General features: G+C 44.0%; 3 protein-coding genes and 3 pseudogenes across 9 annotated transcripts; 1 reads left to right on the forward strand and 5 right to left on the reverse strand.

Moving 5' to 3' along the window:
• Positions 1 to 330: 330 nt before the first annotated feature.
• On the reverse strand, positions 331 to 11,972 carry BCAS2 (BCAS2 pre-mRNA processing factor). 2 transcript variants are annotated; one of them, XM_004581896.3, is made up of 7 exons: positions 11,785 to 11,963; positions 11,601 to 11,693; positions 6,467 to 6,537; positions 5,762 to 5,923; positions 3,740 to 3,790; positions 2,554 to 2,634; positions 331 to 592 (listed from the first exon to the last, which is right to left on the reverse strand). In XM_004581896.3, exons 1-7 carry the CDS (start codon positions 11,875 to 11,877, stop codon positions 466 to 468), a joined length of 678 nt encoding a protein of 225 aa, XP_004581953.1. In that variant the 5' UTR covers positions 11,878 to 11,963; the 3' UTR covers positions 331 to 465. The 2 variants fall into 2 exon arrangements, with proteins under 2 accessions (XP_004581953.1, XP_058516064.1); XM_058660081.1 differs by lacking the exon at positions 331 to 592 and adding an exon at positions 1,576 to 1,728 and having other exon boundaries at positions 11,785 to 11,972.
• Positions 11,973 to 15,203: 3,231 nt separating this feature from the next.
• Positions 15,204 to 89,605, reverse strand: DENND2C (DENN domain containing 2C). 6 transcript variants are annotated; one of them, XM_058660084.1, is made up of 19 exons: positions 89,184 to 89,605; positions 54,471 to 55,475; positions 53,868 to 54,004; positions 53,350 to 53,462; positions 52,256 to 52,426; positions 48,645 to 48,741; positions 43,850 to 43,894; positions 41,818 to 42,005; positions 36,390 to 36,499; positions 34,749 to 34,818; positions 33,866 to 33,943; positions 32,863 to 33,003; positions 32,296 to 32,444; positions 31,350 to 31,527; positions 28,446 to 28,487; positions 27,404 to 27,509; positions 16,311 to 16,550; positions 16,041 to 16,127; positions 15,204 to 15,287 (listed from the first exon to the last, which is right to left on the reverse strand). In XM_058660084.1, exons 2-19 carry the CDS (start codon positions 55,292 to 55,294, stop codon positions 15,256 to 15,258), a joined length of 2,808 nt encoding a protein of 935 aa, XP_058516067.1. In that variant the 5' UTR covers positions 55,295 to 55,475; positions 89,184 to 89,605; the 3' UTR covers positions 15,204 to 15,255. The 6 variants fall into 6 exon arrangements, with proteins under 6 accessions (XP_058516067.1, XP_058516068.1, XP_058516065.1 ...); XM_058660085.1 differs by having other exon boundaries at positions 16,311 to 16,547; positions 89,024 to 89,605; XM_058660082.1 differs by having other exon boundaries at positions 89,024 to 89,605.
• On the reverse strand, positions 18,122 to 21,182 carry LOC105941628 (large ribosomal subunit protein uL22m-like; annotated as a pseudogene).
• On the forward strand, positions 27,091 to 27,209 carry LOC118758618 (U2 spliceosomal RNA; annotated as a pseudogene).
• A 1,942-nt stretch (positions 89,606 to 91,547) lies between the features above and the next one.
• AMPD1 (adenosine monophosphate deaminase 1) lies at positions 91,548 to 117,275 on the reverse strand. Its single transcript, XM_058655230.1, has 15 exons — positions 117,259 to 117,275; positions 111,334 to 111,549; positions 109,944 to 110,109; positions 105,067 to 105,232; positions 101,063 to 101,282; positions 100,413 to 100,542; positions 97,659 to 97,853; positions 97,247 to 97,378; positions 96,402 to 96,565; positions 94,751 to 94,877; positions 94,406 to 94,569; positions 93,644 to 93,764; positions 92,833 to 93,006; positions 92,562 to 92,672; positions 91,548 to 91,887 (listed from the first exon to the last, which is right to left on the reverse strand). The coding sequence occupies exons 1-15, from the start codon at positions 117,273 to 117,275 to the stop codon at positions 91,729 to 91,731; spliced, it is 2,262 nt and encodes a 753-aa protein (XP_058511213.1). The 3' UTR covers positions 91,548 to 91,728.
• A 2,136-nt stretch (positions 117,276 to 119,411) lies between these two features.
• On the reverse strand, positions 119,412 to 120,283 carry LOC101524694 (N-alpha-acetyltransferase 50-like; annotated as a pseudogene).
• Positions 120,284 to 123,660: the final 3,377 nt, after the last annotated feature.

Consider the following 123,660-nt stretch of genomic DNA (forward strand, 5'->3'; position numbering starts at 1 on the left):
TCTCACACAATCCTATTAGGCTTGCTGTAACATGATGATTTGTTGTATTGCTAGAGTCTTGTTTGATGATTAAGAATGCATTTAACTACCTGTTTTTACTAGACAAGAGCATAAATAAAGAAGTTGTTTTTTTATACATGGTGGAAGCTTTATGTAAAGGTCCTTCGATGTAAAAATGTGTGTAAGTGGCTCATATTATTATATGTAACAGTATTACTATATAAACATACTGCCTTTAAAGTCATAAAAAGTGTTGTACCTATAAAAATGCAACCATGTTGAAAGACCTTTATTTTGCTCAGAAATACAAACCACAGTTCATGCAGCTCATGGTTTCTGAAATTTTTAATCATCATGAATAGTTTCTGTGACAGGTAGTTTTCTTCATAGTTCAGAGAAAGTTCAGATGCCTGACATTTTATGAAAGTCCAGCTTTTTCCCTTTCTGCCCACCAAATTAGTCTTTTCAGAAGTCTTGCCGGATGTTTTCTTTGTTTGCCTCTCCATGTTGTTGCTTAATTTGATAGATTTCATTTTCTAGTTGCACAATAGTCCGTTCAATTTCATAATTCTTACTGACCAGGGATACCCAACTTAAAAAGGAGAAAGGGAGGAAAAAAAGGAAAAATCACTCAATGTAAAATCTCTCTAGGAAAATTCCTACAGTTTTTTTTTTTTTTTTAATTTGAAAGGCAGAAAAAGAGCTAGAGAGAGAGAGAGAAGGACAGATACATGTAGAGCTACCGTCCACTGGTTTTTTTTTTCCCAAATAAGAAGTTGGGAACTCAATCCAGGCCTGCCAGTGGGTGACAGGAACTGAGTCCTCACTGTTGCTCCCAAGGCTCTGCCTTTACAGGAAGCTGGGGTCAGGAGCCAAAGCCGTGTCTTGAACTGACACCCCGATACAGCACAGCACTGAAAATCTCGCTTTAAATGTATATCGGAGGGCTGGCTATGTGGTATGGTACAGTAAGTGACTGCTTTCCATATCAGCATCCTGCATCAGAGCACAGGTTTGAGCCGTGGCTGCTTTGCTTCTAATCCAGCTTTCAACTAATGCACCTAAGAAAGCAGCAGCAGGTGGCCAAAGTGTCTGGGTCCCTGCCACCCACGTGGGAGATCCGGATAGAGTTCCGTGTTCCTGGCTTCAGCTTGGCCCAGCCGTAGCTATTGTAGCCATCTGGGGAATGAACCAGCAGATTTATTTGAAAACCAGAACAGAGTGGGGCAAAGGAGGTATCTTCTATCTGCTGGTTCACTGCTTAAATAACCACAACAGCCAGGGATGGGTCAGCTTGAAGTCACGAGCCAGGAGCTGCATCCAAGTCTCTGATGTGGACGTGAGAGTTCAGCACTTGGGCCATCTTTCACCACATATCAGGAAACATTAGCAGAGAGCCAAACTGGAATGGAGCAACCAGGACTCAAACTGGTGACCATAGGGATGCTGGTGTTGCACATGGCAGCTCTGTCACAGTGCCAGCCCCATTCATAAAATAAATAATTTTTAAAATGTATGTACAGTTTCACTCAGGGCCACACTTACAACATTCCACTTTTAAAAACTGAGGCACAATCATGGGAAAGTATATTTATTTATTTGAAAGGATTCACTCCCAAACTGTCACCACAGCCAGGTCTGGGCCAGGAGGCAGGAGCTCCATCCTGGTCTCCACATGGATGGCAGGGGCTCGTCTTCCTCTGCTTTCCCAGGTGCATCAGCAGGAAGCTGGATGGAAAGCAGAGCAGCCAGGACTTGAAGGGGCACTCCAACATGGGATGTTGGTGTCACAAATGGCAGGTTAACTTGCTGCACCACAATGATGGCCCCTGTATTACTTCTTACAACTACGTGTGAAATCTACAATGATCTCAAAACAAAATGTTTAATTTAAAAAAAGGGATAAATCAGAAGCAGAATTAGTAAGAAGAGACTGGAGGAAGAGATAAAGACAATAAGAAAAAACAAGTCAAAGGAATAGTTTGAAAACCAGAGAATATTCTTGAACTGATAAGACCAATCTAATACTGAGAAGTCTCCCCTTTCCATCCAGTAAGTCTTTAGGGGAATGAAAAGCAATACACACAAGTTTCTCCAATAGTCTCATGGCATGGTTATGTGGGCGTGAAGTGAGGAACAAGGAGATAAAAGGAAGAAGGGCAGGGAAATAATAAAACAGAAAAATGACAAAAATTCATGATTATGTTTTAAGGTCTTTACAAATGCAAAAACAAATGGGGAAAAAAACTAAGGCACAGAATTTCCCTTCCCGTAAAATTTTAAACATAAATATTTTTCTTCTTCAAAGGAAAATGTAGATAGAATTCTATTCTAACTCCTGGGCCCAAAGCATGGTGCTCTGAGACCAGGACCTCCCAGCGATTCAGTTCTGGTAGCTCTCAGTGCTCTCTGAGCTCGCCTCTCGGGAGGAGAGAGAGAAGACAGGACTCAGGAAAACAGTGCATTTCTCACATCCATGCCCTCTCACTGGACGCAAATAACAGAATCTTCATCTTAGAATGGGCTAATCTACAAGACGATGGAATGACTTACTTGGACTCCATTTCTCTTAATTTGGATCCAGCTGTGAGTTGCATGTTCTTTCGCTGCCAGTTTAAATCCTGAATGTGTTTCCTGCAAAAAAATTATATATGCAACAAAACTACATTCTAACCAAAGACTAAGGTCTACAGGAAAAATTACAGTATAAGAGAATATTTTTAGTCTTGAGAACATATGTTACAAATGTCAGTCACAAATACCAGTTTTCAACCACAAATTTCATAAAACACACAAAAAATACACATAAGCTAGTACATACAAAATGAAAACCAGAAGCTCCCTCTCCTGAGTAAATGCTGTTGCATTTTCAGTGAGCACTATGGTGTAAAAATGGCTCCACTGGGCTCGGCGGCATGGCCTAGTGGCTAAGGTCCTTGCCTTGAATGCGCCGGGATCCCATATGGGCGCCCCCGGAAGCTCCACTTCCTCTCTATCTCTCCTCCTCTCTGTATATCTGACTTTGTAATAAAAATAAAATAAAATACAATAAAAAAAGATCTTTCTCTCGGTCTCTCTGTAAATCTGCCTTTCCAATAAAAATAAATTAACCTTTAAGAAAAAAAAAATGGCCCCACTGCGAGGTACTAAGAGGGTGGGAACTTAACCCAACCGTGTTTATAGCTGCGGACTTCGGGAGGTGATTGGGACTCCAGGTGTCAGGGGAGAGCCCCACAACGAACACTGGTGGCTTTCCGGAGACTGGAATACACGCCCAGGCATCGCCTCTCACAATGCGATTCTCTGAACCACCTGTCACCTCTGCTAGCAACAAGGCCAAAACCAGATACAGTCCCTTGGCCTTGGACATCTACAGCTGTGAAGCCAAAATCCATTTCTTTTCTTTGAACCTGATCCAGTCCGGTGCTGTAAACAGAAAATGGACTAAGAGGGTGAGCAGCTGCCCTCCTCTTTCCTGAATGCTCTTCACATTAATATAAGCCAGGATATGCATGTGTCTCAGCAACTTTTTCCACCTCCATCTTCTATGTCTCAGACCTTCAAGCTGGTAGAGATGGTCTTAGACCTGAAGCCCAATTCTCCTCTGCTCATTCACACAGGGCAAACTCAGCACAAGATGCTGCAGGGACCAACTATTTACCTTCAAGGGACTAGAGTCTCATGACTTTCTTTTCATTAAGGGTTCACCTAAACTTAAACAATATGGAAACCAACCTACCTTAACTTCTGAAGCTCTTTCTGTGCATGTTCAATCATATGAACTAGATTTCTAAAGAAAGAAAAGGAAAATCAATCTAAGGTACATTAACACCTTATAATACCACTAGAAAGTAAACTACTGAGGCTGGCACTGTGGGTTAACCTGAGCCACTGACATCCCCAGAGTGCAGTGCCAGTGCCAGCTGCTCCAGTTCTGCTCCAGCTCCTGGCTAATCTGCCTGGAATGCAGCAGGTTACCCGAGGGCCTGGGTCCCTGTCATCCATGTGGGAGACCTGCATGGAGTTTCTGGCCCCTGGCTTTAGCCTGCTCCAGCCCAGCCACCAGTCATTTGGGAGTAAGCAAAAGGATGCAAGAACCCCGTTTCAATCCCTCTAGCTCTTTCAAATAAAAGCTATCTTAAAAAAAAAAAGGTACCCTATATAGTTCGCAGAAAGTCAAGCTTTTCTACTAAAAATGTTCAGCATTAATTAGCTAATTTAATTTCCACAGAAATTCTTTGAGTTAGGTATGATTTATTATAAAAATTTTACACATGATACAGGTTAAAAGAGATTTCATAATGTGATTAAAGTAACACAGGTGTTACAGTTGGATTGTTTCAGGTGTTTCACACTCTTGTGCCTACCTGTTTATTGATGCCAAGTTATTATATCATTTCTTAAACTCACCATTTATATCTAATGAGTATTTATATTTTTATATTTCCTTCTTTCTTTCCAACTTTCATTTGAAAGGTAGAGCTGAAGAGACACAGAGAGTGATCTACCATCCACTGATTCATTCCCCAAATGACTGCACAACAGCCAGGTCTGGGCCAAGCTGAAGCCAGGAGACCCAGCCTGCTCTTCCACATGGGTGGCAGGAGCCCTAGGACTTGGGCCATCTTTCACTGCTTTCCCAGGCACATTAGCAGAATGTTGGGATAGGAAGCAGAGTGGCTGGGACTAGAATTGGCATTCTAGTTTGACATGCTAGCATTCCAAGTGGCAGCTTAATCTGATGCAGCCCAACACCAGCCTTGGACCCTCATCATAATATCCCTACTTGGAGCTGCTATAGCTTACTGACCACAGAACACAAAGGAGCTCTGGCCCCTATATTGCCAAAAATAGGTCTACTGTGTTACTTCTTCTCAAGTAAATAAAGCTTCTTTAGGACAAAGCAGTCACATTTCCCCACTTGGTGGAATACATGCAGCTTTCCGATTACCTGTATCTTGAAGCTCTTCATCACCCTGATCTCCTTCCTAACCTTTTAATGTACTTGTATTCACAAAGGAAGCCGAGTTGTTTGTAACTTAGCTTCTCAACCTGTAGATTTGGTCCACTGCATTGTTAGTCAGGTATTTTCATATCGGAATTTTGTTTTCTTGAATATAAAGAAAATAACAAGAGCGAGTGGATTTTAGGAAGCTTCTGTGTGTATTAGAGGCTAATTCAGTGTCCAGAAGGCCTTTGCAGACCAGAGTCCATGAGCAGTGACAATGCACTGCACTATTATCTCTGTTCAAGACTACATTCTACCAAATGCCGATTTGTAAATCAGACCTCACATTTCATTTTCTTATCTATTACCACACAATAAACATGTTAGGCCTATGTGTCACCTTAGTACTCATACATGATCCAAGTTAAAGTCTAGTTATTTTATTTTTATACTACTTACCTTCCTACTTGCTGTCCCTTTTTAAATAACACTAAAGCTTTGGCTCTGATGGGTTTTTTAATAAAAGGGGGCAGATGTTTGGCACAGTGGTAAACACCCTCTTGGAACAACTAGATCCTGTGAGAGTGTGTCTGGGTTTGAATCCTGGCTTCTCATAAATGCCTACTGTAGGAGGCAGCAGGTGATGGCTCAACCACTTGGGTCCCAGCCATCCACGTGGGAGACCTGGACTGGGTTCCTGGCTTGGGGCTTCAGCCTCGCCCAGCACCAGATGTTGTGGCCATTTGGAGAATTAACTTAACAGATGGGAGCTCCCCCAGGAAAAATGCAAAAAAAAGCAAGCAAGGTTCTCACTCATTATACACTTTCCAGGCATTACATCCATGCTGTGACATTAGTTCCAGATTCTCAATCCGAACTGCCTGGTGCTCTAACTGGGCCATAGAATTGTTTACACAGTCTTGCCACGCAGTAATGTCATTTTTCTGACCCGAGGATGGGGCTGGAAGCTCATATCTGAAATTAAATAACACAGTAACACAAAGGCGCAAACCCTACCAAGCCTTTATCCCTCCTCCCAACAAATGTGCCACAGGTGTAGGCGCACTATGAAAACTCTAAGAGGCTGAAGTTAACATACAAACCTGATAGTAAGAATCCAATTTACCTTAACAAACAAGCAACTTATAACAAAAAGCTGTTTTACTTCATTGCAGGCTAGTTAGATAAGCTAAAAATATTCATAAAAAGAGTTGTTATATTAGCTATTGGGCTTTATTACTAAAGAATACTTAATAATATTAAGATATCACCAACATATTAGGAAGGGAAAAAGTAGAATATAAAAAACTTTGCTACTGTTTCTGTAAAACACCTATGCCTCCAACTACAGGAAAAAATGAAAAAATGACTAGAATAATTCTTTGTATGCAGACCCTTCTCCAGTCTCTCCAAACCACCCAGTCCCGCACACGGCCGGCACACGGCCGGCAAATGCTCTTCACCACAGTGACAATGGATTATTACAAACAAACCTTTCATTTCCATTTCAAAACTTACCGTTTCATACTGAGCAGTTCAATGGGTTGTCGAGCAGCCAGCCTTTCGAATTCATTTCTCATTATGTCAGTCTAATGTAGAAATCAGAGAAGAGGTTTCAAGATCCTACTGACAAACTGAGTGACCATCAAATAGTGGAATGAAGGCCATTCTGTGTTTCTACTTTATACTGCCTACTACAATGGATCATCTTCCTCCCCTCAATTCTCTCAGGTAACCATTCTTGGGTCAGAAAGACATATATAACAAAGCCCCCACAGCAAAGGAGTCCTCCTAACTCAGTGGTTCTCAACCCAACTAGCACCCCATAAGCAGCTGGGAGTTTTGAAAGTGACAGTAACGCAAACCAACGTTTTCTGCGCTCCTCCCACTGAACTGGCTGGAGGCAGAGACCAGACATAAGAATAAGACAAGTCAGACAGACACAGATTTCTCACCTACTGGTTCACTGCCTGTAACAGCTAGGTCAGGCTGAAATTGGGGTGATATGGCCATCACCTACTGTCTCTCAGGAAGTTCAAGTCATGAGAAGAGCTAGGACTGAAAGGAGGCACTCTGATTACAGACCACATGTCTACCCCCAGGAATCTTGTTTTTTAAAAGATTTATTTATTTCAAAGGCACAGTTACAGAAAGGGAAAAACTGAGAAAGGGAGGAAGATGAAGAAATAGAGAGGAAGGGAGGGAGGGAGGAAAGAAAAAGACAGATTTTCTATCCATTGGTTCACTCCTCAGATGGTCACAAAAGCCATGGCTGGGCCAGGCTGAAGCCAGGAGGCTGAAATTCCACCTCGGTCTCCACAAGGATTAAGAGCCCCATCACTGAGGCCATTTTCTGCCGCTTTCTCAGGTGTATAAGCAGGGAGCTGCAATGGAAGTGAAGTCTCAAATTGGTGCCCATTTGGGACGCCGATGCCACTTAACTCACTATGCCACAACACCAACTCACCCTAATATTTTTTAATCCATCAGCTGATGTCAAGTGAAGCAAATGTTGAGAACCATGGATCTCAGCATTGACAATGGGGAGAAAGAGAACTCAGACAGAAAAGAATTTAATTTAGGGGTAGGAGCCTAAACCTAAACTTTCTTTTTGGTCCTGGCTGCTATTTTCATACTTAGTTCATTTCAAGTAGTGGAGGGGAGGGGGAGAAAGGAACTGCTAATACACCCTGAGGCCCAACACTGGTCAAATAGCCTACCTAATTCTAATTTTTCTTTTCCTTTCTTCCTTTCTCTTCCCTCACTCCCTCCCTCCTTTATTTATTTATTTATTTACTTACTTATTTATTTATATTTATGTGATTTACAGAGAAAAGGAAACAGAGGAAGATCTTCCACCCGCTGCTTCACTCCCGCAGTGGCCACAATAGCCGGACCTGAGCTGATCCAAAGCCAGGATCCAGGAGCTTCTTCTGGATCTCCCACGTGGGTGCAGGGTCCCAAGGCTTTGGGCCATCCTTGACTGCTTTCCCAGACCACAAGCAGGGAGCCGGATGGGAAGTGGAGCCGTAAGGATATGAACTGGCACCCATATAGGACGCCAGCATACGCAAAGTGAGGATTCAGCCAATTGAGTCCTGTACCTATTGTATGCTCTGCACATTTCCTGTCTAGAAGACAAAACTGTTTATGTAAAATATTAACCACAGTATTTTGGTTATCTCAAGTAATTCCAGTTTTGTGAGGGCTTAAAGCATTAAACCCTTACAATAAAGGGTAAGGAAAAAAAAGCCTTCCAGAACCTCATTAAACTGTTTTAAAAGCTTTACATGAAACATTTTCTGCTGGAAAAGTATGTTTCTTTGTGGGGAAGGAATTACTGTAAGATTACACACAACTCATATGGGCACTGATTTCAGTCCCAGCTGCTCCACTTTCAATCCAGCTCCCTGCTCAAGGTCTCAAAAAACCAGTGGAAGTGTTTAAGCCCCTGCCACCCACAAGGAAGACCCACATGAACTGCTGGCTATGTGGCCATGCAGGGTTTAAACTGACGCCTTTCCCTCTACTAAACAGGTGGATGAAAGATGTCTTTCCCTCGAACTCTCCTTTGGTGGGAGGCAACTACAAAAACACTTTATAAGCGACCTTGAGCCAGGTAGCATAGAAACCCTTGCCTAACTCACACGGCAGGTGAGCAGAAGATCTAGAATCATTCAACAACCAGAGGCCTACTGGCTATACAATCAGCACTCATTAAGCACAGCTGCTCTGGAAGCTCTTCATAATTCAGTGATTCACATCTGAGTAGTAAGCACTGTCACAGGCAATGAGGAAGGCAGTGAGTCCCCAATTTTATGATTATCAACAATTGGCAATTTTCTGAATCATTTATTGCTGGAGTATAGAATGTAAGCTCCATGACAGTACTGGCCTTGCACATGATGCTTGGCACAGAACAGGTCTCCATAAACAGTTGTGAAGTTAATTAATGGAAGAGTAATCTCAAAGACTGAAGAACGGACAAGGTCTTGGTCCACTAGCTAGTTTCTCTTAACTGCATTTTTCCGATCTACGGAGATAACACACATACAGTCACACACAGAGGATATTTTGTGGACTAAGTGAGAAGCTGAAACCAGTACACGCACTGTTAGCAGCTGTTAATAAGAAATAAACGGGGTAGACATTGTGGCACAGCAAATTAATCCACCAGTCGTGATGCCAGTATTCAATGTAAGTGTCAGTTGGAATACCAGCGTCTCCACTTCCAATCTAGCTTCTGGCTAACAGGCCTGGAAAAGCAGCAGAACATATCCCAAGTTCCTGGATCTCTGTATGCACGCGGGAGGCTTGGATGGAGTTCCAGGCTCCTGGTTTCAGCCTGGCCCAGTCTGAGCTGTTGCACCCATTTGGGGAATGAACCAGTAGATGGAAGAACAATCTCTCTGTTTTCAATTTTCCCCTCTCTGCAACTCTGCCTTTCAAATAAATAAATGAAATTTTATCAAAAATAATAATCTGTGTCCTAATTATAAAGGCTAGATGCATGAAATTTTTTAAAATCTGTGATTGAAGGCCATCATGATACCTTCAGAAAACAGTTCAACAAGAAGGCATTATCATACTTCATTCTTAATGGAGCCAGCTGAGTAGCAACATTTAGAACAAGCGTGGGAAAACAGCATTTCACAAGGACATCTCTCCCTTTCTTAAAATATAACCGTCCATCTTGATGGCAATGTTGTGGTGAGGCAGATTAAACCAGGTCAGCACCCCCAAGCACCACCTGGGAGTCCTGGCTGCTCAGCTTCTTCTGTCCAGCTCCCAGCTAATATGCCCAGAAACGAGAGGAGGATGACCCAACTGCTTGGGTTCCTGCACCCAGGTGAAAGGTGCAGAAGCAGCCCATGGCTCCTGGTTTCCACTTGGCCCGGCTCCATGCTATTGTGACCATCTAGAGAGTGAACCAGCAGATGGAAGACTTCTCTAACTGCCTTACTAAAAAAAAAAAAAAAAAAAAAAAAGCTGCCACAAACAAATCTACTGCGCTGACAGCTACATAAAAGGACACATGTGGGGACCCAGCACGGTGGCCTAGAGGCTAAATTCCTCGCCCTGCACACGCCAGGATCCCATCTGGGCACCAGTTCTAATCCCAGCGGCCCTGCTTCCCATACAGCTCCCTGCTTGTGGCCTGGGAAAGCAGTCAAGGATGGCCCAATACCTTGGGACCCTGTATCCAGGTGGGAGACCCAGAAGAAGCTCTGTGCTCCTGGCTTTGGATTGGCACAGCTCTGGCCATTGTGGCCACTGGGGGAGTAAAGCAGCAGGTGGAAGATCTTCCTCTCTGTCTCTTCTTACTCCTCTGTATATCTGACTTTCCAATAAAAAATAAATCTTTAAAATAAAAAAGGGACATGTGGCAAATACAACTATTTCCAATGCACAGTATCAGATAAACAATGGAGTTGCTGACTCATGTATTTAATATACTGCACTTATTACTGTTGTACACTCTCACTTACAAGGGGAAAAAATTCCTTTAAAGCAGCCTGTTGTTAAGCCTGCTGCAGCCCCATCTCATTCGCTCATTTACTGTGTCTTGATTACCTCAAATGGCCAATTAAGTCTGAGTACACTCCAATGTTGAGAAATGCTAAAAATGACCACAGATGCATTTTTAAGAATATGTCCCACCTCTTAACACAGGAATTTATTGCCTTCAATAACATGATCCTCCAAACTAAGCAGTTGTGCATAATGCTAAAACCAACCAAACAAATACATGTATATACTGAAATGCTTGACAAAATCCAACAAGATGGGAACCTTAGTGGGCAGTGGCCTAGTGGCTAAAACACAGCTTGGGATGCCGGCACACCCTGTTATCGAGAGTGCCTGGTCTGGAGCCTGGGCTCCATTCCAGCTCCATCTGCCTACTGACAGGAGCTCAGGACACCTCTAGGCTAAACACAAAGGCTACAGGGACTTAATGGTCAGCACCTGGCCTAGCGTGAAGGCACTGCATCCTTATCACAGAACCTGGTTTGGGTTTCTAGGGGGGCCTGCGTCCAGCTAGTGCAGACCTCTGGAAGCACGGGTTCCTGCCACCTGGTGGGACAGCCTTGCTGAGCTCCTGCGGGCACCCGGGGAAAGAACCAGCGGTTAGCACCTCTCCTTCTATATCTCAGATATTTATTTATATTTATATAAATATTTGTAAATCTATATATATTTATATTCTATATCTCAAATATTTAATTTAAAGAGGCATAAGGAATAAGGAAGCCAAACGCTATATATTTAGAGCTTGTCCATTCCGTCATTCACATATTGTCTAAAAGCTACATTTTCATAAAAAGGCCGCCCTCCAGTGGTCCTAAAGAGCATACATTTCATATAGACATTAAAAAACACCAGATCGCGCTTACGGTAAGAGAGGAAAACGTTCGAGAATTTACGCACGGGCACTATCTTTCAAAAAAAAAAAAAAGGTACTAATTTCTACATAAAGTAAGAGCTCGAGAAACGCCAGAAAGTCGTTCTATGGATACCAAAAGGGCCCGGGAGAAGGCTGTTTGGAGGAGACGGATACGCAACAGTCAACGCTAGAACTGCAGATTTCACATTTACGTAGCTAACGTATCCAACTCGAGGCTGGCACGCGGGTTCGAGGCACCACACTTACTTCAAAGGCAGAATAGTCCGGCGCCGAGAGGTAGCTCAGGTAGTTTTTGGTGGGTCGGTATCTGCGGGTTTCCTCCTCCACCAGGGCTGCAGCCTAGCAGGGAGAACAGGGACGCTGATGGGAACGTGCGCCTGCCGACCCCGGCCAGCGAGCGCGCTCGGCCACACGGCCACCCGCCACTTACCGCTTCCCGCACACCGGGCGCCTCATAGCCTTGGTCAAAATAGGGCAGCGCGTCCACCACCACCTCCCCGGCCACCAGACCGGTACCCGCCATGCCGGGGCGCTCAACTTGGCCTACGCTTTCGGTCTACGCAGGTTCCAATGACGTCTGCGCGCACTGCAGACGTCACACACGTTTACTTTAGCAAATTCCGGCGCATGCTCAGTTGCTAGTCCTGAAGGTTCGCTCGCCCGGCCGCTAACTACGGCTATGCTTTTGTGGGCGGAAGTGGTGTCAAGTCCCGCCTTCTCAGTCAGCAGACGAGCCTAACTTCCTGTCATCGGTTTTCAGCCTGCGAAGTCGTCGTAAGTGGGGGAGGGAGTTGGGAATTTTTCGTTTCCTCTAGGATACTGCTAGCTGGGGAAGCCGACTCGTTGAAAACGTTTGGTGGGGACTAGCTTCAGATTTGGCGCATTCCCACCTCGACTTACTGCTCTTGCACCTTCTTCCTTTAAACGTCTTTGTGCCAGGCCCCACTTCCTGCCTACACACCTCCTAGTCTCAGTTCTCAGCACCCTGACAATCTTTGCTTTGGGTAAGGACCGTTCATTCACTAACTAGAAGTGTCATCAGGCCCCGACTAAAACTGCCAAGTTTTAGGTCTGTGAGCCTAACACTGCCCCAGAATGGGAGTTAATAGTATACCACGCCCAACTTTTTTTTGTAAGATTTGTTTTTATTACAAAGTCAGATATACAGAGAGGAGGAGAGACAGAGAGGAAGATCTTCCGTCCGATGATTCACTCCCCAAGTGAGCCGCAACGGCCGGTGCTGCGCCGATCCGAAGCCGGGAACCAGGAACCTCTTCCGGGTCTCCCACTCGGGTGCAGGGTCCCAAAGCTTTGGGCCGTCCTCGACTGCTTTCCCAGGCCACAAGCAGGGAGCTGGATGGGAAGTGGAGCTGCTGGCGCGTTCAAGGCGAGGACTTTAGGCATTAGGCCACGCCGCCGGGCCCCACGCCCAACGTTTAAACCCTTTGATTTTGCTGTTAGGGTGTATGCAAAACCCACAAAGCTTTTTTCCGCCTTTAGGCCTTAGACCGGTTTTCCTCACGGCCACTCTGGCTGCTTCAGGTGCAACTTCTCCGCTGGATGCCAGGCCAAGCCGGCCACGCCGAACGCAGTTGTCCGGCTAGGACTGCATACTCCGCCTGCGTGCAGTCTAGCCTCGGGCCTTGTCTGCCCACAGCCACTTCAAATACCGTTTGCGATGAAGTGGGTGCATAACACCAATTCAGATTATCTTTCTAACTTCCTGTTAGGCAGATGTGCTAGCCATAGATTGAGGTAAAAGACCTTTACTTTTTAAGCAATTTTATTTAAAATTCATCAAGAAATCTGAGATTTTTATGTGTTTATTCATTAAAAGATCTGTAAACATTTTATACAAATCTTAAGCAATGTGTTTTTAACAAACATGTTCAGAATTCACAACATTTTACAAAAATACAGTTCAACACAGTAAGGACAGAAAGCAACCTTAGATTGCAAGGATATCCCATTCTTGAAATAAGGGCCACTTCACAGAGGGATAAACAGCTTCCACCACAGTAAACCCCTCCGAAGTCCATTGCAAAGAGACTCATTTATTTGAGAGGGAGCGTGGGAGGGAAGGAGGAAGGGGGTTGAATCTTCTGTTCACTGGTTCATGCCTCAGATGGCTCCAACAGCCAGGTCTGGGCCAGGCTGAAGTAAGACTGCTCTCCTGCCCGTCCGACTTGTAGGGGCATGGACTTAGTTCCTCTATTGCCTCCCCATGCGCATTAACAGGAGGCCAGATCAGAAATGGAACAGCAGAGACTCCAACCAGCACACCCACATGGAATGCCAGCTTTCTTAACTTGCTGTGCCACAAGGACAGCCCCAGAAAGCCGTTCTTATAAACAACCAGCCACTAATTGTTCCCTCATGGTTGGTATATAAAGAAAAGAGCAACCGGTGAGATTTCTAGCTGCCCCATTGGGGTAAGCTCTTAACACAGGCTCAGTGCTATGCCCAGGATCCACATCTACAGGAAGCATATCATACAGCACTGACGTTAAATGTGTGATTCACTTATGCACACATGAATGGGCTGTAATGACTACACCGTACAAGTCAATATTTTGTGTCACAATTCAACTTTCAAGTTTTGAAAATCTGAATATTTTCTATGCCAGTTATAATCATCGGCAGGAGTTGAAGAAAAAAAGCTAATGCTTGCTGTAATTTGCCAGTGAAAACTGCACCATCACTGACAATCCTGTTTTCCAGTCCCTACCACTACTTTAGATGGTAGGACCTCATGAAGTGGGATATGCTCAAGAGATGATCATATTCTAAGTCCAGTTTAATTAAAAGCAAACTTCTCAACAATTCCAGGGGAATCAAAAAACTCTCATCTAGGCACCAATAATTTAAATAAAATCCCTTATCCTCAGAGCTGACAGGTTGCTCCAATATATTTAATAGAAAACTTGTTAAATAACTGTAGTCCCCCAGAGTTCAAATTTGCACCTAGTCAACTTTATCTGTATAAAATTAAATTCCTGGCTTCAGTTCTGCATTTGTTGTATAACTTTGGAAAAGTTATTCAACCTATTTGAATTCCAGTTTCTTTATTAGCTAAACAGATGCAATGATCTTTCTTATAAAGTTGATTCAAGGCTTGAATAAGATGACATATGTACATTTGCCACAATGCAAGGTAGATGGTACACACACACACACACACACACACACACACACACCAAAATAGTTAACAATGTCTCATGAGAGAACATTTGCCTATTATCTACAGTTCCACAAAATTCAGTGTTGACACATGAAGGATAATCTACTCCTGTGCCACCTACCGTGGAGGAGCTACAAAATATGGATTTTTATAAGTTAACAACAGCAATGCTAACAGGGAGGGCTGCAAATGAGTGAGCTTCCCCTTACCAGAAATTAGATTTTTTTAAAAATGGAGTTATATGATGAATACATTTCCTAATGCAGCCCAAACATGTCCTGGGCTAAAAGCTGCCATGACATTACAGTGGTGAAAATTATGTGTAGTTAAGTGTTCTCCACTTCTCTCATGTTTCTGAAGGACTCAGAACTCAGTGTTTCTTCATTTTACTCATCTGCAGCTATTTTGTAAATGCAACACCAAGAAATTGTTCTCCTTCACAAACTAAACACAAAATACAGAGCATGAACCCAATAAAACACAAACTACCTAACCCTGGTTCCAGACTATTCCCCACAATTCCAGAGCATTGGTTCCAGACAATTCCCAATTCCAGTGATGACGACAGCAGCATCAGGACAGTCCTCCAAGAGCGTCTTGCTCTTTAGACTTTTAAAGGTCAACGATTTTGTAGAATACTTCAAAGGATCCTGACCCTTGGGAAAATATTTTCTTTGGCACTTGCTGTTCTATTTAGGATGGAGATAGTCAACCAAAATTTCATTTCTTCTGCAGAAATTTCATTTTACTTCCTAAAGAGAGAAAAAAGTGATGTGAACTCAATCCATTTTTATTTATTGTACTTTATTTTGATTCACCACTTCCCACCCAGACTCCAAAATGCCTATGTGAGCCAGGGTTGGGCCGGGTTGGAGCTGGGAACTCAATGGGAACTTCCAAGTGGGTGGCAGGAACCCAATTACTTGAGCCACCACCTGTTGCCTCTCAGGCACATCTGCAGGAAGCTGGACTTGGGAGTGGAGTTGAGACTAAAATCCAGGAACCCTGACAGGGATGTGAGCCTCACATGCACTGTCTCAACTGATGTGCTACATCAATTGTGCACCTGCCAAGACATTTTTATTCTAGAATCTATGGATAGGCTCCAGGGGGAAATCTGAGTGCCCTAAAGTTAAATGCAAAGTTTATGTGTATGGCATAAATAGATTTTTCTGGGGGAAGGGATCATGGTTTTTATGACTGCTCAAGAAACATGATCTAGAAAAGATGAACAATCAGGATTTGCAAACTGTGTCACAAAGGCACCATTTCTGGAGCTTCACTAAAGGAGAACAGCTCCATAGACCACTCGGTTAGGGAACCCCAAACTCTTTCTTAGAGATTTATTTCCTTTCTCCCAGACACATAGGCACTTGGGTCATGGTTTCCGATCGGCCTAGCCAAGGTTACCCTGGTGATCTACTTATAAAGTCTGTGTCATGAACCATAGTTACTGCAAAGCCTTCTCAGCCACACTTCTCCAACAGGAAAACACAGCAACTCACCGAGACTTCGCAAAATTCTGTTCATTCCACTGGGCTCGGACTCAGGAATTGTTTCCAAATACTGATGGGCCCGAACTTCAAACAAACCTGTGAGAAAAACTTTTTTTGGTAAAATTATCCAAAACTTAAGACTGGAAATCAATTAAAGTGTTCTTATTAGCAATGTGTTATTTCTATGACTAAACATTATTATAAAATAAACACTTTACATAAGAACCAATTCAAAGTTCAAGCACTCATTAACTAGGGAGGGAGAACTGTACAACAGACCTTTAACCCCACTTTTCCGCAGCTCTCGGTCCTGGATGAATCCTGCAAACATCTGAGTCTCCATGAAGAGATCCAGGAAGTGGCGTACACTTCGGGAGGTGTGGGACTTCCGGAATGGCTCCCTTTGGAATACACGTTCCCCGTGCTCGGTGACAGTCATGTTCAAAGAGTAATGTCCCACTAGCTCCACAAAAAATCGAACAAATGCTTCAGATACCAGAGAGTCAAGTGTCACATCTGCTGTAAAAATAAAAGAAAAATTCTTCTAAGGTTTGTGTATCTCTGAACACTGGCTCTGGTGATAGAAGTTACAGGCCTTTAAAGACTGAGAAAGGGCCCAGCACAGTGGCTTAGTGGCTAAAGTCCTCGCCTTGAATACGCCAGGATCCCATATGGGCGCTGGTTCTAATCCCGGCAGCTCTACTTCCCATCCAGCTTCCTGCTTGTGGCCTGGGAAAGCAATCGAGGACGGCCCAAAGCCTTGGGACCCTACACCTGCGTGGGAGACCCAGAAGAGCTCCTGGCTCCTGGCTTCGGATTGGCTCAGTTCCAGCTGTTGCAGCCACTTGGGGAGTGAATCATCGGACAGCTCTTCCTTTTTCTCCTCTCTGTATATCTGACTTTGTAATAAAAATAAATACATCTTTAAAAACATGAAGACTGAGAAAAAGGGCTGGCACAGTGGCTCAGTGGGCTAACCTCCCCTGTAGTGATGGCATCCCATATGGTATGGGTTTGAGTCCTAGCTGTTCCATTTCCCATCCAGCTCCCTACTAATGGCTTGGGGAAGCAGCAGGGGCCTCTGTACCCAGGTGGGAGACCTGAAAGCAGCTCCTGGCTGATGGTTTTGGATCAGCTCATATCCAGTCCTGAGGCCATTTGCAGAGTAAACCAGTAGATGGAAGACCTTTCTTTCTCTCCTAAAATCTGCCTTTCACTTAAAAAGAAATAATAAGGGAGATTTATTTATTTTTTTAGGACTGAGAAAAAAATCCAGTGATGCTTCTTCTAGGCTTTTGTGTACTATCAAAAATCTGCATAAAGCAAATGCTTATCTCCTTATCTTCATTGTTTCCTCCACCAGTATCTTGTGCCCTGCCTGGGCCACACGTCTGTGACTTCACTGGAACTGCCTTTTCAAAGGCTACCAGGGAGAACCATCCCAATTGCTTCTGCTTTTCCCTTTTCCTCCTCCTTCAGCTTCCAGGCTGCATTTGTGCTGACCATCTCCTCGGTCTCTCCCACAAGTCAGTGGGCTCCTCCTTACTGAGCTCTTTCCTCAGCTTGATATAGAAATAAAAAGCCAGGAATCAATTACAGACAGAGGAGTTTTATTTGCAAAATGACCAGGTGGAAGTGGAAAGAAGAAGGGAGGGGAAAGCACCTCCTGACAGAGAGCTGGGAGTGGGGTGCCTATCCAAAGGAGAGAGGGAGAGACACCAAAGGTTTGAGGAAAGGCCTTGGGATTTTATGCATCCCCTGACCCCTCCTTGTTGGGCGGGAACCTACAGGCAAAAGCTTCCTCACCGGTGGTCTCTCAACCAATTAGGAAATGGCTGGGCAATGCTTGTGCTGCCCACTTGAAGGTGTGGCCAAGGCTTCAGGAGGCCTGAGCGTTTGTGCTCCTGCCCTATTCCTCCTCAGCACCACCCTCAAGACGACTTCTGTGCAAGTTGCCTGCCTTAAAGAGCTCACTGGCATCAGAATGGAGCTGGTTACAGCAGTCATTTCCAGCCTCCGATCTGTGGCCCTGCTCCTTCCCCTTCTATACTTTCTGATTACCTACGAATGATTGTGATTTGGTTGTCTCATTAGCACCTAAAACCCATTCGTCTACAATTCACCATATCAAACTCCAGCTGGAAGTTCAGAAACTGTAAATAGAAAGAAAAATTTCTAAAACCTAATTAGTTATATTCCCCCACCAAATCTGATTCCCTGTAACTTTTCCCATTTCATGTCACACATGATTTTTCCACATGAATAACAAATGATTGAGTGCTTAGAGATTAGAGACGTAGCAGGCACCGTATTAGGTACTTGTACAAACATAAAAATAATTGTGAGGTAGGTATTATTATCTTATTTTATAGCTGAGGAAACTGAGGCTCCCAAAGACCAAAGGGATTCCTTGGGATGATGGCATCTCATGAATGCAAATGTAGGACCCATGCCACGTGGCTGCAAACCACTATAACAGCCTAATTTACTGCCTTTCAGGTACTAGACTCAATCCTCACATCAGTTAAGCTTCTTCCTTTTTGTTCCATATGCATATGGTTATCCACTGCTATTCCTTCACAATACCTCTTTTCCACAGGCTCCACCCGGATCAGGAATGAGGGACGTGACCTATCTATCATACATCAGCTGAACAGTCAGTGGCTCACTTTGCCTCTTTGGGCCTGTCAACATCTGTGCAGTGAAAGCAGCTGAGAAGACAACGTCTAAGGTCTCTTCCTGTGCCTGTGGTGGGTTCTGACGTAAATCTAGGTTTGTTGTATTCTGTCCAACAGACTGCCTTCACATCCCTTTTCTCCTGCAGTGCCAACAGACGGCCCCTCCCTGCATCCATCATCAACACTTCCGCCCCACTCTCCCATCCCACCCAGTCACTGCCCATTTTCCTCCCCAGCAAAATATCTTGGAAGACTTCACTAAATCCCTTGTATTTACTTTGTTACAGCTCTTTTTTCCCCCCTAAGAATTATTTTTTTTATTGAAAAGTCAGATTTACAGAGTGAAGGAGAGGCACAGAGAAAGACCTTCCAACTGCTGGTTCACTCCCCAAGTAGCCACAATGGCCACAGATGACCCAATCTGAGGCCAGGAGCCAGAGGTTTCTTCCAGGTCTCCCACACGGGTGCAGGATCCCAAGGCTTTGGTCCATGCTCAACTGCTTTCCCAGGCCACAAACAGAAAGATGCAAGGGAAGTAGAGCAGCCGGGATACAAACTGGTGTCCATATGGCATCCTGGGCATGCAAGGTGAGGACTTTAGCCACTAGGCTACCACACCAGGCCCCGTTACATCTTTATCTTTTTAAAAGTTTTAGAACTGAATTCTGGAAATTCCACTCTTTTTTTCCATCATATATTCTTTTACATGTAAGAAGATGTCACAAGGTTAACCATGAAATAAACATCTAATCACTCGCCACAAGTATCTCTGAATTCCCAAGTGATTCCCTTTCAATAGCATTCTTATTTTACTCTCCAATAGAGAATTTGAAATTTTGTCTATCATTTCATTGCTTTCCACTATACTTCAACTACATTCATATGCAAGCCCAACAACACATTGTTAGGATTTGTATGCCATTGAACATTATATGAAAAATGATCTGGGATGTACCATTGTGACAGTGAGTTACAACGTGCAACGCCAATATCCTACATGGGTGCTAGCTTGCATCTTGGCTGCTTCACTTCCAAATCAGTGGAACACGGCCCAACCCTGAACCCACATGGGAGACCCAGAAGAAATTCCTGGCTCCTTGCTTTGGCCTGGCTCAGCCCTGGCTGTTGTGGGCATTTGGGGAGTGAACCAGTGGATGGAAGCCTGCGCTCTCTCGCCTTCCCTCTCTCCCTCTTATAATTTTTGCTTTCAAATTAACATCGAACATTTTTTTTAAAAAAAGATTATTTTCTTTGGTAACTTTTATTTGAGAGGCAAGAAGAGCGATAGAGACAGAGAATGAGCATCCTCTACCTACTGGTTCACTCCTCAAATGCCTGAAAATCACTGGGGATGCTAGGCCAAAGCTATGAGCTGTGAATTCAATCCAGGCCTCCTGTGGGAGTGGCAGGAATCCAATTACTTCAGCCATCGTCATGGCCTCTCAGGGTCAGCCTCAGCAGAATGCTCAAGTCCAGAGCCGGAGCCAAGGCCTGAACTCTAGCAATACAGTGGGCCATCTTTTGCTGCTTTCCCAGGACCATTAGCAGGGACATGGACTAGAAGTAAAGAAGCCAGGACTTGAGCTGGCGCCCATGTAGCATGCCGGCACAGCCAGCAGTGGCCTAAACTAGCTGTGCCACAACACCGGCCTCTGTTTTCATCTTTTTCATGGTATCCTTTTATGAAAAGGAATTTTAAAAAGATTTAACATAAGCAAACTTTCCTTTATGTCTGGACTACTTTTGAAATATTCTTCACCAGTACTATTAGGATATAAAAATATTTGCTTCTGGGGCCAGAGTTATGGGTCAGCACGTTAAGCCAACACTTGTGATGCCACCATCCCTTATCGGATTACCAGTCTGAGTCCTGTTAAACTTAATGCAGCTCTGTTTTTCTCTCCCACGCCACCTTTCAAATAAATAAATCACTTAAATTTTTGATTTTTAAAGAAATGGCAAAAAAAAAATGCAAGGTGAGATCTGAATCCCCCTCACAGAGTGTGAATCATGAAGCTCCTGAATGCAGACTTTGGCGTGGACAAGTACGATCTTGGAGGGCTCACACGAAGGTGGGGGTCCTTCCATTAGTATCACAAAACAATGGCAGTACACTTCCTCCATGATCCCAAAGCATCCTCTGCCGTTATTTCAGGCCCTGGCCTTGCCCTGAGAAGACCGCAGCTTAAACTGGACCTGAATTTCACATTGTGATCTCTCACCACGATATCTTGTGCTTCTAAGAGAACCTCCTTAATTATCTGTGGCCCCTTTTTTGGTCTCTTAATGGCACCTGAGCCAAAGCCTTGTCAATGGACATTCTTCTTAGCAATTCTGTCAGATCCCACATCTTATCTTTGCTGTCTTCTAACCTGGCTTTGACAGTGGTAGATTCCCCCCAAAGCCAGCTTCTCCTGGTCCTCAGGTTCTGCATCCATTAGGCATCCAGCTGTTCCAGAACAGCAGCTGCCATCTTTCCCACATCCTACACAAATAAATAAATCTTCAAAAAAATGTCCTTCTGGGCTGGGCACAATGGTTCAATTGCTTAACCCACCCTCTACAAGTGCAGGATCTCATATGGGTGCTGGTTCCTGTTCCAGCTGCTCCACTTCTCTTCCAGCTCTCTGCATGTAGCCTGGTAAAGCAGCAGAGGATGGCCCAAAGCTGTGGGACCCTGTACCCACGTGTGAGATGCAGAAGAAGCTCCTGACTTCAGATCAACTCAGCCTTAACCATAACAGCCATTTGGGGAGTGAATTAGTGGACAGAAGATCTTTCTCTGTTTTTCCTTCTCTATATCAATGTGACTTTCCAATAAAAATAAATCTTTGAAAAAACTTCTTTCTTCCTTTCAAAAAATAACCTTTGAAAAACATCCTTTTGTTGTTTATAAAACATTTTTAAAAAATTTATTTAAGCATTTAAATCCAGTGTAACTAGGTCCAGTGCTGTGACTCAGCACATTAAGTGGCTGCCTGCTGTGCCAGCATCCAAACAGGTGATGGTTTGAGTCCCAGCCACTTCACTTCCTATCCAGCTTCCTGCTAACGTGCCTAGGAAAACAGCAGGAGGTGGTCCATATGCTTGGGCCACTGTATTCATGTGCGAGACCTAGATAAAGCTTCTGGCTTCTGGCTTCAGCCAGGCCCTGCCCTGGCTGTTTTGGTCATTTGGAGAGTGAATCAGCACTAGACAATCTCTCCTGGAGACAGAACTGACCTGCCAACTGCAACCACCAGTGTGTGTGCAGGCTGATATGGGTGACAGACTGAGCCGAACTCCACGCTGGCTGGCACACACAGCAGTCAGGTCTGGGGTCACCTCAGATGAGGTTTCTCTGGGGACCTCCCTCCAAATTGAACTGCTGGACTCAGAACTCCAACTACAGGGAGAACTGCAGGATCTGTAGTCTGAACATGGAGTGCATATGTCAGAGTTGGTCCTCCTCAGTTGCTGAGGACAGTACAGTAGACAGCATGTCCCAACGTGTATGGAGGATATGACAACACATTGGGGCCTGCAGAGGATATCTAGTACCACAGCAGAGGATGGAGGGCAGAACAAATTGGACAAATCTCCCAGCCAAGCACTGATAGCAAGTATCTGGGCAAATGGAGACTCTAAGATAGACTATATCAGCCAATGGATCTTGGAAGGATTTTCTCATCTTTGGAGCAACAAAATCAACACTTCAAAACTATTGAAACCACTTGAGCAGTACTCTGAGAGTATGCTCTATTTACATCAGGGACCCTGGGATAACATCGAATGGCTGTTCCCCATCCCCAGTGGTACTGATGTGGTTAGGATGCTGGGTGTGGCTTCTCCCCATCTCTCCCCCCTTCGGATTCAGGAAGAAGATAAAGAATTGTAAAGAATGGTCCCATCCACTTTCCCCTATACCTCAACCCTTCCCACCCTAATCAGAGGTCTACATGGGCATTCATTCTTCTGAACTATGTAAATATCATTAAAAATAAAGTAAAAAGATCTCTCTCTTTGTGCCTCTCCCTTTCTTTGTCTTTAAAAATAAATAAATATTTTAAAAATAAATCCAGTAGAATTTCATATAAACTGCGAGGTATAGATACATTTTCAACTCTGTTCTATAGAATTATCCCAATATTACTTATTGAATGCTTCATGTTTTTTCCATGACATGCAATGCTGATACTGACACAAATTAAATTTTCCTTTGTATGTGAACTCTATTCTTTCCACTGCTCTCTTTCTGCACAAAAAAGAAATCATAGTGACTGCAATCTTGATGTCTAGTATGGCAACCCCTTGAATTTTTTTTTTCCTCTTAAAGTTTTACTTACATTTTTTGAAGGGAAAATGACAGAGGGAAGCATAGAGACCTGACAAAGGAGACCTGGATCAGAGGCAGAGATGAAATTTGATCAGTCACTCAGATAAATGGGATGTGGATATTCCACACAGCAGGCTAACCCACTGCACCACAAGGCCTGTCCCCCAGTTTTGGTTTTTTCAAGAGTGTGTTGGTTATTCCTGGCCACTTTAAACTTCAAAATAAGTTCAAAGGCATTCCAATTCTCTCTTGAACTCTCTCCAATCTCTTTCATCCCACCATTACACTCAATCTGCTATGATAAGGGTGTCAAAAGTCCTAGTCATTGTGAAACCCACTGGTCAATTCTCAGTCCTCATCTTACGTAATCAACCTCTTTGCAACTTTTGGCCTAATTCTTCACTCTTCATGAAGTCCTTTCTTCACTCAGCTTCTAGAATGTCACACTCCTGGCTTTTCTCGTTTTCACTAGCTGCCATTTCCAAGTGTAGAAAACCTAATCATACTACCCCCAACCAAAAGAGGGCTTAGTCCTGTAATGTCTGTCTTGCTCTCTCTCTTTTAAGATTTATTTATTTATTTACTTGAAGAGCTACATCAGAAGGGAACACAGCTGGAGACACATCTTTCAGCCACTGGTTCACTCTCCCAATGAGTGAAACAGCCAGAACTGGGCAAGTCTGAAGGCAGGAGCCAGGAGCTTCTTCCAGGTCTTCCATGTGGGTGAAAAGGCCCAAGAATCTGGCCATCCTCCACTGCTTTCCCAGGCTACAAGCAGGGAGCTGGACCACAAATGGAGCAGCCAGGACACAAACCAGAGCCTGTATGGGATGCTGGAGCCTGCAGATAGAGAACTAGCCTCATACACCACTGAGCTGGCTTCTCTGTCCCCCCTCCCACTTTTTTTTCCCCTTAGGCGTATTTATTGGAAATGTAGAGTTTGAGAGAGTCTTCCATCCATGGGTTCCTTCCCCCAAATGGCTGCAATGGCTGGGGCTGGGTTAGGCCAAAGCAGGAGCCAAGGATTTCATTCAGACCACCCATGTGGGTGCAGGGATCCGAGTAGTTAGATTATCACCCACTGTTTTCCCAGATGCATTCACAGGGATCTGGATGAGAAGTAGACCAGCTGGATTTGAGCTGATGCCTGTATGGAATATTAGTGTCCTGAGATATTGCTCAGATTGCTGCTCCCTGGATGAAGAAATCTTTCTGAGGCCAATTGGCTGTCATAGTCCACCTCTGAGTCTCCTTTGGCCCAGAAATTTGCTGTGAAGTTTCACTGGGGTAGTTGGTCAATTTGTTCTGCCCTCCATCTTTAGCAAACCAATGGGTGCTGTGGCCCAGCCCAGCCCTTCACAACGTATGCTTGGCCCTCACGTACCACAGGTGAGCTGCAGCCCAGTTAGAGTGACCCCCAATAACTCCCACTGGACTAGCCGCCCCACCCCCCCAGTTCTGGTTCCTGTGCCTGCCAATACATGCAGCGGACTGATCCAATCTGCCTCACATCCCATTTGGATCTCGTATACAACACTGGGCACTGAAACCTAACTCAACCCAACCTACTCCACTCTCCAGCACACACTCATGCCAGGGGGTGCTACCGCCTGTCCAGCCAGGCACACCCCCAGTCTGGTTCTCATGCTCACCAGCAGGAGTTACACCACATCAGAGAGTAGCCCACAACCCCTCTACTGGACCCACTCCCTGCCCTGGATCTCACTCTTCAGGTGTTTTTGTGGTCTAGCTTGACAGGACGTGACCCCAGTGCCAGCACTTTGCCAGCCGATGTTGTGGCAAAACCCAACCTGCCTGCCCTTATTCTGGCTCATGCCTTTATCAGTGGATAAAATCAGCTATCCCAGCCTGGCTGTCCCACTAATCTGGTTAACATTTAGGACAACAGGTGTTGCAGCCCTACCCAGCATGGATTGCCCCTAGTTCCAGCTCTCACGCTCGCCAATATGAGTGGTGGCCCAGCACTGGAGTCCCCATTACTCCCTTACCTGTCTCAACCCCTCGTCCTGGTCTCACATGTGCTGGTGGGTGCTATGGTGCAGTCTGGCATAGCCTGTGTTACCTTGGCATTTGCCAGCGGATGCTGCAGTCTGGCCTGACCCAGTCTACTCCCATTCCAGCTCAGGCTGGTTGGAATTGCTGTTCAACTCAGCACAATCAGCCCCCGGTCCCGGTCCTAACGTGAACTGGCTGGTGATCAGCCAGACCCAGTTCAAACTGCACCCCATCCTGGTTCTCAGATCTGCCAGTGGGTGTTATGAACTGATCCAGCCTGACCCACCCCCATACCTGAGACACACATATGCTGGCAGGTTCTGTAACCTGGTCTCCTCTGGACTGCTCCTTGCTTTGAATCCCTGGGACTGCACCCAGGCAAAGGAGTTTCCTGAGCTCTTCTATTGAGTCACCTTTCAATGGCAGATCTCGTGTGGACCAGTTAGTACGTGGTCCAGGCTGAGTTAGACCACCTCCTGTCCTGACAGGAACAGCAGCCTTGGCCAACTGGCCCATACCCAATCCAGTTCTTACTGTTGGGTGTTATAGCCCAGCCACACCTAGTCAATGCCCTGATGCAGCTCTCATGTGGCCCAATGGGAGTGGAAACCTAGCCCAACCTGTCCCACACCCACTCTGGCTCTCATGAGCACCAGTGGATGCTGGAGTACAGCCCAGTCTGGCACGCCTGCCCCAGAGCCTGACCACACCCATGCTGAGGGATACTTCAGCCATGTCCAGCCCAGACTACCTCCATCCTGGCTCTCATACTCACCAGTGGGAACCACAACAAAGCTGGTGCATCCCATAAGCCTGCTCTCAGCCCCAGATCTTGTGCATGCCAGTGGTTGCTCTGACCCTGCTTGGCATAGTCCATCCCCTGTCTTGACCTTTGCCATCAGATGCTGCAGCTTGGTCTGTCCCAATTCTGTCCCAATTCTCGCTGGCGAGTGCTACAGCCTGGCCATGCTCAGTCCACTCCTATCCATGACACATGCAAACCAGCAGGTATGATAGCCTCGCCAGGCATGCTCTACTTTCCAGCCTGGCTCCTGCACTTGCCAGTGAGCTAAGGTTGGCCTGGCCTTGCCTGGTCTACCCCCTTCCAAAACCACCCCATATACATGTGGACAGTTGGAACTACCACGCCCAGTCTGACCAACCCCCAGGCCTGAGTCACATGCTCACAAGCAGGAGCAACAGCCCATCAGGGGAGTTTCCCTGGTTCCCCCAACCATACCCACAGCTCATCCATGCCAGTGGGTGCTAGGTCCTTACCGGGCAAAGACCCCCTCTGACATGCATATATATGAGAGGTGGATGTTGTGACCCAGTCCACCCCACACCATATTCTTGGGTGCATCTACGGGTGCTGCAATCTGGACCAATCCATCCTGCACCCAACCCCAGCACCCATGAGAGTTGGTAGTTCCATGGTCATGCCTAGCTCAGCCTGTCACCACCCCCAGCTCCAAGCAAACCACTTGAAATTGCAGATTAAAAGGGATGGGCCCACACATCCCCCACAGAATCTGTCACCAGACCCAGTTCTCTTGCGTGCTGGTTAGTACCATGGCCCAGCCCCACACTGCCTATCTCCTGTTTCGACTCTTGTTGGTGAATACTGTGATCTAGCCCCACCAGGCAGGCCCCCCAGCCTCAGCTTCAGTGTGCCCCATTGAGTGTTCTTTGGCATTGGTCATTACTAACTACTCCAGTTCTGTTATCCCTCTAAGGGGTGCTGTGTAGGTCTAAACCTAAAGGTCCATCCATTTCCCCGTCAAGATCCCACCACTGGGTGGCCAGGTGCCAAAGGTGCTGGGTGAAGCCCACAGGCCACCCAGCCCAAGCCCTGCCAACAGGGAGCTCAAAATCAGGGCTAGCCAACCCCCTCTGGCCCTGAACAGCTGGTCTGCTATTTTCTATCTGTACTCATTCTATAGGGTCATCACATCAGGTCCCCCAGCTTTTATAACAGCAATTTCTAAAAGTATGTCTATGGCTCAAATCTTTGCTTTAAATCATGAACTCATGTATATAAATATCTAAGATCACATTTCAGCTTTTTGGCTATGATCAAGTGTAGTATCAGTTCTTATCAGCTTAATATAAATGCCTCATTGGCAGATAGTTATCTATTTCTGTCTTTCAAATAAAATGAAAATAAATAGAAATTAAATGGCACTGAGCTAATACAAAAGTCTTTAAATAACAGAAGGCCTGTCACAGGGAGGATCAACAAGGAAAATGATTTTCAAGGTGCATACTCTCCAACACCACTTTCTACAATCTATTTTAACAGAGTTCCAGGAAGTCAGAACATATTTACAGCATTCTCAATATGCTTAAGTAATTCACCATACTTTGTGAGAAGCTCTGCTCCTGAGCTAAGATTTCATTTCGTTCTTCCAAAATCTGCATCAGGGCAGCTTGAAGTTTAGATGGCAGAATTTCATCCTCATCAGATACCTGAAGAGACAAAAACAGGACTTGTATGTGGGTTCTGAGGCAGAAGGTCTCAAGCACATACCAGTTAGGTTCCTGAAATTCCACAGGTGACTCAGTATACATGTTAGCTGAAATATTCTTCCCTATTGGGGTAGAATCCTTGATGCTTGTGGTATACACATATTTTAACTATATTTTAAAAAATGCGCACTTCATAAAATTTTCTGGTAAGACTCTCTCATTCAATGCCTCTCATCTGTAAGTCTTAGGCTATATTGCAAAGATTATCCCTGAACCAATGGGGTTTTGAATGTGACGATCCATTCAGATTTTGAAAGAAGGCAACGTCCTGGGCAACCTTCTGTCCATCCCAGGCTTCAATGTTTACAAATCTACACACAGTGTACATGCAGGAGACTGCTATAAGCAGCCTTTAATGATAACTCCTCCTTCCTGACCTCAATATCCAGAATAATTTTTTGTTCCTGCCGTACCTTACACAAATTTTCATGATACTACTGATAAATCTTCAGGCATATTTCTCCTCCACTCCCACAAACATCCATGCTGTTACACTATTAAGGCCTGAAGGCTTAGCCTCAGAGTCTGACTTCCTACCAGAATAGCTAGAAATAATTGGTGCTTAATAAATGCTTTTAGATTCAATTAAATTAGAGTTGTGCCAGGTCAACCTATCTGGAACTGAAGGGAGGATCACTTCTGAGAATGGCATTTATTCTTTTTTCTCCTTCCTTCTTCAGGTTAAACAGCTATAAATCTACGCCAAAATTTCCAAGTCCATCTTGAATGGTGGCCACAGTGTCAATTCAACTAAATGTAGAATCAAAAAGCCTTCCCTGAGTCATCTTCCCCAAGTACTTTCACATACTTGCTGTCCAATTATCTACAGAGCCTTTTATCCTCCAACATTATGTAATCACCTCTGTTGTCACTCACCTCCTGTAAGAACTTGTCTGCACAGAGATCAACTATCAGCACCTGGGGAGTAAAGGAACCAGGCAAGTTCAACCAGAGACACTCAGAGACAGACACATGAGGCACTGCTAGATCAGGAAGAATGTTTTGACTCAGGCAATGGGAAACAAATCAAGTCCAAGTTGTAGCCCATCTTTAAAGGTCATCGACACAACCAGGAATTACAAGCTTAAAAAATAATTGTACACACACCAACAGATTAAGAGACTAAAAAAAATATCAACCAAATGCACAATATGGACTTGATTTCAAAACTGATTTGAACACTGAATTTGCTGACATGAAGGAATCACTAAATTTTTAGGGTGATAAGGGTATTATTATGATTACATCTGAAAAAGTCCTTATGTTATACACATATTGTAATATTGAGAGAAATAGATGTAAAAATTGGTCAGAATTTGGTGAATACTGAAATAGGATGAGTGGCACAAAAGGAAACATTTTCTGCTTCTGTTTGAAATTTCCCACAAAAACTCTTTTTTTTAGTTAATACAGCAAAGCAGTGGGGATGAGCAGTCTTTGTAACAAGTGGAACTAGCACAAGAGGCTATCCACATGAAAAAAAAACAATATGCATAATCAAGTCCCAGATGGATTTAGACACAAAAGTGAAGGGAAAAAAGGAGTTAAAATAGAAGGACATTTTTATGAAGTTAATACAAAAACAAAAACTCGAGACCAGCACTGACAGGTAGAGGGCTAAGCCCCCACATGTAATGCCTGTATCCCATATGAGTGCCAGTTCAGGACCTAGCTACTCCGCTTCTGTTCTAGCTCACTGTTAATGCACCTGAGAATGCAGCAGCAGGTGGCCTAAGCAGTTGGGACCCTGCACCCACAAGGGAGACGCAGAAGCAGCTCTGGGTTCCAGGCTTTGGCCTGGCACAGCCGTGGCCAATTGGGGAGTAAACTAGTGGATTAAACATCTTTCTCCCTCTGTAATTCTGCCTTTCAAAAAAAAAAGACCTTTTTTTCGAAAAAAAAAAAAAAAAGAAAAAATCTATTTAAAAACCACAATAAAACCCTAAAAATTTAAGCAGCCCACAGAGAAATAGCAAAAACAAAGGAAAGGGCTTGTAATTTTTTTTTAAAGATTTATTCATTTTATTACAGCCAGATATACACAGAGGAGGAGAGACAGAGAGGAAGATCTTCCCTCCGATGATTCACTCCCCAAGTGAGCCGCAACCAGCCGATGCGCGCCGATCCAAAGCCGGGAACCTGGAACCTCTACCTCTTCCGGGTCTCCCACGCGGGTGCAGGGTCCCAATGCATTGGGCCGTCCTCAACTGCTTTCCCAGGCCACAAGCAGGGAGCTGGATGGGAAGTGGAGCTGCCGGGATTAGAACCAGCGCCCATTTGGGATCCCGGGGCTTTCAAGGCAAGGACTTAAGCCACTAGGCCACGCCGCCGGGCCCAAGGGCTTGTAACTTTAATCTCTTTAAATTAAGAACTTCTATGCATTAAAAACACTATTTTGGAAAATAAAAAGACAAACTATGTACAAAAGGGCTGCAATCTAGACTATACTATGTCACTGTACAAGCCATGAAGAGGGTGGAGCAGGCTTTGTGACGCAGTGGGTTAAGCCTCTGCTTGTGATGCTGCGAGTGTCCCATTTCAGAGCTCCAGTTCACACCAGTGCTTCCCACTCCAGCTTTCTGCCGATGTGCTTGGGAAGACAGTGAAAGATGAGTCAAGTGCATGGGCCCCCGCCACTCCTGGTGGGAGATCAGGATAGAGAGTTTCTGCTTTGGCCTGGGCTAGAGCTCATACCTGTGGCCATTTGTGGAGTAAGCCAGTGATCTTACTCTTTCTCTTTCTTTCTCCCTTCCTTCCTTCCTCCTTCCCACTCTCTCTACTTTTCAAACAAATACATAATATTTAAAAGAAATCATTAAGAGAGTTAAATCAGATTTCTCAGTCCTAATTCAACAGATGGATTTGGAAAAGAATTGTTTGAGGGCCCAGCACAGAAGCTTAGTGCCTAAAGTCCTTGCCTTGCATGCGGTGGAATCTGATATGGGTGCCAATTCTAATCCTGGTGGTCCCACTTCCCATCCAGCTCCCTGCTTGTGGCTTGGGAAAACAGTCGAGGATGGCCCAAAGCCTTGGGATCCTGCACTCCTGGCTTCAGACTGGCTCAGCACCGGACGTTGCGCTCACTTGGGGAGTGAATCAATGGATGGAAGATCTTCCTCTCTCTCTCCTCCTCTCTATATCTGCCTTTCAATAAAAGCAAATGAATACTTAAAAAAATAAATCTTAAAAAATATGAATCTAGGGCCCAGCGCCATGGCCTAGCGGCTAAAGTCCTCACCTTGAACCCACCGGGATCCCATGTGGACGCCGGTTCTAATCCCAGCAGCTCCACTTCCCATCCAGCTCCCTGCTTGTGGCCTGGGAAAGCAGTCGAGGACGGCCCAATGCTTTGGGACCCTGCACCCACATGGGAGACCCGGAAGAGGTTCCTGGTTCCCATCTTCGGATCGGCGCAGCACCAGCCATTGCGGCTCACTTGGGGAGTGAATCATCAGACGGAAGATCTTCCTCTCTGTCTCTCCTTCTCTCTGTATATCTGACTTTGTAATAAAATAAATAAATCTTTAAAAAAAATATGAATCTACCTGTCACAATAATAAGAGTGAGTCCATGGTTCATTACTATAAATGAGATGAAACTTAGTATTCATGTGTAGCACAGAATTTTCCTCACTTAAAAAGCAGAAAGCTATGGTATCACAATAATATATTAGTTACAATATCAGCATTTATTTTAAAAATGCTACCACTCATAAAAGATTGGTTATTTTTAGTTTTCTGTGTTCCAGTATTTTCCTTGGTAGCATTTTTTCCATCTCACCTCCTCAATGGGTAGGTCCTGGAGCTGTGGTAAGGAGCAAGAGAGGATTCCAATCAGGAATGGAGTAGGTGAGCACACAATGTCAATCATGGATGCTGGTAGAACTGGGATGTAGGTATGCTGCCAGGTGAAGGGGTACAGTGTGGCTACCACAGCATGGCCACATTTAGACAGTGTGCTAGCCACAGAAGAAAGCAAACACATCAGTTAGGCAAAGTAAGGGCATAGTAAAAAAATAATAACTAATAATGAAAGAGAATAATCATAACAATAAACCATAATAAAAGTTATTCTAGAAATTCTAGAATTTTCTGTGAATATTTTTGGACCACAGTTGACCATAGGTAACTGAAACTACAGAAAGCAAAATCTCAGTTACAAAAGGGAATATTGTGCAAACTAATGCTCTAGTGACCACAGATTAACAACTATATGAATATCCATTGATTTCTAACATCCTACTTAATTTATTGAATTTTTTTTCTTAAAATTTATTTGAGGGGCCAACACAAAGGCTCAATAGGCTAATTCTCCACCTGAAAGAGCCAGCATCCCATATGCGTACAGGTTCATGCCCCAGCTGCACCACTTCCCATCCAGCTTCCTGCTTGTGGCCTGGGAAAGCAGCACAGGATGGCCCAAAGCCTTGGAACCCTGAACCCACATGGGAGATCTAGAACAATCTCCTGGCTTTGGACTGGCTCAGCTCTGGCCATTGTGGCCTTTTGGGGAATGAACCAGCAGATGAAAGATCTTTCTGTCTCTTCTCTCTGTGGATCTGCCTTTTCAACCAAAATACATTAAATCTTTGAAAACAAATTATCCATATTTCTACAGGATTTGGTAACTGAGAGACTAGATTAATCCTACATTTTAAAATATAGGCCCACATTTTAAAATAGTACCACTAGGCATGAAATGATAGGTTTCATTTATTCAATATTACCTTAGGCTGTTGGCAACAAAGATAACCCTCCGCTCTAGAAGGAGAGAGGCACAGACCCGGATGAGATGACACACACTCAGGCACTTAAACAGGCATTCAAAATCAACATGCTCCAATCGGGAATCCAGTGGTCGGCAAAGCTCAATAGACTGAAAAATAAGAATGTAAGCAGGGAGCTGATGTTGAAAAACAATTTCTAAATGATGACACTAACAGATTCTGTCACTCTCCCCCAAGTTCAAGACTGACAGTCCTCTAATCCCAAGACTCTGAAGACAGTCTGTTTGTATTCTGCAAAGTTCTGATTCTTTATTTCATCTTTTATGTATCAAATTGAAACCATCACTAAGAAGGGGCTCAGTCTATGTACAGTGGAAAATCTGAGTTCTCAGTTCTACATATCTCACAAACCAGTTGCCTGTTTCACCAGCGTTTTACAAAAACAAAACATTCTTCACAATTTAGGGAAAAGGGGCAACTATGCCAGCAGGCTTTTAGAAACTTGTACCTAACAGAACCAGGCCTGCATTTTGGCAGCCACTACACCTTTTAAAATGCTCAACTTACCCCATCTCCGGCCCCAGGGAGGTAGCTCTTAACTGTGATGGTGCGTCCAGGGGCTGGAAAAGGAGCTTCCATGACACTTCGCATGAATGGGTAAACAAGGGCTGGAGACATTTCTCTTCTCTTCTCTACCTCATCCAGAATCTAGACATAGAAAACCTTTTTATTATGGGCTCAGTTAAAAAATACAATGCCAACCTTGCCATATAAACTTGAACAGGACACCAACAAAATTTAAAAGATCAGCTTCTGCAACCAACAAAAAAATCATTAAGGCATTCTTTATATCTCTTGAGAGTGTCTACAGCATCACGAGAAATTACTAATATACTTCAATTTTATGGCTGGTGTATGGCACGTTAAGATGCCACTTGTCATTCTGGCATCTATATCAGAGTACTGGCTTGAGTTCCACCTGCTGCACATCTGATCCAGCTCCCTGTTAATGCATGTGGGAAAGTAACAGAAGTCGCCCAAGGGCTTGGGGCCCTGCCAGCCATATGGGAGACCAGAATGGAGTTCCTGGCTTCTGTCTTTGGCTTGGTTCAATCATGGCTATTGCTGCCATTTGGACAGTGAACCAGTGAATGTATTTCCCTTGTGTTTCCCTTTGTGCCATTTGCCTTTTTAAATAAATACATAAATTTTAAAAAGAAAGCCAAAAATAAAAATTAGCTTTGTTTTAGAAGAGGGTCCTTTTTTCACTTCACTAAGAAAGGACAATGAAGGTAACACAAACAATGACATCTTGCAATTTGGGTCTAGGAAAGACAGCAGGCAATAGGAGCTTCCTGCTATGATCTCCCTGAGCCAGGAGTTTTAGCAAAACAAAGTGAGGATGATAAAACAATGGCAGCGCGATTAAAGATCTACATTTAAGCCCCTAAAACTGCGGTTCCTAATCTACCATGAGAGAACCTTTCTGCCCAGTGATGTCATCAGCAATTCAAATCTCCTTAAGGCTCAGAAAGAATGCCACTTTCGGCACAGCCTCTGCTCCACTCACCTTTGAAAACAGATTGAAGCAGCCCAGGCGGCTGACCATGCAGTACACCTCAGGGAGTCGCTTTCCTTTTCCCTCTGGCTAAAAGGAAAAATCAACACAAAATCAGACAGCCCAAGTCTCTGCTAAGTTGGACTACTAATGTTCTTCAGAACAGAGAGGGAACCAGGGCCTTCTTCTAAAAGAACAATGAAGATGGGAAAAATGATCAGACTGATAGCATGAGTTACCCCTGGGTCAGTGGAGGCACCCGTAAGTGAAAAAAGCCCTGCTGTGTTTGCTGAAGAACTGAACTCCCTTGTTTGGTTCATTCCACTCTGTGCCTCAAATGTGCTTACAACCAGATTCAGCTACGAGTCACCAGGTAATTTCTCTATTACAAATAAACAAGCAAGCAAACAAACAAGTAAGCAAGCAAGAGACAGGCATCATGGTGCATCGAGTTAAGCTGCCTGCGATGCTGACATCCCAGCAGAGTTCTCACTGGAAGTCTCAGCTGTGCCACTTCTGAACCAGTTCCGTACTAACACTTCGGGAAAAAACAAAAACAGATGCCCCAAGTACTTGGATCTCTGCCAGCCATGTGGGAAACTCAAACGGAATGCCAGGCGCCTTGCTTCTGCCTGACCCAACCCTGGCTGCTGTAGCCATTTGCAGAGTTAACTAGTGAAGGAAGCTGTCTCTCTCTATCTAACCCTGCCTTAACACGAAACAAAGAAAACAACGAGCCAGTGAGCAAAATGGAACACTTTGCGGTTACTTCTCTCCTTGTTCTTGCTATTTAAAGCTCATATAGCCTCTTTAACACGAACATCACTGAGTGGCACTCAGTTGCCAGTCTAACTTGATTATCTGACCAGCTCTGTAGCAGCAGTGTGGTACTTACCAAGAGCTTCTTACAGTAACCAAACCACCGGCTGCCATCCTCACCAGTCAAGACAAAGGAGAAGGTTTCACTGCAAAAACAGCCAATAGTTATTTTAAGACCCCAACAACCATTTACGGTATTCCTCACGGAAAAAAAAAGAGTTAAAAATTAGGGTCCAAGGCAAGTCAATTTGTGTCAAAGAGAAGGTATTAACACTGTATTTATTGCATGTCATATTCCTGTTACACAATGTCTATCTCTTGACAATGCCTTGCCTTGGGCTGCAGTGAGGAATTAGGTATGGAATAAGCTATCAATGTCACTGCCTCCTTTTTAAACTTATTGATAGCTATTTATTAATTTATTTAGCTATTAAGTCTATTTTCCTTTTGCCCAAATTCCAATTTAATCACATAGATACACTATTAAGGATTTTTATATTTAATATGCCCACTTCAAATTCAATTTAGTTATAAGAGGACATATGAAGTAAAGACCAATAAAGATTATATCCTTAATATATAACAGTCATTAGGAAGAATACCAATTGATTAGAAACATGGGTTAAAGATATGCAAAGATAATTTACCAAAAAAAAAAAAGCCTAAAGATGCCCCTAATCGAAATGCATTAATCTAAGAAGTTCATATTTGAATCATGTACAGATGTGTGTGGGGGGGTCAAAAATAAGACTGGAAGGGAACATTGGAAAAAATTTACAGTAACTATATCTAGCCAGATTGCTGGCGATATCTAACTTCTGCTTTTCCAAACATTCTGGAATTGACAGGTAGAATTCACTGGGGTAACAGCCAGGCCAACACAAAAGAACTGCTTATGTAATTAATACAGCTCGCAGCACAGACATAGCACCATGGACGGCTGAGAGACGAGAGCCGGGATCAGGCCAAACTGGTCATGAGACAGCAGCAGCTTAGTGTGGGGGTAGTGGAGGCTTATGGGCAGAGCCACTCAGGCAACAGCTGAGCCTGGCATCCAGCAAGCCAGCAGCACGGGATATAGTTAACCAAACAAAGCTTCATTTTTTTTTAAGCCTAAGTAATGTCATCAATAATTACACTGTTGAACAGAGCAGTTACCTATTTTCAGGCAGGATTCAGACAGAGTAATGATTATAAATGGTACTTTTCCTCTTCGTATCTAGAAAAAATTCTTTAATACTTTCTTTCTTAATATGCCTACACCTTCTAAACCAGAACCTCCCTTTTTATCATTTTCCACAGGGTAACATATCATCGGGCTGTGGCTTCCTCTGTCACCTTGAAGAATGAGACAAAGACTGCTGTCTTTTCTGTTTTTCAGCAGAGTCCTCACGCACAAGTCTTTCTTTTCCTTCTCCATCCACTTGGGGGAATTTCTAATGGGAAGACCTATTTTTTCTGTAGACCTGGCAAGCTGCAGAGACTGTCAAACTTCACTTCGACAAGGAAATTACTGTGTCTTTCTTTTCTGAGTTGCACATAGGAAGTGCTCTAGTTCTGTTTTCTTCCTCTCCTCCCACTGCATCCTTAGTGCTCCTGTAGCTTCCCTCCTACTCTGCCCATTTCTCAAATACTCAGTAGCTATTTTTGCAGTTCCAAGAAAGAGAAATTAGAAAAAGTAGACCAAAACAAAACAAAGAAAAAGTAGCCCACATACCTCTTGAGTTCTAAGGTTGGCACCCAGTCCTTGGAATCAGGAAAACAGAATTTGGGGATAACTTTGAGCCTCTCTTCCATGTCTTTGGATTGCTTGTAGCCATGATCACCCTGAAAAAGATAACAGTAAAGATGACTACTTTTCTGTGTGAGTGGAGTCAAGAATTAAAAAGCTCACTCTGGTCTCAGGAAAATAGGTCCCTACTAAGCCTGAACAGTTGTCTCAGCACAGCTTTGTGCTTAGCAAAACAGGCCACAAAGACTGACAATGACTGAAGATGCACTGGGGAAGTTCCTCAGAAAAAGAGGATCCTACAGTTCCTGAGAAAGGGCGCCTATAGAGATCCTATAATGTGACCTGGGAGAGATGGCTGAATTGAGCTTCTAATCCAGCAACAGAAATCTTACTTCAGGATTCAAACATAATAGGAAATCAGTACTCTTAGGACTTATGGTACACAGGATAAATAAAAATCCACTCTACAGTATAGTCATAAAATAAATTTAGTCAGCTCAAGACAAGTGTCTGATCAGTCATCAGAGCAGCTTGAAAAGGCAGGTGAATATTTAGAAAACAATATTTTTAAATCTACCCTGTATATAATCACTTCTCTTTAGCATATAATCTTTGCTTACTTAATTACTGGCTTGCAACTTCCTGTAAAATTTGCACATGGAATACCCTTTTATTTAAGTGTCAGTGTGGCACTGTACATTAAATGCTAGCTGAGGACCCAGTGCAGCAGCCTGGTGGCTAAAATCCTCACCTTGCATGCACTGGGATCCCATATGGGTGCTGGTTCATGTCCTAGCTGCTCTTCTTCCCACCCAGCTCCCTGCTTGTGGCCTGGGAAATTAGTTGAGGATGGCCCAAAGTCTTGGGACTGTGCAGCTGAGTGGGAGACCCGGAAGAAGCTCCAGGATCCTGGCTTCAGATCAGCTCAGCTGCAGACGTTGTAGCCACTTGGGGAGTGAATTAGCGGAAGAAAGATCTTTCTCTGTCTCTCTTTCTCTCTGGAAATCTGACTTCCCAATAAAAATAAATAAATAAATCTTAAAAATATAAACAAATAAGTAAATAAAAATAAATGTTAGCTGAAAGCCAAAAGACATTAACTACACTGAAAGATATTTAGAAATTCGTAAGGCCAGGCCCACAAAAACAAGCATATACTAAGTCTAGTTACCATACTGCTTTCAGACAACTAATGTAAATGATCTGTCCTTTACCTGACTTGAAAAACACAGCCATTCTGGACAACTTGCATATTAAGCTCTTCCAAAATGGAAAAGCCTTCTAATCAATTATCAGTTGTATTATTTTTAAACTGTATCAGTCCATTGTCTTTATACTAGGAAATGATTCCTCACACCTTCATTCAGGGTTTTGTACAACAGAATCAGCCCTCCCTCTTCCCCGCCACCTGGGAGTGCCTGAGCACCAAGATGCTAAGCAGATGAGTCACGCAGAGACATACCTGAGGCACTGCCAATCACTGGCTCCTTATCTGATTTGCAGCCTATTAATTTTGGTTAATATTCTCCCCTACAATTGCAAGACTGATCAAAACCAGGGAGAGGAGAAAAAAATAAGTACCTCCTCTTGGGAACCTACTCAGGCTATCTACAGTACATTAGTTTAGACTGTTACAACAATTGCTGTGGCATTGTGTTGTCAGGTTACATTGAAAGATTTTATGAGAAACTAAACATAGGAGCTTACTTATTATAAGCATACTGTTGAAAACGTGTCAAAATGAGAACCTATGCAGGAGCTGTCTCCACCAGCGCTAGGTTTTTGTTTTTCAGTGTTTTTGTTTTAGCAAAGCGTTAACTCAAACCCAAAGTCCTAAAGTGGCTGAGCAACTTAAATGAGAGAAGTGGTGGAAGTAACAGGAGAGTGAGTGCATGTCCCTAGTTAAGACGGTCACCCACTACCAGGGTCAGTTACTTAATTTGCAGAGTACAGTGCAAAATCAAAGTGTGGGGGTCCTTATTCAAATGGCATGAAAAATTAAGTAAAGAAGATAAAAAAGTACAAATAGGGCCCAGCGCCATGGCCTAGCGGCTAAAGTCCTCGCCTGAACCCACCGGGATCCCATATGGGCGCCGGTTCTAATGCCGGCAGCTCCACTTCCCATCTAGCTCCCTGCTTGTGGCCTGGGAAAGCAGTTGAAAACGGCCCAATGCATTGGGACCCTGCACCTGCATGGGAGACCCAGAAGAGGTTCCAGGTTCCCGGCTTCTGATCGGCGCGCACCGGCTGTTGCGGCTCACTTGGGGAATGAATCATTGGACCGAAGATCTTCCTCTCTGTCTCTCCTCTCTGTATATCTGACTTTGTAATGAAAATAAATAAATCTTAAAAAAAAAGTACAAATATTTTTCATCTCTTCTGTGGTCTCTTAACACGCAATGGGCTTAAAATTTCCTAATTACTTATTTATTATTTTCATTTTATTTAACAGTCAGAGAAACAAAGACCAAAAGAGATCTTCCTCCTGCTGGTTCACTCCCCAAATGCCCACAGTGAGTAGGGCTGGGCCTAATGCCAAGAGCAGTGGGAAACTCAGTCTGAGTCTCCCACATGTTGGGCAGAAACCCAAGAATTTGAGCTCCCACCTGCTCATTCCCAAGTCTCACATTAGCAGGCAGTTGGAATGTAAGTGGAAGAGCTGGCACTCCAATATGGAATTGTAGGTGTTCCAAGAGGCAAAGTAAGTGCTGCACCAAACACCTGTTCCTGGAGTTTATTTATTTATTTACTTATTTTTAAAAGGTCTTATCATTTATTTTTATCAGAAAGTCAGATTTACAGAGAGAAGAGGAGACAGAAGATCTTCTGTCCACTGGTTCACATCCCATGTGGCCACAATGGCTGGAGCTGAGCTGATCCAAAGCCAGGAATCAGGAGCTCCCATATGGTGCAGGGTCCCAAGGCTTTGGGTCGTCCCCTACTGTTTTCCCAGGCCACAAGCAGGGAGCTGGATGGAAGCAGAGCAGTTGGGACTTGAACCAGTGCCCATATGGGATCCTGGCACATGCAAGGCAAGGACTTTAGCCACTAGGTTATTGAGCCAGGTCCAGCTCCAGGAGTTTTTATTCCATATCTTAAAACTGTTTAAGGATGATGGGGTATAAGTATAGACCTTCATAGTCATAGGAGCCCAGGGTCCTCAGCAGGCAGGGTGGTCTCTAAGTGGCCTAAGCTGCTGGATTTCCTCTCTGGACAGCTTCAGAACTGAGACTCTAGGGATATACAAGTTGAAGCAGGTATCTCTCCACAGGGTCACTGTTTTAACCCACCACAGCCAGACAACCCCAAAGGGCTGTGCTTGGTACCTGGACTGAATAACAGAAAGGCTTGCTCTTACCCAAAGACACACTGAACACAAGTGGCACACTGGCCAGTGACAGGGAAGTCTGTCCCCATGCCTTGCCTGGAGATACTGCAGGGCAAGGCTTGCCTGGATCCTCAGCTTCCCATGTCTGTGCCCACAAGCCATGGAGGGAAGGTGGCAGTAATCACTGAGTAGGAACAGACAGGCCTGAGAAGCTGGAGGGTAGGTAACAGGTCAATTCAAGAGCCTATCTTGGAGAGGCTGCAGGAGGCAAGATCATGCATGAACTTAGGCGTTAAGACCTTGGCACCTGGGCCCGTCAGCATGGCCTAGCGGCTAAAGTCCTCGCCTTGAACGCCCTGGGATCCCATATGGGTGACGGTTCTGGTCCCAGTGGCTCCACTTCCCATCCAGCTCCCTGCTTGTGGCCTGGAAAGGCAGTCGAGGATGGCCCGAAGCCTTGGGACCCAGCACCCACATGGGAGACCTGGAAGAAGTTCCTGGTTCCCAGCTTCGGATCGGCACAGCACCGGCCGTTGCAGTCACTTGGGGAGTGAATCCAAATCACAGGACGGAAAATCTTCCTCTCTATCCTCCTCTCTATATATCTGACTTTGTAATAAAAATAAATAAATCTTAAAAAAAAAAAAAAGACCTTGGCACCTGTCCAACTGTCCCATCAGACTTCACTTACACAGCACCAAGTCAAAGATAAAACAAGTGAGCACCACAGTGCCTGAACTGCAAGCACAGTGTCCTGAGTGGAACGGCCACACTGGCCCTGCTGCTCCTTACCCGGAGTCAGCAAACTCCTGCAGCTTAGGAATGCAGGCTGACAGTTGGCTGTCTTTCCAGTTTTTCAGCAAGACAGAAATTCCGGCAAGTGAAATTCAGTTTATAAATATCAGCAACAAAAAATGCTGCTATTTTTATAAAAACACTATAAATCTCGCTCCCAACATACACAGCAAACCCACATGTGTGTAGGCTTAAGCTTGCTCAAGAGCTCAATAAGCGTGGTGGGGGCAAGGAATAAGATCTTTTTCATTTCTATCCCATAAGTCAATCCTGGCAAACACCATGTATTTTTCAAAATATTCATTAAGTTAATAAATGAATTACTTTTATTTTTTAAAAAAGGCAGAGCAAGCTAAGTAATAGTGCTAACAGGTACTACCATTTATTGCCTGAATACTTTGGACAAGGAACTACAATAACCACTTTATGAACATGACCTCATTAAATCCTTACTAACAGTATACAGAGCTTTTTAAATGCCAGACACTGTTTTAAGCGTTTTAGATAAATTAGCTCATTTCATCCTCACTCTAACTCACAGGGGTAGATACTAGTATGACTCTTCATGTTTTACACCTGAAGAAACCGAGATGCACAGGGGGGTTGGCTAACTGCTCACAGCTACAGGGCTAATAAGCGGCAAATGCAGAGTGCTGGCTCAGAGTCCATGCTATACAACATCGCCCTATTCCGCCACATTGATTGTTCCTCTCACTAAGGATGAGGAAAATTCAGGCTTTGTAACTTACTAAAGATTATTAAATGGAAGAGCCAAAAAAAGAATGTGGTGCTGGCATGCCATCTGGGCTCTGGTTTGAGCCCCAGCTGCTCTACTTCCCATCCAGCTCTCTGCTAATGTGCCTGGGAAAGCAGCAGAGGATGGCTTCCATCTTTGGACCCCTGCACCCACATGGGAAACCTGGAAGAAGCTCTAAGTTTGTGGTTTCCGACGGGCCCAGCCGCAGCTGTTGTGGCCATCTGGGGAGTGAACCAGCATATGGAAGATCTCTCTCTGTGTTTCCTTCTCACTGTAAATCTCTTTGTGGATATTCAAACAAAATAAATAAATAAATCTAAAAATACAAAATTGAAAAACGAATTTGGAGAATGAGCTTGTGTGAGCCTCCCCTCCCACCCCGCCACTGGCTGTAGCTTCTGCCTGACAAAGACATCATCAAAGTCATTTGCCAGACTTCCCAGAAGCATAGTACTGGCAGCAGCTGGCTGGGGCAGTAACAGAGGAGAGGAAACTGGGAGTGTGGGGATGCTGCCTGGCCTCCGTGCTCTTACCTTGCCAGGGAACTGCTGAATGACTTGGGGAATGTAGCTGATTCCCGATGGCGTCTTCTGCAGAGACACCACTACAAAAAGTTCAAACAGCTGCTGCTCTTGTAGTTCAATGAGATCCCGCTCCAAGGTTTGGTAGTGAGGGTTCCTTTTGGAGGACTGCTGGAGTTGTACTAGGCGCCTGTGGCGATCTGTAATGAAATCACAGAGCAGTGATTTCCTTCAAATTTATTATCCCCCTGCCGCTTTATCTTGCCTCTAGTACCCACAGCTTATGACCCATACAGAACTGATATTCACATAGTTACTGCTGAATAAATGTTGACTAAGTAACAGCTGCAACTCAGAAACACTTCTAAGCACCACGACATGCTACGGGGACAAGTGTAGATCATCAAAGCACCAGGGACTTTTATTCTACATCCAGCTAGCAGGGGGATGGCCACTACACATCCCCGCCGATACTCTAGTATGTCCCAAGACATTCTCTATGTTTACCCATCTTCCATGGCATCACACCAACACACATGGAAAAATGCCTGGAAAAAAAGCCTTGGAGTGACAACAATATTGTTGGGAACACTACGAAACCCGTGGGTGATGCAGGGATCTTTGACAAGAGCTGAGTGCTGGGGACCGTAAGTAGAGAAAGTGATGTGTTTGAGAAAATAAAAACAACAATTGTTTTCATATTAAAGAAATCCTTTCCTTTCTTTCATGGGCATATGTAACTACTAAGGGAGACATGTTCATATCAAGAAGTGGTACTAAATGCAAGAGGGAACAAAATGACATAGGTGAAGACATCTATAGTAGACTTTCCTGAAAAAAGACTGAAATAATTGAAGTATACTATTTAAATGCATCCCAAACTGGATAACATCTCTCTTCTCATTTACCCTCAAATTCTGAACTCAGAGGAAACGGTGTGATTACAAAACAGTCCATGAGTCCCAGGGACTCACATATCATTCTGAACCACTGATAAAAAAAACCCTCATCCTGTTTTCTTCTTCTCTTTGAACTATGATGTGTATCGTTCCCCAAAAAGTCACACTACAAATCATAATATTATTAACACTTAAAAATAAACAGGATACAAGGAGGCTCCTCAGAACTATCTACCACACTCCATGTTAGAGACAAAGCTTTCTTACAGACTGCAAAGGGTTGAGTTCAAGGTGAGAAAATTCGAGGCCCTGTATGTCAGCGCCAGCAGCCATGGATTAGTCACCTTTACACATCTAGGTTGAAACCAATCATGTTTTAAGTTTCACCTTCAATCATGCTATAAAGTTAAACACCTGAAACAAATCAGGCCGGTGGAGGGAGCACAAGCCTATTAATCACAATGTTAGTGTCAAACGGAACTGCCTCACACTCAAGTTTGCTAATCTCATGTCTCCCACTTTTTCCACGCCTGGCTGTGTCAGCCAAACAGAAACCAAGTAACCTGTTGGAACAATGCATTAGGTGAAGGATACAAGCACCAAGATGTGTTTGGACAAATATATACACCCAGAATACATGGTGTATTTTATATTCTAACATGAAGTAGATAGCACAATACTTTGGAAATATAAATGCCTATGAAGAAGAAAGAGATAAGTGTTTCCTTTCTCAATGTCAGAGACTTCAAAGTTAATTAAATAATTATGTTTGAATGACTATGTAAAATCAGATATTTAGTGCTAAGCATTTGTCTCAAAGGATGATTCATGTACGGTGTTTTGGCTGCCAGGAAACTACTGCATAAATGTCTAGACTTGCAGTGTTGTGCTGTTCCCCCAAGAACATTCCACTCTAAAAGCCACGCGGGTTGGCCTCACTCCACTCTAAGAGATTTTCTACACTGTCACACATCTGTCAGTATACTGTTCTGTTCCCTAAATCTCAACAGGTTTTGAAAATGAAGAAATCGCCAACAAAATGAAACTTCAAGTGGGGAAAACATGTTTAATCACCAAGGTTGGGGCCGCTCCACCCAGAACCATAATCATCACGGGAAAGGGAGCAGCCCCACTGACTCACTCACTCTTTGGCAGATACTCGGCATCACTTTCGTTCCCACTGGTTTCACCTGAAAAGAGAGGAAGGATTGCCATCCATATTGTCAAACAGCAGGAAGTGCAGGATGATGCGAGCAATGCAAAACCTCCACCGACCTGGGGACTTGGAGTAAGGACAAATAAGGACGCAGAGTCTGTTCCCAAACCACTTAGTTCCACCAGGTCGGCAGAGTCCCAAAAGAGAATAAACCAGTCACACCTTATCTGTAAGCAGTTTTCTCCCAAGACCCCAGTGGATGCCTGAAAGTATCTAAGCTTTTACCTACACATACTTACCAATGATGATGTTTAATTTACATGTTAAGCACAACAAGAGACTAACTGGTAATAAAACAGACGAATTGTAGCAATGCACTGCCATACAAGTTACATGGATATGGCGTCTCTCAAAGCGCCTTACGGCACTGACCTCACCCTTCTCGTGACAGTAGAGGGCCTACATCATGAGATGAACTTAGGTGAATAATGTAGGCACTGGCAGCAGGGTCTGGCCACTCTGGAAGGGTCACTTGAACACAGCTTCTGTGATGCTGTGGATATGATGGACAAAGAGATGATTCATGTCCCAGGCGGGCTGCAGCCAGATGGTGTCAGATTTCATATCATGCAACTTAGAACAATGTGCAATTTAACACTTAAAAAGTATTTACTTGTGGAATATTCCATTTAATGTTTTTGGGCTACAGTTGACACTAAAACCGTGGAAAACAAAACCCTGTATAAAGGTGATCTATTGCAAAAGACTCAAAGAAGAAACTACTCCATCTTTCTACGCTCTACCTCACTCCTCAACAGCTTTCATTTTAATTAGTTTAGAGTCTGTTTCAGAGTGAAGTCTGTTTCCACATTCACATCTTCATCTATGTATTCCCAAACAAAGTATCTAAGGCAGGACATCAAGCAAATTCAACAAAAATCTAAACAAGACAATAAAATCAGAATGGAAAATGTGGGAGCCAGAAGAGACAGGTTACCAGGAAGGCTCAGGAAGTAACACTCCACCTCTTCCAGGATGCCTCTAAGCTACTTGTAACCCATCTTGACCTTTCCTTCACCATAAATTTAATTTTTTTAAAAGATTCATTCATTATTTATTTGAAGTCAAGAGAGAGAGAGGGGAAGACACAAAGAAAGATCTTTCATCTGCTGGTTCAGTCCCCAGATGGCTGGTTCATGCAACCAGGAGGTCATGAACCAGGAGGTTCACCTGGGTATCACTCGGTATCTTCCACTGCTTTCCCAAGTACATTAGCAGGGAACTGGACGGGAGTTGTAGCAGTTGGGACTCAAATCAGCTGCCACAGGGGGCTCAACCTATTGTGGCACAGTGCTGACCCTATTATGAATTTTCTTAATGTTTAAACTGATTTGAACTGTTCTTATTTTCCCAATATGCCTTTTTAAAAACGATTTATTTATTTTGAAAGTCAGAGTTACATAGAGATCTTCCATCTGCTGATTCGCTCCTCCAATGGCCATAATGGCCAGCACTGGGCCAGGCTGAAGCCAGGAACTGAGAGCTTCTTCTAGGTCTCCCACATGGGTGCCAGGAGCACAAATCCCTGGGCTATCTTCTGTTTTTCTCAGGCTATCAGCAGGGAGCTGGAGCAGAAGTGGGGCGGCTGGGACACAAATGGATGCCCATATGGACAACAATAGGACACCCAGTAAGGTTTTATGTATCTTGAGGATAACAGGCTATGTTACTTCACAAGGGAGTATTATATAATTCTGGATACACGATTTAGGAGGAAAAATGGGTTTTGAATAAATGAATTAAAAAATTTTTTGGATTATCTCTGAAAGTTAAAGTAAAACATGAAGAATGCAAAGAGTAAAATTTTAGATGTTCCAGGAAAAACCAGGCCTAGAAATCATAAGTGTAATCATATGTAAGTTTGATTATATAAAGTTACGAAGTTTCTGTCTGTAGCAGGTGTTTGGCATAGAGGTCAAGATGCTACTAGGGATGCATGTGTGTTCATTCTCTTTAAATGTCCACAGGTTAAATAAATATTAGAAACAGTTAAAATTCTTTTACACCTAGATACTGATGGTATAGCTATGTGGATTTCTATAGGCTGTTAATGAAAATAGTTCTAAAATACATTAATTTTTTTAAGGGAAGACATTCAAAGTCTGAATAGTATGAACTGTAAGACTTTTTATATAGAATAAATGTGTCCTTAGAAGCAGGCACCTCCTAAATGCTTATAAAGTATTTAGAAAGAAAGAAAAGGAAAAAGAGAGGAAGAAAAGGCAGTATAACTAGTAAGGACCTTCTAAGTGGCTTTTGCATTTTGACATTCACAGGTTTGATGACATACTGAATGAAGGTTAAGGGGATTATAAATCACTAGGGGAATCTATTAATTTCAGTTTCTATGGACCAAGAAAGTACTAGGTTGTCCCTTTTTGACTGGTGATGTCAGTACATAAAACTACACAGAGCTGAAGAATGGCAACATATCATTTTGCAACACCTGAAAACAGTAAACTAAGAAATGTGTAGGTTGGAATTTATTTGGCAAACTCTGGCATGCTCTGGCAGAATGGGCAAGTGTACCTTTCCTGTGCTATTAGGCACTGCTGATGTGCTGGCAAACACTTAAGCAGGAACATCAGAATGTGAGGAGCAAGATGAATGAGCCAAGGGATCTGGGGCAGGAGAGAAACTCCTCTGGCCCACTGGAGGAACTGATCAGGGAGACTGGGCAAATGCTTATTTTCTCTGCAAAAGAAAACCAACGTTTTGGGAAGGGTTACAATGTAGGGACTACCGTTTTTATGCATGTGTGTTAGAAGTTGGCAATTCTGGCTACTGAAGAATTTTTTCTTTAACAATTACACAGTTAGGAAGGGGACACCACGTGATGGTACAGCAAGCTAATCCTTTGCCTGTGGTTCTGGCATCCCATATGGGCACTGCTTAATGCCCTGGTTGCTCCACTTCTAATCCAGCTCCCTGCTGATGGCCTGGGAAAGCAGCTGAGGATGGACTAAGAATTTGGTCTCTGCACCCAAGTGCACCTGGAAGAAGCTCCTGGCTCCTGACTTTGGATCAGCTCAGCTCTAGTGGTTGCAGCCACTTGGGTAGTGAACCAGAGGATGGAGGATCTTCTCTGTCTTTTCTCCTCTCTATATATCTGACTTTCCGATAAATTTAAAAATCTTTAAAAAGATTAATACTGATGCATCAAAAACTATACATATAAAAATAAAAATATATTTAAAAGATTTTAAAAATAAAATAATAATGTGTAAGAAAGGATTCACTATGATACCTATCATTAGTTTCTACTTTCTGCGTCTAGTCCTAAAATCGAATAAACAAAAGCCTTTGATAACATCCTCATTGAGGATCAGTGCAAAAGAGAGAAACTTCTAAACATCAAGATTTATGAGAAAAACACGGAGTTAACTGTTTGCTGAAAGAAAAGGATAGGACTTTGTGTAGCCACGTGCCTTGATTCAAATCCATGCTCTTCAGGCTCAGCTAGCTTGTCTGTAAAATGAGGACAGTTCTTTGGGGCTACTGTTGAGGCTGTAGGTTAACCCGATTCCTGTGGTACTGGTTTGGCCATTCCACTACAGATGCAGCTCCCTGCTAATGCACCTGGGAGGGCAGCAGAGAATGGCTCAAGTGCTCGAGTCCCCCCCACCCACATGGCAGACAGAGGAGGTTCTTGGCTCCTGGCTTCAGATCTCATTGTGGTCACTTGGGGAGTGAACCAGCGGACAGAAAATCTTTATAAATCTGCCTTTCCAATAAAAATAAGTAAAACTTCAAAAAAAACTCTACTATTTACTTCAACAAATAGAAACAATTATTAATAAGAATAACCAAAAGTATCTCTTACACTGAGAAAATGAGTGAAATATCTTTTAATAACAGTCATTGAAAAGGGACCAGCATCGTGGCACAGCACATTAAGCTGCCACTTGTGACACCAGCATCCCATATCAGAATGCTAGTTCTAGTCTCGGTTGTTCTGCTTCTGGTCCAGCTCCCTCCTAATGCATCTTGGAAAGCAGCAGTGGACGGCCCAAGTGCTTGGGCTCCTGCCACTCACATGACAGACCTGGCTGCAGTTCCTGCCTCCAGTTTCAGTCTGGACCAGCCTTGGTTGCTGCAGTCATCAGGGGAGTGAACCAATTGATACAAGATTCTCTCTCTATGTCACTCTGCCTTTCAAATAAATAAAGCTTAAATAAATATGAAATTTTGCATTAAAATGGTGGCCAGTTGATTTTAATCATCACAGAGAACAAAAAAGAAATCTTCAGTTGTAAGTTACTTTGAGATAGTGAAGTGTTAAACTGTAAAACAGACATTTCAGAGCATTTCGGGGTGGGTGCTGTAGTCTAGCAGGTTAATCTACCCACTACAGGGATGCCTGCATCCTGTTTGAGAGCTTCAGCCTTCGCCTACCTAATACTTTCATTTCTGCACTCAGAGTCAATTTAGACTGGTAACTGCCTACAGATCAACGAAGAACTGCGAAACAGTGATTTAAACCATTCCAATGAGTTTCATTAATTTACAACTTTTTTTTACTTATTTATTTATTCATCTAATAGCTATCACTTGACATAGAAAGATTTGAGGAACTATTCCTCATCCTAAAGCAGTTTATACTTATGTTGTATCAACAAGAAAGTCAAACAAAAATGTTAATACATATCAAGCATTAAGGTACATAATGATTTTCCCTCCTACGCCAACAGCTACAGATGGCTGGAACAGAACAGAATTCATACCTTTTGAAGAAGGTACCTCTTTTCCAGTGTAAGGATGTAACTTTATCCTCTTCTTCCCTCTCTTAGATTCAAATATATCATCTATTTTCAAAACAAGCTGGAAAGGATCAGAAAAATACAAATTAAAACCAATATTAAAAAACTATATAGCTTGATGACATTATAATTAGGGGTCCTTATTCAGAAGAAAGATCCATCTTACAAATAAAACCTCTAGGGCTTTCAATTTTGAATTTAAATGCTAATCTTCAGTTGGATGATATGTTGTTCCAGTATGAAGACCACGTAACATGGCTAAGGGACATAGGAATGGGTATCTCCTCTCCCGATGAACCTAGAATGAGGTTTTAAAGATTCCTGTCATTCCAAGACACAGAAAGCAGAAGCTGTGACTACTGTACTCCACACAGAGACCAAGCCTTGACCATTTAACCCAACTTTTTGCCTGCCCAGAGAGGGAAGTGGAAGGAACACTCATTTACTTGGAAGGCAGGGTGGGGCTCAGTTACAGCTGCAGCCAGGAATTCTTCCCGAAGAGAATAATCACACTTAGAAAGCTTGTCAATGGAAATCCTCGCTCCTTGCTTCTTGGAGCAGTAACCCTACAATTGTCCTAAAGATAAGAAATTCTGAAATACACTCAAGTGTGAAAACTACTCAACTCCTCTACTAATCATTCCAGATCTCAAGCAATTAGAACCCAGATCATTTGCTTTTAAGTTGTTACATAATGGCTTCTCTCTACTTAGTAAGCATTCTTTATTAAAATTCTTTTCTTTGTTGCTGTCAAAAGGTTGTGTGTATTTGTGTAAGTGAGAGAGAGAGAGAAAGTGGGGCAAAAGGAACCAGACATACACAAATAAAAATGAAAAAAAATAGAGCAGCCAACACATACTTTTTTCAGTGTTTTTTTTTTTTTTTTTTTTAACTGGAAAGTCAGATTTACAGAGAAGGAAAAACAGAAAGATCTTCCATTTGCTAGTTCACTTCCCAAGTGGCCGGAAAAGCCGTAGCTAAACTGATCCAAAACCAGGAGCCAGGAGCTTCTTCTGGGTTTCCCACATATTTGCTTTCCCAGGCTACAAACAAGGAGCTAGATGGGAAGTGGAACAGCTGGGATACGAGCTGGTGCCCATATGGGAACCCGGACATGCAAGGCGAGGACTTCAGCTGCTAGGCTATGGCATCTGGCCCAACACATATATTTTAAAAAGAAATGGATTAATTTTTTCCATGTATACCTCCTTTTTAAAAATTCCAACTTTTTATTAAGTATTAATCTTGATTTAACGTATCTAATGTCTATAATTACATTTATTAAGAAGATTAAATAAAATTACAAGCAACAAAGTTACCTGAGAAAAATACTCATGTCTTATCTTTTGCAATACTTTCTTTAGCAATCCTGGGAACAACTAACTGGGCAGTGAATCAGTCCAGTGCAAGAAACGACAAGTGAGAAATATGTGCTTCCAACAGACAAATTATTCCCACAGTTTCGATGAATTTTTTTCCTCTTAAAAAGAGTTCTATAGGGGCTGGTGTTGTGAGGTAATGGGTAAAGTTACCACTTGCAGTACCAGTTCATGTCCTGGCTGTTCCACTTCTGACCAAGCTCCTTGCTGGTGACCCAGGGAAAGCAGCAGAAAACAGCCCAATAACTTGAGCCTCTGCTGCCATTCTGGGTGACCCAGAGGAAGCTCTTGGCTCCTGACTTGGGCATGGCCCAGCATTTGCTGTTGTGACCAGCTAGGCAGTGAATCAACAGACTGAAGAGCTTTCTCTGTCTTTCCCTCTCTCTACAACTCCTTCAAATAAATATGTAAATCTAAAACAAAACAAAAGTAAGACTGCAGTTTGCATTCAAGCCAAAAAATTACTAACGTTCTTAAGCACTACCATTACAAAAACCAAATAAAATCAAAATAATAAAGGTAGCATTATGGAGCATAGGGAAGATCTATCTATAGGAGTAACATATTTAGGTACACAATGACCCCAAATTGTGTAGTCAGTAATATGTATTTGAAGTATAATCCAACGGGGTTGACAACTGGTGTAGAAGCTAGAGACAACAGTTGTGACTGCCCGCATTCCATATTCAGTGCTTGGGTTTGAGTTCTGACTCTGTTCCTGATTCCTGCTTCCTGCCAGTACAAACCCGGGATGCAGCGAGCGATGGTTAAGTAGTTGGATCTTTGCCATTCACATGGGAGACACGGATTGGGTTCTTGTTTCAGGCGTAAGCCTGGCCCAACCTGAGACATTACAGGCATTTGGGGAGTAATGCAGTGAATGGGAGCTCTAAGAGTCCTCGGCCCTCTTCTCTGTGTCTCAAATAAGTAAGTAAATGTGTTTAAGGTATATCTGAATATACAAAGAGAAGGGGGGCATCTGTTCTAGAAATATGAGCTAAACTGATCAATTTAAATTTTGATTGGGAGTTAGGAAGAGGAGTCTACATATACCTTCAAGTTACAGGAAATACTGTAGGTTATTCTAAGAAACAGTAGAAACCATACTGCTATGGAACTGGATGCAAACAATATAAAACAATGGGAAATGTACTCCAGCAAACCCGGGCTGCAATAATAGGAAAAGAAAGAAAGGATGGGAAAGAAACACAGGAACTAGAGCAGTGATTTCTAAACAGTGAAGTCCCCCTTCCAGGGACAGCTGTAGTCATTAAAGGGGAAATAAATGAAACTCTTCTTATGGAATGTTGTTCTTGAAGATAATCCAAAGCCCAAATGTGCATTGCATATGAGACATCCAAACAGGATGTCATCCAAGGACGATTACAGAAGGAAAGGATAATAACCTGTTTCTGCTTAACATTCAAGAGTGCATCACCATTTTCTTTCTCCCACTTTTCCAGAAACGTTTGGAAAAGTGTCAGAAAAGGAAAAGTTGGATTTATCACCTCTAATCGTAAAAGCAATAAGCTCCGAGTTCAAAAGATCCATCATACGTAAAATACTGAAGCATGAGGTCAACAGTACTGCCAGCTCTCTGTGGGGCTCATTAAACTCTACAATCTGTAACTCCTAAATATCAGTTTTGGCCATTCCAAGGATCAGGTCTTAAATGCAGTCCCTTGGGTGTCTGTGTCCTAAGAACATATGATCTGTTTTTTTTTTTTTTTTTCCTGCGACAGAAGCTGTTTTTATTGTACCAGCATGATCTACCGGAGGAGACAGCAACTGCAGGATGCCTAGAGGTTCTCTAAACGTGCTTTTTAAATATCCCTCACCATCATGGGCAAATAAAAAGTCTTTTTCTCTCTCTCAAGGAGAGAGATCAGTTTAGTGCTTTCTACCAATGGTGTCTTCAACTTCTCACATATTTAAGGGTTGGGGCAGGAAACATCAGAAAAACTTAATGAATTCTGGAACAGAGTATTTCCCAAATGGCAATCAGCATTTACTAACCCAATAAACAGCTGTGACTTTTGTCTAAAATCAGCTAAAATCAGATACCAAAAAAATGTGTGCTGCTTTCCAAATCTTCTAATTGCAACCCATTATTCATTTCACTAAATAAAGCTTACTTATTCTTTTATTGAAAAGCTGAAGTTAAGAGTTGAAACGTGAAAATACTGGAGTCCTCACCCTTGGAAGATTTCTCCTTTTCCTGTTTGCAACGTTCCCAGCTCTGAAAAGCTTCCATTCAGTTAATGTGACAGGCAAAGTGGTATCCTTGGTGAGCTTCGACCGCAAACAAGCTTGCGAGTTCTTAAGTTCCATTGTTTTCCGGTGCAGGAACAGGGGTTTGGGAGGAAGCTAAAACGGGAGAGGATGCACTGGTAAGATAAAGTATCATCTGGTTAAGACCTGTGTTCTCATACAAAATCAAAGATATTCCAGAAAAAAAATATATCTTGTCTTTCCTTTTGAACAGTCTCAAATGGAGATACAATAATTTTTTTTCACCATTTTGTAAAGTTTCTCACGTTTCTAATCTAAAGTTCTACTATCTAAAGTGCCTCCAAAACTGCTTTGAGCACTGACAATCTGAAGGGTACCTTTGCTTCTAGTGGGCTCTGATGCTTCCTGAGCCCATGCAGGATAATTTAGGCTCCAGATTAATAATGTAAAACGCAGTGGGAGTGGCGAGCATAAGAAGTCACAGTTTATCTAAAGGTATTCCTATTCGGCATTTTTGATGGGCTAAGCAACCACTAAACAAACAAAAAGATCTGTGTGGTCCAAAAGATAAAACAGGAAACAAGTATCATCTACCAGGGGCCAGCCTTGCGGTATGGCAGATAAAGCCACCTGCAATACCAGCACCCCACAAGGATGCCAGTTCCTGTCCCTGCTGCTCCACTTTCAATCCAGCTCCCTCCAAAAGGCCTGGAAAGAGCAGTGGAAGATGGGCTAAGTGTCTGGGCCCCTGCCATCCATAAGACTGAGAAGACGCTCCTGGCTCTTGGCTTCAACCTGGCCCAATCCCAGCTATTACAGCCAACTAGGGAATGAAACAGCAGATGGCAGATCTCTACCTCTCTCTCAATCTCTTTCCCTCTCTCTCTCTCTGTAACTCTGTCAAATAAATAAATAAAGCTTTTTAAAAATTCCTTCACCAACCATAACATCTACATTTCAATGCCTTTTGATTCTGGCCCCAGTTAAATCATCTTAACTTTCTATAGAGATAATAAGCAGGAATTCAATGTTTTCTTCATTAAGTCCTCTGGTTATACCTTGGGTGTTCTGAAAGCATTTTTAGGGGGTGGCAGCTTCCATGCTGAAGGGGATCTCCACATGGGTAGAGGCTGCACTGGAATATCTTCATAGGGATTTTCTTTGGCAGGATCTTGAAAATTAGTGGGACAAACAAGGCTTAGAAGAACATCAATAAATAACAACAGCGTGACTACAGCCAGCAAAAGAAACAAAAAACCTGACCATCACCAGCTTTCATATTCTACACTGCTACAGCGATGTGGGTCTGAAGATCAATGGCACTTTAAGCTCATAAACCCAGGGTAATGCCCAATCAAGTTATAAAAACTCTCAAAATGCTATACTATAAACATCTTCTGAACTGAGCATTCCATTATATCAGTTGTAAAATTCATTAAAGAATAAAAGACTTTATACACCAAAGGCAAGCCTAGAGCACGGCAGGCTTGACTGTAAAAGAAAATGCCATCCTACAATTAAGGGTTTCAACAAATGCATACTCATTATATTTAATTGCAAAGTTGTGGACACCTACATATGATATCCTCATAGATATTATCCTCGGATTGCGTGTAATAAAGTGCTGAACCAGAATTTCTTCCCAGTTCTTCATGAATCTTCTGTGAGTTCCGATTTCGAAAGTGCTGAATATCCTCAAATTCAAAGGATTTCCTTAGAGGAGATACATTTAAAGTTTTAGTGTTAAAAATTCTAACCTTTAAATTGATATAAACAAATTTTAGAAAAGGATTTACATACAAAATTACAAAGGAATTCTATTAACAAGCTAAGAATAACACACTAGGTTGGGTGCCCTGTTTGCACCGTGGCAAGATGGAGACCTCCAGGCAATCACCTTCATATTCTCCACTTGGTCCCTTTATCAACTTACTCCCTAATGAAAGGTGGAGCTAAGGCCAGCATGCCCCAAAATGGAAGAATGTTCTTGTCTCCTTACAGTTCTGATGTCATGTCAGCAGACTGTCTTAACTATTGCTGTTTCTATTTTTCCCAAGTGTTAACATTTACATGAGAAATATAAATGGGTCAGAGAAGGAAGAAAACCTATAATAAACCTATAAGGAAAATACTTAGATCACTCGCTACAGGATTTTAAAAAAAAAAAAAAAAACTGTACCTTTTAGATCGCCCTCTGATTTTTCCACCATATTTCTTTGGTTCAGGGTCCCGAGAGGAAGCCAAAGAAGATGCCGTGCAAGAATTATTTTCACAGTATTTTTTCTCACAGTTTCTTTCTTTACCTGGCATAACACCAGATTCAGACAGATATCTGAACGTCCTACGAGGTTTTGGCAAAGGATTTATAGAAGACCCACACTCTTGACCTTCTGGTTCAGAGTAAATATTTTCTAAGCTCTTAGTAATTCCATATGAACTGTCCAGAACCCTGAAATGAGGTTCTTTTCCAGAAGAGTCACAACGCTCTAAAGCCAAATTTAAGATTTTATTGGGAGGAAGTGATTCAATTTTCTTCCACAATATCTGCGAGGTATAGAGGTTTCCTGGAGGTAAGGAAGTGTCTGGATGTAAAACCACTTCTTTCCAGCTTTCAATTTGTTTCACACGAGAACATACCCAATTGGATTCTGATGCATTTTTCAAGAAATGTGTGCTAAGTTCATGTGTCTCGCTTTCCTCCTCGCTTTGATCAAAGCTTTTTGCATCTTCATTCAAATCCAGTCCCACATCCTGAGAGTTGGTTACGTCCAGCTCTTTGCTCTGTTCCTCAGAAACAGTACTTTTCTTAGGAAAGCTCTCTTGGTGACAGTTACTATATTTCACTCCGAAGTCCTTTGGATGCCACTTCACTGGGTTAGATACACCATTGGCCCTTCCTTCCCATTGAGAAATTTTTTGTTTGATGTTTTTGCAGTGGCTTCTTGACAGTGTCTGAACAGCAGAACGGGAGAAACCAACATCCATGTTCCCAGTTGGGTGCATGACAATTGCTGAATTTCACAAAGGTTCCATTACAAGTAGCTGTGAAATACTGTATTCTTTATCCTGTCAGAATCCAAGTGGTCCCAATATTTCCTCTTCATGTTTAACTTAGAAATCTCTTTCGAAAAAGAGAGAAGTTTAGTTCACAGATCCTTGTTAAAAATGGCTATCTTGAATAATCCTATTAAAACGAAACAAGAATATGTTAACACAATTTAACAATTTCCAAATTAAAACCCAATACAATTTTGACTATTAATCCCAAAATAATTCATTCACATTACATATATTAAAAATATATAATTCAACTCCATAAAGGTACTCCTAAGATGGTCATATACTAATAATAAGAAAATATTTTTATGATATCTTTGAAACAATGAACTTTTTTTTTTTTTCAAAGATTTTATTATTATTGGAAAGCCGGATATACAGAGAGGAGGAGAGACAGAGAGGAAGATCTTCCATCCGATGATTCACTCCCCAAGTGAGCCGCAACAGCCGGTGCGCGCCGATCCGAAGCCGGGAACCAGGAACCTCTTCCAGGTCTCCCACGTGGGTGCAGTGTCCCAATGCATTGGGCCGTCCTCAACTGCTTTCCCAGGCCACAAGCAGGGAGCTGGATGGGAAGTGGAGCTGCGGGGATTAGAACGGGCGCCCATATGGGATCCCGGGGCGTTCAAGGCGAGGATTTTAGCCGCTAGGCCACGCCGCCGGGCCCGAAACAATGAACTTTAATATACTACCATATTTAGTTTCCTAAAGTTAGGCAGAATGAGGTTTTATATGGAGTTTACAGTATTATTTTATACAAAATCAATCTGTTATGGAACCTCCTACTGATCACAAGAACCTATGCTATATTCTAAAATAATACATATTCAGAAATAAATCTCAAATAACCAAAAAGTTCTGTACATATTCAGAAAGAGTCAGCCGTCTGGAAACATACTAGGAGATATTTTCGTACTCCCATCTCATGCTGACAGATAATACTACACTATCACAAGCCCTTATTTCAACTTCACTATTAGCAGCACAGGATTCCATACACATCAGGCTACAGAAAGTCCAGGTGCCCATGAACTATCAGCTGCTCTAAAACGTAGTAACTTACTTTGTCCCTGAACTTCCTACATCTCTACCACCACACCCTTGACCCAAATCAGCAAAAATACTTACAGTCATTGTCACGTTCCTTCCTTTCACACAGACACTTCACTCTTTTAGGCCCATACACTGTTTCCTCAAACACAAAACTTGGCACAGGCCTTTTCCTATCAACTGGGTAAAGACCCGAACTCAAGTCCTACTCTATACTGATTATAAATAGCAGCTGATTCAAAACTTCCTGAGGTAGGGGTCATCCTTCCGGAGTACTGGCTGTGCAGCCCTGATTAACTGACGGGCAGGAAGATCTCTTAGCCCAGCTCTGGGAGGACAGCTGACTAAAACTGATACACACACACACACCAATTTTCTTGAGAGAGCAACTGCTAATCAGGACTTGCATCAACTTTCACCCAAGCCATTCCCACAAGTCTGTAGGCAAGCTGACTTTGCCAGCCACTAAACAATGGGGATAACCTGATGCAAACAAAATCACTTATTTATTTATTTACTTATTTGAAAGGCAGAGATATAGATAGAGAGGGAGAGACAGAGAGACTGGTGTTTTTTTATCCCTCTCTTTTTATAACCCTAACTTTTCAAATAAATAAATAAATCTTAAAAAATGAGAAATTAAAATCCATGTGGATAGAGAAAAACATAATAACAAAAGTTTAAAAGAGCAAAGGTATCAAATAGAACTTTAAGAACTTTTACATCAGGGCCCAGCGGCGTGGCCTAGCGGCTAAAGTCCTCGCCTTGAATGCCCTGGGATCCCATTTGGATGCCAGTTCTAATCCCGGCTGCTCCACTTCCCATCCAGCTCCCTGCTTGTGGCCTGGGAAAGCAGTCGAGGACGGCCCAATGCCTTGAGACCCTGCACCCGCGTGGGAGACCCGGAAGAGGTTCCTGGTTCCCATCTTCGGATCGGCACAGCACCGGCCCGTTGCGGCCACTTGAGGAGTGAATCATCGGATGAAGATCTTCCTCTCTGTTTCTCCTCCTCTCTGTATATCTGACTTTGTAATAAAATAAGTAAAATCTTTAAAAAAAACCCTTTTAAATCTTTTATTTTATTTAAATGGTAGAGAAACAGAGAGGGTTGGTGGGAAGATCTTTCATCTGTTAGCTCTCTTCCCAGATGCATACAATAGCCAGGGATGGGCCAGCTGCTCATTGTTCCAGGTCCTGCATGGGGATAGCAGGGTCCATCACCTGCTGCCTCCCAGGAGGCTAGGACTGGGAGAAGGGCTAGGACACAGACCCAGGCAACATGGGAGCAATCATCTCAAGCAGCATTTTCAACCACTGTGACAAATGCCTAACCCAGAACTTCTGATAAAAGACAAAGGCACAGGCAGAGGCAGGTTTTGGCATAGCAAAGATGCCACCAGGGCGGCATGCAGCCTGTATCAGGCTTTGTATCTGCCACATTTGAGCTGGTTTCCTCCTAATTCACATCCTGGGAGAGAACAGGTGATGGGTCACATGGCTAGGTTCCTATCACCCATGTGGGAGACCTAACTTTAATTCCAAGTTCCTGACTTTACTTCACACACTGGGTCAAGAAACCACTTAAGGTGCCCTCATCCCCATGTAGGAGTAGAAGACCCAGACGAAGCTCCTGTCTCCTGGCTTTAGACAGCCTCAGCTCCGGTCATTACACGCATTTGGGAAGTGAACTAGCTGATGGAAGATATCCCTCTGTCTCTCCTTCTCTATCTATAAAATCTGCCTTCCAAATAAAAACAATAAATACACCTTAAAAAAAAAAAGACTTTGGATGGTTAGAAGATGGAAGAGGAACTCCTCCCAGGCCTAGAATCAGCTGGGAGAATTTTCTCAGGCCTGGAGATAATTGTGGGGTGAGCCCAGATCCTCAATTAGAACTTGGAACCTCAACACAGTGATATGGGGCTCAGACACGCTCACTTGAATCTAACAGCGGCTGAACTCTCCCTTCTGCCAGTCATCAAAGTAACAACCCATGCCTGGGCTGGGGCAGGGCCTAGAAAAGTTCAGTCTGTGTCTCTCCATCCCACAGGTCTGTTGCTTCAACCCATGCTAGACAGCCCCCAGGGATCTTTCAATCTCTACCCAGAACCTAGATCAGGAATAGGCAAGAAGACAGCCTCTGCAAAGGTTAAGGCTTCTGCCTCGCTGCCCACCAGCTTTCCCACGATGCTGCCAGGTCGGGGCGAGGCAGCTTTTGTCATGGTCTCTCCCAAGATACCATGAGCATGCACACCCAACCTCAACCCTCACACACCCAAACTTCCCACGAGGATCAAGGGTAGCCATGTTGTGTGGGAGAAGGTGAGTAGGGAAACCAAGCGGGGCCAGCTGTGCTGGGGAGCTGGGCTCAGAAGAGTCGAGAATTCCTTGTTGGGAGGCAGGCAGGAGGCTAGCTCACACGTGAACTGAGGCTGCAGCCTGCGGGTGCACATGCCACTGTCCATCAGATCTCATTTATAAAACAAATGCGAAAATAAAATCCTCAGGAATTTTCAAGATAACCCCATAGAACATAAAAACCCTACAGAGTCTTTTGAGGGTAGGACCTCACAGCTCCTATGCTCGTGAAAGTGGTTCCACTCAATCATATGAAATGTTCAAGTTTTGCAATCTACAAAATAATGACACCAGGTGGAAACATCAATCCAAACAAAAGAATTGAGAGAATCAAAAGTGGCACATGAGGATAAATACAAATGACACATTTTTCTCCTTATAAGTTGTTTAAAAGATGGCTGACTTTTCCAAATAAAACATAATAATGCATTGTGTAATTTACAATAATCAGGTAAATGTAAAACAAGAGGACAAAAGTGGAAAAGAAAAATTGAGATATGGTGTTGGAAGGAATAGCTGTTATAACAAGCCAATAAACAGAATTCTAAAAAACAATGAATGCCATGGCCAGTGTTTATGACATAGCAGATTAAGCCAGGTCCCAGCTCTTCCACTCATGAACCAACTCCCTGCTAATGGCCTGGGAATGCAGCAGAGAATGGCAAGTTCTTGGGCCCCGTACCCATGTGGGAGACCTGTAGGAAGCTTCTGGCTCATGACTTTGGGCCAGCTCAGCTCTGGCTGTTGCACACATTTGGGGAGTGAACCACTGAATGGAAGAGCTCTCTCTCTGTAAACCTTTTAAGAAAAACATATCTTAGAAAAATTAAAATATGGGCCAGAATGGTGGTGTATTAAGCTAATTCTCTGCCTGCTATGCCAGCAACCTATAAAGGAGCTGATTTGTGCAGCTCCACTTCCCATCCACCTCCCTGCTTGTGGCCTGGGAAAGCAGTCAAGGATGGCACAAAGCCTTGGGACCCTGCATCCATGTGGGAGACCCAGAAGAAGCTCCTGGATCCTGATCGGCACAGCACCGGCTGTTGCGGTCACTTGGGGAGTGAATCATCGGATGAAAGATCTTCCTCTCTGTCTCTCCTCCTCTCTGTACATCTGACTTTCAATAAAAATAAATAAATCTTTAAAAATAAAAGGGGGTCTGGTGCAGTAGCCTAGTGGCTAAAACTTTCACCTTGCATGCGCCGGCATCCCATATGGGCACTAGTTTGTGTCCCAGCTGCTCCACTTCCTATCCAGCTCCCTTTTTGTGGCCTGGGAAAGCAGTCAAGGACGGCCCAAGAAAAGAAGCTCCTGGCTTCGGATTGGCTTAGCTTTGGTTGTTGCAACCACTTGGGGAGTGACCAAGTGTATGGAAGATTGTTCTCTCTGTATCTCCTTCTCTCTGTAAATCTGACTTTTCAATAAAAATAAATAAATCTAAAAAAATTTTAAAAAAGACTTATGGGGTGGGTGCTGTGGCACAGCATTTCAAGCCACCACCTGCAGTGCTGCATCCCAAATGCTCACCAGTTTGAGTCTTGGCTGCTCCATTTCTATGCTGGCTTCCTGTTAATGTGTCTGAAAAAGCAGTGAAAGAAGGTCCAAGGTTTAGGCCCCTTTATTTACATGGGAGACCTGGAAAAAGCTTCAGGTTCCTTGCTTTGGCTTGGCAAAGCATCAGCGGTTGCAGTCATTTGCAAGAGGGAACCAGTGAATGGAATACATTTCTTTGTTGCTCTCTGTCTCTCCTCTCTCTCTGTAACTCAGCCTTTCAAATAAATAAATCTTTTTAAAAAGGAGAAAAAGGAGGGAGGAGAGAGGAGAAGGGAGAAGAAAGGTGGAGAGAGGTAGGGGAGGAGGGAGAAGAAGGGGAGGACGGAAAGGTAGGGAGGAGGAAGAGTAGAGGAGGAAAGAGGAAGGAGGAATAACGAGGAAGGAGGAGGATTAAGTGGAGAAAGATGGAGTGGAGGAGGATGGAGAAGGAAGTGGGGGAGGAGGAGGGAGGGACAGGAGGAAGAAGGAGAGAGGAGGAGAAAGGAGGAAAAAAGAGGAGGGATATGGAAAGAAGAGGAAGTGGAGGAGAGAAGAAGAAGGAGGGGAGGGAAAGAGATCAGGAATTAGAAGAAAAGACTTGGTTCCAGGACTCTAACAATCCCATATGGGTGCCAGCGAAAGTCCCATCTGTTCCACTTCCCAGCCAGCTCCCTCCTAATATACCCAGGAAACCAGCAGATGATGGCCCAAAGCCTTGGAAACCTGCACCTACGTGGAAGACTCAGAAGAAACTCCTGGTCCGGGGCCACACACTGCCCTCATTGGGCGGTGGACAGGATTGGGGTGGGGTGTAACCTTGGGCCTGTGGGTTTAAACTTCAGCAGCCGGGAGGCTGCTGGGGGCTGCAGAAGGGAGCGTCTTGCTCAGATCCTGATCCCAGCCACCATGTGCCCATGGTGAGCTGGGCCCAGGCCCACCTGGATTCGGGGGCTGCTTCCTTTCGGGTGAGTACACCGAAGAGGGAGAGTCTCTGGGACTGGGTGGGTCCGGGGCCACCCACCGCCCTCATTGGGCGGTGGACAGGATTGGGGTGGGGCGCAACCTTGGGCCTGCTGGTTTAAACTTCAGCAGCCTGGAGGCTGCTGGAGGCTACAGGAGGGAGCGTCTTGCTCGGATCCCGATCCCAGCCACCATGTGCTCATGGTGAGCTGGGCCCAGGCGGCCAGTGTGTCATTTGGCGCCAGGCTGTGCCTGCTGGCCGCCCAGCAGGGGAGCTCTGGGGTATTGGTTGTCCGAATCGCTACTTATGTAGCTCCAGGCTGACCGCACTGTTTCTGGGATCTGAATCAATCCTAAAGATTCCCAATGCCAGTAACTCTTCCTTTGAAGAACTTCTAATCACTTAACAATGCTGAGCTTTGAACACCTATCATGCAAAAGATAAGCTCAGGCTTATCTAGCAGGATATTGTTTTGCCTGACATGATGATGGCTCAGGAGACTGGTCACATTAGGCAGGGGTGGATTCTTTGCAGGATGTGTGGGCCACACCCTGTGAAAGTTTAGCCCCACTGGTAAACCTAAAAGTTTGGGTGGTTAAGGACTAAGCTAGGTGTGACCAAGGAGCCTGCCATCAATCACAGGTAAAGGGACCCGCAACAGTCTGGACTGGGCAAGGCAGCAGCACCCCAATGTGCATCCTGAATAGGGTGTGGGGTGGGCCGGGCTGCAACATTCACCAGCTCATACAAGGCTAAATGGGAGGCCAGAGTATGCCGGGCACTGGCCTAAAACCCAATGGCATGTATGTAAACTGGGTCTGGGAGTGGATCAAGTAGAGGAACTTGGGAAACTCCCTTGGCGAGTCATACCTCTCGCTGGTGAACACAAGGTCCAGATCTGGGGGTCGAACAAGCAGGGCATAGTAGCTCCAAAATGTGTAAACTGGTAATGGAAAGGAATGTACTGGGCAGGACTGAGCAAACCTTAGCCTACCAGCAAAACTAGAAACCAGTATGGAGCACAGGTCATAACGAGCTAGGCTCTTGCACCCACTGGTCCTCAGAGCAACCACGGGCAGGTGCATGATTTACGGCTACGAACAGGCCCAATTGGGGAGGTAAGGGACACCCTAACTGGGTTGAGGTTCCCACCAAGGGGTGCATGGGCTGGAATGGGGGCTGCGTTCCATCTAGGAAACAGTTGTAGTCACCCGAGGCACTAGTGTGGGCTGGGATTGGATGCACCAGGCCAGTTCAGACCCCAACACCATCTGGTGTCATGGAGAACCAGGGTAGATGTGGGACTGACTAGGCTGGGTCTCAATCCCGTACTGAGCCATGTGTGAGCTGTATGTGGGTATGGACGAGCCATGGCTGGGCTGAAACATCCAACAACAAGAACCAGAATAGGGTGAAAGCCAGCTAGGAAAAGCCACTGTTCCTGCTAGGACAGGAAGTGAACTGAGTAGGGTTGGCTCAAGGACCCCCCGGTATGCGCAAAATCTGGCATTGGGAGGGGTTCTGATGGAGGAGCCTGGGCAACTCCTCTGGCAGGACACAGTTCCTGGAGGTAAGCGCAAGAAGCATGATAGGAAACAGCCCAGAATAGGCCATGGAAAGTTTCCCACTGGCACACCTTCGGCATGGGTCAGGGGCAGACCAGGCTGAATCAGTTCATGTCATCCACTGGCAAATCTGAACACCAGAACAGAGTGTGGGTTGAGCCGGGTTTGGTCGCGACAAAACCAGTACACATTATGGAATGCCAGGGCGTGTTTGCCTGTACTGGATTTGACTGCAGCACCCAACCAGCACACGTGAGATCCAGGAAGGGAGGGGCAGAACCGGCAGGGGAATTAAGGGGCTGGTCCCCTCGCCGGACAGCTACTCCCACTGGACAGCGTGGGCTGGGATGGAGACAGACCACACTAAGCAAGGCAGCAACACCTGTGCGCTGCATGTGGACTAGATCAGGGAAAAGCCAGGCTGGGCTGATTATTCCTGCGGGTGCAAGCATAAATTAGAGTGGGTGAGGGATGTTTGGGCTTAGCTGCAGACAGCTGGCAGAAGCTGGCACTAAGTCAAATCACAGAACCACCTAAAGAGTGCATAAACCGGGACAGAAAGACCTGGGAGGGAAAAAGTGGGTTTCCCCCTTCTTGGGTCTCTACTCCCGCGGGAGGGCATGAAAACTAGGACGGGGGCTGGGGTGGCTAGACAGAGAGGCACTCAACAACATCTGGGAGGGCTGGATGGCTGAGTTGGTTAGATGGAACTAAGCTTTAATACCCATTGACAAGTACAAGAGCCAAATGGGATGGGGGACAGACTGGTCTTTTGCTACGCATACTGGCAAACCAGGGTAGGGGGCGGGCCTGGTGGGGATCATTGTGGGTTGCCCCGACTAGGCTGCAGCTCCCACTGGTTGATGTAATGGCCGAGTATGTGCTGGGCAGAACCAGACTGGACTGCAACACCCATTGGTTCCAGTGCAACTCGGAACTGAAAACAGAACCAACCCAGCAATTGCAACCACCAGCTGATCGTGGTGATGGACTGTGTCGGGCCTTGTGCTTTCTAGAACATACAAGAATCTAGTCTGGGAATACCTCAAAGTATCTTTGGAGATCTCCCCAATCGAACTGCTGGACTCAGAACTCTAACCATGAAAAGACAGAAGACAGAACAGGTCAATCATTCATCTCAGCTATATGTTGGCAGCGAAATATGGGGCAAACGGAGACCCTATGATGAACTGTGTCAATCAGTGGACGACCTCATCGAGCAAAACTGGCAGCGATTCATGACTGGAGAACTATTAAAACCACTTGAGCAAATATCTCAGAGCATGCCCCACATCTGGGACTTGGGGTGGGTGGGAAACCAGGTGGGGCTTCTCCCTCAATATCCCCCTTTACCTCAGATACATTATGGAAACAATATGGACATAATAGTATTACCCACTTCCCTATATCCCCTGAACCTTTTTTTTTAAAACCGTAATTAACTATGTAAAGATTGTCAACAATACAATAAAAAAAATGCCTATTTTGAAAAAAAAAAAAAAAAGAAGAAGAAACTCCTGGCTCCCAGCTTCAGACCAGCTCAGCTCCAGTCATTGTGGCCATTTGAGTGTGAACCAATGGATGGAAGATCTTCCCCTCTCTCTCTCCTTCTCTCTATAAATCTCCTTTTCAAGTGAAAGTACATAAGCAAATAAATAAACCTTTAAAAAAAAAAAAAGCTAGTATAATCTAATCATGAAATACTATCTACTATCCATGCATATACTCAGGACTGCCACTTTGAGCATGTCATGTGTAAAAGGTACCCAAGTCCCTGGAGAGAACACCAGGTGGAGTGCAAATCAAGGTTCCATGTTCCGACAAAAGAGCATAAACCAGGCCAGGTGCAAACCAAAGCGCTGTGTGCTGAGGGTGTATCACCACATTTCCCCTCCTGATTAAAAACCCTGCCAAGCTGCCACCATTGAGCCAATCAATGGAACCTCCTCCTGCTGTGCTTTCTCCCTTCAGCTGGAACATAAGCTCCCAGGAAATCTCATCTAGGCTGAACACTGGCCTCTTGTCAATCTCCATTCCATGGAAGCCAAGGCACTTTGGGTGAGCAACATGGTTATTCATCTTACTGTTTGCGGCTCCACTGGAATTTTCGTTATTGTATCCCTAACACCTAGAAGAGTAGGCACCATTCAGCATTCCCTGAGCAAGTATTTATTGATAATGATATCTTAAAAATAGGAAGGTTCAATCAGGGAAGTGCATTTTTGAAAAATATCCAATGACTGTTACTTTAAAGACCTCTAGTGACTGGAAGTTGCCCCATTCACAGAAAATGAAAGTATAGTAGAATATTTTAAGGATAAATGAACAGCAGCAAAGTAACTTATTTAGATGACAGTCAGCACCACAATAACAGGAATTTTTTTTTGTACATTCACTATTTGGCAGGTATCTATTTATATTTAGTCCCATTCAAGCTTCGCAATAATTCTTACAGGAAGAAACCTTCATTTATTACATGAGGAAACTAAGGCTAAATTAGATTACTGACCTTCTAAGGCCATAAGCATTACAATAACAATGAAAGCCAGAATTTAATAGGACATAACATAATACCTTCAGGGTAAAGAGACAATATCTAGGGGAGGGTTCTTAAAATTTTGATCTCAAATTCCTATGAAGAAAAATCTTCCATGTATGTATTTATTTTTAAATTATATTTACAACTATAAGAACATCAAATACATATAATACATAAAACCTAAAAGTTTAAAGTCATGAGATAATCTTAAAAATTGTCTTTGGTGGCGCTGTGGTATACCAGGTTAAACCACTGCCTGTGGCACCAGCATCCCATATGGGTGGTGGTTCGAGTCCAGCATGCTCCACTTCCAATCCAGCTCCTTGTTAATGTGCCTGGGAAGACAGTAGAAGATGGCCAGGTGCACATCGAGACTGGGAAGAAGCTCCTGGCTTCTAACCAGGCCAGCTCAGGCTGTTACCATCACTTACGGGGTTAACCAGTGGAGAACGTAAAGACCTCTCTCTCTCTCTCTGTAACTCTGCCTTCCAAGTAAATAAATACATCTTTAAAAAAAACTTACTCTCTTTTTAGTTTAAACTGTCATATTTGTAAAAGGAGAGTATAATAAACATTTCACTCTGACTAAAACATTTTAATTATAAGTACTTATAAGAGCAATGTGACTGAACATGTTTTTTCCTTGATGCAAATATCTGATGCTAAATTCAACTTATATCAATACTTGGTTCCAAGTGTGCTATGTTAAAGTCTTGCCTCCCAGTATCTTAGAACATGACTCGTTTTTGGAGATTATATATTTTAAAAGAAAATTTTGAAAAGCAAAATGGAAACGGAGCAGAAAATGAAGTAAAAACTAGGTCTCTTGGGCAGGTCCTAATCCATTACGCCTGAAGTCCTTAGAAAAAGGAGAAGAGGGATTTTGGGTTCAGTGGGTTAAGCCACTGCTTGTGATACTGACATCCCATATTGGGGTGTAGGTTCCATTCCCAGAAGAGCTCCCTGCTAACATGTCTGGGAAAACAGCAGAAGAGAGTAAAGTATTTGGGTCCTTGCACCCACTTGGGAAACCTGGGTGGGGTCCCAGTGGGGTTCCTGGCATCAGCCCAGTTCAGAATGGAAGACTTCTGTTTTCTCCAACACTCCCTCTTTCTGCCACTCTATCTTTCAAATAATTTTGTTTTTTTTTTTTTTTTTTATAATCCATTTTATTGTATTGTTGTTGACAATCTTTACATAGTTAACTATAGTTGAAGGAAAATCAAGAAAGAGAAGAAAAAAAAAAAAAGGTTCAGGGGGATAGGGAGGTGGGCAATGCTATTATGTCCATATTGTTTCCATCATGTATCTGAGGTAAAAGGGGATATTGAGGGAGAAGCCCCACCCGGTTTCCCGCCCACCCCAAGTCCCGGATGTGGGGCATGCTCTGAGATATGTGCTCAAGTGGAGTTAATAGTTCTCCAGTTATGAGTCACTGCCAGTTTCGCTCGATGAGGTGGTCCACTGATTGATATGGTCCATCATGAAGTCTCCATTTGTCCCATATTTCGCTGCCAACATGTAGCTGAGATGAATGATTGTCCTATTCTGTCTTCTGTCTTTTCTTGGTTAGAATTCTGAGTCCAGCAGTTCAAGTGGGGAGATCTCCAAAGATACTTTGAGGTATTCCCAGACCAGATTCTTGTATGTTCTAGCAAGCACAGGGCCCGGCACAGTCCATCACCCTGATCAGCTGGTGGTTGCAATTGCTGTGTTGGTTCTGTTTTCAGTTCCGAGTTGCACTGGAACCAATGGGTGTTGCAGTCCAGTCTGGTTCTGCCCAGCACATACTCGGCCATTACATCAACAAAAAAAAAAGGAAAAAGGAAAAAGGAGAGGATGCTTGGACATGAGCATGGGAGGATGACCATGACAAAACCCAGGGAGAAAACAGCCTCTCCAAGCCAAAAACAAAGGCCTACCATGCTAGCACCTTGAGCTCAAACTTTCACACCTAGTGGTGAAAATGTCCATTTTTGCTGCTTCAACTACAGTACTTTTTTATAGTAGCCCAAGCAAACTAACATGAAGAGTCATAGGACTGCAGAAAGTTAACTCACCACAATATGTAAGACAGTGTGAGAACAGCATCACAGAGTGAATTAAAATGCTTGCTGCATAGGTAGGCATTGGGCTTAGCACATCTGTTGTCTCATTATCAAGGGTACCAGCTCCTCTCTTGATTCCATCTTCCTGCTACTGCAAACCCCGAAGGTAACAGGTGAGGGATTCACTTGGAAGACCTGGACTGACTCCCCCATTCACAACTTCCGCCCAGCCCAGTTCAGACCACTGCAAGTGTTCTTTTCTCTCCACCTTGCTCTGCCTGTTTTAATTCAAAGAAGAAATACTGGTCAATTCCATTCACCTTAAATTAAGCAAAGGCTTTTGCTGAAATTGGTTAGTAAGATCCCTTTGTGTATGATGTCCATCAACCTTTTTTTGTAAACTGGACAATGTTAACATTTCTACAATTTCTTCTTTTTCAAAAGATTTAGTTATTTATTTGAAAGATATAGCAGCAGAAAGAGCAGGGGAAGGAGAGGGAGATATTCCATCCACTGGTTCACTCCCAGAATGGCAGAAAGCTGAGCTGGGTCAGTCAGGCTGAAGCAAGCAGTCTGCAATTCCATCCAGGCTTTCCACGTGGGTGCAAGGTCTCAAGCACTTGGGCTATCTGTGGCTTTCCCAGGTGCATTAGAAGGGATTTTTTAAAGATTTTTTTTGTTTGTTTATTGCTAAGTCAGATACACAGAGGAGGAGAGACTGAGAGGAAGCTCTTCTATCCGATGATTCACTCCCCAAGTGACCTCAACGGACAGAGCTGTGCCAATCTGAAGCCAGGAGCCTGGAGTTTCTTCCATGACTCCCACACGGGTGCTGGGATTAGAACCAGCGCACATACGGGATCCTGGTGCTTGCAAGGCAGGGACTTTAGCTATTACATTATCAGACTGGGCCCAAAAACATCACCTTTACTTTTCTAAAAATTAAAAAATTGATTATTTATTATAAAGACTCAAGTTTGCAATAACTCAAACCACAGCAGAATTAGACTTCACACCCATCTCCCATCAGCACCACCACCCCCTTTGTACTGCAGCCTCCACCTGTACTTTGAAGGGACATGTTAACCATGTTTGCAAATTTCAGATTTTCTAACATCATCTGGTGGTCATTACAGAATATTAACAATTTTACAACTTAAAAAAATATTTTTCCATAACATAACCAGAACCTCTATGCAGTACAAATTATTTTCAAAAAGCAATGTTCTTCTCACTTTCAAAGGACTGCAACAATTCCATCATGTAGGGTAGAGGCTGTAAGCCCTCCGTCTTAGGCACATGAAGTCTGATAAGGTTTAACAGCTAAAAGTGAACAGACGAGTGGGATGTCACTGTCAAGTCCTTTTTGTTGAGGAAAGGCCACCCTTCCCTTGGAACTAATTCTGTACATGCTCTGTGACCCAGCCTGAAAGTGCGCGAGTCATTTTTATATTAAATGTTCAGTAAACCCTACTTTATTTAGGGTGACACTGGCGTGCCTCTAATAGACCATCCTGGGCACCCTGGGGAGACCACGAGCACAGGAAGGCATTCCAATTTGCACATGCATTAACGTTCACATCCATAATACAAAAGGTAAAGAGAGAATACTCAGGGCTCAACTAAAGTAATCTGGTATCCAAGAATCCTACGAATAGAAAATGTAAATAGCCCTTTTCTTGTTCACTTGGAAGAAGCAAAAATTAATTCTAAAATTAAAAAATTATCTCTTTTTGAGGCCAAGTCCTTTAATTCCCATTACAGACTCTGCAAGATTTCTTAGTATATATAGACACAAAAATGAGAATAGGGATCAGTGCAATGGCTCAACTGGCTAATCCTCCACCTCCAGGCACCACATTCCATATGGTACTGGTTCATGTCCCAGCTGCTCCACTTATGGTCCAGCTCTCTGCTGATGTGCCTGGGAGAGCAACAGAGGATGACCTAGGTGCTTTGGGCCCCTGCTCCCACAAGGCAGACCTGGAAGAAGCTCCTGGCTCCTAGATTCAGCCTGGCACAACCATGACCGTGTGGCCATCTGGACAGTGATCCAGTGGATGAGGTGTCTCTGTCTGTCTCTCTCTCTCTGTCTCAATTTGTAACTCTGCCATTCAAATAAATAAAAATAAGCTTTTTAAAAAGAAAAAAAAACTGTCGCCACAGGCCCACTGTACCCATACTTACCAGCAAAGAATAAAAACTTATATTTTAAATTGACAAAGCTGCATATTTCATTGGGTATGTGATGTTTTCCTATATGTACATATTGTGGCATAATTATATCAACCTAATTAACATATCTATTACTTCACAAACTTAACATTATCTTTTCTTAAGATTTATTTATTTTTATTGCAAAGTCAGATATATACAGAGAGGAACAGAGACAGAGAAATATCTTCCATCCGATGATTCACTCCCCAAGAGACCACAAAGGCTGGTACTGTGCCAATCCAAAGTCAGGATCCCAGATCCTCTTTCAGGTCTCCCATGCGGTGCAGGGTCCCAAGGACTTGAGCTATCCTCCACTGCTTTCCCAGGCCACAAGCAGGGAGCTGGATGGGAAGCAGGGCTGTGGGGATTAGAACCAGTGCCTACATGGGATCCCGGTGCGTTTAAAGTGAGGACTTTAGCTGCTATGCCACGAAACCGGGCCCACAAACTTGACATTTTCTGAAGTAAAAATATCTAAAACCTACCCTTAAAGCAATTTTGAAATATAAAACTCCACTGCTATTACTATAGTCACCAGGAAGTACAACAGATCTCAAGAATTTAGTCCTTCTATGTAACTGAAACTTTGGACTCTTTCATCAACACCTCTCATCAAGCGCCACCTCACTCCCACATGTCCACCAAGGTCATTTACTCTGGACAGCACTGATACTTTCCTGAATGAGGGAAATCAAAGGCGCCTAGCAATGAAGAACAGAACTCAGAGGCCAGCGCTGTTATAGCATGCTGAGCCTTAGCCTGCTGTGTCAGCATCCTATATGGGTGCCAGTTCAAGTGCCGCTGGCTCCCTGCTAATGGCCTGGGAAGGCAGCTGAGGAGGGCAAGTCCTTGGGCCCCTGCACCCACAGGGAAGACCTGGAAGAAGCTCCTGGTTCCTGGCTTCAGATCAGTCCAGCTCTAGCTATTGCAGCCATTTGGGGAATGAACCAGCTGATGGAAGATTTTTCTCTCTCTCCTCCTAAGAAAAGTACTCCAGGTAGGAGGAAAGAAGAATGCAATGGGAACTATGGAAAATTGTTTCTCTCAGTTTAAATATACAATGAAATGGGAAATCAGCAAAGTAGCTGTGCTTCTTCTGCAACTAGACCTTAGTCTAATATTTCAGCTAGTAATTAGTACAGAAACAACTTAAGTATCATTACTACATCGTATATCCTATATCCCAAAGTATACCAATTGTAAGAGGCTATATGGAATCACTGGGGAAAGATGCTTTAAATAAAGCAGAGAAAAACCAACTCCACAAACCAGTTTATTATCAAGGCAGCTAAGGTTTCCTTAAAAATCAATATTTATAGAAAATTTTTTGAATCCCTAAGAAAGGTGTGGGCTTTTGGCCTAGTGATAAAGTTGATCATTAGTATGGCTGTGCCCCCCATTAGAAGTCTGGGTTCAATTCCTGGTCCCAGCTTCTTACTCCAGCTTCTTGCTAATGCACATCCTGGGGGTGACAGCTCAAGGAAGTGGGTCCCTGACACACATATGTGAGACCTGGGGCACAGGTCTCCCTTCCCACCCTGTGGGCACTGGTGGCAGCCAGGGACTCGACAACAACAAATGGTAGCTCATTCTCTTTGTCTCTGCGGCTTGGTCAAACGAAAAAACAAATTTCTGAAGAACAATGGCGACAGGCTCTTCAGCCAGCCATAGCAATTAGCAATTAGTCTGATATCCAGAGTTTCTTTGGCATTTACAGACTAAAGCAGACCAGGACATTACATTCACAAGAGCCCAGTTTTGTGCGTCATGAACACAGAGACCAACTCCAAGTAACTCCTGCCTCTCACATATAGTATGTCTCCTTTCTAAACCTAGAATTGGGAGCAAATGCACATTCCAATTTTAATGTAAAAGGCTTAAAATTACTTCATTCACAGAAAATACATTTTAAATTCAGCAGAAACATGCAATATCATTTTTTCTGGCCGAAAAGGATGAGAATAATTTGGTTTTTTTTTAAAGATTTATTTATTTTTATTACAAAGTCAGATATACAGAGAGGAGGAGAGACAGGAAGATCTTCCATCCGATGATTCACTCCCCAAGTGACCGCAACGGCCGGTGCTGTGCCGATCCTAAGCCAGGAGCCAGGAACCTCCTTCAGGTCTCCCACGCGGGTGCAGGAACCCAAGGCTTTGGGCCATCCTCGACTGCTTTCCCAGGCCACAAGCAGGGAGTTGGATGGGAAGTGGAGCTGCCGGGATTAGAACCGGCGCCCATATGGGATCCCGGCGTTCAGGGCAAGGACTTTAGCCACTAGGCCACGCCGCCTGGCACAATGGGCACTCTTAATAACCAAGATGATGAAAGTCTAGCTGTTCAATGGATGAGAATCCACTGTCTGAACTATCTAAAACTCTGCTGCTTTCTTAAATCATTAACTTCGTTTCTAAGTCACCTCTTTCTACTATTAGGTAATGTCTGTAAAATTTGTTTGTGAAAATAAATTTTCCTTTCTAACAGAATTTCTGCTAGGCAAATCTGTTACTTAGTACAATAACAAAATCACTGTCCTAGACTGAGATATTTACACTTAATAAAAGACTCCTGGTGTTAGCATATAAATCCATATTTTACCAAATAACAGTATTTTTAAGACATGCAATTAACTTTATTAAAAAAACAGATTTTCTGAAAGACTGACAAATACATAATATAATCATAAAGTTAAAAAATAGTTTTCAGAAAAATATAAAATTAAAAAAAAATATTTCCACTGGGCTAGTGCTGTGTCCTCCAGGGATCAGCCATCGCCTGCAGTGCTGGCATCTCGTATGCACAATGGTTTCCATCCCGGCTGCTCCACTTCCTGATCCAACTCCCTGATAATACGCCTGGGAATGCAGGGGTGGATAGTCCAACTCTTTGGGCCCCTGCGACAAAGTGGGAGACTTGAATGGAGCCCACACTCCTGCTTTGGTCTGGTCCAGCCCTGGCTGGCCATCGTGGTCATCTGGGAAGATCTCTCTATCTCTCCCTCTGTGTGTGTATGTGTATGTGTAGTTCTTTCAAATAAATACATAAACCTTTAAATCTTTATATATTTTTCACATAATCTAATGATTTGGCGCATTAACCACACTACAGTTCCTCTCCTACAAAGAAGGGTGTATGTTAGGGTATATGTGAACAGGAAAGCATTTAGAGTCATCTGATAGCATGACTGAGTCAAAGTAATCCACTCAAGCTAATTTTGTTCTTATAATATTTCAAATCAGCAACAGAACCTAATTACTATCTCAATGCTTTCAGCAAATATAATAGAGAACTCAAGCAACATCAGAAGAGGTGCATCTGTATGGTAATGTTTTAAGTATCATAATGATTATAATTTATTAAATATTTACATATCCCAAGCTCAATGTTAAGTATCTATTTTTATGGCTGCATATAATCCTCATAACCACCCTAACAGATAGGTATTTTTACCTATAACAGCAGCTAATTTCATTATTTGGGGGATAAAGAAGCTGGACTTGACTGGTTAAAGAAGTTATCCAGGAGAACACAAACCTAATTCTGCTTCACTCCAAGTTTGCACTGTTAACCACAAGTGGTTACTTTTTTCTGGGTAGACATAACAATAATAGCAGCTAAACAGGATGTCAAATGCAACTTTTCCTGTCTTCTGGGAGTTTCGACAGGGGCCTCAAAGCCCCAAAGCCAAACAAGTAGAGCCAATTATCCTCCACCTTCTGAGAAAAGTGCCAAGCTTACAGAGTGGAGCTCAGTGGCCAAAACTGCCTCTGCCAGCAGAAGTTCATTACTCTTCTCAAGGCTATCTAGACTTGTAATTCATGAATTCGAGGATTGCAAGAAAACTTCTTCAAAGAAACTGCATGGTGTGTGTTTCCTGGCCTCCTGGGGGGATAGGGCGGAGGTGTTCTTCCTGTCACCTCAAGCCCAAGGACTTAGAGATAACCCCACAGAGTGCTTAAAACCTACCTCCAGAGGCACAGAAGAACTGTGGACTGGGCATTAGTACCTACCTGGCTTCTGCCCAGGTGATAGGAATAGCTGGCTCAAAGCTCAGTTTGAAAGATGGCTCAGATGTAAGTCAAATGAAAAGATTCAGCAGAATGTGGTTTATAAACTGCTACAAGATGGGAAACTTGGGCCCACTGCAGTGGCCTAGCGGCTAAAGTCCTCACCTTGAACACGCTGGGATCCCATATTGGTGCCGGTTCTAATCCTGAGGCCCCACTTCCCATCCACCTCCCTGCTTGTGGCCTGGGCAAGCAGTCAAGGATGGCACAAAGCCTTGGGATCCTGCACATGTGTGGGAGTCATGGAAGAGCTCCTGGCTCCTGACTTCAGATCGGCACAGCACCGGCTGTTGAGGTCACTTGGGGAGTGCATCATCGGACGGAAGATCTTCCTCTCTGTCTCTCCTCCTCTCTGGATATCTGACTTTCCAATAAAAATAAATCAGTATTAAAAAAAAAAAGATGGGAAACTTACATGCCACTTAACTAACTTTAATACCATGAAACTTGGAAATTTCCTTAGAAGTCATCAACATAATTAAGTTAAACTCATCTTAATGTTTTGATCTAACTATCCTTAAAAAAAAAAGCCTCTCTACAGTTAAACAAAAAAACAGCAATTTTTAGCATTATTCAAACTTCCTCAAAATAGCTCTAATAAAACCTAGTTTTAAAACCACAAATTCAAATTGGCCACGTCCTTAGCAAGACACTGGAAAACAAAAATAATAAGAGCCTTACTTCCTGAAGTGTTCAAAGGTTAAAAATAACTTCCAGAAACTAAAAAGAAGCAGTTTTCAAAATAATGTTTTAAAATCCTAATTTACTACTACTAACAAAGTTTTAAACTAAAGAAAAAAGAGTAACATGCCTGTAAATCGACCACTTCCAGCATGAGCACTGGTTCATTTTGGTATTTTTCTACCCTGTCTTTTCATAAGCATACTCTCACATAATGCATGCATAATTGTACACTGCTTTTTTCTATTTAGAATTATATACAAAAAGGCAAATTTCAAGGATTTTCAACTACAGACAATAACAAATTTTTCTAAAAACAGTCACACCCATTGTATGTAATTTCTTTTCTCATCCTAAGGCATTTCTAAGTTTTCAAATCACACCCCCAAATATATATTCTTCGGCTATTTTGCCTCGCTTGCCAATATAAAAGCGTCAAAAGTAAAACTGCAGTCACATAATGATTTATGTGAGTGGAGAGGAAGAGTGGAGTCCTTGCATTTGATAACAGGGTATTAGATAACTGATTCCAAAAAGATGGTAAGAACAGACAACAGTTCAAACCTGAGCGAAAAGTGAGAAAGTAGAGAAAGCATGAACATACTTATTTGAAAGTCAGTAAAAGAAACTCTAAATAATACTGGGAATCTTTTATTATTAAAGCCTGGTGAAAAAACAATAAGAGATACAAAAAAAACCTGGGAGAAGGCCAGGAGGTAAAGTGTCAGAAGAAAGGGCTGCTAGGGCTCACATACAGTCTGAGAACGCAGGCAGCTGACAGTGTGTCTAAGCAATGCCAGGACCAAGCCAGGAGGCCGAATGAAGAGCACCGTGCCAAAGAAAAACGCCACACCTTCCTAACGCCATCCAAGCACCTGACCCTGAAGAGCTCCCATTGGACAGCCTGTCCCTGCTGCACTGTCTCCCATGTGCCTGAGTATAAGGCCCCAACAAAATAAACCATCACCAGAGACTGCTGTTGTGGTGCTATAGGTTAACTCGACAGTTGAGACAGAGGAAGGGTCAGTTTCCACTGATTGAGCCCTGGCTACTCCACTTCCAATCCAGCTCCCTACTAGTGCACCTGGGAAAGTAGCAAAAGACACTCCAAATGCTTGGGCCCCATTCACTCATGTGGGAGACCAGAATGGGGTTCCTGGTTCTTGGTTACAGCCTGGACCAGAACCTGGCTACTGTGGCCATTTAGGGAGTCAATCCATGGATGGAGGGCTTCTTTTCCTCAAATAATAAATTAAAAAGCTTAAAAATGAAACAAAATCATATCTGGATTGCTCATTAAACTCTTGACATGTTTGAAAATTATTTATTTTTATTTGAAAGATGGATTTAGACAAAGAAGAGACAGATCCTCCATCTGCTCTTTCATTCTCAGATGCCAGCAAGGCCTGGCACAGAGCCTGGACCTCCATATGGGGCTCTCACACAGGTGGTGGCAGCCCAAGCACTCGAGCCATCTTCCACTGCCTTGCCAACCACATTAGCAAAGAGCTGGACTGGAAGTGAAGCAGCCGGGATTCGAACCAGTGCTCATTTGTGATGTTGCCATCTGAGGCAGCAGTTTGACCCTCTCATTCCACAAAGGCAGCCCTCTTCTGTTGTCACTGGACAGGCAGATTTACAGAGAGGAGAGACAGAGAGAAAGATCTTCCACCTTCAGCTGGAGCTGAGCTGATCTGAAGCCAGGAGCTTCCTCCAGGTCTCCCACACAGGTGCAGGGTCCCAAGGCTTTGGGCCATCTTCCACTGCCTTTCCAGGCCACAAGCAGAGAGCTGGATGGGAAGCGGTCCTGACTTGGGATGCCTATGCTTGGAGGTGGATAATTAGCCAGTTTAGCCAATGTGCCGGCACCTCCAGTAAGTATCTATTTGCAAAGCAGCCAAAGAATCTGAGGTCAGTTAATAACATCATGTGATCTTATTCTATGAAAATTAAAAATAACCACATTACAAAATAGAGAAAAGGCCTGCTTAGTTGAGAATAAAATGTACAAGAGCTGCTCAGCAGCAACAGCTAACAGATCAATAGAAGAATATTCTAAAGTTGCATAACATGATTTATACAGTGTCTGTTTTCTTTTTCTGAATTTTTAATTTACTCAAAAAGTTTCATCCTTTTATTTAGCTTTCTGACTCTGTGCTTGTGCCTTCAACATTTTCACAACAATTTTCTGCTCAATAAGGATAGCCCGCTAGATTCTGTCGCGGACATAATTAGCACACGTGGAGCCGTCATGGGCTCTGCCAACATGCTTTTTCATGTCATCAGAACCTCATCCAAACTCTAGGTCTCACAGCATAAACCCCTCACAGTCAGTCTGGGCACACGCCCCATGCAGATTTCAGCACCTTCCCAATTCTGTTCCCGGGAGCTTGAGACAGTCTATGTTATAAAAGCCTACAGCGGTATGTCCAACACTGGACCATATATAGGATCTGTTATGTGATTCTTCTACTCCTTTAAAGGTAGGCATAAAGCATGAACAAAGTAAACCGGAACCAAAGGAAAAACTACTGATCATCTCTACCTGAAGAATGCTAAGAATGCTTTGTTTCTTAGTGTGTGTAACAGAAGATCCTGGGGACCAAGCAAGTTAGCAATAGGAGGGCAGAACTGAAGCTGTAGCATGAAGGTGCGCGGAGAGTGTACATGTGGGGTGGAGGGAGTGTTATGGGGGTGATAATGATGAGACAGTCAGACAGATACAGAGATGCACAGAAAGGGCTCACACCTGCTGGTATACTGCTACCAAAGCCCACAACAGCCCAGGGCTAGGACCAAAGCCTCAATTCCTGTTTCCTATGTGCCTAACAGGGCCCCTACTACCGGAGGAAGCTGGAGGCAGGGGCTGGAGTTGGACACGACCACCCTTCCTGCAGGGCTAAATGCTAACTCCTAAGAATCATTTTTAGGGCCCGGCGGCGTGGCCTAGCGGCTAAAGTCCTCGCCTTGAAAGCCCCGGGATCCCATATGGGCGCCGGTTCTAATCCCGGAAGCTCCACTTCCCATCCAGCTCCCTGCTTGTGGCCTGGGAAAGCAGTTGAGGACGGCCCAATGCATTGGGACACTGCACCCGCGTGGGAAACCCGGAAGAGGTTCCAGGTTCCCGGCTTCGGATCGGCGCGCATCGGCCCGTTGCGGCTCACTTGGGGAGTGAATCATCGGACGGAAGATCTTCCTCTCTGTCTCTCCTCTGTATATATCTGGCTGTAATAAAATGAATAAATCTTTAAAAAAAAAAAAAAAAAAAAAAAGAATCATTTTTAAATAATCTTCATTAGGAGTCTTGGACTTCAACATTTTTGTACCCCCCAGGTCTTCTACATTTTTAACTTTTTCTTCTTATGAACTACTAACATGTAAAGGCAAACAGATCTAGTTTGATTTTTAATTTGCAATGATTGAAAATACTGCACTTAAGGAATAGATTTAAAATTCAAAAATAAAATCCTTTATACCAACAACACCTAAGATTTCCTCTGCTTTGACTGACTTTGAGTAATAGTAATACACATTAACTGTGTAATGACAACTTTATGATCATGATCAAATCAGTCATCACTCTAATTCACCTAATTTTCCTTTTTTTATTGTTGTTGTTCCATATTATTTCTTAGAGCTTAAATGAGACCAAAGTGAGAGGAATTTCAGTAAACACTGTTACGGAGCAGGCTATGTCATTTCCTCTAAGCAGGCCCTATCACTGGAGTCTTATTAGACTCCTTTTTAATCAGAATATTAAAGAGTACAAATAAGTATTTAAATACAAAATTATGTTCCAGACTGCTAAGCAGGGTCCCAAGGCTTTGGGCCATCCTCGACTACTTTCCCAGGCCACAAGCAGGGAGCTGGATGGGAAGCGGAGCTGCTGGGATTAGAACCGGCGTCCATAAGGGATCTGGGGGCATTCAAGGTGAGGATTTTAGCCGCTAGGCTACACTGCCGGGCCCTATGAACTGAAACTTAACAACAATGGCTCTCCTTGTCCTTTGCTGTTAATCTTTATCAATGTATGAGTTAGAAACCTAAAAAAAAAAGCATAAATAAAACCTTTACCTAGTATCACAGGATTTATATCATCTAAATGATAAAAAAATTTTATATTTTCAGACTGTTAACAAGGAAGCAACACTTGGAGAAGAAAAACATCTTGAATTTTCTGCTTAAAAATGGGGTAAGGGCCTAGCGCAGTGGCCTAGCGGCTAAAGTCCTTGCCTTGAACGCACCAGGATCCCATAAGGGTGCAGCTCATAATCCCAGTGGCCCCACTTCCCATTCAGCTCCCTGTTTGTGGCTGGGGGGAGGGTTTGGGTGGGGACAGTCAAGGACGGCCCAGAGCCTTGGGACCCTGCGCCTGCATGGGAGACCCGGAGGAGGTTCTGGGCTCCTGGCTTCAGATTGGCTCAGTTCCTGTCGTTGTGGACGCTAGGGGAGTGAACCATCAGATGGAGGATCTTCCTCTCTGTCTCTCCTCCTCTCTGTGTATCCGCCTTTCCAACAAAAATAAATAAATCTTTAAAAAAAGGGTAAACCCCTATAATACTAAAATATGCAAAAAATAATTCCTCTTTAATTTCTCTAATTTTGCCACTATCTACTTAAGTCACTCACTCAAACTGTCGTAGTGCTTCTAAAGTGAAAAAAAAAAAATAAACAATCTTCATTTTCTTTTCCACATAAGGATAAAAGTTATTTATTCATTCAAGTCAGAGAAGAAAAAGATCAAAGATGCTATCCTGCCCATGCCCCAGTCTAGGATACTCTTTCAAGGTTTGGTCTTAAATTTCACCAAGGTTTCAACCCCCTATTTGAGGCAAAAAAGATTGCTACTTCACAGTTTCGTAAAAATTATTGGACACTGAAAAATATTTTCAAACATACTGACATTAATCTAGTTCTTGGTATCTTAGGTCTCAAATCAATAAAGGGTGCAGGGTCCCAAGGCCCTGGGCCATCCTCTACAGCTCTCCCACTGCTCTTCCAGCCAGGGGGCCAGAAGGGAAGTAGAGCAGCTGGGACATGAACTAGCACCCATATGGGTTCCCAGCGTGTGCAAGGCAAGGACTTTAGCTACTAGGCTACCACACAGGCCTAAAATATTTTTGTTTAAACTAAACTTACAAATCCAAAAATCTCCCAGAACATCTCTTAGAATAAAGGAGGGCAAATTATGGCCTGCTGGGAGGCCAAATCTGAGCCCCTGTCTAGTTCTGAAAATCCCCTGCATGGCTTTTACATTCCTGAATGGTTAATGGAAAAAAATCAAGCTATAACATTTTATGACATGAGCATTATATGAAGTTCAAATTTTAGTGTCCACAGATGAAGCATTACTGGAACACAGTCCATTCCTATCATTCATTTCAGTCAGGAGTGAGGAAGTGTTTTCCTGCCAAAGGCCATGTGGATATTTATAGTGTCATTTGTGGGCCATACAAATTTATCAATTTAAAAATTAGCCTGCTATCTATGTTGCCTGGCCAAGGACAGATCAAATTACTGCACTGGCTTTATATGGCCTGTGGGCCAGACGTCCCCATCCCTGATTTAAGTATTGTCTACAGCTGCTTTTTTGGCAGGAATGGGGCATTGTGACAAAAATTGTATGGCCCACAAAATTTAAAATATTTACTATCCGGGCTCGGCAGCGTGGCCTAGTGGCTAAGGTCCTCGCCTTGATCCCATATGGCTGCTGGTTCTAATCCCGACAGCTCCACTTCATCTCTATCTCTCCTCCTCTCAGTATATCTGACTTTGTAATAAAAATAAAAAAATAAATCTTAAAAAAAAATATTTACTATCTATCCCTTAAAAAACACATACAAAAAAATCTGTTTGGCACAGTGGTTAAGATACTTTTAGTCCTTCGCTATGATGGACTGTGTCGACCAGGGGACTCTCTCGCAACTGCAATGTGCTTGGAGTGACGAGAGGGGCAGCAATGCAGAACTGTTGAACTATCAGAACCACTTGGACAAGACCCTCGGAGCGTGCCCCACATCTGGGACCGGGGGTGGGTGGGAGTCTGGGCGGGGCTTCTCCCTTAAAATCTGCTTTTACATCAGATTCATTAAGGAAACAATACGGAACTAATTGTCGGACCCATCTTCTTGTAGAGCTTGAACTTTTTTACCCTAATTATGTCAAGATTGTCAAAATAAATTACAAAAAAAAAGATACTTTTAGACCTTATCAGAACAGCTGGGTTCGGGTTCAGCCATTCCAGCTTTCTGCTAAAGCACACCCAGGGTGGCAGCAGATGCTGACCCAAGCACCTGGTCTCTGCCTCCCATAGGGGAGACTAGGATTGAATTCTGGGCTCCCAGCTAGGTCTGATCTGGCAGGAGCTCTTGTTGCCATTTAAGGAGTCAACTAGCAAATGGAAGATTCCTTTATGGGTAGTGTCTCGAACTTTCAAAAACAAAAGCGAAAAAAGTTAGCTTTCCAACCACTCCTTAGCAGATTACCTACTCTTAACGATGTTACAAAATAGATAAAGAATTTTGAGATATCCTTTTTGAAAAGTCTTTCAAAATTGTAAGATACTCTGTCAGGTCACCTCAGTGGTTTAAAAAAAAGATTTTTTTTTTTTTATATATATATTGATTTAGTTGAGAAGCAAAGAGATGAACTTCCAGCCAAAGAGACCTCGCATGTGCTAGTTCATTTCTCAAAAGCCTACAACGGTCAGGACTCGGCCAGGCCAAACATGAGAGCCAGGAGCTCACTCCAGGTCTCCCCGCGAGCAGGGACTCAGTTATCTGAGATAGTACCTGTGGCCTTTCAGGGCAGACACTGGCAGGAAGCTGGAATCAGGAACCAGAAATCATATATTAAAGCCAAGTACTCCCATATGGAATGCTGGCATCACTTTTCATTTTCCCTACGGTTGATTTATTTATTGGAAGAAAACAGCATCAGAAAGAGGGAGATTGTCCATCTACGGGTTCACTCCCCATCTGTTCATAACAGTGATGGTTAGACATAACAGTGATGGTTAGACCAGGGAAGCCAGGAACCAGGAATTCCAACAAGGTCTCCCACATGGACGATGGGGTCTAACACTTGGGCCAAATTCCACTGCCTTCCCAGGAGCATCAGAAGGAAGTGGACAGGGCCCGGCGCCATGGCCTAGCGGCTAAAGTCCTCGCCTTGAACCCACCAGGATCCCATATGGGCGCCGGTTCTAATCCCGGCTGCTCCACTTCCCATCCAGCTCCCTGCTTGTGGCCTGGGAAAGCAGTCGAAGACGGCCCAATGCATTGGGACCCTGCACCTACGTGGGAGACCCGGAAGAGGTTCCAGGTTCCCGGCTTTGGATCGGCGTGTACTGGCCGTTGCGGCTCACTTGGGGAGTGAATCATCGGATGGAAGATCTTCCTCTCTATCTCTCCTCCTCTCTGTATATCTGACTTTGTAATAAAATAAATAAATCTTTAAAAAAAAAAAAAAGGAAGTGGACAGGAAGTAGAGTAACCAATGCAAGTAGAAATTACTTTGGTATGGGATGCCAGCCAAGGTAAGCTGTGACTTAATCTGCTGTGAATAATGGCCCCTCTGCCAGCCCTGCAAGCAGGCATCCTACAGCTAAGTCAAACAGCGACCCCAAACCTTCATTCCTTTTTTTAAAGGAATGCTTTTTTTTTTAAGATTTATTTATTTTTATTGGAAAGTCAGATTTACAGAGAGGAGGATCTTCTGTCTGCTGATTCACTCTCCAAGTGGCCACAACAGCTGCAGCTGAGTCAATCCGAAACCAGGAGCCCAGAGCTTCTTCCAGGTCTCCCACGTGGGTATAGGATCACAAGGCTTTGGGTTGTCCTTGACTGCCTTCCCAGACAAGCAGGGAGTTGAATGGGAAGCAGGGCCACGGGGATTAAAACCAGCACGCATATGGGATCCTGGCGTGTTCAAGACATGGATCTTAGCCGCTAGGCTATTGCACTGGGCCCTACTCCATTTCTGACCTAGCTTCCAGCTTGTGTCCTGGGAAAAGCAGTAGAGGATGGCTCAAACGCTTTTGACCCTGTACCAGTGTGGCAGACCTGGAAGAGTTTCCTGGCTCCTGGCTTCAGATAGGTTCTGCTCTGGCTGTTACAGCCATTTGGGGAGTGAACCAGTAGATAAAAAAATCTTTCTCTTTGTCTCTTCTCTCTTTTTTTTTTTTTTTAATTATTTATTATTTAACTTCAGTAATTACATTGTATTATGTGACACAGTTACATAGATACTTGGGTTTCTTTTAATCTGCCTTTCCAATAGAAATAAATCTTAAGAAAAAAAAGAGGATTACAAATTTTGGAAATGGTTATGACATCTAGATGGTATCAAGATGAAACAGCTGGCAAACATTTATTGATAATCTAAATTAACAGGAAACCATTTTCATTTATTTGAAAGACGGAGTGATATGGATGGGGATCTGGGACCCGCTCAGACAGAAGTCAGGAACTCCATCCTATGCTCCCATGCACGTGTCAAGGGCCCAAGCACCTGGACCATCACCCGCAGCCTTCCCGAGTGCATGAGCAGGGAATCGTTTCCGAAGCAGAGCAGCCAGGACGCCAACAGACATTCTGATATACGTATGATGCTGGCATCTCAATGCCTGGCTTGACTTTTTTTGTTTGTTTTGCAAGTCTTTTTTTGTTTTTGTTCTACCTCTGATTTCCAACAGCTAATAATCTAGTGTTGGGTCAGTTACACACTTCCATAGTCTTGATTCAAAGTAAATGGGCTACACATACCATGAAAATAACACAGGAGAGGCAAAAATGATTTCATAATGAAGTTAGAAGATCTTACTTTCTCTTGTGACTGTGAGTTTTCTATGAAAGAGGAACTGCAGGCGTCAGCACTCAGCCCCAGTCAAGAAACCAGGTTAAGATGCCTGCCTCGCGTACTGGAATACCTGGGTTGGATAGCAAGCTCCAGCTGCTGCCTCCCTTTCCTGCTAATGCAGATCCTGGGAGGTAGCAGTGACAGTTCAAGAGATGGATCCTGTCAGCCACGTGGGACACCGGGATTGAGTTTCGGCCCCCAAGAAGAGGTGTGGTGGGCATTTGGGGAGTAACCAGCGCATGGGATCTCTCTGTCTCTTTCTTTGAATCTACTTCTCAAATAAAAAGATAAGAACTCCAGAAATACTTCAGATAATACATTTCTGTGTAAAAGCATGGCTCCTAAATGAATATTAACAGAGAGAAACTCACTTAGATGTAAAAGTTGTTTATCTTTCAATTAAATTTTTATAATAACAAAGCATAAGATAAAATTAGCATAAACAATCAGTTCCACCCACTTATACAAAGTGAATCATTCATCTTGGCCCTCTTCCTATCTAATTCTATATGCTCTCCCTAAACAATTTCATCTGCTCCTCACTGGCTAACTCAGAGATGTGCACCACCCACCTGAAGGTTCCACAGACACTTCACAAAGTTAACATGTTCAATACTGAAATGAGTACCTTCCCCCCACAATACAAAACACACACAAGATCCTTGGTCCCTATAAGTTTTCAAGCTGAGAAACTACATCATTTACTTCACTGTTCATCTCCAGAACCAACTTTTTTCTTTATTATTATTATTAATTTTATAATACTGTTCCATAGACACTGGGATTTCCCATATGCTCCTCTCCAAATCCCCTTCCCCGGTCAACTCCACATCATCATTATCTGCCCTGTCCTCTCCACCCATCTTACTGCTTTCAATTCCAAGTACTTATCTTACCTAGACTATTTCAACAGCCATAGTCCCCAACTTATCTCCTTATCAGCTGCCTTTCTCCATCCATTCCAACCTCCTCACCATCCCTTCCCCAACTTATCTTTCCCAGTTACTTAAAACCCTTCACTGGTTCTCCATTGTATTTAGGATCAAGTCCAAAGTCCTTAGCAGGCTCCTCACTACTTGGCACAAGGAGACTTTTCTTTTTCTGAATCAAAAATTGTCACTTAGAAATATTTTAAATGTATGTAACAGCATATTGAACAGTAAAATACTTTACCAAACTGGTTAATCAGTGATTTCATCACTCCAAATTAGCAGACCTGAAACCAGACATTCACCTAGCAATTTCAGTGATTCTAATGTGATCAACAGCCAAATTCCCCAATTTTCTTTTTTTCAGCCTATTTCCAGGCACATGTCCTTCAATCACCCATCTGCATAACATACTGTAACTACAAGGAACTATAATGCATTCCTTAAACATACTATATACTTTCACATATATCCCTGATTGGTATTCATCTCTTAACTCCTTCCCCCAAACCAGAAATCCCTCTTTATCCTTCAAAGCCGAATTCAAATATGATAAATTCTCCTTATCTTCCTCCTTACTACAAGAAGAATCCTTTTGCTTAGGGCTGGCACCAGGGTGCAGTACACTAAGCCTCCACCTTTGGTGCCATCATACTATATGGGCATTGCTTTAGTCCCAACTGCTCCACTTCTCATCCAGCTCCCTGCTTGTGACCTGGGAAAGCAGTAGAAGATAGCGCAAGTCCTTGGGCTCCTGCACCCACGTGGGAAATCCCAAAGAAACTCTTGGGTTTAGACAGGCCCAGCTTTGACCACTGTGGCCATTTGGAGTATGAACCAGTGGACAAAGGATCTCTCTCTGTAACTGCCTTTCAAATAAAAATAAATGAAGCTTTATAAGCAGGAATCATTCTGCTTCATCAGTGTTTTCATTTATCTACCTTCTGTGATGGCTCTTTACCACACTGAAATTGTTGGAATCTACTTATGTGTCTGGCTGTAACCATCTTAAAGAGGGGTATGTTTTCTTTTCCCTAACATTTAATGTTTGATCTACACAAACGTATATTTAACGTTTTTAAAACTTCTTACTAAAAAATGAGTACCTCTATGTCATTAAGATAATGCCACAACTGCAGTCACTGAGTCACTGAGAGCTTAGAAACACAAAGAATCCCACGTCATTCACCAGCAGAAAAAAAAAACATGTTTTTACATTCAAAGTATAATTAAATTGTAGCTTGCACATGCCCTCATCTATATCTTGCAATACCAGTTTCTTTTTAGAAAAGTTCCCCCTAGAGCTCGCTCTCTTTTAAGTATCTGTTGGATATCATTTGTAGCTCATTGACAGCTGGAAACTCATCACGACCCAGAGGTTAAAATCAGAGCCTGACTGATCTGCAACCTGCCTCTGCTACCAAAGCCGCTGCTCATGGGTAAGTTTTCCAAGTACTGTATGCACTCAATGCAATTTGAGTAACAACACAGCTCAGGGTGCTGTTGGACTAAGCCAGGTAATTTTTGCAAAGATTTCAGAATACTCGGAGTAGGTCTCAAGAAATGTTATTGCTATCATCACCTTTAAAAAAAAAAAAAATCACAGGGCTTGGCCAGGTGGCCTAATGGCTAAAGTCCTTACCTTGAACACGCCGGGATCCCATATGGATGCCGGTTCTAATCCCAGCAGCTCCACTTCCAGCTCCCTGCTTGTAGCCTGGGAAAGCAGTCAAGGACGGCCCAAAGCCTTGGGACCCTGCACCTACGTGGGAGATCTGGAAGAGCTCCTGGCTCCTGTCTTCAGATTGGTGCAACTCCAGCCACTGCGGTCACTTGGGGAGTGAATCATTGGACGGGAGATCTTCCTTTCTCTCTGTCTCTCCTCCTCTTTAAATATATATGACTTTCCAATTAAAATAAATAAATCAGGCCCAGTGTGGTGGCCTACAGTCTAAAATTCTCACCTTGAACACACCAGGATCCCATATGGGCACCGGTTCTAATCCCAGCGGCCCCGCTTCCCATCCAGCTCCCTGCTTGTGGCCTGGGAAAGCAGTCGAAGACAGCCCAAAGCCTTGGATCCCTGCACCTGCGTGGGAGACCTGGAAGAGCTCCTGACTCCCAGCTTTGGATCGGCGCAGCACAGGCCGCTGTGATCACTTGGGGAGTGAATCATCAGATGGAAGATTTTTCTCTCCGTCTCTCCTTCTCTCTGCATATCTGACTTTGCAATAAAAATACATAAATCTTAACAAAAATAAATCTTTTTTAAAAATCACAAGATATTCAACACTATAACAGCTGCTTTCCATTTTACCTGCAAGGCAGGGAGGTGGAATGTTTCATTTGCTGGTTTACTCCTTCCAAATGTTTACAACCACCTGGGCTGAGCTGGATCAAAGACAGAAGCCTGGCACTTCATTTGGATCTCCTACATGGATGGCAAGGACCCAAGCCTTGGATCCATTACCAGCTGCCTCCCAGGGTGTGTTTTAACAGGAAGCTGGAGTCAGAAGCAGAGTTGGGACTCCGACCCAAGCACTGCAATGTGAGATGTAGTCATCCCAAACAGCTGGCCCATCATCAGCTTTTAAGACAGGCCTTTTTTGTTTTTTAAGTTTTTGGTACTTATTTTAGTTCACTTGGTACCATACAATTGCTAGATGGGTGAAATTATATGTTGGTCACATGTGTACAGGATATAAGTGTTAAAACTGTGCCTTTGGATACAACAGGTGCTTGGTAAATAATGTGACAGTAAGGCTGCAGATTTCCATGATCAATAAGTTACACATTGCAGAAAATTACATAGAGAAAACACATGTTGAAAACTGGTGGTTTTTTGTTTTGTTTCATTTTTCAGATTTACAGAGAGGAGAGACAGAAAGATCTTTCATCCATCGGCTCACTCCCCAAATGGCTGCTACTGCCAGAGCTGAGCTGATCAGAAGCCAGGAACCAGGAGCTGCTTCTTGTCTCCCATGTGGGTACAAGTTTCCAAGGCCTTGGACCATTTTCTACTCCTTTCCCAGCAACAGGCAGGGAGCTGGATGGGAAGTGGAGTGGCTGGAAAATGAACTGGTACCCTTATAGGATCTCAACACTTGCGAGGGGGAGATTTAGCCAATTGAGCCATTGTCTAGCCCTACTGAGCCAAGCCCTAAAACTGGTGTTTTAAAGAACTTTCCAAGCACTCATTTTCTGCTGAACTGTAGAAACATCTTTAAAAGTTTTTTAAGTGACATAGAGATTATATTCAATAGTAACGTTCCCTCTGTTACTCTATTACTTCATTTAATTTGACCTTGTTATCCAGTGGTCTAAAATTCTTGCTTGCACTGTAAGACTCACTAAAAGTAATATAGGGTAGGCATTTGAGATGCAGAATGCAACCAGCGGGTGGGAGATCTGCTTGTCTGTCCAGCTGTTTTTGCCCTTTGACTAATTTTAATATGACTTCCAGCTTTAGAAAATTGCCTAACATCAATCAGGAAAATTAATATTCTTCCTCTGTTTCTGTATTTAAAAACTCTGTTGCTACATCAACACACATACACAAGACTAATGAAAAACTAATAGACACTAAAGACACAATTATCAAATTTCCTGGTTTCATCCTGGGAAACTACTTCAGAACAGCCTACAAGCATCCCCCATGGAAGCCTGATGGTCACAAATAGCCGCTCTTGTTTTTATATGTAGTGTGTCCCCCATCACCTACTCACACACACCCCCAAGAAAGCAAATACAGAAAATACAGCTAAATATTGCGACATGTTAACTTGGAAAGACACAAATCTCCTAAATTACAAAAACAAAAAATTAAGCCCTGATTTGAAAATCAACTTCTTCTACCAGCTCTGTTACAATTGTTTACCTCAGGCAAAGAAATGGGTTGATTTCTACCAAACTGTGTGGTAAATGATTCCACAACAGGGTGAAGACAACAGGGGCTATTCTGGAAAAATGTCATCAATCAGTTATAAACACACCACAGTTCAAACACTGCTGATTCGGTGGGGGGAAAAGCTTCAAGAACTTATTTGCACAGTCAACAGAAATTTCACACTTTATCTAAAACACTACAGAGCAATCCTCAGCTTCAGGGGAGTGGGTTACACGGTGCCTACCTACTGTGTGCCAGGAGCTTCGGAGCTGCTTTGCACAACACAGGCTACAGAGCCACAATTAACCAGCACTGCCTGAAACCTCCAGCTCCGGACTCTGGAATGACCCAAGAGCAAGAGCCTCCCAGCGCGGCAGAACGGAAGCACAGACTCAAAGACAGTACCTCTGGGAGGACATCTGGGAGGAGGGTCCTGGCTCAAGATTCGGCCTTGACTCACCACCTCATCATCTTCTGCTAACACTAGTCACTTAAATATTCTTAGATGTCCCACCGTCAGGCTTTATTATCATCATCATCATCATCATTATTATTATTAAGATTCCCTTCTTGACATCTTTGAGCATTCTGCCTTGTCAGACTGTTAAGAATACACACAAATTATTCCAACAGTGTAACCAAGCAGCGTCCCAGCGCGCCCAAGTTCAAGCGAAAGCGCTCCCCCGCGGAACCGCTGAGTGCTTTCCCAGGAGTCCTTCCTCCCTCCGCGGGAAGCCGGCAGGAAACCCTCGGGCCGGCTCCACCGCTCCCCGCGAGGGCCGACCACAGCACCACCCAAAGACCTGGCGTTCGGCGGGGCGCGAGGCCGGACGCGGGGCGTCCCTCGGGGCCCGGGAGCTGTGGAGACTCCCGCCAGCCCGACTCCCTCACAGCCGTCGGACTTGCGCCCGACGCCAACCGCCCTGCGTGGCTCACACTGCGGGCCTCAGACCCAGCCCGGGAGGGACCGTCCCTCCCCTACCTGCCACAGCTGCTCCACGGCCGGGCTGCAGGGCGCGCGTCCTCACGTCCGAGGGACCCAGCGTCCCGGGTCCCACTCGAACTCCAACAACCCGCCCCCGCAGGTCCGGCCGAAGGACCCGCCCAGGGCCCGCCTCTGCCTGGAGAATCCCGCTTCTCACTGGCTCCTGTTCCCACTCGTCACGCTTGGCCCGCCTTGGGCACCGCCCCAGGGACCGCGGTGAGGAGGGAACCTCCGGGTCTGGAGCGTCGAGTACAGGCCAGAAGCTTGCCAGGGACCCGGGTGAGCGTGACACTGGGGCGCTGGCGGGCGGGCGGGCAACCGGCCACACCGTCGTCTCGCCGAAGCCTCGAGCCCAAGCCCCGTTGCTCTCCCGGTGCCTGCCGTCAGCCGGTCCGAGAGCGGCGCACTTGAACTCGTACGTGGCAGTTGACCCTTCACCACTCCTCAGCCCAATGGCACCTCACTCTGGCGCCTGCCGCCTGTAGCGGGACGAGCAGCACCCTTTCTCCCTGGCTGGGCCGGTGCTGCCGACCTTCCTCAAGAGTGGTTGCATTAGGGGCGCCAGAGACGGTGACCCGGGACGCCGGGGACACCGGGGCTTGAGGACACCGGGAACTCCCCCTCAGGGCCGTGCGGGGCTGCCGTGCGGGGCGCCCTGCCTGCTGCGGGCTGCAGCCCAGGTTCAGCCCAAGCGGTGAGACCAGCCTCAGTGGAGCCTGTTTCCCAGGCCCGGGTTCCCCGCCCCGCCCTGCCCCACCCGGGCCTCCCGCGTCTGCGGACCAAACCCTTCCCACATTTGTTCACAAGGAGGTACCAGAATAGTATGACTCCCAGAAAGAGAGGTGTTGGGTTACACATCACAGAGGCCTGTCACAATCCAGCTTAACCGAAACAATAAAGGTAACAAACCGGTGTGAAGCCGTGAACTGTGGACAGTGAAATCTCGTTCGTTGGTGATGGGGAGGGAAAAGGTGTTAGGCCAGAGTAAGGGAAGGAAGGATGAAACTTAAAAGTTCTAAACCGGAAAGGCAAGTGGACATAATCAGTAGAACCCCCCCCCCCCCCAAAAAAAGCATATTAAATACCTTTAGGAAACTTCCCAGAAAGTTGTCTGAAATGAAATTCTGGGTTCAAACAGAGTCCTTTAGAGTTTAGCCATTAAGCTTGACACTGGGGAATATTTTCTGGCAAAAATGGAGCAGGCTAAATTCAAGCAGCAACTATGAAATCCAATCTAACATGGGTTGTGTGGATCTAACCAATTAATTCTGCCCCGTTTGTGTATAGGTGGATTGGAGATAACTTTGACAATCTAGTGTTTAACTTAACAACTATTGTTATTGTGTTGACAAGAAAGCCAAGGTAAAAATAAAAGTCCTCTAAGGGACTTAGACAAATGCTCGCAAACAAAATTTTAACTTTGAAATCAGGAAGAGAATTCCTACGGCAGAGCTAGTACAGACATGCCGTCAGGGGCACACCCACTGGGGCCAACTGCGCAGAGGTGGAAATATACAGGGGTTTGCTTTGCCCTTCCCCCCCACACTTGAGGTGTCGTAACCTCCTGAGATGTTTTATAAAATTCCCGCTTTTCACATGCGTAGCCACAAACTCAGTAATTTCATGATGCGAACAACCCCAGGGTTATTCTTGATATCTGTGTTTTCTAGGTGATTGTTAGATTGAAATTATCAGCCCAGCCACTGGATGGCAACAGTGATGTGTGTGTGAAAACATAGGCTGGCTAGCTGGAATTTCACCTGAAGTCTTAGCCATGTTCTGAAAAGTTACATTTAGCTTGGGAAGCAAAATCATTTAATATGTACCACTAATATGTACCAGTATACATGATTATTCATTCAACCCTTAAGGCTAAGAATTTTTTTGTAAGGTAAAATTTGCTTGAATATGACTGAGAACTGCTGATCAAATCAGAATATATCTGTCCTATTTTTATATGAAAAAGTTATTGGCCACTTGTACATTGTCAGACTTTTATTTTTTTAAAGATTTATTTATTTTATTGCAAAGGCAGATGTACAGAGAGGAAGAGAGACAGAGGAAGATCTTCTGTCCGATGATTCACTCCCCAAGTGGCCACATTGGCCAGTGTTGTGCCGATCCGAAGCCAGGAGCCAGGAATTTCTTCCGGGTCTCCCACGCTGGTGCAGGGTCCCAAGGCTTTGGGCCGTCCTCAACTGCTTTCCCAGGCCACAAGCAGGGAGCTAGGTGGGAAGTGGAGCTGCAGGGATTAGAACCGGCGCCCCTATGGGATCCCGGTGCGTATTCAAGGCGAGGACCTTAACCATTACACTGTCGCGCCGGGCCCATGTCAGACTTTTTAATGGTTTAAATTGCCTTGAGAAAGTTTCAGTCCATAAACTAAAAACTCACATTCTCCCCTATCATGAGCCATTTGTTTTTTTCAATCAGCTTTTATAACCATTTTGCCTGAAAGTCATGGAAATTCAGGAGTCAAACCTAGGCCTCCACTCCCTCAGACCTTAAAAAGATTGCTTACCTTACTGGCTTCAAATGGAGATAGTGCCTACTTTATACACTTGTGAAAAGTATTACATGAAATAATACCAATAAAGCATTTACTACAATTCTTGGTTTGAAGGTAGAGACTGAATAACTGGTAACAACCTTCCAATACTACAGTGAACATCTCACCCTTATCATTATGTGCTTTATTTACTTTATTCTGTTGATTTAAGTCCTTCAGCAATTAAATTGAGTTCGTAACACCAGGTTTCATAGCGATAGGCCATACGGATTTGGGCGACATTTGTCTTCCGAATATCATTTCCAGTGGGGCCTTCCTCGAGGTAATTGTTGCCCAGAAACTTTGCTTTTTCCTAGATGAGAAAAAGCAGCAGAATGATCATCGCCTCTTTTCCCCGGGGATGGATAATAGTTACATCCTCCACAAAAATCCCTTCCTTATGTTAGTCACTGGCAAAGAATTATTATTAATAATAATAATAATAATAAAGGCCACCAAGAGCACTGGTAGAGTGCCACCATACACAGACTCTTATGAGCAATGAGCTTATTTGAATATCTCTTTCCCAAAGGGTGTGGCAAGAGAGAGCGTAATCCTTTCTAGTAGGGACTAGAAGCTTATATGATGCTGTATCCCCATCTAATCCTTTACTATTCAAGTTACAACCCCTAAATTCAAAAGAGCAGGGGACCAGGGTTGCACTTTACCAGATAAAGCTACCACCTGCAGCGTTAGCCTTCCACACAGGTGACCATTCAAGTCCTGGTTGCTTCTCTTCCAAGCTAGCTCTCTGTTAATATGCCTGGGAAACCATCTTCTGATGGGAACCTGCCACCCACATGGGAAATTGAAATGAAGCTCCTAGCTTTGGCTGGTCCCAGTCCTAGCTGTTGCAATCATTTGAGAAATGAAACAGAGGACAGAAGGTCTCTCTCTCTCTCTTTGTAACTCTGACTTTCAAATAAATAAATAGATGTAAACCTCAAAACAAAGCTCAAAAGGGCAGCTGATTAAGCACAGGTCTACCTCGTGAGAAATTCCACACTGAAGAACACTGTTCCTCGCAACTTCACACATGTCACAGGTACTCAGCTTGAAGACCTGTGCAGCAATGGCATATTCCTCCATCAGGGGTTCCTATAGTTAATTAACAAGGCAGAATGTGGAATGCATTAGTGGAAAAAATTATATGAATTCTGCACAGAAATAACAATCAATTATCTTGATTTGACTTTCAAATTCTAGGTGATGAGACAATAGTCCAGCAAAACATATTACTGTTGTTGTAAATATATACCTTAGTGAAGTGGAACTGCATTGGATCATCTGTAGACAGTGATATCATTAATCCTTTCTGGAGAAAATCTAAAAAAGGATTTTTGGCATACTCTAAAAACAGGCTGTTGTTACTTAATGGTGACATAGCAATGGGAATTTGAGCCAAGAAAAACAAATACTGTAGCACAGGGCTCTGAAAAGAAAAGAGTGAAAAAAAATATTGAGGAATGTAGAAAAAAGAGATACAAACTAGATAAAATGTTAAAACCTTTGGTCTATCTCAAACTTTAGCTTTTAACAAATTAATCACCTGTTGTTCTAAACTAGTAAAGAGGAATTAACCACAGTTTTCTTTCAGAATAAAGGTATTGGGGACCATCCATTTTTAGAAGCATTGAGTCAGACTCAATTGTTTGACTTGCTCAAAAGTCAATGACCTGTCTTAGGCAAAAGACTTCACCTCAAAACCCTTCTCTTTCTACAAGAGTGTCTGACTCTCCCAACAGTCACGAAGCGAAGCGTGCTATAACAAGAAGTCTGGCAACAAGTATCAGAAGGGAAGCCAAGTTTCCCGTGAATTGCTCCTTGTCAGAATTCTAAGCTAGAGGTCAGAGGATCTGCAACAACTCATCTCTGCCAGCAAAGACCTATGGAATCTTGAGCCACTCCCTTCACTTCTCTCTCTCCAATTGCACCAAATGATCTCAAAAATCCTTTATGCCGTAACTGAGTTTAGTTCTAGAATAGTGACTTGTGGCACTGCTGTAGCTGGGAAGCAAAGATGCTTCAAGCTCCCAGTTTGAAAGTGAAGAGGAGCAACTCCAACTCACCTTTTTTAAATTCAGGCCGTGAGAGATATTATCTGCAGTCATGAATGCAGTCATGAGGTGGGTGAGGGCTCCAGCTTCCCCGCAGTGAGGTCGGAACAGAAACGTATTCATGCCTCGTTGCCTAGGGAAATGGAATTACTAGAGGACTTGCAGGTTCTTGGACACAGAGCTGGCTTTTATGAACTTTGGGAGAAAAACTCGCACTCTGGGAAGGAAACGAGTGAGTTGTCCAGAGAAGTCAGAAACACTAGTGATCCCAGATAGTCATCCTAATTCTTCCTAAAGAAAACTTTTGAAAAAGAGGCAGCAGGACATAGGTAAAGAGGCAAGCACTAAATAGAAACATCTTAAGTCTCAACAGATTTACCAATATCAGCATTGCAGCATTTCTGCTACTCACTCTGTAAGGGAGAGATGGTTCCAAAACATAATGTTCCTTACCTGTATGCATCAAGAAAGGTAAACATATATACATTCATTAGAGTAATTTTCTTTTAACTTTTTTTTCTTTTATCAAAGAGACTGTCAGTCTCTTAACTTTCAACGAAAGGAACTATGAACGTTACTAAAGGTGCCAAAAATGTCAACTCCTGCTCCTAAATCAACTGAAGGAGAAGCTCAAGAACAGAATGTTCTGATTTGGGTCAGTTGGATGCACCCCAACAATGCATTGATGCCTTCTGACCACCTAGGTTGTCAGTGTGTAAGAATAAAGCTGCATTGAGTAGAATCTCCTTCTGGCTGCCGTTTGCTTATACTTACTTTCTCAGGCTGTTGAGCACCGTGATGTTTGCATACATGTAGTAGGCATAGTAAGTGTAAGATGGATTCTTCTCCATTGTCCACTCCTGGGGTTTGGGACTCTTGGAGGAGAACATGTGGCCACTGTGTTTGGACTCATCATCCACACTGTCAAAGCCAGTGATCTGTCAGGAAAATTGAGCCACACAGTGCACTCAGTTCATCTGCAGGGCTCCAGTCCTCACACAAGCTGTTAGCTCCAAAGGCAAGGCCCCAAGATGGAGAGACAAATACCAAGATGAGTCATGGCCTGTAGGATGGCCCATTCATGAGCAGCAATATGAGGGTCTGAAGAGTCATGCTTACATGCTTGAGGAAGACACTGAGTTCTGGGTTAGCTTGGGGGTTGATGGTGGCCTCAAACACTGGCATGAAAACGTTCTCCAGCATCTTTCCAAAATGTGGGAGGAAATTCTTGGATCGAAACACATCACTAGAGGCAAGAATGATAAGGAATAGGGAAGAGAGGAACATTTAGAGGCCTGATAGCCCCCATATGAGTGAGCCATAGGATCGGATGCCTCATAGCAGAAAAGACCTGTTGTGTTCACCCTTAGTTCACTTTCCTACATTCTTCTTGGTTCCTCGTAACTATGGCATGCTTGGCCACTTGCTTCATCGCTTTAGCAAACCCACCAGAGTAAGAAGACTATACCATCACAGATCATTCCAGATAGAGATTGAGGAATATTGCAATTATATCATAAAAGTTTCACTTATTTACCTGGTTACAATGGTATGCTTGTTAGTGAGCATAATATGGTTATCAAGAATATTTCTGATCAATTGGGGCAATTGAGCACTGAAGCCACTCTCCAAATTTCACTCTCATTCAGCTTAATAAGTTAAATGCCATTTTAAAAAGATGTATTTATTTTGTTAGAAAGGTAGATTTACAGAGAGAAGGAGAGACAGAAAAAAAAATCTTCCATCTGCTGATTCACTCCCCAAGTGGCTGCAAGGACCAAAGCTAAGCCAATCTGAAGCCAAGAGCAGGAGCTTCTTCCGGGTCTCCCATGTGGGTGCACGGTCTCAAGGCTTTGTGTTGCTTTCCCAGGCCATAAATAGGGAGCTAGATGGGAAGTGGGGCAGCCAGGACATGAACTGGCAGCCACTGTGAAAAAAATAAAAAGAATCAGTGATAGTGAAGACACTGAGAGAGCAGCCATCCCTGAAGGCAGTGAGGGATAGCAGATGGTATGAAAGGGAGTTGGCTTCCTCAGCAACACCATTCATAAATATTCTTTGTTGATGGGGGCTGTGACTACTTGTGACGCAACAGGCAGATGGTACCAAAGGTTCTGACACAGGAAAGCTACATCCCACTGCAGATGAGCATGGGAAAGAGTGAGCTGGACACAGAGAAAAAGACAAGGAGAAAGCAAATGTATGCTAAATTGTCACAAAATTCTCCTGTTAGTGAGTTTTACTCATTCTCAGTAAGCCCTGAGATGACACGCTGGTTAAGAGTGCTGTCCATGTGGGCGTTTGGTACAGCAGTGAAGATATCACTCAAGCAATCCCCATTTCCTCCGTGTTCAAGTGCCTGGTCTAAGTGTCAGATCCTACGCTTCTGATCTGACACACCCTGAAAGCAGTGAAGGATAACACCTCTCTGCCACCCAAATGGGAGACACAATCGGAGTTGTGGGCTCCTGACTTCAATCTGGCCCAGCACAGGCTGTCTTGGCCATTTGGGAGTTGACCCAGTGGTTGGGAGATCTATTTCTCTCTCTCTGTCTCTCCATCTCTCTCTATTGCTCTGCCTCTCAAATACATAAATTGTTAAAGAGCATTATACCTAGATGGGGAAACTGAACACACAGGCCCCGGCTCTGATGTGTGCTTTCACAAAGCTGCTTTTGGTCTAGGTGAGCTGTATATCCTTGTTCACACGGGGGAGATGAGTTGATCAGACAAGGACAGGCTTTGGGTTTTCCAGCGGGCAGGTACGTACTAGATCCTGGGGACCTGGATCATCCATGTCATGTTAGGACTGTAGATGCGGTTGCGGACGAACCAGGAAGAAAGTTTGCTCCACTCCTCGGGACTGCGGCCGTAGATGGACAGGCGGGGCTCAGCATGCTGGTACTTGGCATCCACTAAATCTGCACCCACCTCCTGCAAAGCCAAGACAGGAATCCAAAGCCACAAGGAATTCCCACAAGTCCACCAGGACTCTATATCTGTGGGACCTATGGAGAGGAGATGGGTGCTAAGAACTGAGGAAATGTGAGAGAAAGAGGAAGATAAAGTTTAGCTTCTAAGGAACTGATAAAAGACTCAGCAATTTATGGAGACTGGAGAGTAAAAATGTCCCAGTCACTATGGTGAAATAGCCAATGAGCTTGTAAAGGAAAGGCACCTGTTCCTACCCACCCACCCCCCACCCCACCTCCCAAACACACATATTTGAGCTCCGTACACTGTTTCTGTTTCCTAAGGCCCAGGCATGGTGTAAGTGATTCCCGTCTTGCTACATCTTGCTGAATTTACAGTTCCCAATGTCTGAAATGGCCAGATCCTTAATCTCAAAATCACACCCTTGACTTCTCTACCGTAGGAACAGAGAGCTTTTAAAATCAGAGCATGGATGTTTCTGCAAGAACGTATTAAATTCATTTATATGGTCCTTGACCGCAGAAATGCCAGCTTTCTCTCCTTCCTTCTCCCCCACCTTCATCCTCTCAGCTTCTTTCCTTACTTCTCCCTCCTCTCCACCCTTTCTTTCTTCCTTCCTTATATTCCTCCTCTCCTAAAGAGCCATGCCAGTTAACACAGATCTGTTCTGTTCTTCCTCACCTTGATGATCGTGGCGAAATATTCCCCATTAATATAGTTGTCTGTCTTCAGGTACAGGTCCCGTAGCTCACTTGCTCCGACAGGATTGTATTTGTCATTGAACTTATCAAAACGTTGGAAGGTCTGGCGTCCCTGAATCAGGAAAAAGGAGTGGAAATGTAGGGTTGGCAGAGCTCTCTGGACACAGAGTGCTGGGACTAGCCAAGTGACACAGAATTGCCAGCAGGAAAAAGGGTTGGGCTTCAAGAATGGAATTTGGGATAGCTGACAAAGACTGAATGTCCAATGGTGGTGCCTTCGGTCAGGATAGTAAGCAAGCAAACCTAATTAACATAGCTAGGATGAAGAAGGGCTAATGAAGGAAAGACATGAGGTTTTGAAGGCTAGCGAAACAAACAGCTTTTCAACCTACAGCATGAACATCCAGAGAATCCACCGTCAGGTCATAGGGATGCAGTTTCAACTTATCGAAAAGTTGCTTTAGGGTCAGATTCTTCTCATTGGTGCTGTAGACCACTCTGTCAGCATCAATCTGGTAAGATTTCTTAATAAAGCGGAGCAGGTGTTTCTGGTTCATACAAGCAGCTGCATGGATATGGGTGTCCACCTGTGTGTACATCAGAGAAGGTAAAATTAAAATCTGTCTTCATTTGCTACAGTGACTGTGAGACCTTCAGATCCTACTGTGGCAGGAAAAAGGAGTGGCTGAATGGTAGTGGAATCTAGGGGAGGTGACCCTAAAACAGGAATCTTAAAAACCCTTCATGTGCCTGTGCAAGGCTACAAAAGGTCTGGCTACATGGAATAGTAATGATGGCTTCATAGATTTGCAACAGCGTGCTTCCCACATTTGATCCTCAGGGATCATTCTCCGAACCTGAATTGGTTACCACTCCTTGCATTTCCAAAGGAGAAAGGTTAAAATTATGAAGCCACAGCACAGTGATGGCATTCACACAGCAGATATTGATTTGAAAAGCAATGTAGCACAGAGAGAGAGAGAGAGAATTTTCCACTGGCCAGCTCACTCCCCAAATGGCCACAACAATGATCAGGGCTGGGCCAGACCAAAGTGAAGAATCCAGACTTCCATGTGATCTGCCACATGGGTGGTGGAGACCTATGCACTAGGGCCATTGTCCACTACTTTCCCAGGCATTTTTAGGCAGGAGATGAACTGAAAGCAGAGCAGCCAGGACTCAAATCAGTACCTGATGTGAAGTGCTGCTGTAGCACACTGCAGCTTAACTGACTGTGCCACAACTCTGGTTCCTGTGCCTTATTCTTATATAGATTCTGTTGAAAATAACTAATCTTATCATTCCCCCTCCTGCCCCTCGCTTTATTAGAAAACTGGAATCTGGGGCCAAAGCCATGGTGTAGTAGACTATACCTCTGCCTACCACACCAGCATTCACTATGAATGCAGATTGAGCCCCAGCTCTTCCACTTACAATCCAGCTCCAATGTAATGTGCCTCAGAAAGCAAGAGAAAATGACTCAAGTGTTTGGGTCCCTGCACACGTGGGAGACCCAGAAGAAGCTCCTGGCACCTAGCCTCAGAGGGGCCGAGCTCTGGTCATTGTGGCCATTTAGAGAGTTAAGCAACAGAAAAGAGATCTCAATCTCTCTCTCTCTCTTCTTGTCTGTTTGTAATTCTGCCTTTCAAATAAATAAATCCTTTTAAAGAGAGAATGAGGGAAAAATGTGAAATTCAGAGAGGCTATGTGATCAGCTCTATGCTATTTTTCCTCAATCTCCATTTTGAGTGAGGAAGGTCAGGAGGTGTAAACACGGGTCCTGGCATCTCACAGGCTTTCGGTGAGGGTGTTCTTGCAGGTGATGGCATCACGTGGTGAGACAGAGCAAGCTTCTACAGTAGATGTTTTTATAAGTATAATTTTGTAAGATGAAGTTTTGACTGAAAAGTTTAATTTGCCCGAGATTTTGTACTCAGCTGAGCCAAGAGTTGGACCAAAATGTTTACTCTTGTATTTCTGATTCCCATATCCTTGCAGTTACTTATTTAAATGGTTAGAGCACACTTTGAACATATTTCTAATGGATTGGTTCTCACAATTATTACGACATTTGTTTGCAGTTCTCTTGTGAACTGAAGTAAACAAATGTAATTCCCAGTTGTACAAATGAGGGCACTGAAATTCAAAAATAGTTCATTACTTCCCCCAAGGCTATATAGTCAGGAAGTAGAAGAAAAAGGACTAGATGGAAAATCTTTTTAAGTTTCGCTGTTGTTTCCTTTTGATGTTGTTGATAATAATAACCATGTGTTTGAAAGACATATTTACAGGGTGGAGGGAGATCTGTTGATTCACTCTCCAAGTGGCCAGAATGGTCAGGTCTAGGCCAAGCAGAAGCTAGGAACTCCACCTGGCTCTCCTACATGTGTGGCAGAGACCCCAGTACTTGGGTCATCTTCCACTGCTTTTCCAGGTGCATTAGCAAGGAGGTGGATCAGAAGCAGAGCAGCTGGGATTTGAACTGACACTCACATGGGATGCCATGTTGAAAGCATCAGTTTTACCTCCTGCGCCTCAGTGCCAGCCCTGATCATCATAATTTACTAAGAATATAATACATTTTTCTCGAAGAAAAAAAACAATAAAAATGACATTTTAAATTGTTTACACACAATATAAATGACATTTTTAGGAGTCAACACTGTTGGCATAGTAGGCTAAACTGCCATTTGCAAAGTGGCAGTTCAAGTGCCAGCTGCTCCACTTCTACTCCAGCTTCCTGCTAATGTGCCTGAAAAGCAAGTAGATTATGATTCAAGAACTTGGGTCCCTGCTACCATGGTGGAAGATCAAATGGGACTCCTGGCTCCTGGTTTGGGCCTGGTTCAGACCTGGCTGTCGCCAGTTCAAACCTGGCTGTTGCAGCCATTTGGGGAAATGAAAAAGTAGTTGCAAGATCTCTCACTCTCTTTCTCTCTCACACTCTTTCTCTTTCAAATAAATCTTTTTCAAAACCAATCAGTGAATTTCTTTACCTTTTAGACATAACTTACCTGCTTTTACTACAATCTACTCAACTTTCAGTGATTCTAATTAGAAAATACTGTTCTTCTGCTTCTTCTCAAGAGATAATTGGCTTGATGTTTTTGCCCAGCAGTTGCCCCTAAAGCAGCTAACATGTTTACCTTCCTGCAATTATAAAAATCCCGATGCGGGTTGTTCTTCAACTCCTTTAACTCGTCCATCTCGTTGAGCATCTGGTGGACCTGGAACTTGGAGGAGAGGAACTTCAGGCGCCTGTGCGTATAGGTCTTACTAGGAAAAACAAAATTACATAATTCTCAAAAAATCCCAGGCATTCAAGGAACAGTCACAACTTGAGAGCATCAGGCCACTTATCGCCCACTGGGCATAATCAGTAGAACTAGCATTTCCGGTTACCCTCTAGCTACCTTCACCAGAAAGTGGAGCACTGAGAGCTTGCTTTTTTTTTTTTTTAAATCAAAGTTGGGTATGACAGTGGAGGACATGGGGAGGCATTTTAAAGATCAGTAGAGACGGTGTCTTCCTCATGGACGTGCCTGGAGTCAACAGACTGCGCTCAAATCCTGGCCCAGCCAGCTGTGTGACTTTGAGCAAGTAAGTTAACTCATCAGAGCACCAGCACATAAAACTCTCATTATTCAAACAACTACCTCATCCAGCAGTAGTTAGGTGTGAAAACAATAAGGTCCATGAAGCACTTCATGTAGTGTTTGAACACGGAAACATTTAATAAAGATTCTCCTTCTCACTGGCAATGGTGCTACTTGCTCATCTCTCACCAAGCACTTACACAGGTCCTTGGGCAATCAGAGCCAGCAGGAAGTTCATATCATCTAGGAAGTCTTCCAGATTTGGGTAAGGAAATGGCACAGGCTCATCTTTGCTGGCTGCCGCCTCGTTGGCATAGATGTAAACCACGCCATCCTTCATTTTGAGATGATAGCCCAGATTTTCGGGAAGGTCGTCTGTTCGGAAAGGGTCTTCTCCCTTCTTCATGGCAGGAGTAAAGACTTTTTCAGGCAAACAAAGGTTTATATCAGCACGTGGGATGAATGGCCACAGAGAAATGAGCAAATTATGCAACATTACACAGTCTCGTCAGTCTGACATCCCATATTGCATGCATTATAATTTTCTGGAGCTAAGTTAAAATTCATCTTTCCATTTTTTTCTAAGGTCGCAAAAGTGATAAAAATAAGTGTAAAATAGTATTTATCTAGTACAAGGATATTTTTCAAGTTCATTAGAAGTACTGTTTATATAGGGTAATGGATATACTACTTAAACATCATTTTTATTATTTTGTGAGGTTGGTCATCAAAGCTTTGTAGTTAAAGAGCTTTATTAGCTTATTAGATAGCCACATAAGAATAGAACTGAAACTGCAGTTAAAAATACAAGGATACTTTAAAAGTTCATGGAAAACCAGAGTTAAAAATAAGTTGACTTTGGTACAAAAGTCTTTGAAATCCATGCCTTTTTTTTTCACAATACTAATCTTTCCATGATCTTTTGGAAGTCCTTATTGACACTTTGCTTTTTTAAATCAAGTCTCTTCATTAGTTTTAATTTAGTGTTTTTAAAGTGGACTCTCAGGAGTTTGCATTGTGTTATAACAGATAAAGGCACTGCCACTGACAACACCAACATCCCATATGGAAGCTCCACTTCTGATCCAGCTCCCTGCTAATGCTCCTGAAAATACAGCGGAAAATGGCCCAAGTGCTTGGGCCCTGCACCACTTGGGAGCTCCGGCTAATGGCCTTGGCAGAGCCCTGGCTGTCTGGGGAGTCAACCAGTGGACAGAAGATCTCTCTCTCCAGTTTCCTCTCTCTACCTAACTCTGCCTTTCAAATAAATAAAACAGTTTTTTAAAAAGTAAACTCTCAGGCCCAGTATTATGGCTCAACTGGCTAATCCTCCTCCTGAAGGTACCAAGATCCCATATGGGTGGTGTCCTGGGAAAGTAGTGGAGGATGACCCAAAGCCTTGGGACCATGCACCCACATGGGAGACCCAGAAGAAGTTCCTGGCTCCTACTTTGGATTGGCTCAGCTCCGGCCTTTGTGGCATTTGGGGAGTGAACCAGCAGACAGAAGATCTTCATTTCTTCTTCTCTCTGTAAATCTGCCTTTCCAATTAAAAAAAAAATGTTTTTGGTTGACAGAAACACTGAATGGCAAGAGCCTTTCTATGTGTGCCCTGCCCACACACATAGCCATCCTGCTGCTGGTATCCTGTATCTGAGTAGCACATCATCAATGAATCTGCATTGGCGTAATCACCTGAGGTACACAGTGCACCGCAGGGTTTGCCCCTGGTGTCGTACAGCCTATGGATTTGACAGCTGTGTAATGACCTGAATGTACTCTCGTATCATACACAGTAGTTTCACTCCCTCACAATCCTCTGTGCTCTGCCTCAACTGATTTTAATATAAAGCATGAAATAGATTCCTAAAAGAATTGCAATTACTATACACTTGCCACTTTTAAGGCGCATCCAATTCCTGCTCGTAGAATTGAGAAGACATTGTGTGGCTCAATGTCCCCTCGTTCTAACTGCCAACAGTTGCAGCCTAAGAAAGCCAAGAGCACATTCCAGGCCGTCAGAGCTGTTAAGCATTCATCCTTTTATTTTCAACAAGCGTGGCCATTCATGCCTCTTTGCTGCTGTGCCCGATGAAGGCATGAAAAAGTCTCCTGTTGGCAAGTGGTGCCTAAAGCAGTCACGTGGAGAAAACAACACAGAAAGAAAAGGTTAGTGTATTTTCTCCTCACAGCTGGGACTTAGGAACAGGAAACATGTGGATCAGGGTGTTGGTACACCAAGTAGCACTTGTCTAATTCTACACTTAAACATACTAGAGAAATAAAACGTAATTTAGGGGGAAAAGGCAAAACAAGTATTATTAGGAATATTATGGAGCTATTAAAGCGGGTATGTTTGATTTTATTTTTTTTTTAAAAAATACTTATTTCATTTTGTTTGAAAGGCAGAGGGGTGGGGGGTCTTCCGAGTGCTATTTCATCCTCCAAATGGCCAGAGGCTGGGGCTGTGTCAGGCTGAAACCAGGAGCCAGGAGTTTCTCCTCTTGGTTCTCCCTCACAGCAGCTTTCCCAGGAGCATTAGCAGGGAGCCACAGGGAAAGTGAAGCACCCAGGACTCAAATCAGCACCCATACAGGTGGCTGGTCACAGGGGGCCGCTTAACTTGCTGTGCCACAACTCCAGCCTCATGTTGGATATGATTTCAACTTTCACAGGAATTCCAGAGGGGAGGCTGCAAAACTAGAAGTCTTTAATAGTATGACAGTGTGGAAGTTCAGAAGTCATAAACATCGCCTTCTCAGGGATTTCTATTCTTGGAGTATAATCTTAAATATCAAACCTAATGCACAAAGGAATCCACCTACAGATTTTACTCCTAACTCCACCTCTGGACCAGCTTCATTCATTCAGGCATTTGGGAAATAACTGGTGGGAGCTGTCTCTCTATCATATACAAAGGAAATAATAATTTTAAAATGATGCATATTGTAGTTTTGTTGGAATTAGATTTTGAAAAGTCAAAAGTTTAAAATGCCTAAAAATGATTGGATAAATCAATTACAGTATACTTCAAAAAAAGAAGTCTGTAAAAATATTAAAATATTATTGGGGCAAGTGCATTGGCATACAGACTAATCCTCTGCCTGAGGTGCCGACATTCCATGAGGACATTGGTTTGTGGCTCTGTTGCTCCACTTCTGATCCAGCTGCCTGCTAACGCACCTGGGAAAGCAACAGAACATGGCCCAAACACTTAGGGCCTGCACCCACACGGCAGATCCAGAAGAAACTCTTGGCTCCTGGCTGCATCTTGGTCCAGCTGCGGCTATTGTGACCATTTTAGGGAGTGAAACAATGAATGGAAGATCTCTCTCTCTCTCTCTCTCTGTCTCTCCTTCTCTCTGTAAATCCCCCTTTTCATGAAAAAAAAAAATCTTTAAAAAGTAAGAAAACGTGTACAACTTTTTAGGTTAGATTTTTTGGTAATCTGAGGGCATATTTTAAAATATTTTAAAAAGATTTACTTATTTATTTGAAAGGCAGGATGACAGACAGGGAGAGACAGAGGAAAAGAGCTCTTCCATCTCCTGGCTCACTGCGTACATGCCTGTTACAGCTAGGGCTGAACCCAGCTGCAGCCAGGAACCAGGAGCTCCATCTAGGTCTTCCACATGGGTGCAGAGGCCTCAGTACTAGGCCATCTTCTGGTGCTCGCCCAGGTGCATTGGCAAGGAGCTGGATCAGGAGTGGAGTAGCCTGGACGTAAACCAGCACTTTGATTGGAGATGCTGGCACTGCAAGCGGTGACTTAACCTGCATCACCACGATGCTGGCCCCAAACATTTTCCTTTTTTTGGGGGAAGCAGAGGTAGAAAACTAGATAGACACACAGAGAGCTCACATTTAAGGAGTGAACTCCTTAAATACCCCCAAAATGGCTGGAGCTGAGCCAGGCTAAAGCCAGAGGCTGGGAACTCACTCTTGGGGGGCAGGGGGAACAGGGACGGGGAGTCTCTATGGGAGTTTCAGAGATCCAATCCCCTGAGTTATCCTTCCAGGGTCCCCATCAGCAGTAACCTGAATCAGGAGCCAGACCTAGGACTCACCTGGTATCTGATGTGAAAATTGGCAACTGTGTCTAAATGGCAGCTTAGCCGCTAGGCTGTAAACAAGTAGTGTATTTTGAATCTAACATTCAGTAGCTACACCAAAACACATGTTTTGTACAAAGAGAATTCCTTACCTGGATAGAAGTTCTCATTTGCTTTCCAAGCTGTGCCTTCGATGTTCCGCAAGTACTTGGAAGGGGTTTTTGGGAACCTCTGAAATGACTTCTGCATGTATTTCTCTCGGATACACAGAGCCCGATACAGCCCTTTGCAAACGATTTCAAAGTCTTCCACGGTGACCTGTCAAGAAAACGTCAGAGTCCCAGAGATGACGTGGTGCAGCCCTACGGAGTGGAGAGAGCTCATCTTTGGCACCTTCCAGCCCTCCCATATGTTGGAGCCTTGCCAAACTTCACTGGCAGTTCAGCTGGCTGCTTCCTGACCCTGGCCCCCCTTTGGTCTGCCTCCAGGAGCTGCTTCTGACCCACTTCATCTCTCCCAAACCTTACAGGCCAGTGCCCAACAAACATTACTAAAGGAATTGATTCTGGGATGTTGGATACTTTTTCTCTTCCAGGTAAGATATGAACATCTTCAGTATGGGACTTAAAAAAAAAACCCTAATTGTTTATTTTTATTTGAACAGGAAAGTTACAGAGAAAGGGGAGAGACAGAGAGATCTTCCATCCACTGGTTGACTCCCGAAATAACTGCAAAATAACCAGATCTGGGCCAGTCTGAAGCCAAGGACCAGGAGCTTCTTCCAGGTCGCCCACATGGGTGAGGGCCCAAGAAGTTGGGCCATCCTCTTCTGGTTTCACAGATATTTCAACAGAGAGCTCAATAGGAGGTGGAGCAGCTAGAACGCAAATCATCATCCATGAGATGCTGATGTTACAGGAGCTTAACCCGCTATGCCACAGTGTCAGCCCCCAAGTATAGGACTTTGAAGATGGCAAAAAAATGAAAGAATGTGATTCTAATTGTGAGAATTGGAATTACTTCTTGCCCAGTCAGGGAAATAACTATTTTGGGGTGAATAAGGCATCAAAAATTGCTCAAACCTTGCCAGCCAAATACTGCTTTCTGTAGTTATATATGGATGAAAACAGCACCCTGTGAGAGGTCGTTATTCTGGGTGATTTTAAAGAGAAATTTATCAGGCCTGGCGTGGTAGCCTAGTGGTTAAAGTCTTTGCCTCGCACATGCCCGGATCCCTTTTAGGTACCAATTCTAATCCCGGTGGCCCCACTTCCCTTCCAGCTCCCTGCTTGTGGCCTGGGAACCAGTCAAGGACGGCCCAAGAAGCCTTGGGACCCTGCACCTGCATGGGAGACCCCTGTGTGACGGACTATGCATCTGCATGGGAGACCCATGTGAGAAAAGCTCCTGGCTCCTGGCTTCGGATTGGCTTAGCTCTGGGCTGTTGTGTCCACTTGGGGAGTGAATCAGTAGACAGAAGTTCTTCCCTGTCTCTCCTCCTGTCTGTATATCTTTCTTTCCAATAAAATTTTTTAAAATAATAGATCTTTAAATAAAGAGAATTTTATCTATGACTGCAAACGAAGACATTCTACAATAAGTTTTATTAGAGCTGCTAGTAACTGCTTAAGCTGGTCTGTTTCTCCTTCCTCTTTCCCACTCAATCCCTGCCCCTCTGCCATGCTACCTCCTGGCTGGATCAGGCCTGCCTAAGCAGCTGTCACTGGAAAGCAGTTTCTTTCCTTCCTTCTTTTTTTCTTCCTTCCTTCCTTCCTTCCTTCTTTCAGATTTATTTGAAAGTCAGAGTTACAAAGAAAGAGAGAGATTTCCATCCACTGCTTCACTCCCCCAAACCATAGCTAAGCCAGGACAAAGCCAGGGGATTTGGGGGTTTCCTGAATGGGTGGCAGGAGCCCAAGCAGTTGAGCTATTTTCTGCTGCTTTTTTAGGTGCATTAGCAGGGAGCTGGATTAGAAGTGGAGTAGCCAGGACTAGAACCAGTGTCCATATGGAATGCCATTATTGCAGGCCATAGCTGAAACCACTATCCCACAATATCTGCCCCAGCTCAACTGTTTTTTTAAAGGTCTGCTGTCTGAGCTGAAAAGATGCTGACAGAGCTACCAGGTCTGGAGCTCTTCTTCCAATGGCATGCTTTTCTATTGCTATCCTCTAGACCACTGGTCTAGCAAGTCCTCAAGGACAAGACCCAGGTCTTCTGCACCTCATGTCTTCAGTATTTGACCCACAGTGCCCAGGACAGTCACTAGCCAATAACAGCTTATTGAGCTGTATCAACTTTCATCAGGAGTTAATGACTAGGGGAACTTAGCCCTTATTCCTCCTTTATCTTTCTGTTTACTTTATTTTTTAATGTTTTAAAAATTTGTCTTTATTTAAAAGGCAGATTTTACTGAAAGAGGAGAGACATAAAGAAAGATCCTCTACCCGTTGGTTCAGTCTGCAAATGTCTGTAAAGGTCAGAGCTGAGCCGATCTGAAACTGGGATCCAGGAGCTTTTTTCCGGGTCGCTCATGTGGGTGCAAAAGCCCAAGGTGTTGGGCCATAAGTGCTTTGCCAGGCCATACGGTGAGAGCTGGTTGGGAAGTGGACCAGCTGGAACTCAAACCACGCTCGTATGGGATGCATGTGCTGCAGATGGAGGATTAGCCTATTATGCCACCATGCTGGCCCTTATCTTTCAGTTTACATTACTGGAATGGGGTAGGTGTTTGAATTAGCATGTAGAAGTCCGGTTCGGCTGTCTACATCTCATATTGGAGTGCCTGGGTTTGATGCCCAGCTCCATTCTTGACTCTAGCTTCCTGCTGAGCCTGTAAGGCAGCAGTAAGCACCCATGAGGGGGACACTAAGTTTGCAGCTCCTAGCTTCTGGCCTGGCCTGTTGTGGGCATTTGGGGAGTGAACCAGTGGGTAGGAGATCTCTCTCTCCCTCTCTCTCCAGTGGATTAAAAAAAAATTCAGGGGCTCAGCGGCGTGGCCTAGCGGCTAAAGTCCTCGCCTTGAATGCGCCAGGATCCCATATGGGCGCCGGTTCTAATCCCGGCAGCTCCACTTCCCATCCAGCTCCCTGCTTGTGGCCTGGGAAAGCAGTCGAGGACGGCCCAAAGCTTTGGGACCCTGCACCCACGTGGGAGACCCGGAAGAGGTTCCTGGTTCCCGGCTTCAGATCAGCACAGCACCGGCCTTTGCAGCTCACTTGGGGAGTGAATCATCGGATGGAAGATCTTCCTCTCTGACTCTCCTCCTCTCTGTATATCCACCTCTCCAATAAAAATAAATAAATCTTTAAAAAAAAATTCAGGTAAGTTAATAAATGACAAGGATGAAGACTGATTTGGGTTCAGACTACAAGCAGGTGGAGTGGGCTGAGCAGCTCAGCCACATTGAGCCAACAAGTGCAGCACTAGCCTTGCTTCTTCAAAGACTCCAGGCTGAGCTTGCAGGTGCCCTCCTGCCTGATTGGGAGGAGTGGCCACACCTGACTTGTGTGTCTGTCCTCCCTCCCTTCTTCTTTCTTTCTTGCTGTTTTTTTTTTTTCTGCCAAGCCCATAAGTATCAAGTTATCTCCTAAGGTTTTTTTTTTTCTTCCAAATGTAGTGTTCTCCAAACTGTGTTCCCTGCATGCTTATCACTAATAAATGTATATTTTTCAATTATTTAGTATCTAAAAATTCCTGTCATTTGTGAAGCATCCATGTTCTCATAGAGAAAATGAACAAGCAAGCATGATGACCATATCATCCGTCTGTCAGTTTTAAGTCTTGGGACTTACCATAAACAGACCAGTTATATGAGAAGGGGGCTCAGGACTGGTTGTTAGAACTATATTTGGAGCATAGACTAATGGCTGAACAGCACTTTCACCAATATGCTGCTGATACTGCAAGTCCATGTGGCAGATTTATTAATTGAACCAACTGGTCTGGCCAGGATAAGCAGGTCAAGTTGCTGGCAACATGAGTTTGCTATCCCTGTGGCATACTGGAGTCTATTCCAAGCTGTAATCTACTGGGTAAGCATCTGCAGTGAAACTGGAGAGTTCAGTTGATCGAAAACAAACCAAACCAAAACAAAATTGAAAACCCCAATAGCCCTGTTAGAGTTTTTCCCATTTCTACTTTATATACTCCCCAGCCACCCCGAGTCTCTCTTTCTAGCCCTCTCCTGATCTGCTTTCTTTGGTTGATTTACGATACCACTGCCCTAGGTCCATTTTTTTTTTTTTTGAGAACTCCCTGTTCCTCTCTCAGTGCTCCCTTTCCTGTTTGTGGTGCCTTCAGCAAGACCAGAGCTTGCTTCTTTGGTCCTTTTGCCAAACTGTGCCCACTATATTCTATAGTGTACATAACCACGTTCTACTCAACAGTCTCCATATTCAAGCACAGTAGATAGAGGAGAAATTATGTGGAGTAATGAAAAGCAGCACAGTAATACAAGACATGCCAGTAGTATTGAAATTTAATAATGAAATCCTGTGCAATAGCCCAGTGGTTAAATCCTCTCCTTGTATGTGGTCAGGATCCCATGTGGGTAATGGTTCCTGTCCCATCCAGCTCCCTGCTTGTGGCCTGGGAAAGCAGTAGAGGATGGCCCAAAGCCTTGGGACCCTGCACCTGTGTGAGAGACCTGGTAGAAGCTCTTGGCTCCTAGCTTCAAATTGGCTCAGCTCTGGCCATTACGGCCACTTGGGTAGTGAACCAGCAGTTGAAAGATATCTCTCTCTCTCTCTGTAAATCTGACTTTCCAATAAAAAAAATAAATCTTTAAAATAAAAATCCCAGCAGTGCCTTCTCAGGGAGGCATTCTCTTTAGAGAACTATCCCATTGTACTGTCTTCTTCACTTGTCATAAGTAAATACAGCTTTAAGAAAAAATAAAAATGAACCCTACTGAGGGGCACGTGGACTGGACCTCTATCCCAATGGAAAGGGGAGAAGGAAAAGAGCTAGACTGGTCAAGCTGAGTGGTTCCCCAAAGTTGTGATGGACAGACAAGGGGTGACTCACCCCAGAGGCATAGTCGCCGGTGATGTGCACCCTCTGGAAGTCAGGCACTGTCTGATAGGTTGGCGATGAAGAGATGAACTCATCAATGTGGGACAATTTGGTGGAAGATGCTTCACTGAGTGGAATGGACAAATTGACAGTCTTCCGTCCAAAGAAACGCTTTTTCCTAGGTTTGAAATTTAAAAACACAAGAGAACTTAATTTTGTCTTCACTGGGCATTTCCTTGTAATAATTATTGTACAATACGGTTTTGTTTTGGAAATGGAAAGTGAAAGTTAAAATGTGAGTTGGGTGTCAGAGACAGGATCCAAGCATAGTGGAAGGAGATATCACCAAGCTGCACTTTTCCCTGCTATAGCTTAGAATCATGGTCCTCATGGAACATACTAGAACGCCTTCCACATAACACCATTCTTCCCAGGTAGTCCGTTCCTAGCAAAAGTAGGGATCTGGGTGCCTCGGTAAACACAGGTGCTACCCGTGTCATTTTTGTTCATTTTCCTGCAATTCTGTGCACTTCAGTCTCCCCTTATGAAATAATGCAATCACATTACAGACGTTCTGTGCGATTTAATGTATGTAAAATGCTTAGAGTAATAACTGGAACTTAAAAGACGCTTAGCATTATTTGCTCAACGCAAAATGTATTGATTTAGTTGCTATTTTGACTCAAGCTCCATGTTAGCTCCTATGGGGGATTTCTAAAGAAGATTGATTATTGTTCTTTTCTTAAAGACATAAAACCAGGAAAAAGATGCAAGAATGAACCTTTCTCCCTCTGAGGCTGGCAAGGTGGAGGATGGCCAAAAAGAGACAGTTGCTGGTGTGTGGTCACCACAGGTCTGATGACTAGAATGTGATGGGTAGTGACAGATGGAGAAACCTAGAGTAGCTCAAATAGAGGAAAATAGATGTGTGGGGAAGCTCTCTGAAGGGTGCTGGGAAGGTGGCATGTATGCCTGGTAGACAGACAATGGGCAGGACACAGGGCCACACCCCAAGGGAAGCGACATCCCTGAGGCCAAGAGCCAGACTGGCTGGAGGGCTGGCTTCCTGTCAGGGAGGGATCCGGCCACTTTGGTTGATGAGGGGCAGAGTCTGAAGAGACAGGCAGATGAGTCCATTTGTAGCAGCCAGGTGCAGAAGCAGAAGATGTTCACAGCAGCCTGCAGCCCACCTTGGTCTGGAACACTTGCAGAGGTGGTTCCAGTCTGCTTTGGGTGGCTAAAGAATCTTCAGCTCCAGGCAGATGTGGAAGAGGACAGGAGACTTGCGCTCTTTCAGGCATGCTACAAGGTGATGGAAAAGGGGGCCTGAAACCCTAACGGATTCTTGCTCTGAGCTGAACCATCATTTGGGCTCTGTTCTTGGGCCCCTTGCACCACTTACCTCCTGCCTTCCGTGGAGGTGCTCAGGGTCTCCATGTGGAATATGTGCTGTTGCATCTCATGATGAGAAATTGGACAGATCTCATCGACGTCGAAGGGGGAGATCTCATGGCGGCCTCCCTCATCTTTGACTTCAGAGGCAAACACTTTTTCAGCAAAGCTCCGCATAGCATCATCAATTTCTAAAAGAAGTTCACACACGTTAGTGTTCAAGGCCCTTTTCAGAAGTCATTCAAGGTCTCCCCCTGTCCAGAAGGCGTGGGACTCGGGACTTCCCTGGGCACATGGTAACCCTGTGCTCCACCAGAGTTTCAAAAACATGGTAGGGCATAGTGTCTGCTCCCCTGAGGTGAGCTTCTGGGTGTGGAGCTTGGGAAACTGGATCACATTCCCACAGCACCTTTCAGGGAAGTCCTGAGGATCATTCTAGAGACTCAGCAAGCTCTTGCAGCACAAGTACACTGAGTGCAAGGTCACCTGTTTCCAGCAGGGCTGTTTTTGACTTTATGGTACCTACACAGCACAATGCTTCCCGTTAGGTTGGTAAAGTTTTTCTGGTGTTTCATAGATGTGGGTAGGGTTGTTGGGCCCAAGGAGAATCAGTGGTCCCAGAGAGCTAGATAGTTCTGAGAAAGAAATGTGAACTTCAGATTTTATCTTCTTAGGACAGATCCTGTGTCTCTGTTACATGTCAAACTAGATTTTGTGTTTTTCAGATGCTGACAACTTGGTGGTATGTGACCCTGTAGGGAAAGGAAGCCGCCGAAGTGCATGATTGAGTGTAGATGTCCCATTTCCTGTGGACGCGGACCTTCTGTGATAAATGACTCCTGGAAAGCCAATTTTGCTTTGACGTGCCTTTATTTCCCCACTCCCAAAATGGGGACAAGAAAGTGATCCCTAGCAGTGGGTAAACCCAAGACCTTCATAATGTATGAGAACCAGCTGTGTCCTCAAGCTATTCTGTTAAGTTCCACCATGTTCTTCAGATATCAAGTTGTTTATTCCCCACTAGTCATCACCTGCAATACTTCTACAAATCTGGCATTTTCAGAAAAGAGCAGGTGGCAGTAATGAGAATGACCAATAGATAGCCCTGTTGGGGCAACAGCAAACGAGAGAAACCCTCCCCAGTGGGTGATGGAGACAATCGCATGCAGAGACAGACACTCCCTCCCCAGGCCGACATGCATATACAGGGCTCCAAAAGGTCACATTTTCAGCTATGACTAATGAACCATGATGGGTTCAAGCCTCTACTGTGCTCATATCCACTCCTTCACTTTCCTGATTCGGTTTCCTTGTCTGCACAGTGGTAGCACTAAGGCTTATTCAGCCTCACTCAAGAGACCCTTGTGATTCCAAGTGGGATAACGTACGTGGGAATGGTTGAAGGGAAATAAAGTGGCACATGAAATTGAATCACATAACTTGGTAGCATTGGTGAAACACACATTTTAAAAACCTGACTTCAAAGCAGAGTTAATAGAGAAGCCCACACTGTGGGGTATATTTCATGCACCTGTTGGCCTCATTGCATTCAAATGCTCCCTAAAACCGAAAAGCATCTTTGGATGCTATTAGTAGTTCACTGGCAAGCATCATGCTCCATGAAGGAACAAATGGAGCACTGAGTACAAACAATTTTTCCAATGGTCAAAGAACGCCTCCCTAACCCAGTGCCAAAGGTCCCCCAAAATAGCCTCTCTCCTGCCTGAGCATCACAAACAATCGCATGCCTTCAAGAACGAGTGGCCAATGGCAGGGAGTGGAAGCTTCATGTGCCGTGCGGGGTGAATGGGAACTGGACAGTTGGTTATGATGATGAGAATGGGGAGGGCAATGCAACTGACTTGTCCCGCTGGGTCTGCAGTGGTAGCTGAAGGACACTTCGGAAAGGACACTGTAGAAATGGATGCCTAGAAATCAGAAGCTCTGGATGAGATCTGACTCATCCATGACAGGCATTTGTAACCGGGACTGTATATACCCACTAGTTTTATCTTTTAAGATTTACTTATTTTTATTGGAAAGGTGGATTTACAGAGAGGAGGAAAGACAGAGAGGAAGATCTTTCATCCACTGATTTACTCCCCAAGTGACTGAAACAGCCGGAGCTGCGCTTATCTGAATCCAGCAGCCTGGAGCCTCTTCTGGGTCACCTATGTGGATGCAGGGTCCCAAGGCTTTGGGCCATCCATGACTACCTTCCCAGGTCACAAGCAGGGAGCTGGATCAGAAGTGGGACCGCTGGGATTGGAACTGGTGTCCATGGGCCCGGTGCGATAGCATAGCGGCTAAAGTGCTAGCCTTGAAAGCGCCGAGATCCCATATGGTCGCTGGTTCTAATCCCAGAGGCCTAACTTCCCATTCAGCTCCCTTCCTGTGGCCTGGGAAAGCAGTCGAGGATAGCCCAAAGTTTTGGGACCCTGCACCCATGTGGGAGACCGGGAGGAGGCTCCTGGCTTCGGATTGGCTCAGCTCCAGCCGTTACAGTCACTTGGGGAGTGAATCATCGGATGGAAGATCTTCCTCTCTGTTTCTCCTCCTTACTATATATCCGCCTTTCCAATAAGAATAAATAAATCTTAAGGAAAAAAAAAAAGAACTGGAGCCCGTATGGGATCCTGGCACTTATAAGGCGAGGACTTTAGCCACTAGGCTACTGTGCTGGGCCAGTTTTATGTTTTTAAACGTGATTTTTACTAAGATTATCTCTCCCTAAGCTATTACAGACAGTTGCAAAGCAGAAACTCTCCTGAAAAGAAGTAGCTTATGTGATAACCAGAAAGCTTGTGGTTGATATGTTCTTCCATTCAACCGGCTGTTTTGTTTCTGCAACCACATCTGAAATGTGACCTCTCATTTCAAGAACTCTGCCTTTGAGAAATACTGGAGGAAATGGTGGTGATTGTGGGAAGAGTGAAACTGGCATTTCCGCAGATGAGCAGATAAGATTGGCTAACAACCTGATTTCCTGGAGCACAGGAGAAATCATTCCCTCGGGCTTGTGCAGAGAAAGTACTCACTCCTGTTTTGGCTGTGTTATATTTGAGATGGTGGAACACATGAGTAGACACATCTTGACAACAGGCCGTGTACAGTGGAATTGAAAACTGATAGGAGAATAGAAATAAGTGGACTGGTGAACAGAAATAACCTAGGATCAGCCAGGGGTGGCGGGGAGGAGAAGTGTCCATGACAGTTGGGTGCGACGGTGGGGTGGCCTTGGGTCCCGGGTGTCTCAGTGTTCAGAGTGTCAACAATAATAACATCCCAGAGTTGTGACAAAGGTTACCAAGAAAAAGTTCAAAAATTCCACAATCCTCTCAAGAATTATGGGATTATGATTATGATTATCATTATCATTATGATAGGGATTATGATTAGAAAAAAAAGTGCAAACTCTCAAGAAAAGGAACGCCATGCTTCCTTCTTCACGCAACACATCCAGAAAAGCATGTCGACTTCTCAGCAGTGTTTTAGTAACATTTCAGGAAATATGGCGCGTCAACCATCTCTTCTCATCGCCTAGATGTGAGGCCGACCCACCTCGGAGAGCAGAAGGACAGTTTGAAATGGAAGGAGCAAACAGCCAAAGTTAGTTTTGCCTCAAATGAATGTTTGTTTTATCTGATCTCAAAAACTCCCTGCCAAATATTTTGCACCAGAGTTGAGGGTTGATTAAGGCAAGACTCAGCATGATGAGTCTTTTGTTTCGAAATACCAAATAAGCATTATGAGGTTTTCTTTATGGTCTTTTTTTTTAAACAATTCAGAAAAAGCATGGATTCATTTGTTATGCTATGGGATGGGAGAGTCTCTGTTGACTTTCAGTGGTGTCATTTGATGAACACTGCTGAAAAATAGCCACGTTTCTGAATGAAAGACCCATATCATGTCTTTAACCGATGGCAAATGGCAAGGGAGACAGTCCAAATTACTCACGTTTTCCTTCAGCTGTATAAAGTAAAACAAAACAAGGTAAAACACACGAACAATTTTGTGAGATCATATTGGTTGTTAATGAGCACACGGATAGAGGCAGAGAGATTGGTGTGAACAAGCAAGTGGGTTCAGATGTTGTTCCAGCTCAGTCCCCCACGCTGGCTGCATTTTGCTGTTGTCAGAGGCTCTCCAAATGTGATCATTACACAGCTATTCATTTTCTTGTCCTTGCTGATGTGATTCTTTGTATGTGTGTGTGTGTAATCTTAAGAAGGTGCTTTTTATAAGATGTGGATTTGAAAAATTACCTGATGACAAGTGATGGGAACTCTCATGCAATGCTGGTAGCAGGTGAGCTACAGCAGCTCATTTGGTGAGCAGTCAGGTAATACCTAGTGAACAGTCATTTCTGAGAGGCTAGCCTACGGAAATAATGTTTAAACACACAAAAGACTGTAGGTACAAATGCGATGATCAGAGAGTACTTGTACTTACCATGCATGGATTTTGAAAACCTAAAGGATTAGCTATGAAAATTACAATACTTGTGTCATATGAAGGTGTTTCAAAATATACCTTTTGTAGACTGAAATAAAAGATAAACCTGATGGAAAAAATGCCTTAATTTATGCATAGTTTTTTCGTAATAGATTTTCCATGAACTTTTGAATGCTAACAACCTTTTTAATGATGCTTAGGAGGAATTTGATACACCATGATAAACCGAAGAAGCAACCTGCCAAAGCAGGATATTAAACCACATATACCAGATGTAACAAAATAGACAATAAATTACATCTGTGCTTTAAAGATCTTTCATTTTACACAGGAAACAGGCAGAAAAGAAACACTCTAAAAGATGGATGATGGGAGTATGGTGATCTTATTATTTTATACTTTTTAATGAGTGTTTATCAATTTTTTTTTTAGCGAAGCTCCTTTCCATTTTATCCAGAGCATGTTTTATTGCTTTTATAATGAAAAATGCTTGTACGTGGCTATCTCAGAAGGTTCATGGAAAATGGAATTCAAGATAAGATTGTTTTGGGGCAAAATGTTTTGAAAGCCATGCACAGGAGAGGTCTTGCAAAAGTGTGTAGAAAATACGTGTTATTAAAAAAAAAAGCTGCATGGATTTCAAACCATTTTTGCACTACAGTATACTTATCTCCTATATTTTCCATGAGCATTCTGAAGTACCCTGGCAGGTTGTTGAATTCCTCTGTGTTCAAATCTGGATCCTGAACTACCGGAATGCACACTTTGGCCTGACAGTTTTGCCGTGCCCAGGATTTTCAGCTGTTCAACTCCAGACATGGCTAGGACCCTTCTCAGAGCTAGGATCGCACAAGTTTTGTTTAGACCACCAGAGTGGATCTCAACAATTTTCTGCTAGGATTCTCAAAGGTGTTACACTACACACTTAACGCAGTCTTAGAAAATTCGCCTCCTCCACAAACTTATACACCAACAAAGAGGCAGCCTTGGAAAGGCTTGACTTCTTTCTGAAATATATTATTAAAGCTATTAGGAAGCCAGAATTATCAAAGCTGATGTGATAGTTAAAGAAATTAATGTCTATGAAAACAATGGAGCTCTCCAAACGCTTTTGCACACCTACCTGGGAGTCTAAACAGAGACATGGTTGCTGGGACCCTGGAGTCTAGGATAGCACAGTGGAAGGAAGAGCGAGAAGAGACTGCAGGGCTGGCTGGCTGACACTCTAACATAACCTAACTTCTTTTTTTTTTTTTTTACTTTGCCCCCTGTAATCTGACCCTTCCCTGCTAAAAGGGGAGAGATGAGCATTGGGCCTATTTATAGCTTTAGGCAATTGACAGTGAAAAACAGGTGAAGGCTTTATTTTGGGTTTTAGGAAAAGATATCTGCGGTGGGCCAGGAATGGCATTTCAATACTTTGCAAATCTTCCTGTAGGCTGGATCCTTGTCAAGTGTAGTTATTGCATGATGGGATTACTGACGATCATTTTCCATCGTACTGAAATAGAGTAAGATCTGCCAGGCTGCTGGCAAGCCCAGCTGCTCGGGTTCCACATGATGAAAACCATTTTCTGTTCAATGCCAAGTGCATCTGCTACACACACACACACACACACACACGTTTTCATTAAAAGTATCCCTGACTGAGCAGAAATTCATTTGACAGAATCTACTGAATGAATGAAGTGGTAGATTTTTAAATATCTAACTGATTCCTTTTGTATGTTTTATAATACATAAACACATTCCAAACATTATCTATTTGATGCTAAGTACAATCCCGTACAGTAAACACTGTATTCAAAAGACAGAGAGACACACAGAGAGGGAAAATCAGAGATCTTCCGTCCACTGGTTCACTCCCCAAATGGCTGCTGTCATGGCAAGGGCGACACCAGGATGCAGAAACTTCATCTCAGTTGCCTGTTTGGGTGACAGGAGCCGAAGCCGAAGCACTTGTGCCATCTCCAACTGCCTTCCCAGGCACCTTAGTAGGGCACTGGATGAGAGAAGTGGAGTAGCCAGGACTTGAACTGGCACTCTAATATGGGATGTCAGCATTGCCAGCAGTGGCCTCCACTGTGCCACTATGTTTGCCCTAGTAAATAAATATTTTAAAACTTTCATTAATTAATTTATATATTTTTTAAATTTTAGAGAAAGCAAAAGAGAGAGAGAGATCACGATCATGATACCATCCACTGGGTTACTCTTCAAGTACCTCCCGTGGACAGGATTGGGCCCCTGGCTGAAAGCCAGCAACTGTCACGTGATCCAAGTCTCCCATGTGGGTGGCAGGGACCCACATACTTGAGCAACTCCTGCTGCCTCCCAAGATACATATTAACAGAAAGCTGAAATCAGAAGAAGAGCTTGGGGACCAGTGCGGTGACCTGGCTGCTAATCCTCTGCTTGCTAGCATTGGCATCCTATATGGGCACCAGTTCATGCTCTGGCTGCTTCACTTCTGATCCAGCTCCCTGCTTGTGGCATGGGAAAGCCGCAGAGGACAACTTAAGTCTTTGGGACCCTGCACACATGTGGGAGACCCAGAAGAAGCTCCTGGTTCCTGGCTTCAGATCAGCTCAGCTCTGGCCATTGCAGCCACTTGAGGAGTAGAGTGGCATTTGAGGGGAATCTTCCTCTTTCTCTCTCTCCTCTCTCTGTAAAATCTGCTTCTCAAACAAAAACAAGTGACTCTTCCAAGAAGAAAATGAAGAAGAGGAAGCAGCAGCAGCGGAGCTGGGACTCCAGCATGGGCACTCTGACATGGGATGTGGGCATCCCACGTGGCATCTCTGACTGCTTGGTCAAACGCCCCTCCCAGCTCCATAAGATGATTTAGAATAGTAACAGCTGCTATGAAAACAAAGCAAACAAGGTGATATCTAATGACGAGATGGTTTTCCATGAATTATATAATTTGAGGGCAGGAGAAGCTGTCTTTTCAACTGTTTAGGGCCAGCAGATAGCTCACTGGCTAACCCTCTACCTTATGGTGCCAGAATACTACATGGACACTGGTTTGTATCCCAGCTGCTCCACTTCCCGCCCAGCCCTGCTGTGGTCTGGGAAAGCGATAGAGGTTGGTCCAAAGCCTTGGGATCCTGTACCCACATGGGAGACCCACAAGAAGCTCCTGGCTTTGGATTGGCTCATCTCTGGTATTGCGGCCTTATAGGGAGTAAACCAGTGGATAAAAGATCTTTCTATTTCCTTTTCTGTATGAATCTGCCTTTCCAGTAAAAATGAATAAATCTTCAAAAAAAAAAAAAAAAAAGGAGAGAGAGAACCATTTTGTAGCATAGAAGTAAGCTCAGAGAAGTCTCTGTCGGATTGAATGACTTTCCTAAGAGAGGCATAATGACACACTTTCAGGAAATGACCCACCCTGGTCCCACAAATGCCTTGGGAACAACTTCTTCTTCTTCTCCTCCTTCTTCTGCTTCTTCTTTAACAATCCAAACATGATTTTTTTTAACTCATTGAAAGAACAAACTTTCACAGGAAAGAGGAAAAGAAAAACAAGAAAAAGGAAGGAATAAAGCTAAAAGAAGGGTTTAGGGGGAATCAACGAGCCTCTCTTTCATTTGGCGACAAGCAAGTGAAAGAAAGTGTATTGATATTTGCTCAGTTGTCCATCTTTTGCACATCAGCATTCTGACCAGAAGGGACTTTGAGGTTTTTCTGTAGTACGTGAGCATCAGCTGGCTGTATCCTGTTATAGTAGTTCTTTGTCTCAATAATCTCAAAACCAAACTTCCTGTAGAAATCAATTGCCGACTCATTGCTGATCTGAACATGCAGATAAATGTTGTCCAAAGCGCCATCTTTCTCACAGATGTTTAAGTCGTGATGTAATGTTTTCGTCCCTATTCCTAGCCTTCAGTAAGGTGTCAGACATCCTAGTGTCACGATGTACAGCCTCTTCTGATTCTGTGAATGAGCCACCCTACAGCACACTGCACCCACAGCAATGTCGTTGAAATAGGCAAGTTTCTCCAGCTCTCCAACCTCCAGCACATCCTTGTAGAACTTGTCATTGTAACTGACTGGAAAGATGACTTGGTTCAATCTCTTCAACTGTTTAATATTGTGTGGGGTCACATCTCCCAGCTCGATCCGGTTACCTTTCTTTTTTTTTTTAATTTTTATTTTTTATTTATTATTTTTAATTCATTAATTACATTGTATTATGTAACACAGTTTCATAGGTACTTGGATTCTCCCCACCCCTCCCCAAACCCTGCCACCATCTTCTCCGCCTGTTGAGGCCGTGGCCGCCACTGCCTGGAGCTCGCAGCTGCCCTGAGCTCAGGCCACTCGATCCCCGCAGCCGGCCTCCTGGCTCGCGGCTGACAGAGCCCGCAGCGTCCAGCGAGCCCCGAGTCTCCGGAGGGGCTGGGAGGGGTTGGTCTCCCGCCGCGGCCAGGGCGCCTGCGCTGCTCCCACACGTGCACTCGAGCCACCCTCCTTGGGAACTTCTTGAACACACTTCCCATAGAGCACTGAGCACTTACAGAGAAAACCTTACCTACTTCATGCCCCACTGGTGTCCCGCTCCCCCATCCCAAATTAAAATGGTTTACATCCATTTGTTCCAGGCTCCTAGCCTTTCCTCAGGATGCTAACAGTTCAATATTGTTTGACTGAAGGGTAGTTTTTGAGAAGGTACAGTGTCAGAGGCAGGGAAGAGAAAGAAAAGCTAGATCACGTTAAGTGCTTTGAATTTAATCTTTATAGAACTGAGGAACCACCAAGGAGTTTTTAAGAGCAGCACGACAATATTATTAGTATAGGACCCGGCGTGATAGCATAGCAGTTATCATGCCGGGATCCCATATGGGCGTCGGTTCTAATCCCGGCAGCTCCACGTCCCATCCAGCTCCCTGCTTGGGGCCTGGGAAAGCCCAGTTCACCTCCAGACGCAGCCCGCAATGTATGCCAACAGCTGCCGTGGCCTTGATCAGGCTGGCCAACCCTCAGCCCTCCACAGTTCCCCTATCAGGAATATTCTCAGCCCTGGATCTTGTGCCTGTCAAGGAGTACCGCAGTCCAGTCTGACATGACTTGCATTCAGTCCTGACACTCACCAGTGGGTGCTACAGCCTGACTCAGCTGACCCACACCCATCCTGACTCACTTTCACGCCAGTGGGTGCAGCAGCCTAGTCCAGGCTGGCCAGCACCAATCCCAGTTCTCATACTCACAAGTGGTAGAAGCACAGCAGAGGAGACCCTGAGGTTGCTCTACTAGTCTCACTCCCAGCCTGTTGTTGCATGTGCTAGCAGGTGCTGCGGGCCACTTTGAGATAGCCCTTCCCCAGTCTTAGCATTCACCAGCAGGTGCTACAGTTCCAGATCTTGCCTACCCCCAGTTCCAGATCTTGCCTAGCCCAGCCTGACCAACTTCTAGCACCAGCCTTCATGTGAACTGCTCTGTGTGGTCCAACACAGCCTAACCTGCATCCCATCTTGGCTCTTGTTCATGCCAGTATGTACTGTAGACTGGCCCAAGTCCAGCTTACCTCCAGACCCAGCCCACACTTATGCTTGTGGGTGCTGCGGCCCAGCCCGGCCTGTCCCCAGGCCCATTTTCACACATACTAGCAGAAGCTGCAGTCTAACACGGGAGTTCGCCTACGGAGCCAGCTCCCAACTCTTGATCTCATGTGTGCCAGCAGGTGCTGTTGCCTAGTTTGACATAGCTGGCTCCCAGTCCTTGCACTCACCAGCAGGTACTGCGGTCTAGCCAGATTGGCCTGTGCCCATTCTGGCTTTTACCAGTGGGTGCTTCAGCCTGTCTCAGCCTGGCTCACCCCCAGACCTGGCTCACCCCCAGACCTGGCTCTCATGTGACCCAGCCAGTGTTGCGGCCTAGTCCATCTCGTCCCATACCTTTTTCTCATGGGCACCAGCAGGTGCCAGAACATAGTTTGGACCATCTTTTGCTCCTTTCCAAGACGATAAATAGGAGATGGATCAGAAATGGAGCAGCAGGGACTCAAACCAGTCCCTACATGGATGCCAGCATCACAGTCAGAAGATTAGCTTGTTATACCACTATGCCAGCTCCTTTTTATTTGTTGTTACGTCTCTGAAAGGCAGAATTAGAGAGGTGGAGGGAGAAGACAAAGAGAGACAAAGACATCTTCCATCTGTTTGTTCACTTCTCAAATGGTTCCCAACAGCCAGTGCTAGATTAGGCCAAAGTCAGAGGCTCCATCCAGGCCTTCCATGTGGGTAGTAGGTTCCTAGGGATTTGGGCCATTTTCTGCTGCTTTTGCAGGTACACTAGCAGGAAACTGGATAGGAAATGGGGCAGTTAGGACTCAAACCACTGCTCATAAGGAATGCTTGCAATACCAGCCCCTAAAGTCTCCTGTGGTTTGGAAACAGTGAGTCAAAAAAAAAAAAAAAAAAAATCAGGAGACCTTAGTTCAAATCTTGGTTAAATTAATTTTTAGGGATTTTGGGCTTCTCATCAGTGAAATGGAGATCACTCCTGCTTTATATAATTACATGAAGATGAAATCAGGGGAACTAAGTAAGAGCAGTTTGCAAATTTGAAGCAATGTACAAGTACGGGTCTATCTTTAATGCTTTTGACTTAAAAGACAAACCCATGTTGACATGCAACATCAGAGTACATAGTGCATCTTGGATGGCCTGGAGTTTTTATGAAAATTAGGGACGGAGGTGACCACGGGCAGTGTTCTGAGATCAGCAGTTGGAACACTGAGGTTAGGTTCTTCACGTTGGCCACAGCCACTGAAATAAATGAAGAAATTGTTAAGAGTTCTCCCTACAGAGTGCAAAATGTTGCTAAGGATTTAGTGCCTACCTGTTCTATGCCCAGAGCAGCACAGGGCCTATGCATGTAATGGGTGCTCGATAGCAACCTGCTAAATGAATTGGGAAGGAAAGCGATGTTCTTAACCAAGAGAAGGGCTTGTGACTGTGCCTCACAGGGAATCCAAATATGGTTCTCCAAAAGGAACACGGGCTTTAAGATTTCCACTCCCCAAGCCACATTAGAGTAAAATGGAGGAGTTGAATTAGGTCAAATCCGATTTCTCAGCCCTAATTCAACAGATGGGTTTAGAAAAGAATTGTTTGAGGGCTCTGTGCCTAGTAGCTAAAATCTTCACCTTGAATGTACCAGGATCCCATATGGGCACTGGTTCTAATCCTGGCAGCCCCATTTCCCACATTTTGCAGGAACTAGGAGCTCTTCTGGGTCTCCCACGCATGTACAGGGTTCCAAGACTTTGGACCGTCCTCGACTGCTTTCCCAGGCCACAGGTAGGGAGCTGGATGGGAAATTCAACTCCTCCATTTCACAAATGAAGAAATGTGAAACTAATTGGAACCCAGGTTCTTTGGCTTTGAGGTCGATGTTCTTCCAAGAACATAAAGTTTGCTACATTGTGCAGCAATACAAAAATAGGACAAAGGATATCCAATGATAGCTTTGGGTGCTTTTTATCAATATATGAGAATTTGACACATTTCTACATATCATCCCAAGGTAATAGTTGAAAGGTGACCTTGTCATACAGTAGTCCCCACTTATTTCAGGAGTATATGCTGGAACACCCCCAGTGGATATGTCAAAACTGCAGATATCACTGAACTATTTATATGTATTTGTACACACACATATACACATTTTTCTTATTCATACACATAAGTAGAACGATTACAACAGTATGTAATACAATCACTATTCCTCTGCTGCTAAGTCATTAAATAAAATGAGGCCCTTGACCATAAGCACTGCCAAACTCTGACACTCGGATAATCTGACAACTGAAGATTGTTATGTGATTAACAGGCAGGCAGTATATGCAACGTGGATACAGGACAACAGGATGAGC

Source organism: Ochotona princeps, chromosome 2 (assembly GCF_030435755.1).
Source record: "Ochotona princeps isolate mOchPri1 chromosome 2, mOchPri1.hap1, whole genome shotgun sequence".
In the NCBI taxonomy this organism is placed as follows: Eukaryota; Metazoa; Chordata; class Mammalia; order Lagomorpha; family Ochotonidae; genus Ochotona; species Ochotona princeps.

Coding starts and splice junctions, on each gene's coding strand:
- DENND2C (XM_058660084.1), bottom strand. CDS start 55,294: ATGCACCCAACTGGGAACATGGATGTTGGTTTCTCCCGTTCTGCTGTT. Junction 34,819..36,389: donor CCAACCTTAGAACTCAAGAG/GTATGTGGGCTA, acceptor CTGTTTTTGCAG/TGAAACCTTCTCCTTTGTCT. Junction 33,944..34,748: donor GTTACTGTAAGAAGCTCTTG/GTAAGTACCACA, acceptor TTTTCCTTTTAG/CCAGAGGGAAAAGGAAAGCG.
- BCAS2 (XM_058660081.1), bottom strand. CDS start 11,877: ATGGCGGGTACCGGTCTGGTGGCCGGGGAGGTGGTGGTGGACGCGCTG. Junction 3,791..5,761: donor GCCTGGAAAGTGTATAATGA/GTGAGAACCTTG, acceptor TTCTTTCTTTAG/AAATCTAGTTCATATGATTG. Junction 2,635..3,739: donor AAAGAGCTTCAGAAGTTAAG/GTAGGTTGGTTT, acceptor ATTTTTTTGCAG/GAAACACATTCAGGATTTAA.
- AMPD1 (XM_058655230.1), bottom strand. Junction 97,854..100,412: donor ATTTTTATAATTGCAGGAAG/GTAAACATGTTA, acceptor ATGTACACACAG/GTGGACACCCATATCCATGC. Junction 92,673..92,832: donor TGCAGTTCCACTTCACTAAG/GTATATATTTAC, acceptor AATTAACTATAG/GAACCCCTGATGGAGGAATA.